The 142,451-nt window shown below is 49.7% G+C and overlaps 3 protein-coding genes across 22 annotated transcripts; 1 reads left to right on the top strand and 2 right to left on the bottom strand.

The window, feature by feature from the left end:
* The first annotated feature begins 7,090 nt into the window (after positions 1-7,090).
* On the top strand, positions 7,091-19,868 carry HTR6 (5-hydroxytryptamine receptor 6). Its single transcript, XM_007175043.2, has 3 exons — positions 7,091-8,022; positions 17,693-17,851; positions 18,044-19,868. Exons 1-3 carry the CDS (start codon positions 7,309-7,311, stop codon positions 18,491-18,493), a joined length of 1,323 nt encoding a protein of 440 aa, XP_007175105.2. The 5' UTR covers positions 7,091-7,308; the 3' UTR covers positions 18,494-19,868.
* A 1,215-nt stretch (positions 19,869-21,083) lies between these two features.
* On the bottom strand, positions 21,084-114,671 carry TMCO4 (transmembrane and coiled-coil domains 4). 20 transcript variants are annotated; one of them, XM_057551876.1, is made up of 19 exons: positions 114,615-114,671; positions 107,418-107,525; positions 103,809-103,903; positions 103,613-103,703; positions 103,231-103,310; positions 102,590-102,644; positions 98,498-98,675; positions 90,654-90,828; positions 89,901-89,928; positions 80,191-80,323; positions 73,017-73,114; positions 72,670-72,813; positions 71,775-71,894; positions 67,430-67,594; positions 66,417-66,553; positions 64,857-64,941; positions 36,646-36,763; positions 29,130-29,247; positions 21,084-22,233 (listed from the first exon to the last, which is right to left on the bottom strand). In XM_057551876.1, exons 5-19 carry the CDS (start codon positions 103,246-103,248, stop codon positions 21,820-21,822), a joined length of 1,986 nt encoding a protein of 661 aa, XP_057407859.1. In that variant the 5' UTR covers positions 103,249-103,310; positions 103,613-103,703; positions 103,809-103,903; positions 107,418-107,525; positions 114,615-114,671; the 3' UTR covers positions 21,084-21,819. The 20 variants fall into 20 exon arrangements, 19 of the variants coding, with proteins under 19 accessions (XP_057407859.1, XP_057407854.1, XP_057407864.1 ...); XM_057551871.1 differs by having other exon boundaries at positions 103,809-103,965; XR_009009130.1 differs by lacking the exon at positions 21,084-22,233 and adding an exon at positions 29,367-29,631 and having other exon boundaries at positions 29,136-29,247; positions 103,809-103,965.
* Positions 114,672-132,746: 18,075 nt separating this feature from the next.
* On the bottom strand, positions 132,747-133,427 carry RNF186 (ring finger protein 186). Its single transcript, XM_007175047.2, has one exon. It carries the CDS (start codon positions 133,425-133,427, stop codon positions 132,747-132,749), a length of 681 nt encoding a protein of 226 aa, XP_007175109.1.
* Positions 133,428-142,451: the final 9,024 nt, after the last annotated feature.

The following is a 142,451-nucleotide window of genomic DNA, read 5'->3' on the forward strand; positions in this document are numbered from 1 at the left end:
TTGGTAACTGCCATTTGCTGACCACCTACTATGTGCCGGGCTGGGTGCTTGACAACTCTGGAGTCCCTTCCCTTTCACGATGACCCTATGGGTTTGAGATCATCACCTGCATGCAGCTGAGCTCGGGGGCCCCCCAGATTCTCCACTGAGACAGGGCTGGTGGGATGGGTGAGAGCTATGACTCTCTTTCTTCCTTGCACACATTGCTGTAACCACCAATACCAGGCAATTTATATATATTGTTTCTAATCCATGGAGGATCTTCATTTTGCAAATGTGAACTGAGGCCTTTATGCCCTGGGAGTGATTCCCCCAGGCTGGGAGGCAGCGGTGCGCGCGGATTCCAGTCTAGCGCCCTCTAATGATAACAGTTGTGTACTACACACACGATTTCCTCCGGATACCAAGCCTTCCCTTCATGGCGGCTCTGTACTGTTGTGTAGGTTGTGTACTTCCCAACTACAGAATGGCGCTTCTTGCGGTCGTGCAGGACACAACTATCCAGGGTTGTCCTGTGTCCTTTGATGTGGAATTGGGTCGGAGAAAAGTATATCTCTCCTGCACACAGACCTCAGGGACCTCTCAGTCAGGCAGGGATAAGCCCTGGCCATATTAACAGTCATTCTATACAGCTGGAGGTGGGAACTGACTGGAGGGCACAGAGAAAGTACTCAGAGACCAGGTCCAAATGAAGGACTTCCTGGGGTGGTGTCCTTGGTACTAGGCCTCTGAGACCTGAGCATCAACTTGGCAGGATGAGTCTTGGTCAGGAGCTGCCTTCATCCTGTGTATGGAACAAGGTGGGGTATTAATGGATAGATATGTAAAGAAATTGATAAGAGCTGGTTGAAAAGGAGGCGGGCAGGTGGGTTGGCACGGCTGGTGGCAGGCCTGGAGTGCTAGCCAGAGTTCAGACTTCACTCTCATTGCAGTAAGAGCCCTGGAGGTGTCTGCACAGAACCGGGTTTCAGAGAAACGAAAAGAAGTCTTGTGGGAGGAGGAGGAGGGGGAGGCTGGAGACTGGCTGGAGACTTAAGTAGTCCAAGCAGGAGGTGATGGAGGCCAGAATTGGTTGGGGGCGGGGGAGGCCTAGGGAGGCAGGGCCATGGTAAAGAGGCGGGGCCACACAGGAGAGGCGCTGCTGATTGGATGTGGGAGCAGCGAGTGGGAAGAGCCAGATCTGCGAGAACAGAGAAGCGTCTCTAGTTGTGCCAGCTTGCCAACGGGAGTGAGATGTGGATTAGTAACGGCCAATTTTTCTCTTCTCCAACCCCAAACTGAACCACCAAGACAGCCCAGAAGAAAAAGTGAAGGTCCCCCTCCACCATTCTCCCCAATCCCCGCAAGGGTGGAGGGATTGAAAATCTTTACAAGGGATAAACACTGACGCAGCACTGTCCGCGCTGGCCCCTCTCCGGATGGGCGGGTAATTAGTACCGGCTTCCCCTCCTTGTTTGCCTATATAGAGCCAATAATTCCCATCTAGTTTTCCTCCCATGCTGTGAGCCTCTGGGAAAATCCTGTCTGCCTGGGTTCAAATCCTGGTAGGCTACTTCCTAGCTGCGTGATCTTGAGCAAGTCACTTAAGATCTCTGAGGCTCAGTTTTCCCATTAGTAAGTTGGGGGATAATGATCACACCACCTCATTCCCAGGGTCGTGGGAATGAATCAATGTACATGTAGAGCTTGGAACAGTGCCTGGCATATAATAGAACCTCAATGAATGTCAGCCATTATAATAATAATTATTGAAAGTAAATGATTGGCCTACAACTGCTGGTGGTTGGGCTGATAGTTTTCTTCATTCATTCGTTGAACATATATTTATGGCAACCTAATATGTGCCGAGGATACAACAGTGAACAAAGCAGACAAATCCCTGCCCTCAGTTAACCAGTTGGTTAATGCCTCCTGCGAGAGCAGCTCTGAGCAGGCCTCACAACCTCCCTGGACCTTGGTTTCTCCATCTCTGTCATGAGGAGCTCTCCTTGGTCCCCTATGTACTGACAGGCATGGAGATCTGGGACAGAGGACTTCCTAAGACTCAGCCGTCCCACTGTGGCACAAGTCTTCTCCTCTAGGGAGGGAGCACCCTGTGGCTAGAAGTAATCAAGAAAACACTGAGCATGCCTCTCTACCCTGAAATGTTAAGGACATCCAAGACTATTATTCTATGACCAAAATGACAAATTCAGGTGCGCACGCAGAACTTCTGAAAAGTTCTTAAATTCAAGATAATAACCGTGGCCACAAGGTGGCACCACCACCCAGGCCCAGTCTTGAAAAATTATTATTGTTTTGAATTTTATTTTATTTATTATTTTATACAGCAGGTTCTTACTAGTTATCCATTTTATACATGTTAGTGTATACATGTCAATCCCAATCTCCCAATTCATCCCACCACCACCACCACACCCCTGCCACTTTCCCCACGTGGTGTCCGTTACGTTTGTTCTCTACATCTGTGTCTCTATTTCTGCCCTGCAAACCGGTTCATCTGTACCATTTTTCTAGGTTCCACATATATGCGTTAATATACGATATTTGTTTTTCTCTTTCTGACTTACTTCACTCTGTATGACAGTCTCTAGATCCATCCACGTCTCTACAAATGACCCAATTTTGTTCCTTTTTATGGCTGAGTAATATTCCATTGCATATATGTACCACATCTTCTTTATCCATTCATCTATTGATGGGCGTTTAGGTTGCTTCCATGTCCTGGCTATTGTAAATAGTGCTTCAATGAACATTGGGGTGCATGTGTCTTTTTGAATTATGGTTTTCTCTGGGTATATGCCCAGGAGTAGGATTGCTGGGTCATATGGTAACTCTATTTTCAGTTTTTTAAGGAACCTCCATACTGTTCTCCATAGTGGCTGTATCAATTTACATTCCCACCAACAGTGTAAGAGGGTTCCCTTTTCTCCACACCCTCTCCAGCATTTGTTGTTTGTAGATTTTCTGATGATGCCCATTCTAACTGGTGTGAGGTGATACCTCATTGTAGTTTTGATTTGCATTTCTCTAAGAATTAGTGATGTTGAGCAGCTTTTCATGTGCTTCTTGGCCATCTGTATGTCTTCTTTGGAGAAATGTCTATTTAGGTGTTCTGCCCATTTTTGGATTGGGTTGTTTGTTTTTTTAATATTGAGCTGCATGAGCTGTTTATATATTTTGGAAATTAATCCTTTGTCCGTTGATTCATTTGCAAATATTTTCTCCCATTCTGAGGGTTATCTTTTCATCTTGTTTGTAGTTTCCTTTGCTGTGCAAAAACTTTTAAGTTTCAAGAAACTTTTAAGTTTGAAACTTTTAAGTTTCAAAAGTTCATTAACTTTTAGGTTTCAAAGAGTGTTCTTCCTATGTTTTCCTCTAAGAGTTTTATAGTGTCTGGTCTTACATTTAGGTCTCTAATCCATTTTGAGTTTATTTTTGTGTATGGTGTTAGGGAGTGTTCTAATTTCATTCTTTTACATGTAGCTGTCCAGTTTTCCCAGCATCACTTATTGAAGAGACTGTCTTTTCTCCATTGGATATCCTTGCCTCCTTTGTCATAGATTAGGTGACCATAGGTGCGTGGGTTTATCTCTGGGCTTTCTATCCTGTTCCATTGATCTATATTTCTGTTTTTGTGCCAGTACCATATTGTCTTGATTACTGTAGCTTTGTAGTATAGTCTGAAGTCCAGGAGCCTGATTCCTCCAGCTCTGTTTTTTTCCCCTCAAGACCGTTTTGGCTATTCGGGATCTTTTGTGTCTCCATACAAATTTTAAGATTTTTCGTTCTAGTTCTGTAAAAAATGCCATTGGTAATTTGATAGGGATTGCATTGAATCTGTAGATTGCTTTGGGTAGTAGAGTCATTTTCACAATATTGATTCTTCCAATCCAAGAACATGGTATATCTCTCCATCTGTTTGTATCATCTTTAATTTCTTTCATCAGTGTCTTATAGTTTTCTGCATACAGGTCTTTTGTCTCCCTAGGTAGGTTTATTCCTAGGTATTTTATTCTTTTAGTTGCAATGGTAAATGGGAGTGTTTGGTGTTGATTATAGCAAAGCACAGCTCATAATATAACAAGCATCTGTTAATCTATCACACAGAATGAACAAATGCTAACATTTTTGGTCATGTTTTCTTTAGTTTTCTTTTTTGGCCACGATGCGAGGCTTGCTGGGATCTTGGATCCCCGACCAGGGATCGAACCCAGCCCCAGAAGTGAAAGTGCTGAGTCCTAACCACTGGACTGCCAGGGAATTCCCTAGATTTAAACAAATTATTCTATTCTATTCTATTTTACTTTATTATTGAAGTGTAGTTGATTTACAATGCTGTGCCAATCTCTGCTGTACAGCAAAGTGATTTAGTTATACACATATAGACGTTCTTTTTTTATATTCTTTTCCATTATGGTTTATCACAGGATATTGAATATAGTTCCCTGTGCTATTCATTAGGACCTTGTTGTTTATCCATCCTAAATGTAATAGTTTGCATCTACCAACCCCAAACTCCCAGTCCATCCCTCTCCCTCCCCCTAGTTTTTTGTGTTTTAAATAAAGGAATCAAACTGAAAGAGCTAAAGCAGAGGGACTAATATTCTATTTCACTATATACTTTTAATTTTCACAAAGCTAAAATTTATCAGCCACCTCCTCTGTGCAAAATGGTTTAAATACTCATGCCATGTGTATCTCCACTACCCCAGTTTCATAGCAGCAGAGAAATGAAGAGGCTTTGCCAAGGTCACAGAGCAAGTAGCAGAATCAGGATTATGAACCCAGGTCACTGGGCTCCAAAGTGTGTTCCACACAGCACTTCTCAGCTTTGCTGTTGCTCACATCAAAAATCCCTGGGCTGAAGGAGTTACTGAAGAGCTGAATGCATTCCCGTTGTACAGATGGGAACATTGAGGCCAATAGCCAGCATTGACACAGCACTGTAAAATTTACAGGTGACACCAACAACCCTGTAAGTGGGTGCTGTATTGTTCTGCTAGTTATTGCAGAGGAGAAAACAGTGGCCCAAGGAGTCGCCAACCCTAAGTACACAGAGCTGGTTAGCAATGAAGCTGGAATCCCAAGTCTGGTCTTTCTGGTTCTCTGCCCAGTGCTTGGTATCCTGTTCTTTGAGGCACGACAGAAATTGTCACAGTGGTGCAGGTGGCGTTGGGCGGGAGAACAGTCCTCCTCCTGCTGCATAGACCCATCTGCAGGCAGGGCTGTGATTCTGGGTGCCAAATAGTGGTTTGGGGGGAGCATGGGGGTGCACAGGGTCTTGAAGATTCTCTGCCTTGGGCATTGGGCAGACCCAAGTTTCAGTTCCACTTGATCACGCTGCTGGTGACCTTGAGTGAGGCCCTTGGCCTCTCTGAGCCCCAGTTTAACACCTACCTCTTAACATTATTGTATTGGTAGGAATAGTATAATAAAGTTCCTGGAACACAGCAGGAACCTTAAACATGGGAGGTATTATTTTCCTGCTTCTGTGGAGGGGAAAAGACCCCCTTCTACCCTAGATTGCCTTTACATTCCTTTCCATTTCCTTTTTTTCTATAGCAATTATCACTCTATGACTACTTTAAACGTTTATTATGCTTATTATTGTATGTCTCCTTCCAATAGACTGTAAACTCAATGAAGTTGGATCTTTGTTTTGGTTACTGTAGTGTCCAGATTGGGCAAAACAGTGCCTGACACCTCGTAGGTGCTCAGTATAAATGTTTGTTGAATCCACAATATCAATCTGTGACATGTCAGGTAGAGACCCTTCTTAGTTCTGGTTGGGGTGGGTGGAATACACAGCAGTGTTGCACAGGGTGTGCCCCGCCCCACCCCTCTACCTGCAGTGACTCCACCCCACCTGGCCAGGGGATTCCCCAATCTGTTCCCACTCTTGGGTAGACTGGAAGTGCCAGCACCTCGGGGTCTTCATCCTTAGTACCTGGAGCTGTCGGGGGGCAGGATGGTTTCTGCTCAGAAGGACTGTGAGGAGGTAGCCATCTGTTTAAAGGTTTGAAGGAAGTAGTATATAGGCTATGGCATATTATATACAATATATATGTACGTATGTGTAGTATTATATATGTGTACATATATGTCAAGCGATCTGCCCAGTACCTCCCAACGGGCTCCCCCTGGTAGTGGGCAGGCAGCCCCACAATGGGGAGCAGTCCTGGGTGAAGGCGGGCCACAGCCCCCTCTTCTGAGTTCCTCCTGCGCCCCGTGTGGGTGGGGAGGGGCATGCGGGGGCTGGAGGCTGCTAGAGCTGGGAGGCCACCTGGCGCAGCCGGAGCGCTCGGATCATCCCTCCGCAGGCCTGGGGGTACCAGGCACCCCGCCCGCCTGCGAGTCCCGGGCTCGGCTCTCCCCGCCCACCGCGGGGCTGGGCGCAGGCTCCGCGGCTCGGGGTCCGCGCGCTCCTGGAAACAGCCACCGCTCTTCCGTGGGCGGCGGCCCCTCGCGGAGTCTCCCGGTCCCTGGGCGCCTGCCCGGCCCGCGGCCGCTTCTTCCTCTCCTGGCCCCGCGGCTCCTGCCGCAGTCCCCGGCGGCGGAACAGCGCTCAGCGCCCCAGGTACCGAGCGCGGGAGGGAGCGGGGTCGGCGACCCGCGGCCGGGTGGGGACGGGGCGGAGGCGCGGCCGCTGCTCCTTTTCTCCCTGCGGGCCGGCCTGGCATCCTCCCTCTCGCCGCGGGGACTGTGTCCGCCCGAGCCCGGGGTGCCTCTGTGTTGGCTCTGAGACCTGCCTTCCCCGCCGGGGGCTTTGCTCTGGCCCGTGGACCCCCCACCCTGCGACCTCCAGCACCACGGCTCCCCACCTGGCTCACCCCCCCTACGCCCACCTGCCGCGGGGCGGCCTGGATAGCGCACATTCGCCCTGGGCTCCCACCTCCCCGCGTCCCTGCCCTCGACCCATCTTACCGCCCGCCCCCTCTAGGCGCTCTGCTCCCACCCGACCAAACGCCCAGAGTCTGCGTCCCGGTCCTCCTGACTTTCGGCCGCTCCTTCTGGAGGACTGCTCGTCGGGTGCCCCCTCCCAGACTTCTCACCGGTTTGCTCCAGGTGTCCCTACGTCACACCCGAGGGCGCCCAAAGACCCCCTCTCCATCCTCCTCGGGTTGCTGCCCCTTGACCCAGAGCCCCATTCATATCTTCCCACCTGCGGCCCCCGGGGGGTGGTCTGTTCTCACCGACTACGCCCATCCAGCCTCTGCTCCTGCAGGTCCCTCTCCCCGTCTCCCCGCCCACCCTACCTCGTCCTCCGGACACCTTTCGGGCCTCACGTCCCCGCGCTCCGCCCTCATGGTCCCAGAGCAGGGCCCCACCACCAACAGTACCCCGGACTGGGAGTCGGGGCCGCCATCGGAGCCGGGGGGCAGCGGCTGGGTGGCGGCCGCGCTGTGTGTGGTCATCACGCTGACGGCGGCCGCCAACTCGCTGCTCATCGCGCTTATCTGCACGCAGCCCACGCTGCGCAACACGTCCAACTTCTTCCTGGTGTCGCTCTTCACGTCGGACCTGATGGTGGGGCTGGTGGTGATGCCGCCGGCCATGCTGAACGCGTTGTACGGGCGCTGGGTGCTGGCGCGGGGCCTCTGCCTGCTCTGGGCCGCCTTCGACGTGATGTGCTGCAGCGCCTCCATCCTCAACCTCTGCCTCATCAGCCTGGACCGCTACCTGCTCATCCTCTCGCCGCTGCGCTACAAGCTGCGCATGACGCCCCCGCGCGCTCTGGCGCTGGTCCTGAGCGCCTGGAGCCTGGCCGCGCTCGCCTCCTTCCTGCCCCTGCTGCTGGGCTGGCACGAGTTGGGCCGCGCGCGGGCGCCCGCCCCGGGCCAGTGCCGCCTGCTGGCCAGCCTGCCCTTCGTCCTGGTGGCATCGGGCCTCACCTTCTTCCTGCCCTCGGGCGCCATCTGCTTCACCTACTGCAGGATCCTGCTGGCCGCCCGCAAGCAGGCCGTGCAGGTGGCCTCCCTCACCACCGGCATGGCCGTCCAGGCCTTGGAGACGCTGCAGGTACCCGGGGCGCGCAGGGAGACCCGGGCTTGTGGGATGGAGAAGAATGAGCAGCCATTGGGTGCCCACTAGGCATCCGCCACGTAATATACAATTGCTGACGACCTCCAATTGGTCATTCCCAGTTCCCATCTTTCTTCTGAACTCCAGACTCAATGTCCAACTGTCCACAGGACGCTCCAGGATGTGGGGCAGTCTTCTCGAGGGTAACATGTGCAACAGGGAATTCAGGGGGTCCCAACTCTCCCCACCTGCTCGTCCCCATCGTGGCACCACCATGGCATCGCACACCAGGAACTTAGGAATAACTTCTCTCCCTCATGCTCATGGGATCCATTTGCAAGGCCTGTTGGTGCTGCCTCTAAACATGTGTCCTCTCCAATGCCACCTTCCTGATCCAAGCCACCATTGCTTCTTACCTGGGAGCCTTTGATAGTCTCCTGCTTGCTCCCCCTGCCTCCTCGCCAGACCCACTCCTATCCATTTGCTGCACAAACAAAAACAGAAGCGTGATCACCTCACTCCCTTGCTGCAAACCCTCCAGTGGCTCCCCATTGCTCTCAAGATAAAGGGGAGACCTGTGTCAGGATCTGGCCTCGGGATCCGGTCGTGATAACCTCTCCAGCTGCACCTCTTCCCCTCCCCATCCCTTTCTCTGCAGCAGTCTTGTGGCCCTTCTGACACTCCTAGTAGGCACCAGACGGATTCTGTGCCCAGGTCTTTGCACTGGCTGTGCCCTCTGCCTGGAATGTTCTTCCCCTGGGGCCGCCCTTGCCTGACTGAGACTCTTCTTCAGCTCACAGGTCACCCCTTCCCAGAGGCCCTCCCTGACCACACTGTCTGCAGACCTCCCCGCCCTCCCCCACCCTTTTATTCTTGATCCCGATCCCCAGTTTATTTGTTGATTTGTTCATTGTCTGCCTCCCCCACTGGAGTGTAAGCTCCCACGAGGGCTGGGTGTATCTGAGTGGGTTTTGATCTCCACGGTACATAGTAGGTGCTCACTGATTACTTGTGAATGGGGTAGGTGCTCTTTGCTCAAGGTCTGCAGTGTCTAGAGTGGAGTGGGTCACACGGTGCCCGAGCCCTATTGTTTATGCCAAGGGATGGGACTTTAGACTGACCAGGCCTGAGCCCTAGAGAATTAGGTCACAGGCCCCCAAGAAGATCCCACATGGGCTCTCCAGTGTCATCTTGGTGTAGCCTCAGGTGGAGGAGGTGCCTGCAGGATGGGAGGTACCTTGGGGGGGGTCACTGGATAGATGGGGGCTGAGAGGCTAACACCCTGGTCGGCAGCCCCCCCCAGAGCGGCTTACCCGTGTCATCCCAGCAGTGAGGCCAATCAAGTAGGAGGACAGGGTCTTGGGTGCACAGGAGGTCCTGGCTGCGGCCCTGCTCTCTCCCCAATCTGTACTCACTGGAGAACGTTCTTGAGTCTCAGCAGGTGGCTGTGACCCTGACTTGGTTCTGCAGCTGTGAGGCAGCTGCCCTGGGCCATCCATCCTCTCTCCCTGGGTTCTTGTAAAGGAGCGTTTCCCAGACTTCAGGCGTTTGAGAACTGCCTTGTGGTGTCTGCCTTGCTACCCCTCCACCCACCCTCACACACTCCTCAAGCCTCTGCATCCGTATGTACTTAGCATTTCCTTGGAGTCATCTCATTTATCTTTTTACTTCTATGAATTTATTTAGAAAGAAAACTTCTTTTCTCTTCCGGAAATGGACAGTCAGTATCCTTGCCATAAATAGAAGGTGATCACAAACACAGCCTCAGTGAGGCTGCAGAAGCACCGGCAGTGTGACTGAAGTCCAGCTTGGATGGCTGGAGATGCTGAGCCTGAGGCCCGCTTTCTCTTTGTTAGATGTTGGAGGGACATTAAAGACACAGTACCATTGACACGAGACTTTCTCTTGACGTAACCAGAAGAGCTGGGAGGGAACTGTAAAGGCCTATGTTCCCACTCTGTGACTCAGTTATTTTATGGGGTGTCCATTTACTACCCAAGGGTATCTCCAATTCTCACACTCTGGGGAGCTCTGCCCCAGTGACTAAGGAGGTGAGAAGTTGGCCGGCCTTGGTCTGGATTCTCGGTTCCAGCAATGTCTGTGATGCATAGATTTTCTTTCCATGAAGCTAACTGGCCAGGATTGTACCTGAGACTGTGGCCTCAGCACCTGGGCAGGTGTCCCCCAAGTGCTAACAGCTGCAGCCCCACAGCCTTTGAGCGCTCTCTACCTGCCCGGCACTGAGCTAAGCGAATCCCCCGAACACCGAACGGGGCAAGTAATCATCATCCCTGTTTGACCTCTGGGGAAACCGAGGGGAGGTGACTTGCCCAGCGTTGCACAGCTGGTTAGTGAGGTTCAAGCTCAGGTCTGGCTGATGCCAACGCCTGGATCTGAGCGTTGTGCTGCCTGTGGGCGGTGACACGCTCTTAAAACACTGACCTCAGGGACGCCAACCGGTGTGAGACCCTCCACGCCACCGGCTGTGCCTTCTCAGTCTCCTCTACTGGGTCCTCTTGCTCCGCCACCATCCGAGGCATCCCCCGGCCTCAGTCCTCTGACCCCCTTGCTCTTTTCCCACATTCACTTAGTGAGCTGGTCTTGTGCCATGACCAGAAGTAACACCTACACACTGATGACTTCCAGCCTGGGCCACTTACTTACCGCTGCCCACAACAGAACTCCGGATTTTCCAGGCTCCAGACATAGTCCCTCCCTTGTCTTCCTCATATCGACTAACTGATATCAGTTGCTCAGGCCAGGAACCTTGGAGGTAACCTGGATGCCTCTCTTTTGCTCACACTGCACACCCAGTGTGCTTTCTGCTTTCAAAACACTTCTCATGTCTCGGTTGCCTCCCTCGGCCCCCTGGGCTTCTGATGCCGGGGTTATTACAGTGACCACCCACTGGCTTCCTGAGCCCATCCTTGCTCCCTTTTGATCTTACACAGCAGCCACAGTGATCCCTTTAAAATGCAGGTCCTGGGAATTCCCTGGTGGTCCAGTGGTTAGGACTTGGCACTTTCACCGCAGGCTGTGAGGCATGGGCAAAAAAAAAAAAAAAAGAAAAAAAAAAGCAGGTCCTGTTATGTCATTCCTCTGCTCCTTCTCTGGCCTCCTTTCCTTCCACCACCCTCCACACTCCTTCTATTTCAGCTCCCCTGGCCCCCTTGTTATTCCTTGAGCATACCAAGCACACTTCTGCCTCAGGACCTTTGCACTTGCTGCTCCCTCTGCCTGAAGTGCCGTTTCCTCACATCTCCGCATGGTTCTCCCCCTAACTTCCATCACTTTCTTCTGGCCTCTGCTTGGCTGTCTTCCCTAATCACTTCGTCAAGAGTAGTAACGGCCACACTTGTCCAGACCCCGTCCAGTCCTAATTTCCTAAGTTATTCTCAGCAACAAATACCACCGCCTGACATACTATATACTTTCCCATTTACTGTTTGACTGTTTATTTCCTCCTACTAGAATGTAAGTTCTATGAGGGTGAGGACTTGTCTCGATCGCTATATTCCCAGCACCTAAAACAGTGCCTGGCGTGTCACGAGTGGTCAGTGCACAGTGATGAGAGAAATGAAATGAACAACAGTGCTTCACAGAGCCAAGGATTCAATCCAACTCACATTTCTCCCTTTTCTCCCACTTTCAGAAGCAGTTCTTGTAGCTGATGAATCCTGCACTTTTTAGTACATTGATTCACTTCCTTGGTACTGTGTTGAGTACCTCCCTCGTGCTGTGGTTGCAGGGATGAGTGGGTCTGAGAAGATCCTGCCCTCTTGGAATCTACTTTCTAGCTGGAGAGAGAGACACTGACCACGAAACCCTATCATGATGAGGGTTCTGGAGCTTATAAGAAGGGTGCCTCTGCCAGTAAACATTCAGGATCTATTATTCCCTGTGCATACGTTTGCAAACTGAAGCAAGGAAGTCACAAAACCAAAGGCTGGGAGGAGTCTTCATGGGTCATTTAGCTGGCAGAATGACCCGCAGCCTCTCAAGCCAGAAATGTGTTTGTGCAAATACTTCCTACTTTCTGGAAAGCCTTTTCTCTTTATTTGAATGAGGTAGTGTCAGAATTTACCATTGCCCTTGCTTCCAAACCCACTCAGATCCTAAGCAAGCCTTCTGCAGGGCAAATTTCCTTATTGCCTGGAGAATTGCCTGCATTTGGGGAATTTGCTTCTGGGATGCCACCTCTACTCTGGCCTCCTGGATTGTGACCCACTTCCCCCACCCAAGCTGGCCTGCCCCAGAGTCCAGCAGCATCCAGCCTGGGGATGGAGGCGTTCTCAGTGCCTGGACCTAAAGGAACTGATGAGAATGAACAGAACTTGGGGGTGTGTTTGTTAGGCCCCTTTCCTCCTCTTCCCAGCCTCACTGAACCCTTAGCTCCTTCTCCGATCCAGCCTCTAGCTTCCCCACAGAGGGAAGGGGGCTGGGCACTAATCCCTGAAGTCCTGGCTCTTCTGGGGTTTCAGACATGGGAGCTGAGCTGGCTGGAGCATCTTTCTATGCCTCTATCCACCACATCTGCCTATTGATGTGAATGGCCTTTTAAAAAGCCACTGGTTGGCTCAGGGGTTTCAGGCAGGTCTTGCCAGCCCCAGGGGCTGTGAGAAAGAGTTCTGCTTAGAGGTCAGGCAGGGCATATGGGCTGGGGTTGGAGAGAGGGGTGTGAGAGGTGGTGGTGGTGCCAGAGTGAGATGCTGCCAGGGCAGGAGTGTATGTGTGTGTGTGTGTGTGTATGTGAAAGGTGGGTGCCCATGTGGGGATGGTACGCATCCTTGGGGGATTCCAGAGGGGCCAGTGTGGGTGCTCAGCCTGATGGGGGGCAGCAGCAGGAGGCTCAGCTGGGCATTCCTGCGTTCTTAGTCTCTTTCTCTCTCTGCCAGGATTCCGGTGTCTCTGTGGTCAAAACCCTTTCCCTATCGTCTTCCTCTCCACCTCGTCTTTTCCCCTTCTCTATCCCCCCTCCCTCCGTTCTAGCTCACCCCTCTCTTCATATCTTCCTTCTCTCCCTCAGTTTCTCCTCCTTGTCCTCCTCCCCCAGCTTTTTCACCCTCCATCACCCAGCTATGCATCATTCTGTCCTAGTGATCCATCTTCCCTTCCACCTCTGCTTCCTCCTCCTCAGAGGAGGCTGTGATCACAGAAATATCTTGGAGGGGGAGGAGGGGGCTGAGTGGGAGAGGCTGGCAGAGGAGCAGAGCCGAGCATGACAGCCTTGGCTGCTGCTGAGAACGAGGTTGCCGGTGCAGCTGGGGCAGGGCACAGGAGCTTGTGCGTCTGGCTGAGCACGGGTTCAAATCCTGCCTCTCTCCCATCGCAGCTGGATGACTGTGGATGAGTCACTCACCTCCCTCTATCTCAGGGGTAATGCTATTTGTCATTTGGGGCTGTTTGAAGAATCAATGAGATGATATATATAAACCTGGTGCATAGTAGGTGCTTGACAAATGTTAATTCCCATCCTTTCCTTTTGATGGTAAAAATGCACGGTTCTGGGCAGCTTTCCCCCTTTGAGACTTTCTAGGGGGAAAATCACCCTCGCTGCCATCAGCAGCCTCATTATGAAGGAGCTGAGGTGAACACAAATAACAATAAACAACAACAAGGATCACTAACAATCACACGGTACTTCCTATGTGCCAGGCACTGTTCAAGTAACTTTCTATTATCTTATTTAATCCTTACTACAATCCTACAAGGTAGATGCCATTGTAATTGCCATTTTACAGATGAGAAAGCTGAGGCATAGAGAGGTAAAGTACCTTGCTTAAGGTCACTCAGCTAGTTAGTAACAGAGCCATGATTTAAACCCGGCAGTCTGGCTCCAGGGTCTATTCTATTACACTCACACTATGATTAGATGATCGTACAAATTTGAATTTACACGAGGGAATACATAAGTACACTTTAAAATGAAAATTCATCAATAACAATAAAATAAAAGACCTCTCTGACCCCATCCAATCACCTCCCACTCCTAGGTCTCTCAGTGTCTTTCCGGTTCTTTTTCTGTGTGTTTCCATATTTGTTTATGTACCTAAAGAAACTTAGTGCTTTGCTTTTTGTATTTTTTTAAACAAAGGGAATCATGCTGTATCTCTTGTTTGTACAACTTGCCGTTATCATTTGATAATGTGTCATGGAGATCCTTCCATTTGATCAATTCATTCTTTTAAACATCTGTGTTGTATTCTATAGTGGTAACGTACCGGAGTTTATTTAACCACTCTCCTTTTGATGGACTTTTGGGCTGTTTCCAATTTTTTTCCTATCACGAATGGTGCTGTGGTACACGTTCTTGCCCAAGCCAAGTGTAGAGACACAGGTACTGGTTTTTATGGACATAAGGACCTGTAAGCGGACTTGCCTCCTGGAAGGGCACTGCCCAATTGTCCTCCAGTAGCTGCCCTCTGACAGTGACAAATGCCACAGACATGTATAAGGGACATGCAAACAACAGAACGTGCCAGGGGGCCACGAGGTGGCTACAGGGCAGAGAGAAGTGGGAAGGGTGAGGCTGGCATCAGCCAGAACCCAGAGTGTGGCCTGGAGGTTGCCATCGGCTTCCGCTTGATGAGGGCCTCTCAGTGACAGTGGTGGGGTTTTACTTGGGGGTTCCATCCTCCAAAATGGAAGCAGCCTGGTGAAGTGCAGTTTCTGGAGCCAGAGATGACTTTGATTCCCTAACTCAGCACTTGTCTGCTGGGTGACTCCTGGAAAGTTATTTTGCCTCTCTGGACCTCATCTGCAAGATGGAGATTATAATACCTTCCTCCCATAAGGACTCGGTGGCAGAATGAACATCAACTGCTGATGCATAGTAAGTGCTCAATAAGTGGAGATGATCATTTGGGGTCACTGGTGCTTTTGCTTGAGGCTTTGTACTGGCACAGTGTGACCTTGGGAAGGTTCCCCCACCGTCTCTGAGCCTCAATTCCTTCTCTTTTCCCTCTTGCTTGTGTTCTTGGGTCAACTCTTTGGGGAGAAGAGGAGAAAGAGAAATACAGGTTTGCTCCCAGGAAGACTAGAGGGGGGCTCTCAGATCATGGTTGTCTCCTCTGGATCACCCTCCCCTGATGACTGCCCCCAAATGTCTCCCTGAATGCCTTGGTACCCTAGTGCCCTAGAGCTCTAGGAAGATCACAGCTGTCTTTTGCCCCCTCCCCAGGTCTTCAGGGGCCAGGGGGTACCTGTGTGGCTAGGGCTTTCTGGAGACGGTGTCTCCCTCTACCCCATATGTCTGGCCCCACTGGTGGCAGCAATTCAAAGTCACGGTAGATCCTAGGAGATTCTTTTGGGGAAGCAGGAGCCTCTCCCTCCAGGTTGAACAGGTGGGGCCACGGGAGCCATATAGAGTTCACTCTGGAGAAGAGAAAATGAGAAGGAGAGAGAAAAGCAGATCCTCTTTTTCTTCCTTGCTATAGCATAGTGGGTCAGAGCATTTGTCCTGACATCTGTGCTGATTTGGAAAGCTCAAGCTGCTGGCAGAAAAACAGGGCTCCTGAGGGTGCTAAAAACTCCCCCAGCCTCATTCTCATACCGCTGAATCGACATCAGGGCTGCTATGTATTTACACTTACTCTATGTTGGGCACTGTGCATGCATGTATATCCACAGGTTCACAGCAACTCCGTAAGGTGAGTATTTTCTCCCATTTTACAGATGTGGAAACAGAGACTCTCAAGATCACAGGGCGAGTAAGTGGTAGAGGCATGATTTGAAGCCAGATCACTTGTCTTAAAACAAGCTCTTGCCTCTGCACAATGCTGCCCCACCAAGACAGAGGGGAGAAATCAAAGGCCTCCTTTAGGCTGCTCTGGGTGTCTTTGATATTTGTCTAACCAGATTTCACTTGGAGAAACACATCGAAGGGTGGGAGTTGCAGTGTGCCTGTCTCCCCTCTCCGGCCCACTGCCATTCCAGATCCTATAGAAAGATATTGTACGTATGCAGCTGGGTTTTCAGCACCACGGACAGCAACCAAGCCTGGCTACCCTGAGGAGGCGGGGAGAGCAAAAGGGCTGGGAGGGGAATGGGGTAGGGGGTATGGCTTTGGTGCTCACAGGGCTGACACAACTTGGCTTTGCCTCCTCCACCCCATTTTCATCTGTGAAGTTTGCCTGGGAATCTGGTTCCCTTCCTGCCTCCTTCTCTTTCATCTTCCCATACTCAAGCGATATTTGGTTGCCTCAAGAGCCAAGCTGGGCTCTCATGCAGTTTAGGAAATGTTGGGGGGAAATCCCTGGCTTTCAAAGCCCAGGTATATTCCCAGGCAGCCCACGTACCCCTTCATAATTCAATAAATTGTGCGCACCTCTGCATACCGGTATTTACTTAAAAATTGTCAATATAGGTGGATCTTGCCTTGTGGAAAGCTGATATAAGAAAATCCAAACTGATTACAATACATGGTTCAGAGGAGGGCTTCACATTCCAGCTTTCATGGACCCCTAGGGGTTTCATGGATGGACTTCACAGTGGTCTCTGAACCCTCTGGACATGAGGGAACTTTTTTCTCTGTGTGTATTTATAAAATTTTATAAGCTTTTTGTTTTCTGAGGAGTGGTTTTGTAGATTTCATTAGAGTCTCAATGGACTCACAAAGTTGAAAAAATTAAGAGAACCTCTGGGCTAATGGGTCATCTGGGATCAGAGAGCCTTTTTAATGTTTTGGGATGCCCACGCTCCCATTTGTAAAGTCACATTCTAACCCCTCATGCCGTGTTCCCCATGGAGCAACTCCTAGTTTTTTCCTCCTCCTCTCCCCTAGTTCCCGCTCACAGAGTCCACGTGTGGGAATGGAGATGTCTGTCAGTCCACAGTGAAATCTGTGTGTAAAATGCCGAGGTTGCTTGCATCCCTAGTAATTTATACAGATTTAATTGTACACATTTGTTATGGGCACATATTTTCAAAAATGCACTTTATTTTGTGGAGTATGAGAGTAGTGGTGCAGACAAAACCATCACGCCAAAATATGAAGAGAATCCACAGGCAAAGAGATTGCCAAGCCCTGGACAGCAACTGCCCTCTTTTGTCAAGTGCTGTTCAATTGCAGCTAATTCTTGTAGTGCCAAAGTGCAGTGCAGGACAACACTGCCCCAAACACAAATGCAACAGTTCAGAAGACCCACACTCCTTGCAAAGGACAACATTTGACACTGGCCAACACACATGACCATGAGCCCCAGCACCTCGGAAATCTCACTGTACTTCCTAGAGCTCCTTGTGAAGCGTTGGGTCAGGGTCATAGCTCGGTGCAGGACCAGGACCAAGGCTCCGTCTATTTCTGGAATCAGGGCTCAGTCTGGTGCTAAAATTGGGCTCAGTCTGGTCCAGGGTTGAGGCTCAGTTTGAGATCTTGTTTATGTAGGGCTCAACCTATGGTAGGCATCAGGGGTTCAGGGCCATGAGTAGGGCTTAGCTTATCGCTGATATCAGGGCTCAGTCTGAAGCCAAGGTCAAGGTTCAGTCGGGAGTCAGGGTCAGGCCTCAGTCTAGGACTACAATTGGAGCTCATTCAAGGGTCAGGGCTCAGTTTAATACTGGAACTAGGGCTCTGTCTAGAATTAGGAGTAAGGCTCAGTCTGTGGCTGGGAACAGGGTCAGACCGAGGTTCATTCTTCACTGAATCACGTGGCTTTCCTTTCCGCAGGTGCCCAGGACCCCATGCCCCGAGGTGGAGTCAGCTGACAGCAGGCGTCTAGCCACCAAGCACAGCAGGAAGGCCTTGAAGGCCAGCCTGACACTGGGCATCCTGCTGGGCATGTTCTTTGTGACCTGGCTGCCCTTCTTTGTGGTCAACATAGCCCAGGTAATGCTACCACGAGGGGCAGGTGAGTCCACGCCTTGTTGGGGAGGCCCTGAGCCCCACCCCTGCCCAGACCCGGGGAGGGAGGAGGGCGGGCCGCCTCTCCACGTGTTTATGTGTCTGTCCCATCCATGCTGGGTGGGGTGGCCTGCGTCCCTCCTTCAGGACCAGGCATGACGTGCCCCATCCCTCCAGGCCGTGTGTGACTGCATCTCCCCGGGGCTCTTTGATGTCCTTACATGGCTGGGTTACTGCAACAGCACCATGAACCCCATCATCTACCCACTCTTCATGCGGGACTTCAAGCGGGCCCTGGGCAGGTTCCTGCCGTGTCCCCACTGCCCCCGGAAGCACCGGCCCAGTCTTGCCTCGCCCTCCATGCGTACCTCTCACAGCGGCCCACGGCCGGGCCTGAGCCTGCAGCACGTGCTGCCCCTGCCCCTGCTGCCGAACGTGGACTCGGACTCGGACCCGGGCTCGGGGGGCTCCTCAGGTCTGCAACTCACGGCCCAGCTGCTGCTGCCTGGAGAGGCCACCCGGGACCCCCTGCCGCCTGCCAGGACCACTGCCGCAGTCAACTTCTTCAACATTGATCCCGCGGAGCCGGGGCTGCAGCTGCATCCGCTGGGTACCCCCACGGACTGACGCAGGCTTGGAGAGCTGGACTGGATGGGAACAAGTCCCTGAGGCCTTGGACCAGCTCTTGGCTAAAACCAGAAGGCTCCAGGTCTCCCGGGAGCCCGCTGAGCTCCAGTGGGCTGCAATGAGCCAGCTCCCCCTGCCCACAACAGGGCTAGTTGCTGGCTCAGTACAGCATAGTGGGGGATGGCATTCTCCATATAGTGGCATTCTCATAGTGGCATTCTCCAGGATGCCCCACTATTGAGTGTAACTTGTGGATGTGTGTAGAGCAAGGCTGGGGGACTCCAGGGAGTGGGGTAAGGACCTCTTGGTCCAGATTAGGCTGAAGAAAACCATCTCCTTTGCACGTTCTATCAGACTGCATGGGAGGGACACCTCTGTCTGCAGAGGTGGCTTGGTGCTGGCCAAATTCCTTGCTCCTCCAAGTCTCGTCCATGGGCCACCGCATCAGCTCCCGGGAGTCTGTTAAAAATGCACGCCTCTGCCCCACCCCGACCTGCTGATCACCAGGTGGATCCTGCGCACATTACGGTTTGAAATGTGCTGGTTCAGGTGATCGTTAACCCTGAGAATGGTTTGCTAGACAGTTTTCGGACCAGTCAGGTTCTCAGGATACAGCTGCCTGCACATAAAGCATCCGAGCCTGGGAGTCAGGCAGGCGTAAATTTGAACCTCTGCTTCACCACTTACCAGTCCTTGTAGAAGTTAATTAACCTCTCTGAGCCTATTATTCCACATGCAAAATGGGAGTAATGATGCCTGCTTCATAGGGTGTCTTGAGCGTTAGGATAACGCACGCAGAATGCCCAGCGCTTGGCAGGTGGTTGGTTGGTGGTCCCTGCTGTTATAGCTCCTGGCCGTCCAGCCCCCTGGCCTCTGGCTGAGGCCCAGGAAGGGCTATTTGTTCCCACTGTTCTTCCACTTTCCTCCTCCTCTTCAGCCCTGGCCCAGATCCCACGGGCTGACTCTGGTTCCCCAACTCCTGGCTCTGGATGCTGGGTAGGGCCCCCGCCCCAGCTCCCAGGCGGCTGCATTGCGTCTCCTGGAGCCAAAGGGATAGCTGGCGGCTTCTGCTCAGTGCCAGGAATGGTGTTCCTCTACCTGGACTTCCTTGGGCCTAGAAGGGAACCAGCTGATGGGGGGCAGAACCAGCCCTTGCCCACCATCTTCTGGCCTTCCCGGGGATCAGTGAGGGAAGTGGGAGTGGTGGCCATTGTGTCAGCAGAGTTGTAGAGCCGTCCCTGGTGCGGGCTGGTGCCCTCGGGCAGGCAGGTGGACCCTGGCACAGGGGCCTGGTTTTTTCTGAGGGGGGAACTCTTGGTTCCCAAAGTTTACCTGCTTTAGGTTTCTTTTTTTTTTAAATTTAAATTAAATTAAGTTTATTTATTTATGGCTGAGTTGGGTCTTTATTGCTGGGTGCAGGCTTTCTCTAGTTGCGGCGAGCGGGAGCTACTCTTTGTTGCGGTGTGCAGGCTTCTCATTACAATGGCTTCTCTTGTTGCGGAGCACGAGCTCTAGGCGTGCGGGCTTCAGTAGTTGTGGCTCGAGGGCTACACAGCGCAGGCTCAGTAGTTGTGGCTCACAGGCTTAGTTGGCCCGCGGCATGTGGGATCTTCCCGGACCAGGGATCAAACCCGTGTCCCCTGCAGTGGCAGGCAGATTCTTAACCGCTGTGCCACCAGGGAAGCCCTAGGTTTCTTTTTAGTCTGAGGTTTTTCTTACCCTGCTTCCCACCTCCAAGTTCCATCAACCCAAACTCCCAGGGGCCACCACTGGCGGCCTGGAGCTCTCCTTGGTGCTGAGTAGACTCAATTCTGGCCATGCCGCTGGCTGTAGAGGGGCCATGGTGCTTATTGGGGCTCCCCCTCTACCCCCAGGCCTGCCCCAGTGGACTCTCAATAAACACTAGCTGAGGCGGTGACCGTGGTGTGAACTGATTTCTCTTGAGGGGCCACTCGGGCTGGAGAAGCAGCTGGTGAGGTGGGAAGAGACTCTGGGTGCAGGTGTCCTGGGTTCTGGTCCAGACTCTGCCCTGAATTTGCTTTGGGACCTCAGCAACGTCATTTCCTCTCTCGGGGCCTCAGTTTTCCATGGGTGACATGAGCTGTTTGGATTAACAGCAGTAGGAGTTCTGTAAATATTTTTTGAAAGAACAAACAAATACACGTACCCCTGAGGACCAACTTGGCTCCAACACTCTAATTCCCCTGCCTCTCCCCACTCCTCGCTGCCTCCCCTGAGCTTGTCAATATTTTCTCTGCCTGGGCCTTGGTTTCCCCATCTGCACGATGCGGGGGGGGGGGGGTGGGGGGGGAGTGGATTATCTCTGGCCCGCTCATTCAGGGACAGTGGGAGGACCAAAGGGGATGGTTCCAGGGATGCAGATACAGTGGCTAAGAGCTTGGGCTCTAGAGGCCGACTGAATGGAGTTTGAGACTGACCATCTGTGTGATCTTGGGCAGCTTACCTAACCTCTCTGGGTCTGCAAGTGAAAATGAAGATAATAATAGTACCTACCTCATAGGGTTGTTGTGAGGGTCAACTGAGACAATCCATGTAAGCACCCTGTACACAGTAAATACCTAACACACGGTAGCTGTTATTATTATTTATTATTAGAATCACCACGCCTCTGTTCCTGCTATAGGAGGTCCTTTCCCACCTAATTCATTCTCGTCACAGGCCCAGTCTCCGTCCACACTGCCTGCTGGTCCAGCATTTTTTCACCACGTTCTGTAACAATTATATCCAGGGCCACTACGTGGCATAACCTTGGGGGGCGCCCTTCACATCACGTCTTTCCGACGCTGCCCCTGTAGTTGTTCGGTGCACAGCCTGTACCGCTGCATGTGGCAGGTCTCATCGGATCTCCCAAGAGCAGAGAGAATAAGCTGCCTGCCCCACTGGTACCTGCTCTGTAGGTGTGGCAGTGGTGCCTGTGGGCTGGCAGGCAGCCCTGGAGAATGGGTCGGCAGACCCCAGGCTTTTGAGGCTGCGGAGCGTGGCTGGGTGGGAGCCTGCCACAGAGCTCCTGAGCCACCCGATGGGCGACCAGACCCTGCAGCTCTGCCCCGAAGCACAGGAGGCCCACGGCTGGTCTAGCCCTGGGGCTCTATACCGTGCTTGGTTGACTCTGCAGGGCTCTAGCCTTGCTTCCCTGGGGAGGGGACGGTGTCTTCTCACAATCCCCCTCCTTCTAGTACCAATGTCTTCAATTTAGGAAAGGCAGTGGTAGAAATTCTGCATCTCCAGAGCTCGTGTGAGGGACCCGGTGGAGCGGGGTAAGACAGCGCTGCATGTAGAAATCTGGGAGAGTGACTCTTCCGGGGTCAGTCCAGCCCTGGGCAGGACCCCTGTGTCTCGCTGGCACAGTCGGGGCAGCCCAGTGGGTTGGGGCCCATGCCATGGCTGCAGACGGGGGGGCTCTCAGCAGGGCTGGCAGCAGCAGGAAGGGAGGCCCCTTCAGGCTGGTCCAGTCCCACTGGCACTTGGGCTTGGCTGGGGTCAAGGCATGTGGCTGCTTTGGGGGCGTCTCCCAAAGGGGATGTGGGACCTTGGCTTTGCCCATCCTGGTTGGTGGTCTTGTCTGATGAGGAGGGGGCTGCTGCCTGAAGAGGCTCCTCTTGGGGCGGGCTGCCTGGGGCCAGCAAGAGCCCCTTCTCGTCGCAGCTTGGCTTGGTGTGGATGCCCACGGCCTTCAGGATGACGCCCATCTGCCTGGCGTAGTCCAAGTGGCCGCTGACCTGCAGGAGGACAGGGAGTGAGGCCCACGCGTGGTGGGCAGAGGCCAGTCCTCCCGGGCTTCTCCCCCCGCATCTTCACCAACCAATCACCAATGCCATGCCTCCAACCCTCAACGATTCTCAAGTCCAGAGTGGGTGGGAGGCCTCTGGGTTCAAGGCTGCTCTAAAATTTATTAAATAAAGACGAAGGAAGCTTCTCTACAGAATCTGGGTCCTCTGGGGGCAGGAAAGATCCTCCTGATGGAGTTGGAGTGGAAGTTCCCGTTCTCTGCCTGCAGCTTTAGGTTACAGTGGAAGGACCCTGTGGCTCACCAGCTGTGGGACCTTGGACAAGCCCCTGTATGCCTCTGACCTCCATGTGCCTCAGCTGTAAAATGGGGACAGTAAGAGTAGTTACATCAGAGGGTGGCTGTGAGGGTTCCTCCAGGAAAAAGCCCCCAAATCTAAAATAGAGCTATGGCTAGAAAGATTGCCAGGTACTTTCTACGATTCACTCTCCCCCTTTCCCTTAGTCATAAGAACTCCAATTTATAGCTGGGTACATTCTCCAGCCTCCCTTGTTGCTAAGTGTACTACGGTGATGAGTTCTGGCCAATGAGATGAAGCAGCAAGTGTTATGCGGCGCTCCTTGGAATTCTCTTTAAAAGGGGGAGTGCTTTGCTTTCCCCCCTATTTCCTCTTTCTTGCTGGCTGGAATTCAGACAGGATGGCCAGAGCTGTGGCAGCCACCATGAGCCATGAGTTGGCTCACTGAGGATGGCAGAGTAGCAAGACAGGGAATTTTGGTCCCTGAAGGCTGTGGAGCCACCAGCCCTGAACGGCCTCTTCTGGCCTTTGCCTACGGGACAGCATCACCTCTTGTGTGGTTAAGCCACTTCATCTGGGCCTTTGTTATGGATGGAATCTTCACTAAGACAAGGGTCAAGAACTCAGAAGTGCCCACCCCCTTCTTGAGAGAAGAGAGACTCCCCTATTTTTGTGTTGGCATACATCAGTGACTGAAAAATAGGGGTGTGATTGGAGTGCCCGATGCCTAACTGTGAAAATGGACAATGGTCGACACACAGTAGGTCCTTAATACATTGTAGGAAATGAGTTTATTGAATATACTCCTTTGACAGGTACTGGCTGCTAATTGGAGATGAAGAAATTGAGGCAGAGAGGTAAAGTGACCTGCCCAAGGTCATCCAGGTGTCAGAGCTGGGGTCTGAATCCAGGCCTGTTCTCTTCATAGAAAATCAGGTGTGTGGTGGGGAAGACTTTAAAAATCATTTTCATTTTACAGATGAGAAAAGAGAAACCCAGAGAGGGGTGGTGGTTTGCTTAATGACACACAGCACGTGAAAAGCACAGCCGTGTGCTGTGCTTGAGATGCTAAGAGCGGAGGTGCTTCGCTCAAATCTCCTCCCTGAGATGGAGACTTGCGCTCTCCCCAGCCAGCCTAGGGTGCCTGCTTTAGTGCCAAAGGCAAGCACAAGACAGAACAGTCCTTCAAGGCTGAAGAGGAAGGTTTTTGTCTAAAAAGGAGACAGGAAAGCACTGGGGAGGCTTGTGCTGGGGAGCTTAGGAAGTAAGCTCCTCGGCTGGTAACACCTGCATTTCCATTTGAATCACAAATCACACCGGGTTATTCCAATGACTTTGCAAGAACACAAAAGACAATTCCCTGTACAGTTTTGTTATTTTCTCATAACCTGCTTACTGCTTGTTCTTTTCTTTACAACCACTTTTAAAGAGTGTTCAGTGAAAACACACACGTATACACACAGAAGAGGCTTTTCAGATCCCTGGGTTCAGGGTGGAGGTCAAGGTAGGGCAGCATCTTTCCACAGCGGGTGGACATTAGTGGCTGCATGGTGCTAGAAAGAACCTAAGTTTGGAATCAGAGACATGGGGGTTCCAGACTTGGCTCTGTCTCTTTCTAGTAACTGGGTGAGTCTGTACAACGTCCTGAAACCCAGCTTCCCCATCTGTAAAATGAGGATCATGACACCTCATACCTTGAATGTCTGCTATGAGAGTTCCAAGGGCCTGGGACTTTGTGGGAACTATTCTGTTCCATATATGACCTCAAACACTTTTATAGGGACATTACACAATTAGGGTTAGTGATACCCATCGCATGGGGTTGGTGGGAAGAAATAATACAAACCACAAGGCACAGCACCTGGTACACAGTAGGTGCTCCATAAATATGAGTTCCTTTTAATTTAGTTTTCTTGGAAGGAGGGATAGAAGGTAGGGAGTGAGCTAGGCAGATCCATTCGGGAGCCCAAAATGGCTGCTGAAGCTCTAGCCATCACATCTGAATTCGGGCCAGCAGAAACCTAGACCCACAGGGACAAACAAGGATGGCCTCCCTATACCTGTTTAATGTTGGTGAGGGGCTGGTACTAGGGCTGGGTGGAGGCAGGCAGGACAGGAAGGGAGGGAGGTGTTTATGGCTACTGGCTACAGCTGATTCCAGATGGAAATTCCACTGTGCAGCTGCCCTAGAATGCACAGCTCTGGACCTTCTTGGCTACAAGTTGGTCCAGGTCTCAGCCAACCCTAGTCCCTGAGCTGTCATTCTGCAAAGACCCAGAGGCAGAACTGGCTGGCAGAGTTCCAATTTTACAGGTAGCCAGAGGGATGGGAGAGCAGGAGTGAGGTGGATGGGAAAAGAATCCCTTCTGAGCAGTGGAACATTCTGGTGTGGCTGATGTTGGATAAAGATTTCAGCCCAAGACCATCTCCCTGGCTGTCTAGATTGAAATCTGCCACCTGTCCGGATATGCTGGATGTCCCTGGTGCTGAGAAGCCTCCCTGACCTCCCCACGCTGGTTACGGACCCTTCCTGGGGCTCCCCTGCAACAGCACTCACTACATACCATCGTCTTCATCTGCTTGCATCTGTCTGTGTTCTGATGGACCGTGTGAGCTGAGGAAGTGCAGGGACCACTTCTAACTCACCTCTACTCCCCACATACAGCCCTGTACACTGTGGGTGCTCAGGGTAACCAGATCCACACAGGATGAATGGGCCTCAGCGCTTCTGGTTGCCTGCCTTGCAAGACACCTTGACTTGCCCAAACCAAAGCTGCTGCCACCTGTCTCTGCCTGGTCAACAATTTCCAAGACTATCAGGCACCCTGGGGTTCCTTTACCTCTTAGGCCTCAGTTTCCTCCTCTGTAAAATGGGGCTAATAAAGATACGTACACCATACACCATGTGGGCTGGTTGTGAGGATTCAACGAGATAATACACGTCACAGGCTTATTGGCCTAGAGTTGGAGGTCACTGATTGGAAGCCACAGAGATGCGTGAATGCAGACAGTGTGAATGCACTGGTTAAGAGCCCAGGCTCCGAGGTAGGTTCCCTAGTTCATCTGGCTCTGCCACTCACATGCAGTGTCCCTTCCTGCAGCCTCAGTTTCTATACCTGTACAATGGGGTTATTATCCCTACTTCATGGGACAGCTATGGGGATCAAGTGACATAAGGTCTGTAAACCATGCAGAGCGGTGTCTGGCACGCTGGCTATTGTTGTTATTCTTGTTATTATTACTGAATGTCTGTTGTGTGCCAAGCCCGGGGCTAAGCTCTAGAAGCCAGCTGGCGTTCTTTTGGGACACCAAGACTCCAGAGACCTGGGCTGGGTCTCTGCCCCCCCCAAGAAACCTCATGACGTGGCCCCCGGGGTGGCAGAAACCCCCACCCGCTGCAACCCAGTCTCCACACAGGAGAGCCTGAAAGGCAGGCAGGCAGCCTGGGCTTTGTCTGCTCTGTTCACCAGAGATGCCCTCTGCCTGCGACAGGGCCTGCCCTGGCTCACTCCTGCTCAGGCTTGTCCTGAGATCAGGAGCCACCGCCGACCACGTTTGTGTCGGGTGGCTGATGCTGGGATGATGTTCAGAGGGCCCTGCCCATGTCAGCCCGGCGGGGAGAAGGGAATCCTCCTGTAGAAGGTCCTGTAGGCTTCTGCTCCGAGCACAGGGCAGCCAGTGCTTCGCAACAGCAGTCATGAGGACTCTTTTGCCAGCAACCTCTCTTCCAGCAAGAATTTTCAAGGAAAAGAGGAGGGCAGCACAAAGGCAATGCTAATTACCTCTAATTACCCAGAAGAGGAAAGCACTGCTTTTTTGTGATGTGCTCCTAATGCGATAAAGAGCTATTGTTAGGCAGGAGCTGGGAAGCTGCCATGAAGGCAGTCTGAGTGGGGAGGAGTGTCTGAAGCTGTGGTCCCAGAGGCAGAACTGAAGGTGGACACAGGGGCAGGAGACGTGGGAACCAGCATTAAACGAGGGCCTACTGTGCACCGACCATCTCGCGTGTGCCCTGGAAGGTAGGTGATATCTCTTGTTTCTAGGATGAGGAAACCAAGGCACAGAGAGGTTCAGTCACTGGCCTAAGGTCACACAGCCAGTAGTATACCAGTGGCAGAGCCCGGATTGTAAGCCAGTCCTCTCCGGCACCAAAGGCTGTGCTCTTCCCACTGTATCCCATTCAGGGGCTTCCCAGGGCAGAAACTATCTTTCAGGGGCTTTGTAGCATTTAAAGGAAATTTTCATTTAAAAGGAACATTCAGCCATTCCTTTTCACATTTGATTCTTGTGGCAGAGGAAGACCCCTGGAGTGGTGAGGCATCAAGTCACTTCTCCCCTTCACCCCATCAGGGTACAGGGACCCTCAAACAGGACAGAGACCCCTGGACATGGGCCAGGAGGCATCACTGAGTCCTGCGGTTTCCTGGTCTTGTTACCCAGCTTTCCTCACTCCCACAGGGAGGTGTACAGCACAGGTTCTGGACCTGGTTTCAGAGACCAGATCTATGACTCTCTGGCTACACTGAATCTATTCTCTCAAGCCTCAGTTTTCCAGTCTGTGACTTGGGGATGCCTAATACCTACTGTACGGGATCGCTGTGAGGTTGACATCACATGAAGCAAGTCTATCAGGGATAAAGATGATCTAAAGAGATGGCTCTAGGGGTTGAAGCTCATGTCTGTCCTGGGAAGACTGCCTCTTGAATTAGGAGTGATAAGTTTCATGGGTGGATGAGTCTAGAAACTCTTCTTATTCTTGGACCAATACCAGCCCCCAAAGCTGCCGGTCAGGAAGGCACAGGACTGCTTCACTCGTGTTGTCTGGTGCGTCAGGACTTGTGAGCTAGGGCCCTGGGAGTCTGGGGGAGTGAAGATATAAGCCAGGACAAGTTGGCCCCAGTGACATGGTGGCAGGCTGGGTGGGAGGCCCAGGGGACCTCGGGGCAAGGTCATGGCCCATGAGCTTCAGCGGCAGCAGTGCCTGATAACGTTCTGGTTTTAAGTTTTTGCGCTAGAATCCCCCTGTGCTCTCCTCAACCCTCAGTCAAGTTTCAGTAAGCATGCAACCCAGCATTAGCTGTGCTGGTGTGGGTGGGTCACGGTGCCCGGCTTCCCCTACCAAGAGGTGCAGTGTGTGTGTGCGTGCGTGTGTGTGCATGCGTGCGTGTGTGCGTGCGTGCGTGTGTGTCTGTGTCGTTGGGCCAGGCTGCTGTTGAAGCTGAAGGGAGAAGCCAGGGTCCTCCGGGGTGCCCCTCCCCAGGGGAGTTTTCAGATGCCCAGGGAGGGGCCTGGACTGTCTGCTTTCAGGCAGGATGGTGCGGCTGGCTCAAATTACTTATGTGGTACCTGGGGAAATTGGGTTACGCTCAGGAAATGCTTGGTACTTGATAAATGGCAGCCAGCAATGTAATAATTGGAAAACAAAGTTCCTGTTCTCGTGAACCTTGCAACACAGGAATTTTCACTGGCTGAGTTTGCTTGGGGACATAACTGCAGCCCATTATCCTCACCCTCCTGGCAGCTGGTACCTCTCCCACTGGTTCTCACATCTACCCAACCGGGGGCGATGCCCATTGGCTCAGTCCTGCTGGGCTTGAGTCCTGCTCAGCCATGTTCCTGCTCTGTGACCCTGGGCAAGTCCCTTAGCCTCTCAAAGCCTCAGTGTCCTCATCTGTACAGTGGGGATACGGATACTGCAAAAGGCTTAGGGCAGAGCTGGGCATCAAGTGAGTGTCCACACATGAAGCTATTATTAACTCCCTATGACAGACATGTGGTGGGTGGACGAGGTTCCTTCAAGCCCAAAAGATGGCTCTAGAAACTCAAATTACGTTTGTGTAGCTGCTGGGGTGGGCTCCCTCGCATTCCATTCCCAGCAAGAATTCTTTTCATTGTCTGCCCTGCCTAGTCTGAGATGTGTAAGAATCCTTGCGGAGTATGTTTAAAATGCGGACTTTCAGGCTCCACTTCCTAGAGACTGATTTAGGAGGTCTGGGCAGGGGGGCTCTGGGATCTGCATTTTAAATAAACTCTCCAGATGATTCCAAGGTGGGGGACCTTGGAACACACTTTCCCTGCTCTGTATTCCATGGTTTCACAGCCTGCCAATTGGGTGCTTCTGCTCTGGTCCAGCCTGAATGCCTCCACTTGTGTCCTCTGGTTGTTCTGGTTACTTCCAGGAGAAACAGACTGTCCTGACTAGTAATGCCGGCTGGGGGAGTGAGTGGGGGCAGTGGGAGAAGGAGTGGGGGGAGGCGTAGTGGGAGGGCAGTAATATAGGGGCAAGAGCATGGGCTCTGGAGGTTCAAATCCAGGCTATTAGTTGCTGTGTGTGATGGGAACTTTTTTAAGTCTCAGTTTCCTAATCTGTGAAATGGGGATAATAGTGCCCGCCCCAGAGGCCTGGGGACAATGCCCCAGCACAAGGATGGTGCCCGTGAACAGGAGTTACCTCTTCCCAAGTGAATTCTCATGATCTTCCTCCTCTGGGGTGGACTGAGCCCGGGCCAGTGTCCCTGGGACCTGGGTTGCTGGGCTGGAGTAACGAAGTGCCCACCCCTCCAGCCCCAGGAGGGACAGGTGATACTCACCATGGAGGACAGGTCCACGTTCTCCACCCTTTTGTCCTGCAGCAGCACAGGCTGTAGGCCGGCCACTCGGAGCTTCACAGAGGATGTGCGGTACACAAAGCTCAAGAGCCAGTCCCCACTGTGGGCAGAGAGGACGGAGAGAGAAGGGGTGGACATCAGCCTCAGGAGGGCCCTGCCTGGCCCTGGGGGAGCCTGGTGGGACGGGAGCTTCTGTGGGAAACCAGGGCCCCGCTGCACCCGTGTATGATGGTGGGAGCTGCAGCCACTGGCATTGCGGGAGCATTGCCCAGGGTGTGGCAGCTCCAGGGAGGCTGCTTTGTTTCCTACTGGGCCCCCAGAGCAGAGAACAGTGCTGGCGGGCAGTAGACGAATATCTGTTGAGTGAGTGAATGAGGAAGCTGGATGAAGTTCTCCACAGTCTGCATGTGGCTGGGTGAGCTGCTCTCAGCTGGGGAGGGTTTCCATTTCCCAGGGTCGGGGGTGGAGGCTGGTCCAGGGCTCCCTGGGAGACGAAAGAAAGGCAGCAGGGCGTCTGCCCGGGGGAGAGGACCACAGAGAGCTGGGGCCACCATGCTCTGTGGCTTGGAACTCTGGGTGTGGGGCCCCCCATCTGTCTTTGAACTGGAGGGACCAGCTGCGCCTTCTGAGGCAGGCCTGGCCCAGCCTGCAGCTCTCCCTGCCCTCAGCCACCTAGGAGGTGAGTGAGGCCCCCCGAGGCAGGTCACAGCCCTGGAACACTCCTCCACTCTCATGGCTGCTGTGAACACCACGCCCTGCACCCTGCCCCCATCCAGACATAAACCCTGCACTTGGAGAGAAGATAACCCCGGACACTCTGTGGCCCGATTCTTCAGGTACCCCGAGCACTGTCCACGGGAGATGTGGTCTGCGGGGTCCACGGGACAGCCTCGCCCCTCGAACCCCTGCGCCCTGTCCGGGGTGAAGCTGGGCCCCTCCCTCAGCAAGTCCATGCACGTGGACGCCTCTGTCCCCCCTTTGCCTCCAGGACTGAGACCCCACTTAGCACACTGGGCGTCTTTTGTTTAGACTGAGTCCGGCTCCGGTTGCAGGGCCATTTGAGCTCATCGTTTTTGTGCGCTTGTTTGAAAGAAGGGCCCTCCCTCCCCACCGTGTGGGGGGAATGGGCTGAGAGTCAGGAGTCCCCAGCCTGCCCGCGTGACCCTCTGTGCCCACAGGCGAGGCCCCAAAGCTGTCTGGGACCCAGGGTGTTGTGGGCTCTCCAGGCCTGACCCTCTGGAATCTCTGGCCACATGGGTGCCTGTGTGGTTACCACCCTGGAAGCCTCTAGAAGGCTGGGGTCCAGAGTTGAGGGGCTCTCAACAGACCTTCCTGCTGTGCCCTACCCTGAGCTCATCAGCCTGTGACTCCTTCTCTGAATCGTCCAGCAGGTCCCTCGAGCAGAAGCCAGCAAAGCCATGTCCTAGGCCTCCCTTCCCCCCATGGCCAACTTATCACGGAATCCTGCAGATCTGTACTACCTGCCCCTACTCCCCACTCCCCCAAAACCCATCCCTTCTGCTCCAGCCCTGAGATCAGGCAACTCCCCGCCCAGCCCCCCATGGGCAAATGTAACGGCCTCTTCCTCGCTCCTGGCCTCACCTCTCTCGAGCCACTGGGGTCTTCCTTCAACTCTCATCTGACCATGGCCCTCTCCTCTCAGAAGCCAACCTTGACTCTCCACTACCCACAGGCCTTCTCTTCTAGAAAATTCCCTGCCAGAGAGCAATGTTTGCACGTCCCAATGGTTATCCTTACATTGAAGGTCCAAGAAACACTGTCCCTCAGAATGATGGCTAAGGGGAGAAGAAAGGAGACTGACTCAAGTTGTTTTATTAACTAATCATGAGACAGTGCATCAAATACGGGGTGTGAGGGAGGTCCCTATACGGTGCTGACACAGAAAGCAAAGGAGCAAAGTCAGCATTGTTCCTTCCCAACAATCCGTCTTAATCATGACAACACTCTACTTACAATGTTAAATGCACTTATTCATACACATGTCGGGGCAGGACAGGAACATGTGTTAGAAGGTTCCACATCCTCGAAACTGTGCTAAGCAAACCACAGGGCCTTTGCTGGCATTCCAGACCCTCTGCACCCAGCATCTGCCTCTTTTGCCTGGGGTGGGCCACGAGCCCACCCTCGGGACCACACAGAGCCAGGCCCACCCTGTCAGTTACCAGCTGTGTGACCTTGGGCAAGTTGCTTGACCCCTCTGAGCCTCAGTCTCCTCGCTGTAACTTACCTTCCGGGGCGGGCAGGAGCGTGCACAGAGATGACACATCGTGCATCCAGTGCTCACACACGTGAGCGCTCAGGAGGCACTGGGTACGATGATACCTCCCGCTGTGGGCCTTCGTGGGCAGTGTGGCCTCTCTCCCGCTCGGCCTACTCTTCCAGGCTCTGATGGGCTCCTATCCGTCTTTTCAAAATTCAGCTTGCATGTCGCCTCTCCAGGGAGTGCCCCTGAGCCCTTCCGCTTGATAGTATTAACCCTTTGTCCCTCACGTGACTGGTGTCTGCTCCTCTTGTGACCTTTGTTACGTGTCCTCCGTGTGTCCCCGTCCCTGGGTCTTTTCTTTTTCTGGGCAGAGAGCTTGTTGAGGGCAGGACTGTGCCTTAGGGCTGCACCCTGTGTCCTAAAGCAGAATCAGGAACTCCCTTGGGGGTGGGAGGTGGGTGCGGTGCCCCGCAAGCCAGGCCTCAATGGCCCCCCAGGCCAGGCGGATGCATACAGCTGAACCTTGACTCACACCACATGACCCGTTGAAGGGTGTGCCGTGGCTCCTCCCAGGCCTGGGACCACTTGTGGGCAGGGGTCCTCCCCGCTCCTTCTACCATTATCCCCGCCCCACACGGCACTGGAGCAGAGACCACACCGGGAGTCCCCTCCCCCGGGGGCTCAGAACAAAACCCTCTCAGTGCAGATATCCCAACTATCAGGGAGACGGTCTCACCTGAGCTCTCATCCTGGCTCTGCTGTGTGACCTTGGTGAGGCACCTGACCCTCTCTGAGCTTCAGTTTCCTCACAGTATAATAGGGAGAAGCACCACTCACCCCGGCTGGCTTCCAGGGGGTTCGTGAAAGCCCAAGCAAGTTAACGAACTTGCAAAGAGCTTTATTAGTGTACATTATAAATTTATAAACGTGTATAGTTTGGTAGTGTTGGCCTGAAGCTCCCCCCACCCCCTCATTCCACTCCCAGTCTTTAAGTAGGTTTACGGCAACTAAAACACCTTTGGGGGCCAAGAATATGAATTCCTGGTTGGTGCTTAATTTAATCAAGAAATTACAGTTATTGTTTTGGTCTGTGCATTCCTTCCCTCTTCTCTCCTTCCTCCTCCTCTCCCCCTCCTCCTTTTTCTCTCTGGAGAGATGGCTCAGGATCTCACAAAATAATGGAAAACCAAACTTATTAGCCTCAGGTTCTCAACAGAACAGATGGGTTTAATAAGATTTTGCTGCTTTCATATTGCACACATGCAATTTTAATTCTTTCCCTTTGCTGTTTATGAAAGCATCAAAAAAATCATGTGTTGTGAATATGCCCAGTAATAATAATTATAACCGCTATCGTTTATTGGGCACCTATAAAGTGACAGCCTTCATCCTACATAATCTCATTTAATCTCCCCAGAACCCCTGTGCAGGAGGGACTGTTATTCCCATCTTATAGGTAGGAATACTGAGCTTCAGATTTGTTTGTCCAAAGCCACCTGAGTGGTAAATGGTGGAGCCAAGATTTTAACTGAGGACTGTCTGACATCAATGTTGTGGCCATTCCTTCTCTTTTCTTGTTTTTAATTAATTAATTTATTTATTCTTAAAGATTTTTATTGGAGCAGAGTTGATTTACAATTTGGGTTAGTTTCTGCTGTACGGCAAAGTGAATCAGTTACATATATACATATATCCACTCTTTTTTAGATTCTTCTCCCATACAGGCCATTACAGAGTATTGAGTAGAGTTCCCTGTGCTATACAGTAGGTCCTTATTAGTTATCTATTTTATCTAGAGTAGTGTGTATATGTCAATCCCAATCTCCCAATTTATCCCTCCCCCCACCCCTTATCCACTGGTAACCGTAAGTTTATTTTCTACATCTGTAACTCTATTTCTGTTTTGTAGATAAATTCATTTGTACCCCTTTTTTAGATTCCACATATAAGCACTATCTTCATTCAGTATGACAATCTCTAGGTCCATCCATGTTGTTGCAAATGGCATTACTTCATTCTTTTTTATGGCTGAGTAATACTCCATTGTATATATGGACCACATCTTCTTTATCCATTCTTCTGTTGATGGACATTTAGGTTGCTTCCATGTCCTGGCTACTGTAAATAGTGCTGCTATGGACATTAGGGTGCTCTTTTCTTATTTTTTAAACTGTCCTTACTTAAAAAATTAAAGTCTCTTTTATTTATATATATATATATATATATATATATATATATATATACACACATACACATATATAACTGAATCACTTTGCTGCATACCTGAAACTAACACAATGTTGTAAATCAACTACATATCAATTAAAAAAAAGTCTCTTTTAAGCCCTACCTCCAATCCTGTCCACTCTTTAGGGGTGACCACTCTTACTAGTTTCTCATGGTCCCTCTGGACCTGGCTGTCCATTTTCAGACATACAGATACACATATGCACATGCAGAAACGTTTTCCTTCATAAATGGGATCATAGTACGTATTGTCGCACTTGCTTTTTTCCCCCTTAACTGTTCCCCTCTTTGTGGTCATTCAGGTTGTTTTAAATTTTTAATTATAAATGAAGCTGCAAGGATCCCCTTTGTGCATCCATCTCTGTGCATGTATCTAGTATAGCAGGATCACAGAAGTCAGAATCTGTGGGATCAGAAGATTGGCACATTAAAAATTTGGATAGATATTGCCAATTATCCTCTGCTGAATTCAACTGCCACCAATAATGTATGACAGTGCCCATTTCTCCACATCTTCACTGAATGTTATTCATGTTTCAGATGTTCGATAATCTGACAGATGATAAATAGTATTTTACTCATTTTAGTTTGCATTTATTTCATTAATAACGAGGTTGGGTATATTTTCAAAAGTTTATTGACTGTATTTATTCCATGTTTATGTGTAGATATCCTTTGGCCATTTTCTTTCTTTTTATTTTTTTATTTTTTAGGCTGCACCATGAGGCATGTGGGATCTTAGTTCCCTGACCAGGGTTCGAACTGGTGCCCCCTGCATTGGGAACATGGAATCTTAACCACTGGACCGCCAGGGAAGTTCCTGGCTATTTTCTAATTTTTGTTTATTTATTTATTTTTGGCTGTGCCAGGTCTTCGTTGCAGCATGTGGAATCTTGAGTTGTGGCATGCAGACTTCTTAGTTGCAGCATGCATGTGGGATCTAGCTCCCCGACCAGGGATTGAACCCTGGCCCCCAGCATTGGGAGCTTGGGAGTCCTAACCGCTTGACCACCAGGGAAGTCCCTCTGGCCATTTTTCTTATTAGATTTTTTTCTTATTGATTTGCATGAGCTCTTTGTCTTTGTTTCTTTGTTCTTTCTACCATATCCTGATTCTAAGAACTCAGCTTAGAATATGAGTGATAAAGCCATACTGATTGGCTGAACTCCCGTGTCCTGGTTAATGCCCTCTATCCATGGCTAAAGACCATCTTTATCTTTAGTTCTGAACTAGACATGGGCGAAATTATCAAAATGATAAAGACTTTCCAAATCTGTTCTATTCAGTTGCAGGTTCTACTTGGGATGGTTGGGCTTAGATCAAAATTAAAGTTAACTGGCCTTTTGACTTAACTTCTCTGGGCCTCAGTTTCCTCACTTGCACGATTAACGGAGAAAATGACAACAGAGACAGGCGGTAAGAGTCTAATACTTGTCATATCCACTCCCCCATCACTGCATTATTGCATTTTTCATGGTTTTTTTTTTGAATAATTGTCTGTTTCCATATGTGTCTTTTCTGCTAGACATGAACTCCTCTTGTCTTGTCCATCTTTGTAGTCCCACGTCCAGCAGGAGGTCTTGGGCATGTATGTTGGATGATTCTGAGTTGCCCTTAACCTCAGGCTGGAGCCTCTCCCTCCTCCCACCCTGACATATATTCCTTAGAATCAGGAACCCAGCACTTTCCTCTTTCTCTAGGCTTTGCCTTTCAAATGATCTCACCTGTCCTTCTGGCTTCAGCTGAAGCTGACATCCCACTGGCCCTCTCTCCAGTTCTCATCTCTCTCAGTTCCAGGGCTGCATCTCCAGCCGCCCTGCTGGACACTTCATGTTCATAGCCCCGTGACTCAGCCGCTTCCCCAACAAGTCTCACCTCCTGTCGCTAAGTGAGTGTGCACCACGCTTGGGGAAAAGCATTTGGTTTCAGAGCTTCTGGATTCTGGTGTCGCAGACAAGCGACAAGTATGCCTGCCTGGAGCTGCCTGTTTCCTGCCTATTTGCGCTGCTGAGTGCGAGGTTGCACAGGGCTAGGTGGGGCTTGTTCCTGCTGAGGTTCCAGCTAGTGCCTGGCATGAGGTTGGCGCTTTGACGCTGATGATGATAAACGGTAACATCATCTGTCACTCACGGAGCAGGCACCCACCATGGGCAACTCTGTAAATCGCTGGACTATCGTCGCAACCCTGGGGGGCGTCACTACTATTATCCCCCCTTCACTGATGGAGAAACTGAGGCCAATGTTAAGACCCAGGTCTGTGCGATTCCAAATCCCTATTTTCGCGTTTACACTGTCACCTCCCTCCTTTGCCTCATTTGGAGGCTGAAGGGCCCGGGCATCTTCTCAGGCCAATCTCCTGACATCTCAGCGATGGCCTTCATCTTCTCTTCTTCCCCAGAGTAGAGGGCACGGCTTTGGCTGAAACCTCTCAAGTTCGTCTCAAACCCAAGCCCAGGGATGCCTCCTTTCCAGCCCCACAGCTGTCAGTCTTCGCAGCCCCCCTCTCTTGCGGGAAGGTCTGTTGTGTGGTGTGGGTGCTGGCTCCCCCATGGCTGTCAGCCCTGCCCCAAGACACTGCTCTGAAAGCTCAGCCTGGACACCCCCCACTCCCTTCCTGCGCTGCCAGATAACCCACACACGAGCTCCTCAGTCGGTATTCAAAGACCCCCCCCCCCATTTAGGGCCCAATCTTTGCTTTTCAGTCTCATCCCGCTCACCCTCTTCCCCCAGATCACGGTGACCAGCCTGGCCTCTCGTGTCATCCTGTAAACTGGTCTCAGGCCCGACACAGGGAAATCTTTCTTAGGATCCGTCCCTATTGTCCATCATCCTATGGGGATGGATGCTGCCCGGGTCAGAACACCTGGCCCGGGCCTTGCTTCTAGCGGGGCTGGTGTCCCACCGGTCCCTGGGATCCTCCAGGACAGGGCCTGGCCTCCAACATCTGTGTCCTGGGCACAGGGCCTGGGCACACTAGGTGCTCAGTAAGCACTGTCACCTCCTCACAGGCACAAGGTTTGGACAGACCTGCAGTAGCCATTGATGATCCTTCCAGATACCACCTTCCGGAAAGGCTCCCAGTGCTTGGCTTCTCCTTCCACGGGCGCGCCCAGCAGGACAACGTCCTCGATGATCCCTTGGCAATCTGGAGAGAGACCCCGGAAATAGACCGTCAGCACCCCTGGCCACAGTGGGTCCTGAGAGCGACTCTCCAATAGCGGTGGAGGAAATGGATGTCACGTACACGCGCACACACGTGCATATGCACACCCACACTCATGCACACATGCACACATATGCTCAGGCACCTGCACAAACACATTTGTGCACACACATTCATGCACACAAACACACACATGCCCACACAGTACGGTGGTTTCCATTTACTGAGTTCCAGGCCCTCCAGTGTCCGATCTATTCCTGCAAAACTCATCATCCCCATTTTATAGTTAAGGAAAACCAAAGACATTTTCAAGATCACATGGCCAGTAAGTGGCACGGCCCAAACTGGGACCCAGGTCTATTTCCACCCTCCACGAAGCTCACAACTGGCCGTGGACTCAGATGGGGTGTCTCCCTTTAGAAGGGACTGATGGCCCCTAGCGCATTGCACGTGCCAGGCAGGAGACACCACAGCCTTCCTCTGCAATAGGTTCTCAGGGGTCTGTACAGCCTGGCGGGAAGGTGGGAGTGGAGACGAGAGGGGGGCTCAGGATCCTGGGACACGGAGTACATGCAGCAGCTGCACTGACCTAGTGGTTCAGAGTATTTTAGGCCAGGGCTCCTGTGAGCGCAGCTCGTGCATGAGGGCTGGCCCGTGGACTGTCTGTCTTGTAAGTATAGATCAGCAAAGCAGCGTTTCCTTGATCTCCTTGCAGACTGGAAACCAACCGCTCACACATGGGAGTGCAGAGCACACTTTGAGAAGCACTGCTCTAGACCCGTGGGGGTGCACGTGCACCTCAACCCCCAGTCACCCCCTGACCCGGCTCTATTTTTCTTCTTGTCACACCTCACTTGTTTACATCTGTCTCCTCCTCTAATATCTGGGTTCAGGGAGGGCGGGGCTCCAGCTGCGTTGGTCACAGCTGTATAGGACAGTGCCTAGTCTCTACTTGGGGCTCAGTAAAGGTGTGAATGAATGAGTGAGTAAATACACTGCCATCCCCTGGGACAGCCAGGATATGTGCTTTGCAGTTGCAAAGCCCTGGGTTCAAATCCTGGCTCAGTGACTTCTGAGCCAAGTCACTTAACTTCTCTGAGCCTACAGGTGGCTATGGTACTGCCTTGGCGGTCTTTATGGGGATGAAGTCATGGTGGGGAAAAACCCAGCGTAGTGAAGGCACAGTGGAAGTTAGTGTCTCCCCGCCCCGTCCCCTGTCCTGTGCCCCTGCCTCTCTGCAGGTTCTGAGCTCCCCCAAATTTGGGGAGTAGCACGATCCGTGTCATTCCTGGGGAGTGGGCCCCCGTGGGAGAGCTCACCCAGTCCTCCCACTCTCTCTTGCTGAGGGACACAGGACAGGTGGCTTCCTCTCTCTGGGCTCCGGTTTCTAACCAGAGTGCGTCTAACTGTTTTCCGTTTGGGCTGCTGTGTCAGAGTTTGTCTGAGTAAAGGGTTCCAGGCTAACAGGATTTTGAGAACCCCTGTGCTCCTCTGGCTCTGAGTTATAAGATTCCAGGGCACAGAATTCTGATTTCACTCCTCTGCTTCCAGGGATAGGATAATCTGGCAGAAGGATGGAAAACTTCAGGAAGCTGGTGGTTTGTGTTGAATTGCAAGGATGACTCAGATACTGTTTGATGTAAGGGCTATTTCAGGTGCTTATGTTGTTGGCAAGGCTGTAGCTTTGATTCTGACCCCTTCTCTTGGCAGATGAGGAAACACGGAGTCTCAGAGGGGGTGGGGCATGCCCACGGTCACACAGGTAGTGAGAATACAGCTGGGCCCAGAACCTGGCACGGGGAGCTGTAGGGGCCTGGGGCCATTCTCTCCGCTGTTTACGGTAACAACTCAAAGCGCAGCGATCTGATCGCAGGTGGGTTATCATTGCTCCCACGGTGCCAAACGGCTGTGGGCCCAGGGTCAACGACTGAGCTTAGCAGCTCTCTCTGGATGCCGGCCACTCAGGGCACCTGCCCTGTCCCCCAGAATCTCTCCATCTGAGGAGCTGGGACAGCTTTGCAGCCCTGGGTGCCGACGCCTGGAGGGCTGGGACCTCCTTGTGGCCAGCAGGGGAACTGCAGCATTCCCTATCAGGTTACCCTGAGCAGCTGTCAGGATCCTGTGACTAGCGATCGGACAGGTGTTATGAAAAGCAAACAAAGGTAGTTGCCTTTTGCTGAGACTAGTAGCTGAATCTCACAAAACAGTCCAGAGCACAGTCAAATCAAGTCAGGGTAGGCGGCGAGCTGGAAACGCATTTACCTATCTCTGAAGCCTGGCTTTAAACTGCCTTTCTAGACCTCTTCCCCTTTATTCTCAGACTGCTGCCACAGTCGGATGTGCCTGTCTTATGTTTGAAAAGATGATTTGCTCTCTAGGAGGCTGCATACCTAGAGATAAGCCACGTGGCAGGCTCTTGGTAATGCACAGGTGTTAGCTTAAAGAAAGTTGGTGAGAATCATTTTAGACCCACCCAAGGGAGAATCCTGTACTGTTCCCGGAATGAGACGGTCCAGGAGGGGAAACCTGAGTTAGGAAAACTGGCTGCTGAAGTAGATGCTGGAGAAAAAATGTCAAAATTCACTGTTTGGTTCAAAACCTTATAATACCAGAAGATTTCAGCCTTCCAGGTAAAATACAGAAAATCCTCACTCAGGTACCACTTTTAGTGTCAAGCAGTCCCCTTTCATGGGCACAGATGATCCGTTACATCATGACACGAGTTCAGCGCAGAATACCCCCGCTTTTCAAGACCAACACAAGAAACTGGCATTTAACATTTTAATAATAACGAACATAAGATGACCTCACTGTCTTTTTCCTGCAGGGACCACGAATGTTTGCTGAAACATGTTGGGATTTATTCCTATATTGCTACCATCAACTTTTCTTCTTGTGAATTTTTAAGGTGTTAAGATATAGTTCCATGGTTTTATAGTCAGGGATCCAAGGTGCATCAGTCACCTTCAAGTTCAGGACTCAAGTTCAGGTTCAGCTTTTGGGCTTGGATTGCTCATTTTTAAAACAGTCTTGTGTATGTTATGAATATAATACTTTTACTGTTGAAGCTGGAGGCCTTTCATTCTTATGACTTTGGCATTAAGGAGGCTCCATCCCTGGGGCAATTAAAAAGAAAAGCTTTATTAGTCCTGTTTTTATCCCTCCACTTCCAGTCCTTTTTGTCACTTACGTATGGTGAGAAACATTACCTTCCCACATTGTCTTTGCTTTTACCTCTTATTTTCATTCCTTTTTTTTTTTTTTTTTTTGGCCGCACCCTGTGGCTTGTGGGATCTTAGTTCCTGACCAGGGATTGAACCTAGAACCACGGCAGTGAAAGCGCCAAGTCCTAACCACTGGACTGCCAGGGAAGTCTCTCTTTTTTAAATTCTTAACACAGGACCCAAAGAGATCCCTTTAAAATTCGAGTCATAGGCATGAGGTACATTTTGGGGGTGATGGAAATGTTCTACAACTGGGTCGTGGTGATGGTTTGTACAATTCTGCACATTCGCTAAAAATCACTGAATTGTACACTTAAAATGGGGGGGATTGTGTAATATGTAAATGACACTGCAGGAAAGTCAGATCATTTCACTCCTGTGCTCAAAACTCTCCTGTGGGATCCATCTCTCGTGGAGTCAGAGTCAAAGTCATTTCAACAGCCCTCGAAGCCCTGCGTGACCTTCCCCACGCTTTCCCCTTGCTCACTCTCTTCCAGCCACACTGGCCTTGCTGTTCCAGAACATGCCAGGCCTTTCCTTTGCTGATCTCTCCTCCTGATGCGCTTCCCTCCAACATCCACAAGCCTCACCCCCCGAGCTGCTCCTTCACCTCTTTGTTGAACTGCCACCCTCCAAAGGGAGGAAGATGCAACCTCCCACCCCTACCAGGTGCCCCATCTCCCTTCTCTGATTTATTTTTCTCCATAGCACTTGAGACCATCTGACTTACTACCTATTTTACTTTTACAATGTCTCCTATAATCTGTCTCCTACTACACGTGAGCTCCTCAGGGGTTGAGATTGTTCTTTTTTGTGTTCCCCAGGGAATCCCCAGTGCCTAGAACAGCAACTGGCACAGATGCTCTGCTCAGTAAGTATTTGTGGGATGAAGGAAAGCAAGCTGTGGGACTCAGCAACCCTTCATGTTGAGAATACACGCAAAAAGTTTATTTTTAAAATTTTAAAAATTTTCCTCCCAGTATAACTTCTTCCGAGAGGCTCTAGTTGAGGATCTCTGTAGACTGGATAAAAGCAAATGCAGAGTGCTGACTTGGCTGAAAGTAAATGGAAGAGTATTGAACCAGGGTTCTCAGCTCTTTCAATCGCTGGTTTCCAGAGCTCTGCTCCAGGGGAACGGATGCTACTGTGACTGACGGCAGTCTGCAGTGGGCAAGAATAATGGCCGGTCCTTCCAAAGCTGACTCTGCCTCAGTCTCCTCTGCTGGCTTCCGACAATGTGACCCAGAGGCTCATGGTGACCCTCCCAAGAAGCACCCGACATCACCTGTATTAACAAAAATCCCTTGGGCTTGGCCTACATAATAAGAAGGCTCAGGGTCTCCAGACCCTTCAGATGATTCATGGTACAGCTCAGGGTGCCCCATCTCCGGGGGCAAAGATCCAGAGCAACATCGAGGGCCTAAGAAACCACACAATTGCAAACTGCTATCGGCCAGTTAAATGTCTCCTGTCTCACACAGTAGGTGTCATGATTCTAAGACTGTATCAGATGCTGTTGCAACTCACAAAATTCCTGGATTCAGGTAGTTTTTGGTCATTACATACTTTTTCCTCCAGGAGATGCTGAAAGTGTGATAACTGCCATATGCAGGGCTGTGAAGTGTTTGCCATTAGAAAGGGCTCAGGGGGCTTCCCTGGTGGCGCAGTGGTTGAGAATCTGCCTGCCAATGCAGGGGACATGGGTTTGAGCCCTGGTCTGGGACGATCCCACATGCCGCGGAGCAACTAAGCCCGTGAGCCACAATTTACTGAGCCTGCGCGTCTGGAGCCTGTGCTCCGCAACAAGAGAGGCCGCGATAGTGAGAGGCCCGCGCACCACGATGAAGAGTGGCCCCCGCTTGCCACAACTAGAGAAAGCCCTTGCACAGAAATGAAGACCCAACACAGCTATAAATAAATAAATAAATAAATAAATTAAAAAAAAAAAAAAAAGAAAGGGCTCAGGTTCAAAAAGGTTGGGAATCACCAGTCCAGGGGAAGTAGCTGGACCTTTGGCACAAGAGAAATCTGTGTTCAAATCTTGGTTTTACGTGAACTGAAGTCAGTTATTTAATAACTTGGAGCCTCAGCTTCCTCATCTTTAAAATGGAGATAATATAATAATACTGATTTCCCAGGGCTGGCGTGAGGTTATATGTTCAGGGCGGTGTCTGGCACACGGCTTGGTCAGTGGTGTCCACTGTTATTCCCGTGCAGATGATCAATTTGGCGACTAGGGAGAAATGGTGGGCGTGAGGCATTGTCTTTGGAGAGGGCTCAGCCATTATAGTCACCGTGCCTGTTTCTAGCCAGCCGCTAATTGCAGGCACTATTTTAGGAGTTAGTTGTGGGAAGTGGTGATGCCAGGCATCTGGTAGCAGTGGACAGTAGCATCGGCCTCCTTCAGAGCACAGCCTCTAGAGAGAAGCAGCTGAAGAGCTGTAAACAATGGTTAAACACTTCCTCATTTACTTTAATTTTTTTTTTTTTTTTGGGCCGAGCCACACGGCTTGAGGGATCTTAGTTCCTCGATCAGGGATTGAACCCACACCCTCGGCAGTGAAACCTCAGAGTCCTAACCACTGGACCGCCAGGGAATTCCCAAAATTAAAAAAAAAAAAAAATTGTGGTGAAATACACCTAACATAAGATTTTCCATCTTAACCATTTTTCAGTGTACAGTTCAGTAGCATTAAGTACACTCACATGGTTGTGCAACCATCCTCACTTGCTTTTATCACTCAGAATTTAGATAAATCAGTTTCTATCTTGTCAACTGCTCTTATCACTCCTTCAGCAGTTCACGCCAGATTCCTGATATGACACTTTTACCACCTGGCGCTCCTGGCAGTCTGGAGATCGTCTTAGCTTTTCAAAAGAAAACCAAAGAGTTGAGAATAGGCCGTTCTTCACAACGGCAAGTGTCCCTTTACACTAGAGCCTTGGCCTTGAAAATCATATATAAACTGAGTTTTTGTTAAACTAAACATTCTTAAAATGTACCAAGTAGGGCCAGCCCTTTCAAAGTGTCCCACGGAGAATCCTTTTGTACAATGAGGGAGGACCAGCTGTCACTGGGGACAACCAGTCCCAGCTTCCCCTCTGTCATTTTGTCCTTTCCATACAGTGGGCTTTCTGAAAGTGAGGCAGGCCCAGGCAGCGCTTTCCAGGTCTTTCCAAACACCCTCCTCTAGGAGTTACACAGAAATCTCATCAAACGGCCAGAAAGGCAACATCACAAACTCCCATAGGCCTATCACACTGTCAATAATGAGATTCTCCTGGGCTGCAAAGACCAAAGTTTGAGAAGCAAAAAAGAAGGATTTTCTCCCTCCTGGCAGGGGGTCATGTGTGCAGTGAGTGATAAGGTGGGAATGAAGGAGGAAATTATCTCCTGACTTCGAGTCCAGAAAACAGACCTTGAAGTAAATGATATGAACTGCATCTAACACAAACGAAATCCATTCCAAAGATACACATACACGCCCATGATAAACACACAGACGTGGCCAAAGGGAGAGGGAGGGGGCCGGAGCCAGGCATAAAGGGAGATGAAGGGAGGCTTTGACTGTCCCCCACCCCTCGACCCCCCAGTGGAATGAGGTTCACACTGGAAGGAATCGTTTAAGGGAGCCCGTTTGGATATATTATAAGGATTTGGGATGAATTCTTTATGGAAGGAGTAAGCCTTCATCTCTCCCTTTTGATTTCCATCTCTTTCATTTGGCAAAGTGGTAAGGCTGTTACTAGCATCCTGGGACCCAAAAAATTAATCTGCATGCCTGACCTCTCTTCGTTCTCCACCACCCTACCCTGGAGGGCGGGGGGTGGGGAGCGGTGGGCTAAAGCCGGGTCTGTCTGAGGACAAAGCAACTGACAGATGCAATTCCACGGAAGGGAAAGAAATCCCATCAAATGCAAGGTCTGCTATCATGGAGATGAAAGAGCCAGTTGACTGAATGACAGTCTGTTCTGCATTTCAGCTGGTATCAGTGACAGCCCAGAAATAGTTTCCAGCTAAGTGAGAGTTTAGGAATTCAAGGGTCAGGATGTTTAAATGTATCTGAGCTTAGTGACAAACTCTTTTGCCTTGGCTTTGTCCTTCAAACATCATGGACAGTAATGTTGGTCTAACTTCTTAGAGGCTGGGAATGAAATTGGAGAGAGAGATCTTGCTGCAAAGTTGTTTTTTTTTTAAACAAAGTTCTGGTATTCTATTTCTTAATCCCCCTCCTTCTTTTCTTTATCTTCATCATCATCATCATCACAGCTTACCTCAGGGTAGGCTAAGAGCTTTATACATATATTATTTCATCTACTTCTCATAATGATCCTAGGAGTTAAGCAGTACTACTCCCATTTTATGATGGGAAAAGCTTGCCTCAGAGACACTAAGTAACTTGCCCAAGGTCACACAGTAAGTGGCAGAGTGGAATTCAGTTATTCCTGCATTTTCTCTCCTACTCTCCTGTCCTACTTCCCTTGGCTATGAAACATAATCTTGACTCAAAACATATGTCTTTTGATAATTGTGACATCTTCTAAAATTGTATATTAAAAACAGAACAACACACCCTGCCAAGATGAACAGTTCCAATTTGGTTGAGTCAAGAGACGCACTAGCAGGCTAGACTTTGCTAGAAGATTAATATCCTGATGTGGGCACTACACCAAAGGCACATGATCTTCTGCTTTGGTAATCTCGGGAACATGCGCCAAACCAAGAGGGCGAAAAGATAATGCAAAGAAAAAGAAAAAGGGGTCCACATGAAAGATGACACACTTTCTATTTTTTGATGGAGAGTTATGGCAATCCGCCTACACCCTAACACCCAAACTCAATTCCCCATCAGAAAGGTCAAACTGACTAAGACGACATAACTTGGAAATACAGCTGCTAGTAAGCTGTAGGCTGTGAGCCAGTATAAAACAAGCAATTTCATTATATATATGCATATACATAAATAAAATGTCATATATGTTCTATCAGCTAGCTATTGTTGTGTAACAAATCATCCCCAAACTCAGTGGCTTAAAGTAATCATTTGTTATTGCTCATGATCCTACCAGTGGGCTAGGCAGTTCTGCTGAGATTATCCAGGCATGCTTGATCCCACTGGCCTCACTCATGTGTCTACAACCAGCTGGTAGATAGGCTGGGGGCTGGCTAAGATAACTTGGCTTTACCCTATGTAATCTGCCATCCTCCAGTGGGCTAGCCTTGACTTGTTCTTAAGACAATGGCAAGGTTCTAGGAAGGTGGAATCCATGTGCAAGGCCTTCTGAGGCCTAGGCTTGAAACTGACATGATGTCATTTCCTCTACCTTTTTTAGTGAATGCAAGTCACAAGGCCAGCCCAGATTCAAGGGGTGAAGAAACTGACTCCACTTCTTGATGGGAAGAGCTTCAGGGTCATATTGAAAAGGATGTGGATACAGGGAGGGGTGGAGAAGTAGGGCCATTTTTTGCAGTCAGTCTACCACAGATATACACAATATATCTGAAACACTGCAAAGTACTGATAGGTCATGTGCAATAAGCAAGGGGTTAAAAATCCCTGATGATACCAGTACTAGATGAATGTTTCTTTGAATTCTCACTTAGTGAGAAGGGGAAGGAGGGGGAAGAACACTGGGTGGGAATGATGCCAGGGTGTGGGGGTGGCCCAGCCAGGCTGTTTCCAAGTGGCTGTTTTCAGGGATGTGGTTTGGGGACCCTGAGTGAAGGCAGGATCCACCTAGAGAACTGGAAAAGTAGGCCAAGGCAGAACCCTTTAGGCAAGATCAAGGTGGGGTGTTCAAGTACTGATCCTGATCAAGTTCAAGATCAAGCACAAACACCAGATTCAGAGGGCTAGAGGTCACAGCTGCAGAGCAGGGTCTGGAGGCTCTTATTCAATTATGATAAAGGCAGCTAGTGTTTACCAGCATGGCCCTGGATTCTGGGAACAGTGCTATTCTCTCTGTATTATCACAGTAATATTCATTGTTTTTTGAAGTAGATCTTTGAGTAGTTATTGCAGCAAGGGTCTCTTAAAGGTAAACTTGCTCAGTCTTTGAAAATACCTTTTGGCTTCCATTTTGAATGATAGTTTAGCTGGATACAGAATTTTAGATGGACAGTTCTTTTCCTTTCTTTTCTGGCTTCTATTGTTTTGAGAAGTCTCATCAGTCTAGTTGAGCTTTCTTTGTAAGTAATCATTTAAAAAAATCATTTTTAAAGTAATCATTTAAATAATTTCTCTTTATCTTTGGAGTTCTGCAATTTCACTATGATGTGCGTAGGTGTAAAATATTTATCCTTCTCAAGATTCATGTTCCTTGAACCTCAGGAATCAAGTCTGGAAAACTCTCAGCCAATAAACTGTATCTCTCTCCTACTCTCTTCTTTTTGGAGTTGGTATTAGGCAAATGTTGAACTTAACTTCTCTTTCCTATCTTCTATCTCTTTATCTCTCTGTGATGCATTGTAATTTCTTCAAATCAATCTTCCAGTTCATTATTTCTCTCTTTAGATTTGTCTAATCTGTTGTTTAATTCATCCACCAAGGTTTTAATTTCAATGACTGTATTTTCATTTCTAAAAGTTCCATTTGATTTATTTTAAAATCTCCCTGTTCTTTTTTCAATGTCTTACTCTTTCCACTTATTTTTCAATGTTTTAATTTATGTCTTTAATAATTGTAAAGCTGCTTATTTTTTGAGGGGGGAGCTCTTTCAGACTGTTCTATTAGACTGAGCATCTAATCCTGATGTTAGTTTGTTTGTGATTTTCCCGCATGGGGTTTTTTTTTTCCCCCTGTGTGTTTTTTAAGTCTGGAATAAGAGCTCATCTTTAAAGCTGCTCTTACATGGGAATCTGTGCAGTTTGAATTGAGGACCTATTTTTCCCCAGACTAGTCTGGTGTCAATTCTTTGACTTGGGGAACTCCTGGATCATGCAGGTGGTATAAATGTGAACCCTAAACCCAAGTGAGGCATGGCCCTGTGTCTCTGAATTCCCCAAGGAGACATATTTTTTCCCCCCAGTCAGGGCAACATGCTTATTACTCTGGTTTTCTGCTCCCTCCTTGTTCCTCACCTCTGGTGATTTCCTTTACTTTTTGGGAGCCCAGCTAAGCATTTAAAGAGGTATGTGCTATAGTTCATCTAGCATTTCTGGAGTATTTGTAGTGAGAGACTTTTCAGGCTGATTAGTTCACACTGTTGCCACTCCAGAAATTGCTAATATAGCTCTAATATTTCTCCACTGTATGTTAATCATCTCCTCTTTAAAAGAAAAAGGATAGGTCTCAGGCTCAGGGCCTTTGGCAGGTGACAACATCATGCTAGATCTTAATAGCATTGTTTTATTTTTAATGTTTTAATTTTTTAATGATTCTTTTCATGTATGATAATACTCGGTTTCCAGCTGAAGTAATGGTTCCTTACAAAATAAATACATTTAGGCAAAGATTATGAGTTGATATAAAAATATTAAATTGGAACACCCATGCTAAATAGAAATAACACAAATCATTATCCTGCATGATAATGCCTGTGGTTGGGAACCTGGTTGTGAATTCACAGTGGTTGTTACCATTCTGCTAGTGGTGACAACCTGGTGTGCACAGCATTGGCTATAGTTTAGCAAGTCTGAGTCCACTTAACTTTTGATGTTCTCTGGGCTACAGTGTCAGGTTTGCTTTCTGACAGCAGTTATTTTAAAAGGTGGTCATGTTTCAACTGGGTAATTTACTTAATGTGACTGGATCCAGGTACAAAATAAGATTTCCCCATGGTTGCTTCCTCTTACCCCCTCCCAAGCTTTACAACTCTTTATTCCGTTTCTGAAACAGATGGCCCAGTGACTGCTGGTAAGGAACAGTCAGGGCAGAGATCACTGATAAGGCTGCTGGTAGTAATGTCTTTCTCACAAACTCCGCCATCTCCTTGCATGAATAGCTCTGCCAAACCGTGGAGCCCCAGATCGCTAAGCGGCTCAGATCTGGCAGCAGTCTGCATCTTTGGATGTCCCCGTGAGCATGAGTGTGTGTCCATGGACCTCCTTAGCCTGAGCCCAGGTCCCCGGATGGGTAATGGGAGATACCCATTGCTCTAGGTCATTGCTCTTCCTCTTCTCTGCCAATGACTTTCTCCACATAGTCCTGCCACATGGCAGGGGCCCGCCAGTGATGTCTGGGATGCTGTGGAATTCTCAAAAACAACCCCATCTGAGTTCCCTTCCATCTTAAGAAAAAAAAGTGCCACAGGACCGTGATCTTGTATAGTTTTGGACATTTAAAAAAAAGATGACATCACTAATGGGATCTGATTTTTCTTTCTTTTCTTATAAGAAATTCTTTTTTTTTTTTTTTTAAATTAATTAATTTATTTATGGCTGTGTTGGGTCTTCATTTCTGTGCGAGGGCTTTCTCTAGTTGTGGCAAGCGGGGGCCACTCTTCATCGCGGTGCGCGGGCCCCTCACTATCGCGGCCCCCCCCGTTGCGGAGCACAGGCTCCAGACGCGCAGGCTCAGCAGTTGTGGCTCACGGGCCCAGCTGCTCCGCAGCATGTGGGATCTTCCCAGACCAGGGCTCGAACCCGTGTCCCCTGCATTGGCAGGCAGACTCTCAACCACTGCGCCACCAGGGAAGCCCAAGAAATTCTTTTTCAGATCATTTCCTCCTGATTTTTATCTGGGGATAAAAAAGTTCATTGAAATAACAGCACACTTTAGGCAGCTGCTGCCAGAAAGGTCCAGCCACACTTAGGCGGGCAGAACTTCTGCTCTGATAACGTGTGAGCAGGGGTCTGATGGGCCCTGCACTGCCTGGGCTGGGCCAGACCACGCCTCTCCATTTCCTCATCTGGAAACTGGCCCAAGAATTGCTAACTTGCAGGGCTGCTGGGGAGGGTTTATGGGATGATGTCTGGAACCACCTGTGACAGCAGGTACTTGGTAAATATTAGTTCCTCCTCCTTTTTGTATCTTTTTTTTCTTTTTTTTTGGCCATGACATGCAGCTTGTGGGGGTCTTAGTTCCCGTACCAGGGATCGTACCCAGGTCCCTGGCAGTGAAAGTGCCGAATCCTAACCACTGGACTGCCAGGGAACTCCCCTACCCTCCACTTTGTATCTTTGATGCCTAATAAATGCAAACAAGGAGAATGTAGCTGGCTGACACGGAAATTTCTCAGAAAGCAGGAGCAGTTACTCAGTTCTTCACAAGCCCTCAGGCAGCCCGGTAGATACTCCCCGGCGAGCTCTTGCTGGAAACCCACTCCAGGCTTGGCTTGTGAAGTGCACGCCCCAAGAGTGACCACAAGGTGGTGCTGTGGCAACCACAAATGCTCCAGGTGTCTCCTGGGCCTGGCACTCCTCCAGGACCTTTCTGGAAGGCCACCTGCCAAGGGGTGGGCTGACCACAGCCTAGAGCGCCCGCCGCTCCCCGGGGTGCCTGAGAGGAGCCCGCTCCAGACCTGACTCTGCCTCTTTTTTCCCCTGGCCCTGCCTTTTAGTAGCTGTGCAGCCTGGACGAGCTGGGTAAACACTCAGCTGTACAATGAAAAGGGCAGGTCCGCGGTCCCCATGGGGCGATGGAGAGAGCCCTGCTGGGGGAGTCAGGCAGGCCTAGGGCCTACCCAGGTTGGCTGTGACCATCAAAGAGACACTTCATGGGAAGGGCCTGGCAGAAAGGGCACTCAATCAACTGGCTTCATTCGGTGCAGTTCAACAAATCCTCTTAACGGGCATCTAAGGCTGGGCCGAACCGGGGACTGGAGATCCTGGCCTCAGGAAACAGAATGAGAGAGAAGAGAGGCCTCCGGGGCCAGCGGATGGGCGGGTTTGCGCAGCTGCAGGCAGGATGGCTGGGGAAGGAGTGGGGAGCATGCTCAGAAGGGAGTCCCTTCCCACCCGAATTCTCAGCAGGCGGGGATGGGGTCTGGCCGATCTCTGTCCCCTCTGTGTCCTGCACAGGTCCTGGCACGTGGCAGGCCCTCAGAAGATGTCTGCTGATTGATGGATAAACACATCAAGAGAAAGTGCTGATATGAAAGACTCAAGTCAGAGCCTGTGTCCACTCAACAGTCAAGCCCTGGAATTCTGGACCCTGTGCATCTCTCCCACCTTACTTCTCCCAACTTCCCAGCAGCAACCTTGGCTCAGGTCACCTGCCCTCCCCAGACCGTTCACTTCCTCTCTCTGGATCTTTGCTATTGCCGGTCTCCGGCTCTAAGGCCTCCTGTCTCCCTCACAGCCTCTCAAGGCTTACCTGTTCCTCAAGGCCTGCCACCTCCTCCCTGGTGCTTTCCCTGCCACCTGGAAGGAGAAGACTCCCTCTTGTGAACTGCTCAATGTCTAGGCCCTTGCAGTGAAGCATGTGGTACTGCTATCTACCTTTTTAAGGCTGGATTCCATTCTCTTACCTAGATTACAGGCAATTTGAGGGTAGCAAGCTTATCATAAGAGGCAGCAGAAAAGAAGGGTCAATAGGAAGTGGTTTAGAGTCAGACGCATCTGGGTCAGAATCCCAGATTTGCTCATTACTGGCTGTGTGCCTTTGGACGAGTCACAAAACCTCCCTGGGCGTCTGATTCCTCATTCGTAAAAATGGAAAACGTAACACCTGCCTCCAGGTGTAGAAATGCTCACACCTCGCAAGGTGACTGGGAAGAAGATCAAGATGGATTCTGTTCCTACCTGGCACACAGTAGGTGCTCAGTAAACATCAGCTCCCTTCCCCCCTCACCATCTTGGAACAATGGCTTCTCATTTTGAAGATGAGCAGCTGTTCTCCATCAAACTTCTGCAGAGAAATGTGGCGGGAAGAATAAAAACCTTGCTCGCTAAGCTGTGAGCCAGGTTCGGCAACAGTCCCCCGAAGCCTCAATCTCCAGCAATTGCTAAATTACAAAATGTAAAATTACCCAAATGAGACTCCAACTTGGAACTTGTCTCCTATTTAACATTCTTCCAAGTACCCAGGTGCTCAAGGCTGAAGACATCATTATCTCCCGTCTGAGTTTCTACAGACGCCCCTGCTACCACCCTCCTGACAATTAGGCAGCACCTTGGAAAGGTCATTCCCAGCCATGGCGTCATCCACATGGTTCCGGGTTTGTAACCTTTCTAGCTAGCCAAAGGCAGAGCTGTTTGAAGCTCTAATGGCTAATTAAGCCTGAACCTGGGCACTTAGCTCCTAAAAGGAGAGGGTGCAACACTCAGACAGAGTGAGTCAGGTTGAAATGGAAGGTCTTGTTACCCCTGGAGCTGGCATCTCCACATCCCCTCGCAGAAGTGAGAAACAGGCAGTCAATGCTTTCTGCTTTTGCTTTGATTGCTAGGAAATGAGTAGCTAAAGTCACAGCTCAGGTATAGCAACTGGGTAATAACAAGAGAATATGTAATGACAGTAACAGGGCCAAAGATAGTGGTTACTGAATGCCTACTACTTGCCAGCCATTCTGCTAAATGCATTACATATATTATCCCACTTAATCTTTTCAGTCAAGCTCTGAAGAAGGTACTACTAGACCCATTTCACAGGCAAGGAGACTGAGGCACAGTGACTCGGTACATGTGCTCAGCTAGTAAGTGGCGGAGCTGGGATTCAGGTCCAGGCCTGGCTGCAGGGTCCACTCTGCTGTGTTTGGGCTTCCCAACTGGCTCATGCCTCCTGTTCACATCTGTGTTTTTTTGGTCCTGATGTTTTATATTTATCTGTATTTCCTGAGAAGTTCTGCAAATCCAGGAGATGGGCTTTGCATAAATAAAGAAATGGATGTCTGAGTAAATGAGTGAACCAAAGATGGAAGACACAAAGAATAAAGAAGAACATAGTAGAGACCTGAAAGGTCAGATTTCACACAGGGACATCTGTGCTGGGGTGGCAGGGATGGAGACCCCCAAACTCAGACCCTGTCATTAAAACACAAAGTATAGGGAACATACCACCCACAGGCAGGAATGTCCTAATCTTCCGTCCTGCAAAACAGGCCTGGCAATTTTCTAAAAGACAACCGTTTTGGTGATATTGGCTAAGCAGGCTCGATGGTCACGGACATCTTAGATACAAGGAAACAAACCCCAACAGTTTCCATTACAGAATGCTGTGAACTGAGATGCTTCAGTAATATGTAAATTAAGGAGACTTGTGATGTCTTCCCCTCCTGGAATCCTCAAAGCCCCAGAGGGATGCTCCTTCACTGTAGAGGGCCTGGATTCTTCAGTTACTATCAACTGGGACTCACGCAAGGGACCTGTTTATGCAAAGTTCTGAGCAAGGGGGAGGCCCAGGAGGGAAGGAAACTGAGAATGGTCACTGGAGGAGGGATCTGTCCACTAGAGTGGGATGGTCACCAGGGCTCACCATGGCCAGGAAAAGAATTCCCTTCCTCTCCCTGTGGAGAGAAGCTTTGGCAGACAATCTGTTTCCCCAGGAGCTCGGACAGTGAACCCAGACACCTGCTCCATCTGCTTGAAAGTGACAATTATGGTGGACTGAAATGAATCAGCATTCGGTTCTCCACACTGTCTCTTGTGAACTTGCTTAATGGGACTCAGATCAGCTCTGAGTTCAAAATGGATAAAAACATGTTTCTGAAACGCCTACAGCAGATCTGAGGAGGCACTGAAGAACTCAGGGCTCTGTTGCGGTGCCAGAGGCCTCCCTGGAAATAGCTGAACACGAGCCACCTTAACAGACTCTCTGAGCAGGGCCTGATGTTGCACAGCCCACAGGCCACAGACTCTCGGGTTAAATCGATCTGTTCCTAAGTTCCTAACTACCCTGGGCAGAGTCTAAGCTTCCTGTCACTGGAAGCAAGTAAGCAGACACTAGTAGAGACCTCTGATGGATGACGTTAAGGGGATCCTGTATGTGTAGGGGTCTGAACCAGATGATCCCCAATGTCCGTTGGAACCCTGAGTCTAAGACTCCATAATTTCTGATGTCCATGGGATAAAAGGATGAACCGAGGCCCATCGTATTGACTGACCCCAAGGTGATGTTCTTGAAGTGCCTCTGGATCATCAAACTGTGATTACACTGAGTGCTAAGTGCCCTTTACAGTGTCCTAATGCTTTCAAGACTGCAAACCACCTGCTGTGCAACGATCTTAGCCAATTACCAAGCATCTACTGTGAGCCAGGCCCTGTGTTAGGTGCCTTACACGTGCTATTTTGTCTGTCCTTACAGTATCTTGATGGGTGGGTGTCATTAGATCTATTTTTACTATAAGGAAGGCTTGACGAACTTATATAATTTGCACAGGGTCATAGAGCTCATAAATGGTGGAGCTGAGATTTGAACCAGGCCTTTTTGACCCCCGTGGCGTGGAGAACTGTGGCCTTCTGGGTAATTATTAGCAGACTTTTTTCTATGACTTTCCTAATGAGGGGTTAACCCACTCCTCATGCCCCGTATACACTTGAGTTAGGAGTAAGAAGTGCGTCTATAGATGGCTAGACAGGTGGTAGGAAAGGCAGGCTAGGGAGACAGGTCTTGGAATAAAGAACCCCAGGGGAGCTTCTGCACAACAGGTCCAGAGGATGCTGATGGTCCTGAGATGGCTGGACAGAGGGCACAGGCTCTGGCCTTGGAGTGAGGGACCTGGGCTCTGTCTGGTCTCACTTGCAGGAGCAGTGAAATTCACAGCCTCTCCTCCTTTTATACCAGCACATCTTTGCCCACCTTCTTCCCAGGCCTCCCACTACTGCCCCCAAGGGAAGAGGGGGTGCTGGTCTGACTGGTCAAGTGCAAGGACACTGATATACTTGTGGGCAGGTCACTGTACATCGGGAAGTCAGGCTGCAGCTCTGCTCCCTCTCCAAGCTGAGTCCCTCGAGGAGGACCGGGACCACATTTTCTCTCTGTGGCCCCGTCTCCATCCCGTTTGGTGGGGACGGTGCCCACTTTGTCTCCCTCTCTCCTTTGACTCCCTTCCTCCATGCCGCCGGCCAGGACGAGGTAGGCCCCCGCATCAGGAGTGGAGCTTTTGGGGGCTGAGCCTGCGGTGTGACCCAGCACAGCTTCAGCCAAGTTCTTCCCCAGGGGTTTCTGGTGCCAGCCTAGGTGGTGGTCAGTGGTAGGTACCCTGGCCACATTTAGCTAGAGTCTATGTGCTCATCACTCTTGGGAATCCTGTGGGGAGAAGGGAGCTTTTCCAGGGCTAGGATCTGGACATTTCTGGGTTCCTCTATCATAACAACATCAAACTCCCAACACAAACACCGGTCATCACTGCCTTCAGACCACGTGCTTTCCCAGTCTCCTTTTCCTTGCCTGTAAGATGAAGATGTTAAACAAAGCCATTTCTGGAGGCTCTTCCAGCTCAGACCTGGGGCCCCTGGAAGCTGAGTGGATTTATCTAGTAGGCACGGGGGTCGACGGCCAACCCGCGGGAGGAGGGTGACGTGGGTCAACCGGTGGCTGAGCCCTGAGGGTTTATGGTGAAGCAGCGAGGCCGGGCCCCTGAGAGAGGCCAGAGCAAGCTCCTGAATCCTCGCCTTTACACAGCTGAGACGACCCAGGTTCCATGTGTGAGCAAATGCATTTCAGCAGGTGTGACTGCTAAGGTCAAGGATATCTGCATCACCAGGAGGATGCAGATGCCTTTCAAAGGGGGTTGGCATGGTTTGCAGCCACAGGCCTGTTGGAAAGACCCCGTTAGTTTAGATTAAAGCAGCAAATGAGGGAGTTCCCTGGCAGTCCAGCGGTTAGAACTTGGCACTCTCACTGCCAGGGGCCCGGGTTTGATCCCTGGTCGGGGAGCTAGTATCCCGCAAACCCCACGGAGCAGCCAAAAAAAAAAAAAAAAAAGCAGCAAATGAATCCCACATTGTGCTCCATTCCCTCCCAGGAGCTGCCAGACTGAAGATGTTTCTGTCTTTTAGTGAGCTCAGAGGCAGTGAGAGCCACAGCCCTGGAAAATCCATCTGGATAAACTAAAGGAGAGCGGGAGAAAGGGACTCTAATTTACTGAGGGCTGGCCACACGCCAAGCACCGTGTGGTCACATCTACCTAACCGCAAGGCCAGCTGTGCCATTAGACTGGCTCAAGTTGGGTCCCGGGCACGTACATTATTGTACCTCCTCTCTGTGCCAAATCCCATACCAGGCGCTGGGGACGCAGGGGCGAAGGAAACGGACACAGTCCCCGCCCTCAACCTCTTCATTAGCAAAAGGAACATCCATACCTGCATCTTAGGGTTGTTTGTACATTAAAGGAGAGAAAATACGCAAAGCACTTAGCAGAGTGCCTGGTACATAGTATGTTCAATAAACGGTAGTTATTAAGTCCAGAGCAAGCCCCAAAGGCCTCAGTGTCCCATTTTACTCATCAACCTGAAGCTCAGAGGTGGCGTGACTTGCCTAAGGGCACCTAGACAGTAACCAGCCGGGGCTGGATTTGAACTCAGGTCACAGTCCCTTGCATCCTGAAGACACAAGGAGAAGTAATCGAATGGGGCCAGCTTACAGATGGAGGAGGGACGGGGGAGCCAGGACTGACGTGATGAATGGGCTCCGGTGTCCAGAGTGCAGCAGGCCCCGCAGGCTTCCATTGGATGAGCGAAAACATGCACAGGTGAGCTGGCTTGTCTCGTGATGTCTTGCCAGCTGCATGGACAGGGCCACCAGCCAGAGGCAACATGTAATGTCACTTATCAATTCCCTTCACATCTTTTGGGAATGAAGGGGAGAATCGATGCATAAAAAGCTGAAGCAGAACTGATTTCTCGGTTCATGTGGCCATCTCCTGGCTCAGCTACCATGAGTCAGTCTGAATTGAGCTCTCTTTCCAACTACTCAATTTTTGAGAACTTTGAAAGTACATACATAGAAAGATGAACAATCCACTGATCTGGGGCCCAGACTCTCTTGGTGAGTACTTGGATTGTGGCTGTTCTTGGCATCAGGCACTGCCCACCACTCTTGCCACCTGCTGGGGCCAGAAATACTCTTGGTCAGAGGATCAGTCACTCCCAAAGCAAATTCATCCTGTCGGCTGGCAGATGGACCATTGTCGGAAGCAGACTGTTCATCTCTGGGAATCCTGGCTGTGTTCATTTCCTGCCCCAAAGCATCACGTTTGGCAGGTGCACGTTTTGTCTTGGTTCTGGGTGGGCAGGAGTCCTACACGGGCCGTGAACATGCTGGCTGATTATGCCTGCTGGGAAGTTGGAGAGTGGAGCGGCCCTGGGTCACTAGGAGGCTTGGGCGACACGCCGATCAGCTGGTCGGGGTCTCGGAGTCGGTGGGGCCCACTGTGATGAGGCAGCTTGAGCCCTTCACCAGCCAAAGGCCTCAGCACCGTTCTCTGCAGGCAGCACTCACGGCAAACTTCATGGGTGTCACATCCCTCGTTAATGAATCAACTACTGACATGGGTTCCTTGTATGTGCCAAGCCTAGGCCAGGAGCTGGTGATACAGAGGTGAGCACAACAGACAATGTCTGACCCAGAGCTGTGAGTGTGGAGACAGACAGCTGAGTAAGGGTGAGGGAGGGCACAGGGAGGTGGCTGGACAAAGAAGAGTGACCCAGATTTAGGGGCCGGGCGCTGGGCGCAAATCCCAGCTCTGCCACCTTCCAGCTCTGCCACCTCCCAGCTCTGCCACCTCCCGGCTCTGACTCTGGGCAAATCCCTTTGACTCTCTGAGTCTCAGTGTCCTTGTCTGCTCTCTGTAAAATGTGATGAATCAAATGCCTGCCCCATGAGGGTGTTGCCAGGATCAGAGTTAATAAAACTGTCACCGTCAGGCATCAGCACAGACATCCCATCTGTGGCGACCGACACCAAAACCAAAACCAAACCCACACTTGACCCTCTGAGATAAAGCAAGAATAACAGGGGCACCCTGTCTGGTGCGAGTTCCCAAATGAAGGAGCATTTCGCATAAGTTGCTGACTCCCTAATGGGAATCCTGTCCCCAGTGTTTGGAACGCTGATGTCTGAAGATTCTGGGTGTCCCTGTGGCTTCATGAGAAAGAATAACATTAGGAGAAATGGCTGCTTTTCCATCAAGAACAAACTGATGAAAACTCGGCAACCCTGGTGATTGTGAGTGTGTGTTTTCCTTTAAGAACCTGCTGTGTGCGTGTGTGCTTATGTATGTATAATTTGGCAAACCAGACCTTCCAAAATCTAATTAGTTTACGCCTTTTTGCAAGAAACTACTTTTCTTTCCTCAATGCTCCCGAGTCTGAGTCTTCCTTCCACATGGAGTATGGAGGAGGGAACTTGCGAGCCACATCTTGAAGGATGTCTGAACTGGCTCCATGCCTGGGGTCAGGGGAGGGTAGAGCATTCTGGATAGCGAGAACAAGTGTAAAGGCACAAGAACGTGTGTAAAGGCAAGGGATGCCTGGACCTTAGCAGACAGGAGTCACCCTGAACCCCCTTTTTTCGTTCTTGGGGAGAGAAGAGCTCTGGGTGTGGCTGAAGGAAGGGCAGCTGATGGAAATCTCAGGACCTGCAACCAAAAAATCCTAATGGACCCACTTGGGCACATTGCTTTGCTTCACACTGAGCCTTAGCTGTAAAATGGAGATAATTATCCTGACCTTGGGTTACTGTAAGAATTAGAGAACATGTCATGAAAAAGGCATGGCTCAGCCATTGTGGACTCAAATTCCAGTTTCATCATTATTAATCCTGTAAGCATGAGCTAATTACTTCCCCTCGGTAAGCCTCAGTTTCCTCATCTGTAAAATGGGGCTAATTAAAACCTCATAGGATTATTGGGAGGATTAAATAAAATAAGGCATGCAAAGTGTTTAGCTGTGCCTGGTACATAGTAAGTGTCCAATAATTGTTAGCTGTTGAGATGACGATGATGATGAGTAGAATGAATCAATCACGGAAGCAGGTAGGCGGGGTCTCAGTAAACCCCCGTTGAACCTGGGTCTGTCTATTTCTGCATGGAGAAGATTCCTCAGCCACACAAAGCATTCAAATACTCATCCAGAAGGCAAGGGATTCCCACTGGGAGTCAGTCCTTCCCACCACCCACGTCTGAGTATGTGGCAAGACTGCTCTGAGAGTCCGATTAACTGATGGAGGAAGCTTGGCAGATGCGTCCAGCCCCCGAGGTGCCCCTGCAAACCCAAACCACCTACCTGGGCTGTGGGAGGAGCACAGCAGGCCTGGAAGCCTTGCTGAGCATCTGACTGTGTCCTGGTTTCTTGTGACTCTTTCTATTTCCTAAGCCAAGTACTTTAAGTGGTAGAGACAGATGTCTCCACCTAAGGGCAGGAGGTTCACATTAAGGGTGTCAGCCCCAACCAGGCGGCTACCCTAGAACTTGGTATGGAAGGACAGTAAGGCTTCCTTTACTGAGCACCTACTACATGCCAAGTGCTTTTCAGATGACTGACATCCATCACTGCCCACCCCCACAGCCATTCTGCAAGACCCCAACTCATGTCTCAGGGAGGGCAGATTATTTAACAGACTGGACCGTCAGCTCCATGAGGACGGGGGCTGCACTGGCTAGTTTGTTGTCATCTCCCCAAAGCGCAGCATGTTGCCTGGCACGCAGTAGGTGCTTCATGAATATGAGTTAATGGAGTGAATTTGATTGTGACTAGTTCTCTGTTGGGAAGGTCTGATCTGAGATACTGGTTTGAGTGAAAACATCCAGCCAGAAGGGCTCAAAATAACAATATGAATAGGAGCTCTGGAGTCAGAGAAAGGTATCAAAATCTTAGTTCTAGGGCAAGCTACTCCACCTTTCTCTAAATCTCACTGTTCTCATCTGAAAAACGGGGCAGGATTACTTATCTTATGGGGTTATTGTGAGGGCTGACAAGAATGTACATAAATCCGTGAGCAAGAACCAGGCAGAGAGCTGGGCCTTCGTAAGTGGCAGCCATTGCTACTACTATTGCTATGACAGGCATTCCCATTTGTGGGCAGCTCTACCTTTTCAAGGCATTTTCACCAGGTCATCTCCCTTGATTCTCTGGGCCCTGGGCATGGTCTGGAGCCAATCACCATCAACACAGCTCAGAGCTCTGTCCACCTGGAGCCTGCTCCCAGCCAGACTGGACCCAGCTCTGGTCCTCTGGTGGGTAACGTGCTGGGGAATCTTTGCTGCTTCTGTCTGTGTGGGGGCCCCTTGGCCGAGCTCCTGGGCTCCTGGGTACCATCAATCGCTGGGGCTCTCACCCAAGCATCCTCTGCCACACTCTGGCTTTCCATCAAGGTGTACATCTATCCTGCAAGCTGTGAGGCAAGGTGGAGGAAGAGAGAAAAGTCCCTATTTTGTAGATAAAGAACCTGAGGCTTCAGCTGAGAATTAATTACAGATGCCAGAATCCAAGTAAGGTGTTCTGGCTGGAGCACATGGTGGGAATACATTCACTGGCCCTTCCTGGATGTTAGAAATGTCCACGTGCCTTGCTCTGGCCCATGAAACATGAGTGAAAGTGACGTGTTACTTCCAGGTGAAAGTGTTTTAAGAGCCAGTGTGTAACTCACCACAATCTCTGTCTCCTACTGAAGGAGGCTCCATTGGCCTGGATCTCTGAGTGGCTACAAAGATCAGAACCCCCTGGCCACCCACAGTGGACAGATGGCACAAGTGAGAAATGAACCTTTGCTGTGTTACACTGCTAAGATTTGGGGGATGTTTGTTACTGCAGCATAACCTCACCTATCCTGACTGATACAATGTGAATGTTTATAACGTTAGACAATTCACTTATAGAGCACTCTCTGTTGGCTTTATCCCAGGTACAGGAGGCACAGAGGTTGGTCAGACACAATCCCTGCCCTCAAGGGGCTTGTAGTCTAGACACCCATTTGTAAGGAAGCTGCCCACACTGAACTTGAGGGAGGGTCAGGCCCAGGTGAGGGACACCTTGTGAATGGTTGCATATCCCCTAAGCAGTAACCCCCTGCTGTTTGCAACATGGCCCAAAAAGGAAATGAAGCTGTGAGATAGTTAATGCTACAGGCAGCTTTTCTTGGGGGAGGGGAAAAAAGGATGGGCTGCAGCTAGGAGGGGGCAGGGGGTGGGGGGAGGCTAGCTGAAGGATTCTGTACTCTGGGTGACTCTAGGATTTATTGCTACATTTCATTACTTGGTCTCAAGGGAATCCAGAAAACAATTAGTGGATTCAACTGCATTAGAGTAATTCCTCTTTTACAGTCCCCTAACTCAGATAATGGCAGCTTTCCTGCAATTAGGAGAGGGTCTCCTTCCTGTGCAGATTAATTGGGTGTTAAACAAGCAGGGCTGCCTGAAACCAGACAGCTGAGCTGGAATGAATTAGATGTGAAACAGCAGCTCCGGGCAAAGGGTGAATAATTCATTCACAACCACAGCCAGCTGGAGACTTGAAGGTGCCCCATCAGTAACACAAGGCCAGGACTTGGGAGGGGGTTGTCTAGGAAGAGGGGGGAAGGCGGGTGTAGCAACAGAAAGGAACAGGAACTGTGGGCCCCCACTCTGGTGGGAGGTTGATTTTCTCTCAACAAGGTCCAGGGTCAAGGTCACCTTTGTGTGTGTGGTGCTCTAACCCTATGTGCCAGCTCCCCGCCCTTTTTTTTTTCTGGCCCTGCAGTGCATGGCTTGTGGGATCTTAGTTCTCAACCAGGGATCAAACCCAGGTGCTCGGCAGTGAAAGCGTGGAGTCTTAACCACTGGACTGCCAGGGAATTCCAAGCCAGCTCCCTTTTATAAAGCTTAAGACAGATTTTAGCATAATATAAATGCTCAATAAGAATTACCAGGCTCTTATATGCCAGCATTTATACGCACTATTGCATTTAATCCTTACAACCTTGATGGCAATACTATTATAATTCCCTGTGTTTCACACGAGTCACCTGGAGTTCAGAGCGGGTAGGTGACCCTAGCAGTGCATGTGGGATTTGAACCAGATTCCCTGGCTCCACAGCCCACATATTTGCAGCACCTGAGCTGGGATCTTCTTGGTGGGGAAGAGCTGTGTGGCCCCGTCACCTAATGACGCAAAGGCCTGCATCTGTGCCATCCTTCCAGCTGTGTCTGGCCCCCGTCTGTTGATGGGTGGGGACCGGGTGGTAAGTGGTAAAGCCCTGGAGGCCAGAGGCTCGCTGGATGGCTGGCAAGAGGACACGGGGGATGACGGAGAAAGAGAACACAGGAAGATGAGGGCCGCACTCAATGCGCAGGAATGTGAGCCTATTTTTATGAGTGTGTGTATGTCCATGTTTTTATTCATTTTACTTCGTGGTCTGGGTGGCCTTGGGCCCAGGCCCCCCAGGGGGCCGTCAGGGAAGCCACGCACAAGCGCCCAGCTCTCCGGGTTCAGGACCCCTCGGTTCCCCTCTGCAGGTGGGTGTGTTTTGTTTCCAACTTCCCATTTCTATAAGCCACCAGGAGTTACCTTACATAATCTCCGGAAAGGAAGAGGGAAACTGGGGAAATAAACGGCTCTGAGGCCTGGCATCAGGGGCTCACCGTTCACCTGGAGGAGCTGAGAAGGCCGGCAGGGCAGACAGGGTTAAACAGTGTGCCTGTGCCCTATGGCACGGGGAGCCCTTCTTCTGCCCCAGAGAGAAAGTGGGGGCCCAGCTCCCCCCATGTGAGAGCAGCCGCTGTTTACATTTGGAATAAGCCTCAGCCAACCAAGGGGCAGACCCCTTCCTGAGTGTTCTTGACCAAGGTCAAGGCAAAGGGTTACCAGGGTCCTTTACCACCTGCCGTCCAGACACAGGGTGGGATGGGATGTTATTAAGTAGGGGAAACTATCAGGCTGATCAAGACTAAAGACTCTTGTTCAGAGTCTTCTGGCCGTGAGTTCCTCCTTCGGAAAGTGACCGGATGGGGAGAAAACCAGCTGCACTTTTGGCCGCTGGGCTTCTGTTCAGATTCCTACCAGATTCTTGTTATTTGGGAAGCTTCCCATCCATTCAGCAGAGGCCCTTGGGGTCGGCTGAGTTGCTGCCGTGTGTGTGTGTGTGTGTGTGTGTGTGTGTGCGTGTGCGCGCGCGCGCGCGCGCGTGAGCAAGCGAGAGAGAGAGAGAGAGAGAGAGAGAGAGAGAGAGAGAGAGAGAATGTGTGCACGGGGGGAGGGGTGTCAACCACAAGCTGCCCAGCACTGACCACCCCCTGCCCCCAGCGCCTCCCTCTGCAGGACTTGCTCAGCTGTTCATTCGTCCCACAATTCAGAGGCCGAGCGTCTAACCAGTAGGTTCCAACACCTTAACCCGGCATTCGAAACCTGTGCCAGGTCTCTGTCCTAACCATTTCCCACATTCCACCTTGGTCCCCTCTCACAGGCTGCAGAAAAACTAGACTCAACGTTTTCAGACACTCTGAGAGCACTTCCTCTTCCCTGCTGGCCGGACCCTCTGGAATTCCCCTCCCTCTAGGTCCTCTGGAGGAGCCCCACCCATGTTCAAGGTCTGGGTCCTCTGCAAAGTATAGCACAGCTGTTAGGAGTGAGGGCCCTGGAGCCAGACACCCTGGGGTCGAATCCCGGCTCTGGCTCTTAGGATCCGCCTGGCTTTCCCTCGCAGCCTCATTCAGTTTCTCATCCTTGAAGCAGGGAGAATAACAACCTCCCAGGGGGTTGCCGGGAGACCGAGATCCTGCATAGTGCATGGCCCGGCACATGGGGAGTCTGCACCAGGCTCTTGAGCATGTCAGCCCAAAGTCAAGTCCACCCACCTTCCTGAGCTCTCAGAATGTGCCGTGTGCCAGGGAGATGGTGGGGCACAGGCAGATCCCGCCTACCTGGAATTCACCATCTAATGTGTGCGCCAGAAAGTAGACACAAAATGACAAGCGCCTCTATCTACACGACACTCACCATAGTTCCCCGTGCACAGTAGGTCCTCAGATTAGAGGAAGAAGCGTTTACTGAGTGAACCCAAATTGCGGCAGGTACTTTCACATTCATCGTCTCATTTTAATCTCTTGAAGAGCCTTCGAGGTAAGTGTACTAAGCCCCACGTTCAGATGAGGAAGCTGAGGCTCAGAGAGGTTAAGTGACTTGCCCAAGGTGCCACAGCTCGTCAGTGTTGAAGCTGGGACCCAGATCCAGGTCTGCCTGATACCAAAGCCCCAGTTCTCAGCGGTGGGCTATGAAGGGCCAGGGGAGGGGGCAGTGGCCAGGAAAGAGGCGGGAAGGAAGCTGCTTTGAGAACCACCCCGCCGGAGGCTGAGGGCAGGAACATCTCCCTCCATCAGTTCCCAGCCTCACTTGCTGGAGGCAGCTGATGGGCGACCTCAATTCCAATGGCCGTGTCCAAATGATCAACGGTAATTAATTCAATTCGTTCAGGAGGGGAACTGGAGACCTGGCTTGTATTCATGATCTGAAGTTAACATGTAATTTATGCTAACTGGAGCCAAAGACATGCCTTTCTCCTCTAGACCATGTCATCCAGGTAATGAGGAGCCTGGCAGATGGGTCTGCTGCATGGATTGGGGGAGGGATGACCAAGGAAAGGAGCAAAACGATGACAGCACAGAGGATGACAACCTTCCAGGGGCCTCCCTGGGGGCAACAGCTTTAGAGAGCAGGGGGCGAGTGCAGTCACCCCCAACACCAGCAGAGATACTTCAGCCTAAAAGCCGCTAGAGGATGCGTTGACCAGGACCCAGCACTGGGCCTGCTGCCTGACCTCCATGCTCTCTGGCCTTTGACGCTGCCCAGAGGTGACATGAACCCCCTGTTGCAAATGGAGAGACCGACGTCCAGGGAGGCTGAGTCCTTACCCAACCCAGGCTCCCCAGCGGAGCAGAGGTAGGACTCAGACCCACGTCTCAGCTGCCTGCAAAGCCCATGCCCTCCTTGATCCCGAGTCAGAGTCTGGATCACCGTTTGGCGAACATTTGCTCCCCTCCTCCTCCGCTGTGGACAGAAGGAGGAGTATAAGGGGCAGCGGGGACTGCCCCACCCCACTGACCTAGGGCTTGGCTGTCACTTGCTTTGACCAACAAAATGTGCGTTAAAGACTGCCGAAAATTCTTTGCTACTCGCCCCCATCCAGAGAGGGAATTCTCTCTGCTGCTGCTGTGCTACACCAGGAGAGAGGTTAGCCCGGGTCCCACGCATGGTGGACCACCCCAAGTGCCCTGAGCTCTGCACCTCACCCCCTAACCCCTTGCTATGGCAGCCCCTGGTGACAGATCTGTCCCAAACCGGCATTCAGTCCTGGAGGCTTCACTGACCTGAGACCAGGGTAGGGGCCCTCAAGCTTTCCGCTGCATCAACACTGAAAGTATGTGTTTGGATGGCATGAAACACTCCCAAAGGTGTCTGTAGTGGGTTGAATGGTGGCCCCCTCAAAAGATGTGTCCACTCAGAACCTGTGAGTGAGACCTTACTTGGAAAAGGTGTCTTTGCAGATGTAATTAAATCACACAAATGTAATTAGTGAGGGATCCTGAGATGAGGTCATCCTGGACTTGAGCGGGCCCTAAACCCACTGACACTGTCCTTAGGCGAGAAGAGACGACACAAAGGAGAAGGTGATGTGAAGATGAGGCAGGATGGAATGTCGCGTCTGCAAGCCTAAGACTGTCGGCCACCACCAGAAGCTGGAAGAGGCGAGGCTCTCCGCTAGAGCCTTCAGAGGGAACGCGGCCCTGCCAACACCCCGATTTCGGACTCTTCCACTCCCCTCCCACTCAAGAACCCGCATCAGAACGCAAAGGCCATTATTACAAGACTGTCTCACACCCACTCTAATTTATGTACGGAAGAAATAAACAGTTTTCCAAATGACTATTTTTTCTTTTTCAAACTGTTTAAACTCTAAGATCTGGAAACACAGTCACAAGACTCGCAACCTCTAGTGCAGAACCTCTGGCCTGGGGGATGGACTCCGGAAGTGTTTTCACCTGTGACAATGGGCCAGCCTTACCTTTCTCCTGAGCCATCTCTTGCAGACAGAAGTAGATGACTCTGGCTCCCAGGCTGAAGCCGATCAAGGTGACAGGCCGCCGGCCCTGGGGGAGAAAGGACACAGGTGTTGGGGGCATGGTGCACAGCCAGTTCTAGAAAAACATCAGCCCCGATGACGGTGGCCCTTGCACACTTCTCAGCACCTGCCTCCCGCTTAATGAATCACGCCTGTGCTATTCGCCGCCACAGGCTCTGATGTCTCCATCAGGAGAGTCTGGGCCCTCATTTATGCAGGAGGGCACCTGCTCAGGAACTGGCTTCTTCCCAGGTTGACAGGCAGCATCTGGCTGGGTTAATTCCCTGGTTTTATCTCAAACCATTACCCAGTGGCCGTCGCTCCTTCCCCATCTACCTGTGGCAAATGACTGCAGTGAAGCGGGGTCCTTCTGGAGCCGAGAGAGGAGGCGGGAGGTACCCCGGGTGTGATGGGGAAAAAGGCAAAGAGTCACATGGTGGGAGGGACACAACTGTTCTGTTCCTACATAGGAAGGGGTGACATGAAATATTGGCCTTATGCTATAAGAGGAGGTTGTAAGTTAGATGCGAAGAGGAATTTTCTGACTCAAGAACTTGTAGGAAAGGCAACTTGAAAAAGAAAGTCATGAGAGGTATTTGGGTACAACTTCTACATGGAGGGAGAGGGCAGGAGCAGATGAGTTCCAAAGGTCCAGCTGGTCTCAGTACTCCATTCCTTTCCCTTGCTTTTGGGCCGGTATATGTACCCACCCTCCCCCCACCCTCCCCCTCACCTCCATTTACTGCCATGGAAGACCCTCCGTTAAACAGTATTCCAGTTCTGCAGGAACTCTGTGGCAAAGGCTACCAGTCACCACCCTACACCCATTCTCCCTCTGTCCTTGGTAACAGAACTCCTGAGTTTTTCTGGGCCCACAGCCACCCAGCCAAAAATGAAGTTTCTCCAACTGCCCTGTAGCCAGGGATAGCCACAGGGCTGAGTCCTGGCCAAGGGATGTGAAAGGCTCTTCACTTCTACTTTCCTGCCTCGGACTGTCTGGAATGTGGATGGAACCCTAACTGTTTTACGTGGTATTTGGGCCACTGGAGATCTGCTCAGAGGGTAGTTCTATACTTCTGGAAAGGAAGAGCTGGCCTGGTCCACACCTGCAGAGGCCTGTTAGTCAGTTCTCACCTTATTGCTTGCTAGAGATGCACAGTCTGTAATTCTTACTGGTCCATCCTAGGACACTTTTTATTTTTTTGGCCACGCTGCGCTGCTTGCAGGACCTTAGTTCCCTGACTAGGGATCGAACCCGTGCCCCCTGCAGTGGAAGCATGAAGTCTTAACCACTGGACCGCCAGGAAAGTCCCCCTAGGGTGCTTTTATGACTTGAACTGGTGGAGCAATGACGACCACCCCCACCCCCCCAAAGCCACTGGGCTACCCCCACGTGGGCTCGTCTTAGGTATGATGTCTGTGCACAAGTCAGCCCCCATGCTTCCCTGCTTCCTCGCCCCCTGCCCGCTCCCCCCACTCCCTGCCCCAGCTATTCCCAGGTACCTGCTGCCGGGAGAGCAGGATGTGGGCCAGGTGCTTGCCAACCTCTGCTGATCGATGGAGACACACACCCCAGGGGTTGTCGATGACATTGGCAACACTGAGGAGTGAGGCTGGCCAGGTCAGGGCAGCCACAAGGCCTGGGGAGGAGGGATATCGGTGATGAAGGCCGTGGTGGCAGGGGCAGGGCAGGGGGGTGGGTCCTTCTAGGGAAGTGATTGGCTGGCTAATGGATGCCTGAGTGAATGCATCCAGGGTCTCTAACTTGGAACCTGTAAGTTTTCCATGTGTGGTCAAACTGCTAAGTAGTACAGAAGAAAACTGAAGCTCACGCATTTCTGATACATAGCCTAGATCCCTTATGTTTAAGTATCTGCCATGTGTGAGATTCCAGAGATGGCCCCAATTTGTCACTCCACCCTGTATCCTCCCACTTGGCCTCATAACTCTGCAGTGCCCCCTGCTCCTGCCCTGTCCGTCCACTCTAGGCTCAATCATGTGACTTGCTTTGGCCAATGAGATGTTACTGGATGCGAGGCTTGAAATGGACTTGTGCCTCTAGTGCACTTCTATTGTGGGTGTGGGCTAGCCTGCGATCCCAGGACGGGGAGGAGAGACAAATGGAGCAGAGCCGAGTTGCCCTGGTTGCCCCAGGCAAGGCTGGCCTAGATCAGTGGACAGTCAGCTGACCCACAGATGCATGAGCAGGCCCAGCAAAGATCAGCCAAATGAAGCCTCAACACTTCTGAGCTACTGTGATAAACGGTTGTTATTTTAAGTCACTGGGTTATGGGGTTGTTTGTTATGCAACAATTGCTAACTGACACACTATGTGATAATGTGATGGGCTGTTTATCTGTCTCCTCCCTATGAAGACCATAAACTTTGCCTCTCTGTGTTCTTGGAGACCAGCACTGTGCCTGTCTCACTGGGGGCCTCAGGCATGCAAAGGTACAGAACCAGTGTGGCTTGGGAGTGGTGGGAATGCTGCTGGTGGGGGGAGAGGGGAGGCTTACCAGACAACACTGTGTATTTTAGGGCTTCCTGGGCCACCATGTTGGCAAGACCACTGAGGATCGTCTCCAGGGCGTTGCCAAGCTCCATCAGGTACTTGGCCTCCCAAGCCAGACAGTACTGCTCGCGGCTGTGGGCCAGGGCACCCCACGGGGCGCTGAAGGTGCCTGGGGAGAGCACAGGTAGGTGGGGTCTCTCCTGTGATAGAGGAGGCCCCCCACCCTTTCCCAGACAGTCAGCGACAGGGGCCCACTCACCCTTGTGGGGAGACAAGAGGCCCACCCCCGCCACTGAATGGCAGCTGACAGCAGAGCAGACGCGCTCCCAGACAGAGCACAGGGCCACGCTCTGAGACAGCAGGCTGGGGTTCGAGACCCAGCTCCTGCATTCATTAGCAGCTGGGCGACGCTGGGCACCCTGGGTCACTATCCCACGCTAAGCCTCACTTTGCTTAGCTGTCAAGTCGGGAGACTAGTATTTATCTCTCTTCATAGAGTAGTTGTAAGAATTAAGTATTCCAACCACTGTGTATGTAAAGTGTTATTTTCTCTCACTCTGCAGTAATTCTGGCATCGAGGGTGCTAAGAGAGCACAAGAGGAACACACGGGGCCATGGGCAGCTCGCTCCCTGAACCGGCTGCGTCTCATTCAACAAACACTGCCTGGGAAACAGTCTGCAAATCTGGAGCAGAGGTGTTTGAGCCCAGCTCTGCCATGAGCTCGCTGGCTCACCCGATTTTTCTGAGCCTCAATTTTCTCACTTAGGGACTGGAGGGTGATGAGAGCACCAACCACGTGACCAATGTCAAGCAGGAAAGTACAACCATGACTGTCTGCCTCCCTCTCTCGCTCCCTCCTCGTCCTCCCTCTGCTTTGAGGATGTCGTCACCTCTCCAGCAGGACTCTCAGGCCCCCTGTGACCTGGCCCCTGCCTCCTTCACAGCCTCATCGTCCACCAGGTTACCCTCTAGAAACACATGCTTTTGATTTTGTTCGTTCATTCGTTCATTCATTCATTCATACCACAAACCTTAACTGAGTACCTAGACTATGCCAGGCCAGGCGCTTGACCCTGAGGATACAGACACCCATCATCGTAGGAAACATTTAGTGAGCAAATACTAAGTGCTGGGCAGCTCTGCGCTGAGGGCTTTCCCATGGACTCTCTGATTTACCTCAACACAGCCTCTGAGATGGGGCCCCACAATTAGCCCCATTTTATAGCTGAGGAGACTGAGCCATCTAGATAAAGAGCTCTCAGCCTGGGGAGGGAGAGGGCCATGCAAACATCATGTAGTCACTCATTTCTGGGCCGTGGGAGCACCGAGGGGCCCCGTGCATTTCTGCCCATGGCCCGAGTGACCTTCCACCCTTACTTGTCTCTGAGCTTCCAGCTCAGTTGCCTTATCCCCGGGGAAGCTTCCCGGCCCCTTTGACAAGGGGGATCTAATGCACCTTGCACTTTTCCATCCTGAGTTCTCGTCACAGTCTGCAATTATCCATTTATTTTTGTGTCATCTGTTTAGTGCACGTCTGTCCTGCAGTCTGTCTGCCAAGCACTCGATTCCCAAAGCCTCGTGAAAACAGGGTGAATGAATGAACAGTGGAGCCAGCTTCCCAGAGCCTTCGGGTTCTGGCTCAGCCAGATGCCTCGAGCTGCCCGACCCGAACGCCTCGTCCCTACCTGAGGGTGCTCTGCTGACATACAGACCACTGAGGGGCTGCTCCCCGCTCTGCAGAGAGCCTGTCACGGCTCTGCAGCAGCTCAGGGATTAACTGTCTCTAGTTATGGAGGAGGAGACGGCCAGCCCGAGACAGGATGCGGGCACAGATGTGTGTGTGTGTGTGTGTGTGTGTGTGTGTGTGTGAGGTAGGCTGTGACGCTGGCCCAGGCTCTGGACCCAACTCGGCAGCTTTCTGGTTGCAAGACTCACAAGCAAGGCACGCTGCCTTTCTGAGCCTCGGTTTCTACACCTGTTGAAATGGAATGATGGCATCTGACTCACAGGTGTTGTGGGGATCACGTGAGAGGCTGCACGAAAAGCACTATGTAAACTGTAAAGTGCAGTACTGCATTCTATCACCCTGTGGCCAAGAACATGGGCTATGGAGCCAGACAAAAGGGGGTGAGTCATGCCCCAGTTCCTGACTAGCGAGGCGACCCTGGGCAGCCCTTATCAGCCTCGGTTTCCTCATCTGTAAAATGGGGGTGATAATGATGCCCACCTCCGTGGCTTGCAGTGAGGGACTAAGTGAGCCAATGCATGCAAAATGCCTGGTTTAGTGGTGAGCTGCAAAGCCATAATCATGATTACAAACAATCCTATTTAATAAAAGGGTGGACCCAAGAAAGCTCATTTATTCCCATCACACACAGAAGCAAGCCTGTGATGACACGAGACTTCTTTCCTGGTCGCCAAGGAGGCAGGACGAGGTGACTCATTTCCCTCCTGAACTTCATTCACCTAGCCTGGTTACATTTCTTGTAACCACCGCCTCTGCCTAGGGAGCATATTGCACAATAATTCCCCCCACCCCCACCGCCCCTGCCGCAAATGAACTTGATTTTGCCCTGGGGCCAACCCAGCAAGGGGGGTGGGTAAAACAACCATAAGGGTTTTGCTTTCCACACTGGTCAGAACTGCAAATTCCTTCACTTAGACTCTTGCTCCTTCCTTCCTGTCTCAGTCTTTCTGTAGCATGGATGGTATCATGACACAAATGAAGAGAAACCCGTGAACTCTGGGTCAGGAGACCTGGGTTCGAATCCTGCATGTGCCACTTGTCTGCCATATGATCCCTCTAGGTTTCCTCTTCGTCCAGATCAGGACAAGAACAGCCCTCACCTCAGAGCGTGGATGTGAGGGTCACTCGAGGTAACGTACATCAAGCTCCTAGTGTGTGGGTGAAATGCCTGACTCACGGTGCTAGGTGCTCAGTCACTGTTCGAGAGTTCCCTGTTTGGGGACTGGCTCTGGTGCACACATACCAATAAGACTCTGGCGCCCAGTAATGCCTCTAAACAGAGCCTGGGCATTTTCTCACCTGCTTCCGCCTGTGCTGTTTAGAAGAGCTGTGGCTTCTGCCCTCGGATCCCAGCAATTTGGGAACCCAGGAGGCTCGGAGCTTGTGTATTTGGTCAGGACGCTCCAGACTCCCTGGCCCACCCTGCTCTCTCTCTGATTGATGACCTGCTTGCTGAGCCTCACACTGGGCACTTGCAAAAGTGAGCCAACAGTAAGCGGACCAGGGCCTTATTCCTCAGTGCCACCCTGGTTAGGATCCCCGCAAAACACACATGTTCAAATTAGAGCAGTAAAGGGAGATAACGTTTGTGGAATGTCACTAAAAACCAGGTGCTTTCCACACGTTACCTTGTTTAATTTAATCTTCGTAAGTGCCCTGAAAGGCAAGGATAATTTGTTCTACTTTACAAATGAAGCAGCCAAGGCACAGAGAGGTGAAGTAAATTGCTTGAGGTCACACAGCCAAGATGTACTGATTTCTCACTTATGTGTTGAGACTCCTTTGCTATCTTCCACTTGCTCTGAGGATAAATTCAAACTCCTCGCCACAGCTCACGTGCTCCTGTGTGATCCGGCCTCACCCACACTCCTGTCTTCTAGCTCCTTGCTCAAGCCATCCTGTGCTTCTCTTGCACCACTAGGCCTTTCTACATGCTGCCCTTTTGCTTGGTATTCACTTCTTTCTCCTTCCTTCTCTGGCTACTTCCCAGCCAGTCCTTAGCCTAAATGTCACTTCCTCCAACAACTTTTCCCTCACTCCCCAGAAGCACTCTGTGCCTGCCCTATTATGCCATCCATAAAGCTGCCCTGTAATTACTTGCTCAGTGATCTGTCTTCTGCCTTGGACCATACGTTCCAGGGGAGCAGAGGCCATGACTTTGCTGCCCACCACTGAATTCCTAGGGCCTGGCTCAGCGTCTGGCACATGCTCTATAAACTCTGTGGAAAGGATGGATTGATGGGTGGGTAGGTGGGTGGTTAAATGGATGGATGGATGGATGGATGGATGGATGGATAGGTGGATGCGTGGGTGAATGGATGGATGGATGGACAGATAATGGATAGATGGGTAGATGGATGGATGGATAGTTGGATGGATGGATGAACAGAGGACGGATGGATGGATGGGAAGACAGATGTGGGATAAAGTCATCTCACCTCTCCAAGTCTCAGTTTCCTCCTCTGAAAAATAGGTCCCCCCTACCCACCTCCTAAAGACATACACAGGCAAGAGCCTAGGCCAGGGTCTGGCCCACGGCAACAGACCCAGCTCAGCCAACATCCACCCCCTTCTGCATCCTTTTCTGCCCCTGGTCCTCACGGTATTTGCCGGATGCCAGCCATCCCGTGATGGCGATGGTGATGTGTAGCTGCCTGCCTTCTGTCAGAGGCAGAAATGTGAACTCTTCAATGGCCCCGACACGCTTCTTCATCTTGTATCCTAAAGACCCAGATACAAAAGTGAGAATGGGGGTCACTGGGGACCCTGGGGAATGTGAGAGTGGCTCTGTGTACTCACACGCTCACAGTGACTGCCAACCGTGTGCCCTGTCCCTTGACAAACGTCTCGTGTTTGAACTCATTAAGGTCGGTGCCATTATCGTCCTGACTAGAGATGAAGGTAACAGGTTTCCAAGGGCTGGCTAGCGCCCAGCTGGCAGAGCTGGGGTTGAAACTCAGAGCCCAAGTTCGGAACCGCCGCTCTGGCCTGATTCAGTGGGAACTACATCTTCTTCCCGCCCACGAACTTCGGGAGTGTAACACACCCCTCTCAGTGAAAGTGGTGTGAGCTGACCGAGATTCTCAACGTGGGAAGCAACGTGCCACTTAACAGGAAACTCAGTGTGTCACTGGGGAGCTACTGACACTATGATTTGGGAAAACTCCCCCACGGGATGCTGGTAAATGAGGGGTAGCCATGTGCTCTCTTACAAGAGGAAGCTCAACCGTCTCTGAGGCGGCCTGCCTGGGAACTTCTTAGATGGTGACAAACAGGTCCAATCAGACCCTTTCCAAGAAGTCTACACCAGGTGCAGTTTCTCAAACTCAGCCTTCTCCCGAGCCATGCCAAGCCATCCACCCAGTTCTCTGTGAAGCTTTGCTATAAGTTCTGGCAGCGCCAGGACTCAGAGTGAGAAAAGCCACATCCTCCCCCTCCGTCTCCCAGGGAGCCCTCACTGGTGAGAATCTGGGCCACCACTCCTTCGGAACCTTACCTGTCAGGCCAGCTCCAGCTGCACCGAACAGCGAGGTCATGACAGCTATGCCGGCCGCTGAGCCCAGAGCCGCTGCCCCGGCACTGCCAATGATTGTCGCGGCGCCGGCAGCAACGAGAGGGGCAGCCAGACCCCCAGTCACGCCTGCGAGGAAAGCGGCCCACGGTGGGCAGAGGTGGGAGTGAGGACGGGGCCTGCTGCGTTCTTCCTCCACCGGCCTCCCACTGCCTCTCCTGGACAATACTAGGGAACGCACCTACTACGTGCATGCGAGGAGGGGTGGGCTCCCAGCCTGGCATCACCCCTCACTCCGCGCTGCCCTGGCCAGTGCCACCATCGCACCTTACCGATCACTGTCCCGCCTCCCAGAGTCGCCAGGCCTATCAGGAGATAGCGCTTCCACTTCCTCCGGTTTTCTTTCTTCTTCCGGGATGCCTCGGCCATTCTGGGGGGGGAAGAGGTTGCTCTCTAGGACTGGCTGTGTCTGGGATCCCCTGACACCTCCCCGCCTCACCAACCCCCAAACTGGGATCAGTGCTGGGTGCTCTGTCATGCAGAGCGAGGTACCAAGGTTACCTTGGACCCATTGATGGTTTTAAAAAGCTGACAACGTTCTAAAACCCAGCTGGGGAATCCCAGTACGTGGGATGTGCTACTTACCCAACGGATCCATCCTAACAGGGTTGCAATTTGAATAATGAAAAGACAAAAAAATAATAATAATAATGGCAAAAGAAGCACAAAAATATCTTTACACAGATGGACCCAGAATGAGTACCAGATAGAGTCACAGACATCATCACCTCACTCCTTCCTTCCCCTCCCCCCACTCCGCCATCTGAGCCCACCTCCCTCTGGAAGGAATCTGGAAACCAATTTCCTTCAGATTTATCTTTTCAAAGAGGCGTTAGACAAAGGTCTGTACTGGAGACCTTGGCCTTGGGGCAATAGCTAGAACCGTTCAGACTTGAAATTTGAAAGTGACAAAATGTAGCAAAAGGGAAGCATTTAGAGTAAACTGGGGTCAGGTGAATCCTGAGAATGGCCCAGGAGAGTCACTAAACCCAACTTTCCTGTCCAACATCTGGCCCCCGGTGCTTTGGGGCAATAAGGAGAAGGATGGGAGACAAGGGTGGGGCAGTGCGGTCACTACCAGTGGGAACTCTGAACTGAACTTGGAGTTTGGACAACAACTCAATGTATAGAGCGATGGCAGATGACGATGATGATAAAAGAAGGGTTAATGTTTATTGAGGACTTCCAACATGCCTGCCACTGTGCTTTGCACTTCGAATGGTTTATCTTATCCTAGAAGCAGTTTTATTATTGTCTGCATATCACAGACGAGGTCACGGATAAGAGTACCCGCCTCCTGAGCGGCAGTGGGGATCAGCAAAAAAAATGTCTGTCAAGCGCAGAGCTTGACAGTTGGCCCTGCGAGTGGGGACCGAAACAGTGGCTGTTGCCATGAAACTCCATCTCCCTGAAACTCAGTTCCCCCTTTTGTAAAAATGGGGACAATAACATCTCCCTCATAAGGCTGTTGGTTTGTAAAGCTTCAATTATTTCCTTCTTCATCCCTTCGATCAACAAACTTTTATGGAGAGTGGACAGCAGGCTGGAACTTTTGTGTGTCGGCGAGCAGAACAATGCAGTACTCAACCGGAACTGTTTCCTTCCCATCTCTTGCCTCCTGAACCATACGTGATAGCGAGAAACAGTTCATCCTCCGGTCAGTGAAAAGAAGTTGGATTTGAGATGGGCTTTCGGAGACCCGCTATGCTTTTTGGTTGTCTGCCCGCTCACCTCAACCAACTTTCCCCTAAGCACCTCTTGGGGGTACAGCACAGCACTTCTCGGTTGCTTCACTATTGAGTGGAAACCAATTCTCCATGATCACAGGTGCTGGGTTTTCATGATTGAAATTCACGCCCTCAGATGTGCGGGAAGAGGCCGAACCACATGCATTTAGCAAAGCGGAAGGCAGGATGGCGATGAAGGGCATGGGTTCTGGTGTCAGGTTTCAAATCCTGTAAACTAGGCTTGAATCCCCCCTCTGCTGTGGTGGTGCATGACAATCCTCCAGGTGTTCAGTTATCCCTCCTGCGCTGGTCCTCCCTACGGAACAATTACACATCTCTGCCCTGTTGAGCTGAGAGGTTCCATGACCCGCTTTAGCCAGTAGCTGGAAGGGATATGAGTCACTTCTGGCAAAAACTTTATGAGTCAGTGCAGCGCCTGGTAAGTCTCCTTTTGCTCTGTCTCGAGACCAGCAACACTCCCAATAGAGGTCACCCTGTCAACTGGGACCCAGAACCAAGAAAGTGTGGTCTAAAGCCACAGCCAACTTGCAAGAAATGCAATTTCGTTGCTGTAAGCCATCGAGATGTGGAGGTCATTTGTTACCGCAGCAAAACCTAGCCTATCCTGCTGGACAGAGCCACTTACTAACCTTGGGACTATGTACAAATTACTTGTCCTGAGTTTCCTCATCCATGAAGTGGGAATAATAATAGCGCTGAATTCCCAGGGGTATTAGGAGGGCTAAACCTACGGTGACTGGCATACTGTAATCGTTCAATATGTTTATTGCTACCATCATTCCTTCCGTGGTTATGATAATTTCCTCCATAACACAGGCTGGAGATATACTTTGGCCCTTAATTGCTAGTACCAATCGGGGCAAACAGGAAGGGTGGACATTAGTTGCTTTCGGCAGAGTTCAAGGCCTGAGGAGAAATTCCAGCTGCTGAGGGCGTACAAGAGGAACACACAGGGGCTACGAGCAGCTTGCTCTGTGAACCAGCAGCATCTTGTTCAACAAACACTGCCTGGGAAATAGTCTGCAAATCTGGGGTGAAGTCTTTGAGCCCAGCTCTGCCATGATCTCGCTGGCTCCCCTGATTTTTCTGAGCCTCAATTTTCTCACTTAGAGACTGGAAATAGGAGGGTGATGAGAGCACCACCATGTGACCAATGTCAAGCAGGAAAGTACAATCACAACTGTCTGCCCCCCTTTCTCCCTCCCTCCTGGTCCTCCCTCTGCCCTGAGGATAGAGTCACCTCTCCAGCAGGACACTCAGGCCCCCTCATGACCTGGTCCCTGCCTTCTTCACAGCCTCATCGTTCATCAATTCCTAACTTACACTCTACCCTCCAGAAACACTGAACTGCCTGCAGGCACACTGCCCACGCCTCAGTCCTGTGTTCCTGCTGGCCCTCAGCGGCCAAGGACCTTCTCACCTTCGTCTGGCTAAACATTACTCATCGTTCCAGAGTCACCTCCTCGCCTGCCTGAGCCTCAGGGTTGCCTACATGCTCCGACTCCAGGCCTCCCTAACCCTCTGTACTGTATTAGCCTGGAATTCTAGACCACTGATTTTCAAAGGGTGGGCTTTGGATCAACTGCATCAGAATCCCCAGGGGGTAGCTGTTAAAAGCACTACTTCCTGGGTGAGGAAACCACCTGTAACAAGCTCTCCAGTTATCTCAAGTTTGAGAATCGCAGGGCTGAACCTTCGGGACACAGATAAAGCCTTTCCTGCGTTCCACCCTCAGCAGCTGGCCCTGGGATTGGCACCTGGATGGGGCTCAGAAGACGTTTTTTGAAAAGAACCTACTCATTCCAGCAAGAATTGGACGTGAACATCTTGTTGCAGGGATCTATTCTCCCACTCACTGTCCGTTTCTATGAAAACCAGAGGGCACATACATTTTGGCTAAATAAAATATTTAGCCAGAGTATAGGCCAATCACCATCAAGAATGAAATTTCTGGGATAGTAGAACAAATCTAGGATGTTACAACATTTTCATGATTAGTACAGATTTATTATTAAGAACATAGTCAAATTCTTGAGTGGGTGCCCTTGACATTTCTTAGCACCGTCTGCTTCTAGATTGTTCCTGCAGTGACACCTGCACATCTGGGATACTAGACAGTCATCACTTTTAGCTGAGTTTATGGAGGGGGAAACTCATAGCCTAAAGGGAATAAAATAACTAAAGAGTAAATATCGTTCTTGAAGCTGTTTTATTTAAATGTATAAATGCTAGTATATCAGATCAATTTTATAAAGATTGGATTGATGATATACTCTAATCTCTAGTATTCTGCTTTGTATTATTATTATTATTAAAAAAAATTTTTTTTAGCTGTGTTGGGTCTTTGTTGCTGTGCGCGGGCTTTCTCTAGTTGTGGTGAGCGGGGGCTACTCTTTGTTGCGGTGCGTGGGCTTCTCATTGAGGTGGCTTCTCTTGTTGCGGAGCAAGGGCTCTAGGCACGCAGGCTTCAGTAGCTGTGGCACGTGGGCTCAGTAGTTGTGGCTCGCGGGCTCTAGAGCACAGGCTCAGTAGTTGTGGCGCACGGGCTTAGTTGATCTGCGGCATGTGGGATCTTCCCGGACCAGGGCTGCGAACCCGTGTCCCCTGCATTGGCAGGCGGATTCTTAACCACTGCGCCACCAGGGAAGTCCCTGCTTTGTATTATTATTTGAATGTTTATAAACCCTTGCTGAATCAAAAAGAATATAATATTTTCCCTAAAACTTATTTAGCTAAGGCACTCTCTCTTAATGTACACCTGAACTGCCAATCGATTTCCTTATTTAAGTACTTGAATGCTCTTAGTAACTGTTTTGTATATAAAATGAATAGCTTTCTCATTAATCATTAATTATCACAGCATTTCACTCCTGCAATAACTTCAGTTGTCTGAATTTCAACCTCTAAAGCACAAGAGGAGAGGCTGGCTCTGAGTTACATCTATGATGCTTCCTATACTGGGAAGTGAGAATTCAGAGCACGACACTAAATCCAAATGAAGCCCTGTTCCTATTACTGACTTTGCCTGCTGGCTAGGCACCATGGCAATCTCTGTCATCACATAGCCTCTGGCCACACTCATGACCTGGGATGCCAGAAGTGACCTTGAGCTGACATTCCGTGTCAGCTTCCCAAAGACAGAGGCTGAAGCCAAAATGCAGATTTGGGCCAAATCCCAGGCTGAAGTCACAGATACCTTGTGAAGAGCAAAGACACCCACACTGCTTATCTCATGGGTCCACAAAGAAATTTCCCTCACTGCCACCTTATCTCCCATGAGAGGGTGTTCCTTACCTTTACTGCCCTCACCACCATCCTTTTCTTTTTTTTAAATCACCTTCTCCAGTAGATAGCGAGGGAGTGCTTATCTCTGGGGAGTCTAGAGACACATTCCTAGTAAAAGCTCAGAAAGCCCCATAAAAGAATTATCTTCACTGCCTTCATCAGAATTAAGGATGAAACCTCGGATTCTCAATCATGCCTTGAGGGATGCAGTAAGCGATGTTCAGACTGGATAAGGAGGTTGAATCAGAAGGTGCCACTGACCAGCTGGGTGGCCTTGGGTGACTTACGTCACCCTTCTGACATCCTGTTTCCTCCTCTGCAAAAGCCTCAGGGGATTGTAATGAGAACCCAATGAGATGGTATCTTGTACCTGCATCTAGAGAGCACTCAATAAAGGTTAGATGTAGACCATGTTATTATGATGGGATCAGTATCAACCTCCAGCACCGCATTTGCTAACATTTACTATGTGTCAGGTGCTGTTCCAAGCTTTTGATATGTATTAATTAATTTAACCCTCTCGACAGCCCTGTGATGGAGATACTACCACTATCCTTGTGCTAGAGATGAAGAAACTGAGGCACAGAGAAGTGAAGTCACCAAACAAGTAGGGGAAGCTTGGATGGCCTCAGGGCTCGGACGGAGACCCGAGAACAGAAAGGTGGTACATCACACCCTGAACTCCAGTTGCAAAGGATCGCCGTGCGGTGCTGAGTGAGAAGCTCACCTTGCAGAAACACAAAACCTCAGAGTTAAAAGAAACCTACATACAATTCGATACTCTACTTGTACAGGTGAAGAAACCGGTGCTGGTGCCCGGAGAGGGAAAGCAACGTGCCCAGGGCCACACAGGGACTTAGCAGCAGAATCAAACAGAGAACCAGGTCCCTTGGCTGACCAGTTCCTATGCTTTCCCTGTGTCTCAGACCCTTCCAGAGACCATAGATAGAATCTGAGAGGTTGCCAAAGTCCCTAAAATTGAGTTAAAAAATGACACCTGTGGAGTATTTTTCTGAGGAAATGGCCCACGTAGTAATAACAGCAATGATAACAGTACTATAGCAAATGTTGATATTTATCAACTAGTAACTCTGTGCAAGGCCTGCTCGAAGCGCTTTACGTGTACAAACTCATTTGAGCCCCACAAGAACCCTATGAAGAGGGTGCTATTATTAGCCCCATTTGCAGCTGGGGAAACCAAGGCCCAGAGAAGTTAAAAAACTTGTCCAGGATCACACGGCTGGTAAGTGGCAGAGCTGGGCTCTGTTCTACACATTCCCTGAGCTGGCACTACTGGTATTATCAGAACAGACCCTCTGGGTAATGTGTTTCTTTCTGACAACAGATTTCCAAACAATACTTAAGAGTTTCCTTCATTTCAAGGCATACTTGAGGGATCCAGGTGTTGGCCCGGATCCAGGTGTTTCTTTATTGACACAGCTCTGGGAGTCAAAACAAGTCTATTTTCAGGTTATTTCAACAGACCAAGTTTCCTCCTTTCTCAAGGAAACAACCCCCTCCCTTTGCCCTACAAACCCTGGCAGGAGGGCGGCTCCAGTTCTGAACTTGGCTTCAAAGCTAAATTCCCAGCTGGGCTGTCACAGCCTGGCTGCTCAAAGAAAGCCTTCATGGCCGAACAAAACCCAAGGCTGGGAGATGTGCCCGGTGCAAGGAGCCCGCAATTAGGCTGTGACTGGGACTGATTTATTACCCTGGGATTAGATGCTGTGTAAGGTGTTCTGCAAAGAGCTGAGCTCTGGCCAAGTTACCAGGAAAATTTCCCTCGACACACACCTGACCATACACAGGTAGCAAAGCCTCTCGACAGCTGGCAGGTATGGGGGCATGTGGGGGAAGGGAAGGACTCATACTTACTGAGCCCTTGCTACATGCCAGCCCTGGGCTGAGCACTTGATAATACAATTGCATTTGTTTTCCACAATGACCCTAGGAGGATGCTATTCTTATTCCTAGTTTACAGATAAGACTATTATGGCTTAGAGAACGGGGGTGGGGGTGGGGGTGGGGGGCACCCACCCAAGGTCAAAAAGCAAATAGGTGTCAGAGGTGGGATGTGAACCCAGGCCACTCTGGCCCACAGACAAGGTGTCACAAGAGCTGAGGGGGTGTGGGGTGTTGGGGCCACAGAATGTTAAAGTCACAAACTCATGGCCCTTAGCATTCATCCATTCAATCCCCCCTTCCTACAAATGAGGATGGAGGCCCAGAGAGGAGAAGTGACTTGATAAGGCCACACAGCGAGTCAGGGCTGCCCTGGGACTCTCTGTCCAGTGCTCTTCCCACCTCAGTGCACCATCTCTTAATGGGGGGAGGGGACACACAGGATGCTGTTATCTGAAGAGTGGAAGTCCTTGATTCCTGACGGGGGGCCAGGGTCGCAGGGCACACTTACTCAGATTCCTCCTCTTTGGTTTCCTTCAGGCTCTCAAGGAACATCTCTTCGAGGAGGTCCAGCTCCTCCAAGGGCACTCGGAGGAGGGAGGTCACGTGGCAGATGAAGACTCGGGCCCGAGCATCATAGCGCCCTGGAAAGAGAGAAAGAGCATGGGGTCAGTTCAGCTTCTAAGCACAGAGATGTTAACAGCAGCGCAATGGATGAAACCCAAACCTCAGATACATCCTAAGCACACAGCCCCAAGAACCAGTCAGCTGAACAAGAAAACAGCTTCTGGGGCAGAACAGTGTGCAACTATTACCCATATGGATTGGAAGAAAGGTGGCGTTTTTCACCAAATTAGCAAAGATCAAATTTGCACATCCCAAAGCTGTTAAGGATGTGATATGATCAGAAGCAAATCCAACTCCATCATGACCTACAAGGCCCCTGGCCAACTCCACGGCCTCACCTTCTAGAATGTTCCTGCTGCGGAGCCTTTGCACTTGTGTTGTCTCCACCAATGGGAAGGCTCATTCCCCAGATCTTCTTGTGAGGCTCCTCCTCCTCATTCAAGTCTCTGTTCAGACACCTCCTGCCCAGAGATGCCTTCCTGACCCCCGGCCCCCATTACTCTACCCCTTTACCCTGCGTTTTGTTCCACACAGAGCTTGCCTTGCTCTGACATCATATCCGTTTACTTTCGTTTGTCTCTCCCCGTGAAGTATAAACTTTGTAAGTGTAAACTCTACACTGCTTTATCTCCAGTCCTTAGGAGAGTGCTCGGCACAAAGAATAAATGTTCAATTAATGACCTGACAGACCTGGGTACAGATACTATTTGTGTGTCTAACCTTGGGCAAAGCTCATCCTCGCTCAGGTGGAAGTGGAAATAGTAAGTTATCTCACAAAGTTTTGAGGAGAGGACTCTGGGTCCATGATGGGTCCTTAATGAATGTTGCAGAACCAGCCTCCTCTGCTGGGTGTCTGCAGTGCTGCACGGTAATTTTATACTAAGGTCGTAGTAGCTACGATGACCTCAGCTTCTGCAAAATAAACCAGTTCCTTCCTCAAACTAGGGTCCTTAGAGCGAGCCGTGGTCTGGCAGCACTTGCCCAGCTGCCCTCGGCCGCCTCCCTGGATGAGGACCTGTCTGTGTGTCGGGAAATAGACACCACAGGCCATGTCTTGGGGTTACTGATCAGCTAAAGTTCCACGAATAAAGGAGCTCCCTGCTCCCTCCTAGGATCACAGACTATTGCACGTAGGCCGTAATCGACCTGTGGAAATTAACAAGCCTTGGCCATGGTGATTAACTAATGGCAGTTATTATCAGCTACTAATTCATACTCCATTGGTCAAGGCTGCCGTGATTCAGTTTCTGGAATATAGACTGCCAGGTGCACAGGTGATTAAAACCTCCCAAGGTATTCTCGGGCACGGGACTCTGGAATGTCAGCCTCGTGTAAGGGTCATTTCAAGGACCTTGACAGCCAGGCTGCTGGACTTGGAGCTGAGGTTCTATTTAAGGCAGGTGGTGAGTGGTGGAGGAGGGGCAGGAGTCCTGGGCTACCCAGGACAACTTGCCAGGTAGCCAACTCACTCCTCAAGGGCCAATCCGTCCTGTCTCAATAAAAAGCCCAACTTGGGGTTCAGGCCAAAAGCCTGGGCATCGTTCTTGATTTTTCTTGTTGCCCCTCCTCAGACATCCAATCTACCAGCTAATGTTGACAGCTGCACCTCCAAAATGTATCTTGAGTCTGACCACGGCTCCCCATCTCTGCTGCACGGCCACTGTGACTGCCATCGCTCTTCAAGGACCAGCCATTGCCCTGGTTCCTCTTGCCCCACACTCTATTTGCCACACAGCAGCTTGAAGGATGAAGTCATAAATCTGATTGGGGTTCTCTTCCCCAACTTAAAACTCTCCAATGCACTTAGAATAAAATCCACATTTCTTCCCATGGTCTGCAAGACTGTACATTTTCTAACCCCTTCCTGCCACTCTCTACCACCTCACTTTCTACCGGTCCCTGTTTCCACCAGTATTTGTCCCACCAAGAAACCAAGTTCATTCCTGCCCCAGGGCCTTTGCACTTGTTGTTCTAACTAGCAAGCTCCTGATCTGAGAAGGTCTGGGTGCATTCATGCCTGGAGGAAGTGGTGTAATCAAGATGACTCCTCCTCCTGCTACCTCTGCAGGGAAGGAAACCAGCATCAACGGTGCTCCTAACAAATGCTGGGCACCACTCAAGAAGCTTGCATTCCTGATTGCTAATCTTCCCAGTGGTCCTGGGAAGCTGGTATTATGATGCCTCATTTTGCACAAGAGGGAAGAATGGGTGCAGAAAGGCTAAGAAACTTCCTAAATCAGGGGTCCCCAACCCCCAGTCCACAGACCGGTACCGGTCCGTGGCCTGTTAGGAACCGGGCTGCACAGCAGGAGGTGAGGGGCGGGCATCCGCTGCTCCCCACCACTCCCCATCGTTAGCATTACCGCCTGAACCATCTCCCCCACCCGAGTCCGTGGAAAAACTGTCTTCCACGAAACCGGTCCCTGATGCCAAAAAGGTTGGGGAGCGCTGCTCTAAATCACACAGCTGAGAGAGCCGTGGAATTTGGGTTAAAACCCAGGATGCCAAAGTTTCTGTTCATTTCACTGTGGCTGCCTTTTAAAGGCAAATCTACTTGAGGGAATTCCCTGGAGGTCCAGTGGTTAGGACTCCGAGCTCTCCTTGTGGAGGGCCCAGGTTCGATCACTGGTCAGGGAACTAAAATCCCACAAGCTGAGCGGTGCAGCCAAAAAAAAAAAAAAAAAAATATATAGAATAAGGCAAATCTACTCGAGTGAGTTTTGGGATTCCAGGTCAATCCCATGTGGTCAGCTGTGAATCCTATCTTCTGGGTGCATGGGATATGTGGGGTGCACCCACAATCCCAGGCATAGCCCTAGGCCATGGGCCAAAGGTGCACACACAGGACCCATCACCCGGCAGCCTGTTCTTTGGAAAATCTTGGTGGGGGGCGGACTCAGGGATCTTGGTTCTGCCCCCAGGGGGCAGGAGTATGCCAGCCTCCAACTGCTGGGCAGCCCCAGCACCCACCCAGACTCCGCCCTTGGAGCCCAACTGGTCCTTCTGGCCTAGGAAGAGCAAGGGACATGTCCAAAGTCACCCAGTGTGTTTGGACAGACCAGGGGGCAAAACAAACACTTCTGGGCTCCTTTTCTCACCAGCATCTCAGTAGAGAAGTTGATGCACTTTGCACTTCACAATCCAACACTGTGCTGTGCATTAAAGGATGAACAGTGCCCTTGGAGCTTGACACTAAATGCCAGGTGCACCCCAGGCGCTGTGATAACCACCACCACCTGCCCTACATTTCCAAATGCACCTCCTCAGGGAGCAGTACAACCTCCATTGCCAGGCACTGAACCAGCCTCTGTTCTCAGTATGGATCTGAGTTCGGGAGCCAGAATGACCTGCCTGGGGTTGAACTTGCCTCTCCTCGGAGAGCAGCAGAATCTCAGACCTTTGGGAAGAGATCACGGCCAAACCCTTCCCTTTGGGGACCGCCCTCCAGACCAAAGGAAAGGAATTCAGAGGCAGAAACTTCAGCCTTTGTTGCGACACAGACTGGGGTTTGAATTTTCATCTGACTACCTACTAGCTGAATGGCTTCAGGCAAGTTTCTTGACCTCTCTGAGCCTCAGTTTCCTCATCTGTACAATGGGGGCAAGAATACCCTTTTAATCTGGCGTATGTTGAGATGCAGGCAGAAGATGCATGTGATGAGTCTGGCCAGCACCTGGGATGCAGTAAGTGATCAAGAAAGGGTGGCTAATAGTATTCTTTTTATGGTAAATTGTCAAATTTCCTCTATCCTTAGATGCTAAGAAGCCAGGGTTGCTGGGGTGAGGCTGTGAGCTGCTGCTGCTGTATCAGCACGGGGAACCTTCGTCTCGCCTTTCCCTGCGGTCCGAGGACACTCTCAGGCCATATTCATTCAACTGATTACCCAGCCTACTGCACTGCCATCCCTCGATGGACCAACTTTCTTTTTTGGCCATGCTGCGTGCCTTGTGGGATCTTAGTTCCCCGACCAGGGACTGAACCCGGGACCTGGCAGTGAAAGTGCCGAGTCCTAACCACTAAACAACAAGGGAAGTCCCCCAACTTTTCTAATTGTACATTTTATGTAACATTTAGAATATTTATACCCAATTTTACCCTCAATGAATTTTTTTTCATATAAAGGAAACCACACCTTACTCTAGTCCCACGCTCCTCCCCCCATCCCCCCGCTGGGCACTGGGCTGACTTACAAGTCTGCCCAGGGTTTTCACTTTGGTGGGCAGAGCGTGGCTGGAGGGGCGGGACTTTTTTTTCTTTTTAAATTTAATTAATTAATTAATTTTTGGCTGCATTGGGTCCTCATTGCTGCGCACGGGCTTTCTCTAGTTGTGGCGAGCGGGGGCTACTCTTTGTTGCAATGTGCATACTTCTCATTGCGGTGGCTTCTCTTGTTTCAGAGCACAGGCTCTAGGCGTGCGGGCTTCAGTAGTTGTGGCACGTGGGCTCAGTAGTTGTGGCTTGCGGGCTCTAGAGCGCAGCCTCAGTAGTTGTAGTGCAAGAGCTTAGTCGCTCTGTGGCCTGTGGGATCTTCCTGGACCAGGGATAAAACCCGTGTCCCCTGCAATGGCAGTTGGATTCTTAACCACTGCGCCACCAGGGAAGTCCCAAGGGACAGGACTTCTAAGATGCACCCTGTCTCAGGGCAGGACTTGAACTCAGATGGTTTCGGGTATGACTCCTGCCTTTTCTCTTCACGGCTCATTTTGGGGGGACAATTAAGGGCGTCCAACGTGGCAACAAGCTTACTTCAAGGCCAGTGGTCATGGGAGCAAAGGGGGCCTATCTGAGGCCCTCCTCCAGCTCCACCCTCTCAGCTGCCGGCAAGATTGGCCAATCCTCTGGCCTCTACCACATGGGGTGCCCACTCTTCATTCTGGCCTCATCAAATCCCCTTAAAGTCAGCTGTAAGGATGAGGATTTTATCATTTTATCTCCATGTAGGAAGCAGAACAGCAGTTAAGCATGGACTCTGGAACCACAGTGCCTGGGTTCGAATCCTTGCTGTGTGACCTCGGGCAGGTGATTTCACTTTCTGGGCCGCAGCTGCCTCTTTTGTAAAATGAGGGACAGGAATAGCATCTACCTCCCAGGGCTGTTGAGGGGTTTAAACAAATTGTAAAGCATTTTTCTCAGGGCCTGCACACAGTAGGCACTCAATGAGCATCGGCCCTGGTTAGAACTACTCCCAGCACCTAGCAGACGGCCTGGCACACACAGTGGGGGCTCTGTTCTTATTTGCTGAATGGATGAACCAGCCAGTTTCAATACTGATAGCAAGCTTTACGAATCTTGAGGATCCTGATGAAGAACCTAGCCACCAGCTGAGAACGTGGTCCACCACGACAAACGACCAACCTCTCAAACCTTTCTGATTCACTGGGGAGGTAGGGTTTGCAATTCAGTAATAAAGACCAGGTCAGAAAGTAGAGCCAAGTTTGAGGTGAAGGTTGTTAGGTCTCATGCAGCTGCATGTCGTCGGGTTCCATGGCCTGGAGTCAATGTTATCTTTGGATTCAGAGAACAGAGGGCAAGAACCATGCTTCAGCTTAAGTCTCCTGAGCACATTCACCATGAGACTCACTGCCTTAAATGGAATTTGAAACTTACTTTGAAATGCCACCTCGGGTTACTTAACCTCCTGAGCCAAATTTCCTATCAGTGGGGATAACAGTATCTACTCTAGCAGTTGATTTGAGGATTATATACGATGCAATAATTCACCATCTGTGTACAGGACCTAGGAGAGCAACTAGGTAACTTATAAAGATTACCAACTGCAAATAAACCAGCCCCAACTGAGACGGCCAAATTTTGGGTCCTGAATCCATGGTTCTCAACCAGGGATGTTTTTGCCCCCCAGGATATCTGGCAAAGTATGGAGACATTTCTGGTTATCACAACTCAGGAAGTGCTACTGGCATCTAGTGAGTAGAGGCCAGGGATTCGGCTAAATCTCCTACATGGCACAGGGTGGTCCCACAACAAAGAATCATCCAGTCCCACATGTCAACAGTGCCACAGTTGTGAAACCCAGTCTAGAGTTGGCTCAGATTTAGTTTAACCTTCAACATATAAAAGGCTTATTTTTCCCAGTTGTGTGGGCAAGAAGCTTCATGGATTGTTACTGGATGAGGAGAAGAAAATGATTGGCATGCACAAAAAATTCCACCCAGCTGCCAAGATGGCATCGTTTTGTGACTAAGATCCCAATATTGTCAGTAAGGGTCAACCTTCCAGGAAGTTCAGAGACGTGCGGCTTTTTGTGTTGATTTCTTGGGCTGATTCCATGATTAATCACCCTGTCTCACACCCAGAGAGAAATGCAGTAGCACAGAGAGTCTTCTTCTGTGCTGTGTGTCCTACCCCATCAGTCTCTGTAGAAAAAAGATGTTTTAACCCTCAAGTTCAGACAAACCACCTTGTTAGTATCTAAGCTTGTGCTCTAAGGAAGGGACATCCATCCTTCTTTCTATCCATCCAACCTTCTATCCATTTATCCATCCGTCCCTCCATCCCTTCATCCATTCCTCCATCCCTTCATCCATCCATCCACCCAACAAGTACTAAATGCCTACCATGTGTCCATCAGTGTTGCAGACATTGGGATATGATGGTGAACAAGCCAGACAAGGGCCCTACTCTCATGGAGCTTATGGGAAAGGCCTTGAACAACTGGCCCAGCTATGACACCGACCTTCTCCTTACAAGATCCTTGACTGTGTTCTTAGGACCAAAGACAGTTTTGTTTTGCTCTGAAGTAGCATCTGGCTCTTGCCTCTCATTTGTATTTGAAACTGAAGTTCAGAGAAGTTAAGTGACTTGATCAAGGTCACACAATGAGAGTCTCAGAGACAGGATGAGAGTCCAGGTTTTCTGGTTCCCAGGGCTTTCCCATTTCACCGCCACCACCATGCCCCAGTGGCACTCATGGCCTGCTTCCTGCATGCCAGCTCTGCTCTGAGCACTTTACCTGGGTTATTTCATTTAATCCTCACCACTGCCCCATAAGGTAAAAAGTACTGTTTGTTCCCATTTAACACCTGAGAAAACCAAGGCACAGAGACATTCAGGACCTTGCCAAGGTAGAGCCTGAATCTTAACACCAGGCAGCCTGATCCCCAGATGCACCCAGTTCTTGGTCCCTGGTTCTTCATTAATAACGATAGAGTTGGACATGACAACTGTAGCCACTCCCACTCCAGGCCTCCTTTTCTCATCTACAGACAGACCTCGTTTTACTGCTCTCTGCCTTGATTGTGCTTTGCAGATACTGCATTTTTTTTTGTTTTTTTTTTAAACAAATTGAAGGTCTGTGGCAACCCTGCATCCAGCAAGTCTATCAGTGCCATTTTTCCAACAGCATTTTTAAATTAAGGTATGTCCATTGTTTTTTTAGACACAGCGTTACTGTACACTTAATAGACTACAGTATAGTGTAAATATAACTTTTATATGCACTGAGAAACCAAAAATATTCACGTGACTTGCTTTACTGCGGTGGTCTGGAACTGAACCCGCAATATCTCTGAGGTCTGCCTGTGTCTGATGAGAGGGTCGTCTAGATGGTTTGAGGGGCCACCTACCTCTGACCTCTGGGGAAATTTTGAGCCCTAGCGCCCACTCCCATTGGGGTCTCAGTGTGCCAGTGAAGCTGCTCCTGTTTGTAGATGCCGGCGTCTGGTGGGGCTTTGAGATAAACCAAAGGCACTCCTCAGATGCTGTCAGAGACTGGTATTCTTTAGATACGAGGTATTATTATATTCCTGTGGGGATGCTGCCACATTCCTCAACCCCCGTGGGTAAAATCTGCTAAGGTTTTTGTTAATAGCACTTGTTTTAGAATGTCCAGCTCTGCCACTTACCAGCTTAGGCCGGTTACTTCACCTCTCTGGGCCTCAGTTTGCTCGTCTGGAAAGTGGGAGTGTCTACATGAAAGGATGGCTATGAGGATGATGTGAAACAATGCTTGACAAGGGTCGGGTACCATGACCAGCATTAACAGGTGCTTAATAAGTGGTGGTTATTCTCAAGAGACATTTCAAAGGCAATGCCGGTTTAGAGGCTGCCTACGAGAACACCCCTGGGAGGGAATGAAGTACCAGGTGATGACATTAGACAGGCTGTTTCAAACCCACTCCAATTATTCTGTGAGAGCCAGGCCAAGGTCACCCACAGCAAAGGGGGTAAGTTAAAGTGTGCTTTAAAGGGTGCTCCTGGGAGCTCAGGAGGGCTTGTGATTGGCAGGCGGGGGCAGGAAGCAGGCTAGGATGAACGTGGCTCACCGGGTGAGGAAAGGGAGAGAGTGAGGCCGACACAGGAGTGCTGGGGCAGCTTCTTCTCCCCCGTGACAAGGCGGTGGGGCAGAGCGCTGGCCCTGGAGGCCGGAGGCCTGGTTCTGACCACCAGGCCACCTCTGCCACTGTGTGCTTCCGGGAAAGCCCCTTCCCCTCTCTGGGCCTCAACCTCTCCACCTGGGAATATGGGCATCTCATCCAAGATGACCGAGACCTGCAAAATGGGAACAACGACCTCCAGCACCCCTCAGGGGGCCGAGAGGGCTCCGTGCCTGTACAGCCCTTGGCAGCAGGCTGGGCGCCCAGCAAGCGCTCAAGAACTGGTGCTTTGCTTTTACCGTGATTATCACGTGAGCGTGTGTGTGCTGATGGGCTGCCTTGCTCTCCAGCAACCTGAGACTCAGACCTCCGTGCAAACCCACCCCTCACTCCGACAGCGTCCAGGACGATCGGATATTGTTATTCTTCCCTTACTTCTGTTTGGAAAAGAAAAAAGTGATAGAGCTGAGGATTTTCAGACCAACTCCACCACATCCTCAGACCACAACTCAGCCACGTGGCCTCACCGGCTAAAAGAGAAGTGTTACTTCAGGTGGTGCCCGCCTGAAAGCAGGGGCTGGGCCAGATCACCCTTGGGCTCCCATCTGGCTCTGAGATATGGAGTGAAAGCATTCTGTGCGGCTAGACTAGGGCTAAAAATATACACTGGGGTTTGAGCCTTAGAGCTGCACTTCTCAGACTATAAACTCCACGGGAACAGCCTGGGGTCTCGTGTAGGTGGAGAGCCCGCTCGGCCCCGGCCCCCGTGACCCTCCTCTGAGCGTTCCTTCCAGCCGGTGCTCCTGCACACGCTGTTTCTGCTGTTCTGCTGTTCCTAGCCTAGTTTTGTTCTTCCTCCTCTTCTCACCCCTCCCGTCCCCCACAAGCCAGGGTTCCGGCGGGGAGTGGGGGGGACTTCCCTTACTACACAGTGTAGAGGTGGTTGGGATTTCATTTTCAATTCCGTGCTCCTTCTCCCTGTTTGCCAGCAGAACAGACCTCAGAGGGCAGGAGCCAGACTCCAGAGCTACTCAGAAGGTGGAACCGCAGGGCACCGTTGCGGAATCAATAAAACCGCTAAGAAGCACCACCCGGCGCTTGGCGTGAATGGAGAGCTTCCGGCTCCGCAGCTCTACTGGCTTCCCTTTCCTTTCTTGCGCCAAAAAGGCCACTGGGGACGGGAACGCAGGGGCAACACCTACCACTGGCTTCACTGGCTGAGGTGCAGATACGTGCCCCACAACTTATGAAATCAACTCACCATCCTTGAGTGAGAAGCTCAGAAGGTCCTGAGGGAAGAGTAACAGGAATTAGCAATAGGTTGATATGTAACCAGCCTGCGCATTTGACAAATATTTATTGACCCTTAAGAAGTGGGAGAACAAGGCAGACAAAATACCTCTGCCCTACATTCGAGAGGTGAGCCAGACAAACAAGTAAGCAGATAACTGAATAAATGCGTGAGAATTTCAGGGAGTCAGATGAAGGAGGGGAAGGGCTGTTTTAAATCTGCTCTCTTGACCCACCGATAGCCTGTGTCAAGCTTCTGCCTGCTTCAAATGCACACAGAGCAGGTGAGTGACATGCCCAAGGGCACACAGCAAAGCTGCTGCTTCCAAAAGGAGGCACCACAGCTTAGCAGTCAGGAGCACGGGCTCTGGAGTAAGACTGCCAAGGTTCAAATCAGCTGTGTGACCTTGAACAAGTTACCTAACGTCTCTGTGCCTCCATTTATCATCCTACCTACCTAATAAAATTGCTTGGAGAATTAAATGAGTTCATATTAGTAAGGTATTAGCATATAACAAGTACTGTTTTAGTAATAAATCGATAGTAAATATTCAATAATGATAATTCAACATTAGCTATGATCGTCATCATCATATGAAATTATGATGCAATATTTAATCTTCCAATTCCCCCCACGCCACTAGAAGCGATATTCAGGCTGACTTTGAGAGGAAATTATCTGTTCTACTTTCCCTGGCAGCCGCCACCTGGGCGATGGGTGTACCTGAGTGATCACCAGTGGGTGGTCCTTCAAGATGGGGTCCTTCAATAAAATCTGAGCAAACATGTCTGCTCCTTCGCCTCCCAGGCCGCTGGCAAAAGCAGTCATGGTTGGCAAGACAGCTTCGGACAAGTCCAGCCACTTCACCAGGCCGGCCACAAAGTCCGTGCAGAAGGATCTGAAAGACAGACACAGCTGAGATCCTGGACCGTGCATCTCATGATATGAGGTGTGTGCAGGGATGTGAAGACCTGGCACTTACAAAAAACCATGGTGACTGTGGCCCATGGAATACGGAAGAGAGACAAAACCTGATTTCAGGTGTGTGGACTTGAGTTTCTTCCTCCACCAAAACTTTGACCACAGGGCTGATAAACCACAGGAATGAGGGTAACGAGCAGTTACTGACCATACGCCCTGAGGCCGGCCTGCCCTGGGGGCTATGGAATCAAAAATGAGCAAGATGGGCCTTGGATGAGAAGCTCACAGCGGGGTGGAGACTTGGACGGAACTAACTGATCCAGTGCCGTGGGATATGCTAGGACAGAGGCAGGAATCAAGCCCCGATGAGTCCAGAGAGTCCAGAGAGGGAGCCCCAAATCCACCTGTGAGGTGAGAGGCAGTGACCAGAAAAGGTTCCCACACATGGAGATTGGCTGCTGTTGGAAATGGCCACGGACATGCTTTCTGGAGACACACTGGCTGCTGTAGAAGTGGATAAAGTGCAGAGAAGTCTGTCCTCCAGCCGTGCCCACCGCCACCATGGGGGCTCTGTCCACAGCAGTCATTTGAGTTGAGTCCCACGGGGGTCCCTGGGTGGGGGATGGATGGGGTGCTCCAGGAGAGAAGGGACCCCAGCAGCTGCAGGAAACACATGGCACCTTGGGGACCCCAGAAGAGTCCACATCAGGCTTTGATTCCAAGCCACCACTGGGATGCGGGACAGGGGAAGCAGATCAGAGGGGATTAGACCAGTGCAGAGAAAAGGCTTCCCAGAGACAAGCAGAGCTCCCTGGTAGAGAGGGCGACCTCAGGAAGCTCCCCGCTTGCACCACTCGGCTCCGGTTCCCGGGGATCCCGGGCAGCCCACCCAACGCATTCTTTAGAGCTGCTGCTGCCAAAGCCCAAGTAGAGAGATCTCTGCAGGCCGGGCCTGTGACAGGAGCAGTGCAGGACTCGGGTTCAAATCCTGGCCCTACCACTGTTTTGGTCCAGGTCCCTGGGAAGCAGCTCTGAAATGATTATTGGGGATTCCGTTGGGGTCAACGTCTGTGAATGGGCAGGGAGGATGCAGGACTGGGCAGGGAGATCCAGTCTCAACAGAAGCCTCAGCTGACCCTGCGGGGAGATCTGAAGATGGGGTGACCCTTGAGAACTGCCCCCAGTGGGGCAACAGGGCTGGGCTTTTATACCCTTATTTCAGACAGTCATCGGACAAAGGCCGCCCCAGGAAGGCGGCAGAACCTTGGGTGAAGTGGCTCTCTTCAGCTGAGGCAGGCCCAGGCTGTGCTGGAAAGCCCTCTCAGTAGCTGGGGGAAAGTCCTTCACTCCTTTTTTTTTTTTTTGGCCATGCCACGGGGCATGCGGGATCTTAGTTCCCTGACCAGGGATCAAACCTGCGCCCCCTGCCGCGGAAGCATGGAGTCTTAAACACTGGACCGCCAGGGAAGTCCCAGGAAAGTCCTTCACTCCTGAAGGACATCTGAGCGAGTAACTCGACCTCTCTGTGCCTCAGTTTCCTTATCTGCAAATGGGTCTAAGAAACCAACTTCATAAAATTGTTTGAGGATTAAATGAGATGATACATATAAAGCACCCCGAGCAGGGCTCGGCAGGCAGTAGATACTCAACTAATGTTAGTTGGCATCACTATTTTATTTACAAGGTGGCCAAGAGAGGCAGTGGAGAAGAGGGTTGAGTCGGGCTCTAATGTCTGACCCCTCGGGGGAGTCCTGGCTCCCTCGGTGTCTGGCTTCATGCCCTACTTCACCTTAGCTTTACTCTCCTCTGTTGTAAAATGAGGATGATAATAGGGCCTGTCTCATAGATTGGCTGGAAAGATTAAATGACATGATAATAGTGCCTGGCAGACGATAACCCTCAATAAATGTTAGCTACTGCTATAACAATTATTGTAACCTACCCCGCTACAATTACTGGGATTACCCTGGAATGATGTGTGAGTGTATATGCGGGGAGGGATGACTAAGTGAATTGAGCATTACTTCCGGGTAAACATATACGTAGTGCCGAGGGCAGCAGCACGGCCTGCCCTGTGTCCATGAAGGAAGTCCTGGATGTAGAGAAGCATCTCATAACAAGAGTGGAGGGGTAAAGAGCACGAACTCCAGTTCATATCCCAGCTCTGCCACAAGCTGTGTGATCTTGGACAAGTTACTTAGCCTCTCTGTGCCTCTGTTTCTTTATCTGTAAAACAGTGGCGATAATGATGAAACCTATTTCATAGGGTTGTTGAAAGCTAAGTTAACATTTGTCATGTGCTTAGAGCAAAACCTGGCACATATAAAGCCCTATATAGGTGTTTCTTTAAATGAACAAATGAATTAATAAATATATATGTAAAGTGCCAGTACAGCAATCTATTAAATAAGAAATAGCATTGTAGGGCTTCCCTGGTGGCACAGTGGTTGAGAATCTGCCTGCCAATGCAGGGGACACAGGTTCAAGCCCTGGTCTGGGAAGATCCCACATGCCACGGAGCAACTAGGCCTGTGAGCCACAATTACTGAGCCTGCGCGTCTGGAGTCTGTGCTCCGCAACAAGAGAGGCCGCGATAGTGAGAGGCCCGCGCACCGCGATGAAGAGTGGCCCCCGCTTGCCACAACTGGAGAAAGCCCTCGCACAGAAACGAAGACCCAACACAGCCAGAAATAAATAAATAAATAAAAGGAGTTCCTTTAAAAAAAAAAAAAAAAAGAAATAGCATTGTAGAATGGCAGGGCCTTGGTAAATGCTTCTAACGTGACTGGTGATCTAGTTGAAGCACATAAAAATCAATAGCAACAATGATAATAAATGGTGATCACAGAGCAACTATCTGTCAGTCCCTGTACTTAGTGCTTCATACACCCGGACTCATTTACTTCTCATTACAGCCCCATGAGGGAGGGAGGTACTATTTTTACCCCCATTCTAGAGATAAAGACACCCAGAACCAGAAAGGTGTTTGTTAGTTTGTTTTGTTTTTTTTGGCTGTGCCACATGGCTTGTGGGATCTTGGGTCACTCAGCAGTGCAACTGCAGAGTCCTAACCACTGGACTGCCAGGGAATTCCCCAGAGAGGTTAAGTGACAGCTCCAGGGTCCAGGGTTCTCTCTGACTCCGGAGGCCATGCTTAACCACTGCAGAGATCGTCCCTCTCCAGCAATCACATTCCTTGGCACCCACCGAGTGCTGGGCACCGGCTAGGCTGGTGCATCCATCTCCCCTCTCATCCTTGCTGTGTCTTGAGACAGAGCCCTGGGCTGTGGAGGTTAAACACCATATCAAGGGTCTCCTGGCTGGGAAGGGGCAAAGCCTCATCTGGAATCCAGGTTCCCGACTCCTAGTCCAAAGCTCCTCCTATTCACTAGGGGCTGGAAAACTACACCAGGGGGCTGCAGCCCCTTTTTTTTTGGAAACTAAGTTTTATTGGAACACAGCACGCCCATTCCTTTACATGCTGTCTCCCGGCTGCTTTTAGCCTACATGGAACAGCAAAGCTGGGTGACTGCGACAGAGACCACAGGGTTTTGCAAGCCTAAAATGTCTAGACTTCACGGACAAAGCTTACTGACCCCTGCTCTACACCATTAGTATCTTCATGTTTAATAAATAGAGTTCATTGTAAGGAACAGCGTCTGTGACGCTTACAGCATGGAAGAGAGATAAATAATTTAAAGGCTTGCTTTTATGCCCCATGTGGACATAAACTAACACAGAATGTTTTCTAAAGATTACTGAAACCAACAGCATATCTGGGATTTACAACCCAGACTGAGGTTGGTTTTAAAATGTGTTTTGAAGACTGAGATCAACCAAGTGGAAAGAGGTGGCATACTGCATTGTAACTTTCAGGAAGGAAAGTGCCCCCAAGGCAGATGCTTCCGGCTCAGCCACATGTGCTTAAGACCATACTTGGATTTTGTGGGGGACACAGAACAATAACTTCTCCATGTGCCCTCCCAGGCGGTGCCCAGCACAGGCCTGGCACACAGTTCAGGTTCATAAATATTTGTTTATGTGAACAAAGTATGCAAAACTCTTCCCCCGCCTATCTACCAGCTTATCAGGTAGGGATTTATCAGATCTGAGAAGCTTCTGGAAAGATAGAGCTTCCCATGTATGGCACAGGTATGGGCTAGAGCAGGGAGAGAGTTGGACCCTTGCAGGAGATGGGACCCTGGCTTGCTTGGGGACAGAACATCCAACGAGATATATTCTAACCTCTAGATAGAGAACGTGGTTTCATTATTAATAATGAGAACATCCAACGTTTGTTTGGCAGTAGCTCTGTGCCAGGCTCTGCAGGGGCCATCAACACGTTCCTTCCTCAGGACCACCCTCTCTGATGGATGGCCGTTTCTCAGCAGCAGTGATTCCCCAGCCCCTTCTTCCTGGCCAGTAGAAGCCCCTTCCCATGACAGAGACAGAGAATGTCAAGTGCCTTTATTTTTTCCCTGCCTCCCTTGCAGGTGAGGCGAGGGCATTTGACTAGACCTAGACAATGATACAAAAGGGGAAGCCTTCTCAGGGAATCCCGGGAAAGAGTTCCTCCCTGATGAGAGACTTGAAGAGAATCCCTGTCCTCCTCTTCCTTGCCTTGGGTCTTGTTCTGTGATGGTGTGATGTATGGCACTGCAGCAGCCATTTTATGATCAGGAGGGGGAGGCTAAGAGAACTGCAGAAAAGCCAACCCAAAGGCTTTTTGAGGTGCTGTATCAATGCTGGAACTCTCTTCCTTTTGATTTCTTGTTAAGTGAGAAAAACAAATCTCTTATTGTTTATTTATTATTTTTAAAAAAATTTTTTTACATCTTTATCGGAGTATAAATGCTTTACAATGTTGTGCTAATTTCTGCTGTACAACAAAGTAAATCAGCTATATGTATACATATATCCCCATATCCCTTCCCTCTTGAGCTTCCTTCCCACCCTCCCTATCCCATCCCTCTAGGTCGTCACAAAGCTTTGAGTTGATCTCCTTGTGCTATGCAGCAGCTTTCCACTAGCCATCCATTATACATTTGGTAGTGTATATGTGTCAATGCTACTCTCTCACTTCATCCCAGCTTCTCCTTCCCACCCTGTGCCCTCTAGTCTATTCTCTATGTCTGCCTCTTTATTCTTGCCCTGCCACTAGGTTCATCAGTACTGCTTTTTAAAATTACATATATATGCATTAGCATACGGTATTTGTTTTTCTCTTTCTGACTTACTTTACTCTGTGTGACAGATTCTAGGTCCATCCACCTCACTACAAATAACTCAATTTCATTCCTTTTTATGGCTGAGTAATATTCCATTGTATGAATGTGCCACATCTTCTTTATCCATTCATCTATCGATGGACGTTTAGGTTGCTTCCATGTCCTGGGTATTGTAAATAGTGCTGCAATGAATATTGTGGTACATGTATCTTTTTTTTTTTTTTAAATAAATTTATTTATTTATTTATTTTTGGCTGTGTTGGGTCTGCATTGCTGCACGCAGGCTTTCTCTAGCTGCGGCGAGCAGGGGCTACTCTTCGTTGTGGTGTGCGGGCTTCTCATCGCGGTGGCTTGTCTTTGTTGTGGAGCACGGGACCTAGGCGTGCCGGTTTCAGTAGTTGTGGCTCGCAGGCTCTAGAGCGCAGGCTCAGTAGTTGTGGCGCACGGCCTTAGTTGCTCCGTGGCATGTGGGATCTTCCTGGACCAGGGCTCGAACCCGTTGTCCCCTGCATTGGCAGGCAGATTCTTAACCACTGCACCGCCAGGGAAGTCCCTACATGTATCTTTTTGAATTATGGTTTTCTCAGGGTATATGCCCAGTAGTGGGATTGCTGGGTCATATGGTAGTTCTATTTTTAGTTTTTTAAGGAACCTCCGTGCTGTTCTCCATAGTGGCTGTATCAATTTACATTCCCACCGACAGTGCAGGAGGGTTCCTTTTTCTCCACACCCTCTCCAGCATTTATTGTTTCTAGATTTTTTGATGATGGTCATTCTAACTTTTATTATTTAAATCTCTTTTAGTACAGTGTACTGTTACTTGCAGCCCAAAGTACCCTGACTGGTAGGGGTAAGTTCCAGGACTGTCTTCATTTTACAGATGAGGAAATTGAACAAATAAAGTAAGTCACAGACTCAGCAAGCACCACCATTTATTGAGCACCTACTGTGGGCCAAACACTATGCCATGTGCTTTAACTATATTATCTCATTTGATTCTTGTAATCGCTCAGCAGGTGGGTATTACTAGCCCTATTCTACAGATGAAGACACTGATGCATAGGGAAGTTAAATAAACTGCCTAAGGCCACATGTAACTGGAAAGTGGCAGGGGTAGGACTTGAACCCAGATCTAAGTCCAAATCCCGTGGAATGTCTCCTGTGCTAAGAAAGTCAGTATTTATCCATCCCTTCTTCTCACAGAGCTTTACCGAGGGTATGTGTTGCACCAAGCTGTGTGCCAGGCACTGGGAACTCAGAGATGAACGAGGCAGCTCCTGCCCTCCAGGGAAGAGTTACGGTGCAGCACGGTGGCTGTGGTGACAGGTCACTGGACAGACAGGCAGAGAAGCTTCCTGTCTGGGGGGGTGAGGAGGGTCTGGGAAGGCTTCCTGGAAGTGACCCCCAAGGAGATGAAAATGCTCAAGGTTCGGGCCAGTGGGAGGGACAAAGAAAAAAAGCAAAACAAACAAAAACCCAGCTAAGACCCAAGGCACGGGGAAGTTTACTCATGGGGACCATGGCTGGGGTTGGGGGCTGCGTTTCTTGAAAACACTGCAGATGCAAAAACTGCTTGCCATCTCCTGCCCCCAACCCATCGCTCCCTGTCTCAGGAATGATATCTCTGTCCTCCCAGGCCCCCCTCCCCATCTGGACCTTTGGGGCCAAAGTTAGCTCCTCCCTCTGCCCCGTCCACAGCACCCAAGCTGTCCCCAAGTCAACTGCATTCTCCCTGAGAAAAACTGCCTCACCTGTGTCCCTCCAGCTCTGGGTCACTGTCCTGTTTTCTCCAAACAACTCCCTCCTCCGGTCTCCAAACTCTCTCCCCGCAAAATCCTTGAAGGCCTTGAAGGCCAAGCCCAAGCTCTTAGCCACTCTACTATTCCGACTCCATATACTGAGTGTCACTGAACCTGATACGCATCGTGGCACTTAGCCCACTTGCCCAGTGTTAAAATCACTCATTTGGGTGCCCCCCCCACCAGATTGTAAGCACCAGGAGGGCAGAAGCCAGGCCTTGCTTTTCTTTGTTTTCTCCACAGGGCCTTGTACTACACTCAGCACATAGTAGGTGCTCAGTGAATGTAGATATCTTATCCCCCTATTAGGGTGTGTCCTACTTGAGGGCAGGGATAGTGTCGGCCTTGTTTGTCTTGCTCATGTCCACTTTCCATGTACTTCAAACGGTGCCTGGTGAAATGCTTGTAGGTGCTCCTTAAATGCTTGGTGAAGGTATAAATAGGTGGGTACTGAATGAGGGATGCCCTAGCCCCCTACCACGTTGTGAGCTCCTTGAAGGCAAGGACAATGGCTTTCTCCTCTTTGTAGTGTCCAGTAACACCTGGCAGGCTGCTTGGCTGCCAAGAATCATCTCCCTGAAGAAGCATGACCGTCCCTCTGTGAGATAAAAGCACTCACCTTTGCTCAGGTTCTGGAAAGAGCTGGGACAGGGAGACGCCACAGAGGGCGGCATAGGCAAAGCGGTTGGTCTCGGTCAGCTCCCGGCCTGTGGGCAGATGCAGCTCCCCTTCCACACCTGGCTCGGCCGCCTGGGGCAGCTCCCGGCTCGACCTGTCCCCTGTGGCCATTTCCAGCCCTGCAGGGAGAAATCCCAGTGAAAAATGCTTTCAGCAGGTAGGCAAAGCTTCCTTAAACGGGACACAAAAACTACCACATCATAAAAGAAAAGGTGGATAAATTAGCCCTCATTCAAATTAAAAACTTCTATTCATCATCTTTAAGAGACTGGGGCTGGGGGAGATATTTTCAATGTGTATATCACAAAGGATTTGTATCCATAGTGTCAAAACAACTCCTACAAGTCACTAAGAAAAAGAAACAAGGCAAATTTAAGATGGGCAAAAGACTTGAATAGGCACTTCACAGAAGATATCCAATGGCCAATAAGCACACGCAGAGGTGTTCAACATCACTGGGCATCAGAGAAACAGAAATTAAAACCCCAATGAGACACGGCTACTCACCCATCAGAATGGCTAAAATTAAAAGACTGACAATACCAAGTGCTGACGAAGATAAGGGACAAATAGAACTTCCATACACTGCTGGTGGGAGTGTAAATTAGCCAACTGAGACATGGAAATTAAAACTCCAATGAGATACTACCATTCACTTATCAGAAAGGTTAAAATTAAAAAGACCTACAATACTAAGAGAATAAGGAGCAAATAGAACTTTCATACACTGCTGGTGGGAGTGTAAATTGGTACAACCATGTGAAAAACGGTTTGACTTTATCCACTAAATTTAAACATGTGTCTTCCCTACACCCCAGCAACTCCACTCCTGAGAAATGAAGGTTTATGTCCCCCAAAATACATGAATGCTCATAGGAGCTTCACTCATAATAGTCCCAAATGAAACAACCCACACATTCACCCACAGCAGAATGGACAACCTATGCAGATTTATACCATGGAATATTACACAGCAATGAAAAGAATGAAGTTTGGCTCACCACAACAACATGAGTGAATCTCAATGGTAAGCAGATGGTCATTCACCAGAGAATATATACTGTAGGATTACGTTTATATGAACTTGAATAATAGGTCAAACCAATCTATAGTGAGAAGAGTCAGAAGAGAGGTTGCCAGTGGGAGGGAATATTGGCTTAGAAGGGGGACAGCAAGGCTTCTGGGTGATGGAAATGTTCTATATCTTGACCCAGGTGGTGATTACATGGGCATAAATATATTTTAAAAATTCACTGAGCTGTACACTTAAGATTTGTGTACTCTATGTATGTTATACTTCAGTGAAAGGAAGGAAGGGAGGGAGCAAGGTCTCCTTCCCCTTCCTCTGTCCCTCCCTTTATTCTCTTTCCTTCCCAGGGGAAGAAGGGGAAGAAGGGAAGGGATGGGTGGGGAGGATTGGGGAAGGGACAAACCAAGCCAAGTCAGGCATCCAAGGGCCCTGGGAGCGGGTACTGGGAAGGGTACCAGCCGTGACCATAGGGCACAGTGGATACGAATGTAGGCTCAGGACCAGACAGACAGGGTGTGAATCTAAGTGCCTCCAACTCATAGATGTGGGACCTTGGGCAACTCAACCTCTCTGCACTGAGATTCCTTTGCCTAAAAATGGACTGTAATAGTATATGTCTGGAAGAGTTGTGTAAGCAAGAAATGACATGGCCATGAAGAAATAAACGCATAAAAGAATCAACAGGGGCTTCCCTGGTGGCGCAGTGGTTGAGAATCTGCCTGCCAATGCAGGGGACACGGGTTTGAGCCCTGGTCTGGGAAGATCCCACATGCCGCGGAGCAACTAGGCCCGTGAGCCACAATTACTGAGCCTGCGCGTCTGGAGCCTGTGCTCCGCAACAAGAGAGGCCACGATGGTGAGAGGCCCGCACACCGCGATGAAGAGAAGAGTGGCCCCCACTTGCCGCAACTAGAGAAAGCCCTCGCACAGAAACGAAGACCCAACACAGCCATAGATAAATAAATAAATAAATAAATAATACTTAAAAAAAAAAAGAATCAACAAACAAATAAATAAGATGCGCAGCACAGTGCCTGGCACACAGCAAAGGTGTATAAATAATAGTAAGAGGCAACATTATTGAGCCACTGCTGGATGCGAGGCCCTGGGGCTACAGTTTTTAACATGCACGGTCCCAGCCAACTCTACGAGCCAGGTACTATTGATACCATAGCATCCAGTTTTCAAACCGGGGGGCAACAGCCTCAGAGAAGAAGTAACTGGGCCCGGGTCACATGCCAGTAAATGGTAGACCAGAGCCCAAAGCCAGAGCTCTTGGTCACCATCTCTGTTTCGAACACTCATCTTATTGCCAAGAGATTTCTAGTCTAATACCCATACTCCACACTGACTTTGGCCCACAAATTCGTTCTCATCCAGCTGAGCAATAAAATCTTTTGTTCTCAAAGTATCACCTCCATGGAGGGATTATTTAAAAGTTTGTCCACAACTAATATTGCATCAGTTTTTCAAAATAACTCTGAGGTAGTTAAAAGCCACAAACCAACATCTGGACAGCATGTAACAGTTTACAGAACACTTTAAATCCATTTAATTCTTACAACTACCATGTAAGGTTAAGCAGGACGTGAGGCGTTATGACTCTCTCCTTTAACTATAAGCTTCAGAGAGGCCAAGCGATTTCCCCAGAGTTACACAGTAAGTATGTGATGAAAGTCAAACCAGACTTTGGTGCTAAACCCCATGTTCTCTCCTCTACACCCGCACAGGGATTCTCCTTCCCTTGTTTCAGATGGAGAAATTGAGGCCCAGAGAGGTTAAGACCATGCCCAATGTCACCCAGCAAGACTGGCCTCCAATGGTTGCTCCAGGAACCCAAGTTTGAGATCTGTGTGTGGCAGATTTCCCCGGCTCAGATAATCAGCACAGACCATGTCGGTGGACAAAGAGGACAGCAACAAGCCACGAACTAAGGACATCATCGGGGGCAGCGTCTGGCCTTGATGTCAGCAGGCTTAGCAATTTCCACTACCTTTAAACAACTCCATGTGCCACTTGGCAGCTGGGGTAATTGCCCCTATTACCCAGAAGAACCCAAGATGGTATTTAATTGGGCTGGTATTTGGGGAGCCCCATGTTAGTTCTCAGCTCAAGAAGAAACAGCCTTCTAATCAGAGAAGCATGAGCTGGCCTGTCTCTAACCACAGGGGAGTGGGGGTTGTGCTGAGTGCACGAAGAGCTCGGCTCAGGCCAAATTCATTCATTCATTCATTCAACAAAATACTCTCCTGATGTCCTATAATCCATTCTCTACACAGTAGCCTGAGTGGCCTTGTTGTCCTATATACCAATCATGTCACTCGCCTGCTTAAAGGCCTCCAAAGGCCTCCCATCACCCCAGGATGAATACCAATCCTTTCATGATAGTCTACAGAGTCCTGATCTGGCCCCTGCCCGCCTCTCAACTCCAGCTCATGCCCCCCACACCCGCCTTGTTCACTACACTGTAGCCACGCTGGCTGTCTTTCTGCTCCTCAAATATGCAAGCTGGTCCTCCCTCTGGGCCTTTGCACCTGCCATTTCCCCCCAGCCTGGGACACTTTACATTTGACCTTCACATCATTCTGGCCTTAGCCTGAATGTCACCTCCTCTGGGAGGCCTTCCCTGATTCCCCAGGCCAAGCTACTCTGCCTCTCTATCCTAGCACCCTGTTCTATTTCTATAAGACTTACTCCGTCTTAAGTAATACATTTTTAAATTATATTGTTTACTTGTGTAAACAAGTAGAACATAAACTTCTCGAGGCAGGCCTCTGGTTGTTTTTTCACTGCTGTAACCCTAGCTTTCTGAGCAGGCCCTGGAGTACTGCAGGCATTCAATAACTACTTGCTGGATGAACGAAGAGGGCCTTGAGGCAAATCAGGGAGCAAAACTGACAAATTCCCTGCTCTCAAGGGGCTTACATTCTGGTGGGAGACAGGCAGTAATACACCAATACATCATGATCATAACCATTTAAGTACTTGCCCACGATCACGTACCTATTAAGTGGTGGAACTGAGATTCGCACTCAGAGGATCTGGATGGAACAGTCCACTAAATAAGTAAGTAATAAGTAAGTAAGTAAATAAATAAATATATAAACATTCAGTTGGGCAGTGAACAGTTAGGGAGAGGGGGATATGCAGTGATCAGGACGGCGGGGGTGACAACAGTATCGGATGCAAGGTACCATTCCAGCAGAGACCTGCAGGAAGTACGGGGACAGCCCTGCAGATGGATGGGACAGGGTATTCCAGTAGCAGAAACAGGACAGTGGTAGAGCTAGATGGGCAAGTAAACAGACGGTGATAACCCAGTGGGATAAATGCTGTGATGGAGAAAACACAGATAGAGGGATACAAAGAGGGGAACCTAGAATTGGCTTCCCAGAGAAGGTGACATCAGACAGGGGTGGGGTCAGGGGAAGAGAATGTTCTCGGCAGAGGGGATAGCATCTGTCAAGTCCCAGAGGGAGAAGAGAGAGGATGCTTTCGAAGAACCAAAAGGATGCTCAGTGTAGCCAGGGTTTGGACAATGGGTGGGTGTAGAGGTTGGGAGGGAAGAAATGAGGTTGGAGGGGAAGCTGCCAGGGGCTACATCCTGCAGGACCAAGTCCCCCAGCTAAGGAGTCTGACTTAACCTCAAAGGCGATGGCCATGCGGGGAGCTGAGTAGGGGTACACAGGACCTCTTGGTACGACTTCTGCAACTGCCTGTGAATCTATAATTATTTAAAAAGGAAAGGTGGGATGTCACTAGAGAATATGAAAACCTTAAGTTCTAAGTAAATCCAAAATAGATATTCACCTCCACTCCAAATCAATCAGTTAGTTAATTTAATAAACATCTACCAGGGAATTCCCTGGCGTTCCAGTGGTTAGGACTCTACACTTCCACTACTTCCAGGGCACGGGTTCAATCCCTGGTCGGGGAACTAAGATCCCACATGCCACACAGCACAGCTAAACCCCCCCACAAAAACCAATAAATAAAGAAAGAAACAAATATGTACCAGATACGTACAATAAATATGTACCAGGTGCTGTCTTACATGCTGCGGACACAGCGGTGACTAAGACAGACAGACAACCACCTTCCACCATAGAGATACATTCTAGTCGGGGAGACAGACAAAATGTAAACTCACGACATTTAAATGAAGATCATTTTAAATAATGACAAGGGTTCTGAAGAGAAAGAAACCTTAAATAATACTTACCCAGATTTCAAGAAACAACCGTGGGCTTCCCCTCTAAGTCTGAAAACAGGCTGTCCAGCTTCTTGAAGGTTTTTTGGAGAAATATGCAAATTTCCCTGGAGGAGCAAACCAGAAAAACAAGCCCATGGGTCCATAGGGTGTGGGATCTGGAGGAGGCCTGTGGGAAAGAGGGATCGGTTAGCCCGGGGCTCAGGGCTAACCCTACTACCACTACTACCCTACTACCACTACTACCACTCTTCTGGGCCTTCACCCCCACAGGTTTGCAGGCAGCTACCATTCACTGGGCACAGCCCTGGCGCTGTGCATGGACTGTCAGTTCTAAGTCCTTGTACCCTGAGCCGTGGGTGCTACACTGGCTCCTTGGTTAGCCTGGCAGTAGAGGGCAGGCACCGGATCTACTCCATATCAGTATTCTGGTGCCCAACCTCTTAGCTGCCACAGGGTGAGTGCTCAGAAATTGCCTGTGACACGAAGGAATGAACTAGTTTTCAGGCTTAAGCAAGAGCTAGATTTTCCTGGTTATTCCCTCCAGAAAGGCACTCCTATTCTTACCCTCCCATCAAGCATCAGATGAGGAAGGGAGAATGGAACAAGGGCCAAGCATCTGGAATTACCCAGGGATGTCCCAGAGCCCAGCAGGAGAAGAGAGAAGATGCTTTTGAAGAACCGAAAAGATGCTCAGGGACCACCTCAAACTTCAAATAACCTGAGCTTCATCCTAATGGGCCATTTGCCATGTTCAAGGAACCAGAGTATTTTCTGCCTCTCAAGCTTCCGTAGGGTTTTTAATCAATTAGTAGTGATAACACCCTTCCCCTGGATGTTATCTTCTTATGAGGCACGAGAATGTATATACTATGCCTACAAACCAGGAGATTCAAGCCACAAGTCCACCCATATTAAAAAGACACAGAGAAGAAAAATGTCTAGAAGAATAGCCTCTATAGTGATCTCTGAAAGGTGAGATACCAGAGACTTCTCTGGATTTCCCCAATATTCTGTCACAGATATGTATTGCTTTTCAACTCTGAAGACAGTTATTTTGTTTATATCTCCATCTGTACAGAGGGGACTGCTGGACTTACATTGGGATGGTGACAGTGACTGTCTCTAAGCCGGTGGGGTGGGGCGGTGGTTGTCTAATTCTGGATGATTTTAATTTTTTCTTTATATGTTCAAGTTTTATGAATTTTCAATAATGACTGTGTATTGATTACAAGATCAGAACAAATAGATACAATTTTAATTTATAATATGGTGTACTGATGCTGGTTCATACTGGCATCTCTTCCCAGCTCTGTGTTCAGTGATGCTGGGAGCCTGAAATGGGTCACAGAGGGAGTATTTCCACCACAGAAATGGAAAGTGCTACAAACGAAGGGATTCTATTTTCCAGGGAGGTGGTTAACGGTACACCACTGGATATACAGTACGATTCCAGTTATGTTTTTTTTTTTTTAAATAGCACATTTTTTTCCAGAGCTATTCTTTTTTTTTTTTTTTAATTATTATTTATTTATTTATTTATTTTTGGCTGTGTTGGGTCTTCGTTTCTGTGCGAGGGCTTTCTCCAGTTGCGGCAAGCGGGGGCCACTCTTCATCGTGGTGCGCGGGCTTCTCACTATCGCGGCCTCTCTTGTCGCGGAGCACAGGCTCCAGACACGCAGGCTCAGTAGTTGTGGCTCACGGGCCCAGTTGCTCCGCGGCATGGGGGATCTTCCCAGACCAGGGCTCGAACCCGTGTCCCCTGCATTGGCAGGCAGATTCTCAACCACTGCGCCACCAGGGAAGCCCTCCAGTTGTTTTTAAAAAATGTTTCACAGAGCAAAAAGATCACAAGGTAGTACATCGAAATGTTAATGATCCTTGTCTCTTGGTGGTGGGGCTGTGGGCCGAGAAGTAATCGATTTTTATTCTTTCTATTTTTCTGAATTTTTAACATTTTTCTGTCGTGAGCTTATTAGAGCCTTTATAATAAAAACATTTTTTTAAAAGAATTAAAAACAGTTGTGTTCTTGATCCCTAGAAGGGGCGCGCTTAGTCTCAGAAAGCCCTGGCCCCAAGTGACCCAGCCAAGCCAGTGGGGCTGAGGTCACAGTTAAGTCCCATTCCTCTGACCAACAGGTCTTGTCATCAACAAGATGGACAAGGGCAATTCTCGGCCACCTGTGACGGTGGGATGGAGGAGCCCAGGGGTCCAACGCCATGGACTGTCCAGGCGGAAGCGATGGGCCCCAAACTCTTCCAGCTGAGGGAGTGCGGTGGCAGCCGTGGGTGGGGCGCCACCTAAAGTGGGTATGCTGGTCCTCAGGGGCCTGCACCCCTCGTTCTGATTAGGGTTCAGGATCCAGTCTGAAGTTGAACTGATATTCTCAAATATGTCTGAGAAGCTGGACTGATTCTGAGAGAGCGAGCTGGGTTCCTGTGGTGAGAAGAAGACCCCGCTGGTCAGGGCTAGCAGTGTCTGTGTGCCTGGGGCCACCTAATGTGCACAGGGCTCAAGACATCCGTAATGGATGGAGTAAGTCCCAACTCCCTGGGGTCTCCTGGGGGTCTTGTCTCTGCCCAGGTGCCGTGAAGACACCAAGGAACCCTGAGAAAGGTCCACACCTGACCCAAGAGAGCCCCAACTCTCAGGGAAACAACATGTACATGGTGAGGACCCCAGGGAGGACACCGGTCGACGGCTAGGCTGCAAGGCCCAGAAGTGGGACGGAAGCGGTTAGTCTGGAGTGGGACCACGTTTTGATGCACCACAATCATGATTTTTATCTCACCAGTCACGTTATCTGTCACCAAAGAAAACACGGACTGGGTTATTTCTGTCAGTAGTGGAGGTAGACGGTCATTCCCAAACATCTGACCTGGGTTCTGCAGGCACCCACAGGAGGTGCTTAACCCACACTTGCTGACAGACACCATAAACGATGCAGTGGGATTTCTTCTTGGAGCAAGAAAAAATTCCAAAGTCAGCACCAAGGAGAAAATCAAATGTGGTCAGTATCATCCTTGAAAATCCTTTAAATCATCCTTAAAACTCTGGGACCTGGGTCTTTAGAAGATCTCATGCAAGAATGAACTTCTTTTGTTTTTCTTACACGCGAGTCAGCTGTGGCTTTTTTTTTTTTTTTTTAACTTGGAGCAGTCAGTAAAGGCCAAGGTCAAATTTGATGTGTGTGTGTGTGTGTTGGAGAGGGGAAGGGAGCCCAGTGGGGGTCGGGGGTGATGTTCTTTTTCTCTCTCTCTTCCTCTTTTTCTGAGTTAACTGGCCACAGCTGCATTTTTTAATGAGTCTGCAGTACAGTGAGATAATCATTACCAGAGAGTTAGCTACAGTGTCACAGGAAGGCTGAGGACTAATTATTCTGGAGCCAAGGAGAAGGAAAAGCATCTGGCTGAAGAAATCCTTTATAACAAATACAGTTACAGCACTGTTCTTAAGCCAGAAACTCTGAAGATTGTAGTCCAAAGTTAAAACACACACACACACACACACACACACACAATAAAACAATCTTGACATGGTTCTAGAAGTGGAGATTCTACGCAGGCCCAAGTTACTCCCCACTCTCAGCATTTTAGGAGACAAACCCATTCGTTCTATACCTCTATCTGGAAGTTAAACTGGAGGTCGGTGGTAACTGCAGCATCTCAGGAGGTCTCCATGGCAACAGTTCCAACATAGAAGAACCCAGAGGGTTTTGGACAATCCCACTACAGACCAGAAGAAAAAAAGGGATGTTGGCATGGAGGGCAAGTTCCCATCCCAACCTCACTTCAGCAGCCTGGAGGAAGGGCGGGGTGGTGGCGCAGGGAGGGTAACAGCGTGCTATCGGGGTGGAAGCCCAGGCTGCAGGACGTTTTGTCCACATTTATCACTGCGACCTTCCTCCCTGACTCCCATCCTCGTACAAGCTGCCATCATCTCTCTGGCAGGAGCCTCCTCACCAGTCTCCCGCCTCTTTCTGCCCTCACCCCTAGCTATCCACCCCACAGCATCCAGAAAGTTCCACCTCACACTAGAATCAGATCATGTTTCTTCCCTGCTCCAAACCTTCAGTGACTCCCTTCTCACCCGCAGTCACCATCAAGGCACCCGGGCCACAGGTAGCGCACTCTTCTCCTCCCCTCCCCTCCACTCATTCTGCTCCAGACACACCATCCTCCTTGCTGCTCCTGGATCCCACCACGCATGCTCCCACCTCAAGGCCTTTGCACTGGCTGTTCCCTCTGCCGGAAATGCTCTTCCCCCGATAACCACATGGCCAACACCCTTATCTCCTTCCAGTCTTTGCTCAAATCTCACAGCTCAGGGAAGCCACGCTGCCCCCAGCCTCTCATCCCAATCGCTTTTAACTGGCTCTGCTGCTGGGTCCAGAGCACGCATCACTGTCTGACATACTATATCCTTTCCTTGTTTATGTTTATTGCTTATTGTTTATCTCTCCCTCTGCCCACACGGAAGCATAGCAGGCACTTATAAACATTTGCTGAATGAAGGGTGGTTTCCGCTAGGGATAATTAAAAAACAATTCAAGAGGGAAGTCTTCCTGGGAAGGAAGGGGGAGAAATGGCAAAATCTCTAATGGTTCATCTGACCTACTGGTTTTCAAACTGCTCCACAGGGCCCCAGGGACCTCTCTTACTCTGATGGGCAAGAGGAGACGCAGTGGGGAGCCGTCCATGCCCACCTCCAAATTTCAACAGTGAATGACCCAGCAATGCCACTTCTGGCTACACACCCAAAAGCACTGAAAGCAGGGTCTCAAAAAGATATTTGTATCCGCATATTCATAGCAGCATTATTCATAATAGCTAAAAGGTGGAGGCAACCCAAGTGTCCATCCATGGATGACTGGATAAACAAAATGTTATATACATACAATGGAACATTATTCAGCCTTAAAAAAGGAAAGAAATTCTAACACACTGCAACATGGCTGAACCTTGAGGACATTATGCCAAGTGAAATCAACCAGTCCCAGAAAGACAAATACTGTATGACTCCACTTATATGAGGTACTCAGGGAAACCAACACCATAGAGACAGAAAGTAAAGTGGGGGCTGCCAGTGGCTGGGGGAGGGGGAATGGGGAGTTGTTGTTTAGTGGGTACAGAGTTTCAGATTTGCAAGTTGAAATGGTCTGGAGATCGACTGCAAAACAATGTGATTATACCTAACACTTCTGAACTGCACACTTCAAAATGGTTAAGATGGCAACTTTTATGTTATGTCTATTTCATCACCATTAAAAAAATCGTACCAGTTAATACTTGGTAAATGTTAGTAAATGCCACCCCTTTCCACGCATCATCTCATTTCCTCCCAATAATCCTACTAGGTAGGTGCTATTATCTCTGTTTTACAGATGGAGAAAAAGGCCCTGAGAAAAGAATGTCAAGGTCACTGGATAAGTGATGTGGGATTTAAACTTGCACCTGGGTCTTAGCCCAAGGGCAGCCATCTTAACTACGATGCTACACTGCTCCTCTTTGGTCTAGTTTATACATTGAGGTGGCCCAAAAGATTTCAAACACAATTTGAAAACCTCCGAATTAGAATCTCACTAGCTCCATCTGTCCACAGGTTAACACCCTGAACTGAGCAGGACCCTGTGGGGCTTTCCTGCGACAGACCCCTTCCCACATGTCCTCTGCCTGTCTCTTGTTTATGGAAAAGCGGTAGTCTCCCAGGCCTCCCTTGAGTCACAAAAGCCTGGCTCAAGAATTAATGATTGAAAGGATTGTGTAGTGACAAATGTAGCAGTTGTGCCAGGAGAACTGGTAATAATTTAAACAGTAAATCAGCCGTAAGGCAGTCACAGAATCTTCAGTTCCTCTCTGAAGTACCTAAATAACAGTACCTGATGCACATTTCCTGAGTTGTTTTACAGATGCTAAAACCCCCCCAAATGGAGGAAGTTAACTACTTGATGACCATGAGCATGTAGCCCCCCAGACCCACTGGAGCCTGAGGATTGATAACGTTAACACCTGTGACACCCCGTTACCTCACCATCAACCAATCAGAGAATTGTGCACAAGCTGATAACACACCCTGTGACTCCCCTTCCTCATCTTGCCTTCAAAGATCCTTCTCTGTAAATTGATGCAGCCACTATGGAAAACAGTATGGAGGTTCCTTAAAAAACTAAAAATAGGACTCTCTGGTGGTCCAGTGGTTAAGACTACATGCTCCCACTGTAGGGGGTGTGGGTTTGATCCCTGGTCAGGGAACTAAGATCCCACATGCTGCATGGTGTGGCCAAAAAAAAAAAAACCACCTAAAAATAGAGTAGCCATATGATCCAGCAAACTCATTCATGGGCATACATCTGGAGAAAACTATAATTAAAAAAGACACATGCACCCCAATGTTCATAGCAGCACTATTTACAATAGCCAAGACATAGAAGCAACCTAAATGTCCATCGACAGATGAATGGATAAAGAAGATGTGATATATCTACACAATGGAATACTACTCAGCCATAAAAAAATGAAATAATGCCATTTGCAGCAACATGGATAGCCTAGAGATTATCATACTAAGTGAAGTAAGTCAGACAGAGAAAGCCAAATACCATATGATATCACTTATACATGGAATCTAAAATATGATAAAAATGAACTTATTTACAAGACAGAAACAGACTCACAGACATAGAAAGCAAACTTATGGTTACCAAAGGGGAAAAGGCATGGGAGAGGGATAAATTAGGTGTTTGGGATTAGCAGATACAAACTACTATATATAAAATAGATAAACAACAAGGTACTACTATAACAGGGAACTATATTCAATATCCTGTAATAAACCATAATGGAAAAGAATATGAAAAAGAATATGTAGATATATATGTATAACTGAATCACTTTGCTATACACCAGAAACTAACAACATTGTAAATCAACTATATATCCAAAAAGAAGCTTCCCTGAAACCCATCGGGGAGTTTGGGGTTTTTTGAGCATTGACTTCCCCAGACTCCTTGTCTGGAGCTTTACAATAAACGCTGAGCTTTCCTTCACCACAACCCGGTGTCAGGAGATTGGCTTTACTACGTGTGGGTGAGCAGAGTTGAGCTTGGTTCAGTAACAACCCTACTTTTCAACTTTGTTTTCTTCCACTTCCCTTCTTCCAGCCAGCCTTGCCCCAAACTGAACCATCTGCTGCTTCCAGCCCACGCTGGGTTTCTCATCTAGGGCCTCAGCTCATGCTGTTTTTTTCTCGATGTGGGTCCTCATGTCCAAATGGTGCCCTTCTTCAAAAGCATCCTGATCCCATTTCAGCCTCACAACAACCTTACAAGGAAGAGACTAACACTGTCCCCATCTTACAGATGAGAAAACTGAGGCTCACAGAGGTGAGGGCCATACAGCTGGCAAATGGCAGGACCAGGAAGGACATACCCTCCACAGGCATGTGTGACTTCAAACCCAAGTTCTTCTCCACTTTAGTAAAGGGTCTCAGGAGCTGCCATGAGGCTTCCTGGATTTGTCCAGCCTGCCACCTCTGAAGCCGCCCCCAACCTCCCACCAGGCTTTCTCTGGGCTGCCTCACCTCCTCTCAGGTATAACGGCTGGTTGCCCATGTGCCTGTCTCCCCGACAAGGAGGCTCAGGGTGGGAGTGGATGCCACTCAGGACATCTGTGCTTCCCCACCTCCCCAGCAGAGTTCCCTCCTTATTCATCCAGGTCTAAGACAGCAGGTGCCACCACTGCCCGCTCCCACCAGACCCTGCGTGACTTTTCTTTATCAAATTTGCTACCACCTGACAATGGGTTACAGGTTTATTTGTTAGTGGTCTGTCACCCCCACTAGAGAAAGCTCCTTGAGGGCAGTGGCTTTTGTGGCACATTTCCTGATGGCTCCTAGAACAGTGCCTGGCAGAGTAAGTGAAAGGATGAATGAACGAACACCTACCCCCAAAACTAAGAAGTGACTTCAGCGTTTTTTGTTTTTTTTTTTTTGATGAAGGACAATACGGTTTTATATAAAGCAAGGTCCCCATATGTGCTCAAGAGCTACTCCTAAAGGTAGCTTTCATTACTGAGCACCTCTGAGCAAACTCAGACCAGTCCCGGAAGTCATGAGGGTTACAGTTGCAAGGTGTGTGTGTGTTGGGGGGAGTGGGTGGGTGACAGGGTACAGGCTGAAATTAATCCCAGTAATATACAGTGAATAATTCCACCTTGAGCTAAACCTCCCACACATCCGGGGATGCCCCGTGGCCTGAGGAACTTGGAATGCAAGTCTAGGTTGGGCTCAGATGTGATGGATGAGGAGGTGTTAACCTGGGAAAAGGGAGATGAGGGAGGAGGGACGGTCTAGAAGAGCACGTGCAAAGGCCCTGAGGCTGGAGGGAGCAGCATGCCTGAGCACAGAGGGCTGCTGATAAAGTGATCAGAGATGCAGCTGGAGGCCAGGTGTAGGTGGGGCCCAGACTGCAGGGCCTTATGGGCCGTGTTAAGGTTTTTGTTCTTTACGCTAAGAAAGTGGGAAGCCACAGAAGGATTTTGAGCAGATGGTGGTACCAAGATGGGTCTGGCTGCCAAGTGGAGGGCGGCTGAGTGGCAAGTTGTAACACATGGCAGCGAGGCCCCTGTTTCATCTGTAGCCCCAGTTTAAAACGTATGGCAATGTTTACAAAACCTTCAGGTCATAAAGGACAGAGTGACGATAAACCACCTAATGACATTTTTCAGGTCCCACATGTGTGGGCCCAGGAGGCTGATCCAGCCACTTGTAGCCTGGTGGTACCAGTGCAGGGAGAGATGGTTTCAAGCTCGTGAGAAATTCTCCAGGCTCTGACCCTGATATACCTCCCTGCCACCCCAACCAGGCCAACACTTGTCTTGTTGACCGCTTGTACCTCCAGCGTCTCAACAGTGCTCATGCTGGTACATGCTGAGCTATGGCAACCTGTGCAGTCAACTGTGCCCATCCAACCACTCCTAGGCCTTGGGCTTAAAAACTGAAAAGGCTCCCAGAGTGGCAGCTCTACACAGGGCTGTTTGTGGCTTTGGCCTCTTTCATCCCCATGACAACCTTGGGGACAGGTATTTTACAGATGAGGAAACTGAGGCACAGGTCACTTAGCTTGTTCAAGATGACTCAGGAAGCTGCAAAGTTAGCCACATCTGTCTGATGCCGTACATGTGGCGGCAAGGGTTCTAAAGGTTGAAATGCTGACAGTGACATGAGCGTTCTATTTCCCGAGAGAGCGGAGCAGGGAGCCTCAGGCTCCTCGCCTTGAACTCAGCCATCCTCCCTCTGTATTTCTTTACTGAGAGCACTCACAGGTTATCAACAGGGTCACTAGGGTCTCTAAATAAACATGCTCTAAATAAATACTACCCCCTTGCTTACGCCTGATTTGGCAAGGCCTCTGATATGGGCCACACTCTGACCCTGCTTTACCATTTCTGAAGCATTCTGGCATAGCATCATCAGTGCTATGAAGTATTATGACCCCCATTCTATGATAAGAAAACAGGCCCAGAGAGGTAGAATGACATATCCAAGATCACACAGCTAGGTTTCCAGGCTCTGAGGTCAGTTTAGGGCTTCCTTTGGCCCACTCTCTACCCACCTAGGCCCTCTCCCCCAAATCCCTGGGCGGTGGGTCGGGGGAGCTCAGGCTGACAGAGCACCTCAAACCAGGCCCAGGAGGGCTGGAGGCTCAGAGGGCTGGAGGCTGTGAGGTTTGATCTCTCTCCGCCCTCTTCTCAGACTTCACAGTAGAAAAGATACCAACGGTCCCTCCTCTCCGCCCAGCCCTTCCCAGCCTTCCACCCTCTGGAATGTACCCCCCTCCACCCCCCGCCCCCAGGGCACCACTTGTCTTGTTCACTGCTGTTTCCTCAGTGCCTAAACAGTGCACACACTGGAACACGGCAGGTGTTCAATAAATATTTGCTGGATGCACTCAAAGCTTAGAGGGTTTCATGTTTCTGCCCTGAAATGAACACCGAGTTAGGGAAAAGAGAACTGTTGACTCCTACTCCATGTTAGGCAGTAGTGTCTAGACCAAGGCCCCCAGTCTAGCCCAGCTGTGGTCCCGACTCCCTGTGCCAGGCCGAGCAGGGCAGAGAGGGGGCACTGTGCTGGCCTCCTCTGTGCCAGGCACTGGGTCAGGCTGTGGAGTCGGGGAACCCAGGTTCTTATCGTGCCCTCCTTCCTAGCGGTGTGGTCTTGGGGAAATTCCCTCATCTCTCTGAGCCTCAGCTTACCCAGGTGTAAAATCCACTCCAAAGTTAGTAGCAGTAATTCATCCTCCTCTAACAGCAGGGGTCAGGATGAGGCGACCTGGGCTCCCTGTGACACTGGGGCCGGAGCTTTTCTGCAGAGGTTATGCCCAACCTCCCCCGCCCCCGTCCCCCGGGGAATTCTCAGTTTAGGTGTCTCCTGTGAGCTCAGAGGTCTGGAGGGGCAAGGAGAGGGGGGTGAGGGGGCGCTGGAGGGGCCGCGTGAGCCAAGTGGAAGCCCAGTGACCCCGGGTGACCTTGGGCAAGTCCCTTCCCCACCCTGGCCCGGACCAGCGTCCTCATTTATCAAGGGAGGCAGGGGACGCCTGAGTGCTGCGCCCGGCCTCAGTTTCCCCATCTGCTGCCCCGGCGTGTGGTTCCTACGCGCACTTCCGGCTCGGAAGGAAAACAAGCAACCACCCGGAGGCCTTGACTCCGGGGAGGTCAGCGCGGAGGGCGGGGCGGGGGCAAAGAGTCCGTGGGCCGAGCCAGGCGGGGCGGGGGCTCCCCGCGCGGAGCCGGCGCGGTGGCGGCGGGGAGCGGGCCTCTTACCTGGAGGTGGCGGCGAAGGCGACGGCGAAGGCGGCCCGGCTGCCCCGGCCCCGCCCCTCCCTCCCTTCCTCCCTCCCTCCCCCCGCGCGGGTCCCGACTGGTCCTGCCGCCGCGCCGCCCGCCCCGTGCGCGCCTGGTCCTTCCGGGCTCCGGGCTCCGAAATGCACGTCTCAAGTCGCTCGCCCCGCCGCCACCCCGCCAGAGGGTGCCGGCTTCAGGAAGTGACGGGCCAGCCCGGCGCGAAACTCGGTTTGTGGGTCTGTTCGCCTTCGGGGAAGCCACAGGGCCGCGGGGTTCGGCTCTGCGGAAACTGCTTGCCAGGGGCTCGGTCGTCAAAAGTAAATCAGGTGCAATCAAAGAACCGGGCACAGAAGCAGTCTTCCCGCGTGTGTATACAGCACTTGGAAGTTTAGTGAGTGATGAGATATCCATGCTTTCCCTGAGTTTTCTTTCAGTTTCTTTAACGCCAAGTTTGGTCTGGTCTCAGGGCCTTTGCGTTTGAGGTTCCCGTGCCTGGCCCTTGTGGCCCCAGCTCTCCACTCCGGTGTCCACTCAGGGTGGGATCTGTGAGTCTTCCCTGACCACCCAGCATGTTCAGTCAGAGAACAAATACTTCCTGAGCACCTACTATGTGCCAGGTACTGTTCTAAGTGCTGGGGAGTCCCACTCCAGGCTCCCAGTCCTGTTCTGTGTCGATCGCAGTGCTTCTCACTCAGTGGAATTGTTTGGTTTATCTTCCTGTTGGCAGTTTATTGCCTGCCATCCCCACTAGAATTTAAAAGCCTGGAGAGCCCTCTGCTGTGTGCCCAGCCCCGGGGACTGTGCCTGGCACTTGATAGGTGCTCAGAATCATATGATGAATGCATGAATGGATCTCATTCCTCTAGCAATCCTGTGAATCTCATCACACCTGTTCTACACGAAAGGAAACTGAGGCTCAGGTCGAGGCTGTGCAGAAGCCACAGAACTAATGATGAGTGCCAGAGCTGGAGTGTGAATCATTGTGGCCACAAGGTTGTTATTCTTTCTCCAGGTGAAAACAGCCCAGTACCGTGAACAGAAAAGGCACTGGCCAGGGTCAGAGACCAGCTTCCAATGCAAAGTCTGTGACTCATGCTTCTTGTGGAATGCTCTAGGCCTCCGTCTCCTCGTCTCCCCACTGGCCACTCAGGACCAAGAACAGCAGCTCTACCTACCTACAAGGCCATTGTGAGGGTCAAATGGGTTAATAGCGTGCACCCTTCAGGGGCATAGTGGGTATATCTGAGCACGTGGGCCTTGTCAATTGCAGTATTAATAACCACATGGAAGTGGACGCCAGCAGAAAACCTCCAGCCATCCTTCCTTCGCTCAGTGTCTGGTGGCCCCTTCCAGCCAGATTGGCTTTGTGGGAACAGGCACCACTTTGCACAACAGCCTTGCCCCGTCTCTAGTTCGAGAGAGATCCTGTGTTAAACACTCTTGACTCCAGACTTTGGATCCGTTACAGCCCTGCCCAGTGCCCATCCCTCACCCCAGTCCCCGCCACTGAACAGCACACGGGAGCTAATCCGGAATCAAGGCTACAGGAAGGAAAGGTGGAGAAAGTATATTTACCCCTCTGGTGTAGGCCTTTGAGATTTTTGAGGTTTGGTGTTGGACACTGAAGAATTTACTCTCCTCCTCTGTAAAATGAGGATAATTATGACCCCTTCAAGTGCTGTCGTGAGGATGAAATGAGGACGTGCAGGTAAAGTGCTTTGAATGGTGTCTGGCACACAGGACATGCTCAGTAAAAATTAGCTGCTCTCATTCTTGGTAAAAGATACTTCTGCTAAGAGGTCTTCTATCAGCTCCTCCGGAAGGAATGGGTAGGGGTTTGTGCTGGAAGGAAAAGCCTTTTCATCACCATTAACTAATTCAACCAGAATTTACTGAGTAACTGGTGAGGTTCTAGGCATCGCAGATACAGCAAGGAAAGAACCAGAGTGTTTCCAGCAAAGTCACGGAGCTTACAGTCTAGTTTGTGAGGGAGGGGAGATGTACAGTAACCAAACAGATAGATAATCCATCAGTGTAAGTGTTAAAGCAAAGTAAAGCAAGGTGAGGGGAGCCTGAGGGAGAGGGTGCAGTGGTCAGGGAGGCTTGCTGGTATCTGCCATAGACAGAGCATCCCAGGTGTTACTGACCAGGGTTCTCAGCCTCCTTAATCAATAGAAATTGATAAGAGGCCAGACAAGAAATTCAGGCAAGGCTTTATTGGGGTCCCTGCTGCAACAGGGGGAAGCAAGAACAAGCAACAGGTTCCCTTGCTTGATCCCTGAGGGGGGGCAAGCTGGTTCCTTTTGTGGGGTAAAGGTAGGGGCGGGTCCAGGGGTCAGGCCAGACAGACGGGTGTCTTAGGGGGTCTGCCCACCCCTTTGATGGTGTTGTGTGCAGGGGGCATGCGCAGTACCCTGCTTTTGCTCCCGGCTCTTCAGAATTGGCGGTTGGGCTTTTTGGTCTTTTTGTATCTTGTTGTCCAGAATTTGCCCCAACTGCACATGCATGCAGTTATTTTTAGTCCCTTATAGTTTCTTTATATTTTGTTGCTCCAGGAGCCGTTTGTCCAGGTGCAAGCACTGCAGCAAAGGGTCCCAGGTCCCAGGTCCCAGCCCGTCTCACAGGCAGCCAGCAACTGCAAAGCTGTGGAGAGGAGGAAGGTGGTTGACACTTTCAAGGAAAAGGCTGGAGTGGAGAGAGCTGGGGGAGAGGAATAGATGAACTTAGAGAGGCAATGAGGGCCATGTCGCTGTGAGCTTTATAAAAAGGCTGATGCTTGGGCCTAGGGTTGCGAGGCTTAGCAAATGAAAATACAGGATACCCAGTGACATTGGAATTTCAGATACACAAGAAATAAATACTTTTTTAGTACAAGTATGTCCCACTATTTCCCAGGACATACTTATACTAAAAAGTTATTCATTGGGTATCTGAAATTTCAATGTAACTGGGTGTCCTCTGTTTCATCTGGCAACCCTACTTGGGCCCCACCCCTAGAGATTCTGATTCTGTTGGTCTGGGGCCAGGCCAGGCCAGGCCTAGTTATTGTTCACGAGCTCACCAGCTATTTCTAACGTGTGCCCAGGAGCCACTGATGTAGGGCCTTGTCTATGGATTTTATTCTGTATGAAATGGAGAGTTGTATAGGGTTTGGGGCAGCAATGTGACATATTTTCACCTTTTCAGAGGGTCCCACTGGCTCCTGGTGGTGGACTAGTGGATAAGAGTGGGCACGGGTGACTGCTTCCGAAGCTGTTTCAACGGTCCAGGTCGGGGAAGGGGCCTGTATCTGTTGAGTGCCTACTATGGGCTAGGCACAATAAAAGTATGTCATGGAGGCATAGGTTCCTGGGTCCTGCCCCACACCAACCCAGTTTAGAATTTCTCAGGGGTGTGGAAGCCTAGAAGTTTATATTTTTAACAGGTTTCCCTGGTGATTCTGGTGTTCAATCAGGTTTAGAACAACCAAGTGATTGGATTTGATTCTCCCAGAAATTACAGAAATAACCATGAATATTGTTCAGGGACCATTATCCTTGTGGCTGGTTCTTCATGTCCCGTACATACTTTATATCATTTAATCCTATGCAGTTTGTGCTATTATTAGCCCCACTTCACAGAGGAAAGAACTGAGGCTCAGTGGGGTTAAATAACTTGGGCAGGGTCACCGAGCTACAAGATGGCAGAGCCAGGATTTAATCCCAGATCTGGTTGATTCTGGTATCCTGCCATCCCATAGGCTCAAACATCAGTACAGGTTCAAAGATACTTAGATGAGTTTTGGATGATGGCTCCCTGAAAGAAGGAGCCTCCTTTGCTATGCTCTATTGATGTCTGTCCTTCCAGGATGTGAGTGGGGGCTGGCCTGGCACGAGTCTTTGTTGAATGGTACTGAATTCTGGGGGTGACGTCACTGAAAGCAACCCCACATCCCTTCCCATAGAATATCCTTATGATGCCGTTGTGCTGAACTTGAGGGTGAATGACACAGAAGATCATTTATGGTCACTTCTTTCCTAATGACACTCAAGTAAACAGGGCTACCATGGGGAGGGACTGGACACAACCACAGAGGAAGGTCAGGGTGGAGGGCGCTGTGGATGGTTTCTGGTTACTATGGATATTGTTACATTGCTGAGCAGTTTCTTGTTTGTTCTAAGGTGTCTTTGACCCAAAGAACTAAACGTCTTTCTGTTAATGGGACTATCAACTAGAATTGGCCAATCGAAGTGGCAGCCATTTAGGGTCAAAGACACTTGGATTAGTATTTTCCCCCATTGTTCTTGTCTGTTAGGTAATAATTTTGTAGTCTTCTGTCTTATCTCTTACACAGAAGTTTGAGTGGTGACCCTCTACCTGCTTCTCATCTAAGAATGCTTTGCACTTACCCCTGATCTGATCTGCACTGATACGGATCTCAGTGCATGAGACCCATATCACTGGTGGTACACAAGATATCTTCAGCTGGTACATGAACTTGCATTAAATCACCTTGAATCATGCATGAGAAAGTTATCCCCTTTAATCCTTATTCTATTGAGAACACAGTTTGATGCTATTGAATCTTTTTTTTTGTTGCGGTACAAGTTTTATTTGTTTCTGATAAACTAATAATCAAGGCCATTAATTAAACTCATATTTAAACCATTTTTCTTTGTGACTTACAGGTTCACAAACACCAAAAAGTATATATATTTCTTTTTTTAAAAACAACTTTATTGAGATATCTTTGACTTATAAAATTATATATATTTGAGGTATACAATTTGAATTTTTGATAGTATATGTATACCTTGTAAAAGATGATCCCAGTCAAGCTAAATAACTTAATCCATCACATGTACGTAGTTACCATTTGTGTGTGTGTGTCTGTGTGTGTGCGCACGTGCGCGTGTTGAGAAGATTTGCTTTAAGATCTATCCTCTTAGCAAATTTCAAGTATACAATATAGTATTGTTACCTATGGTCACCATGCTGTATATTAGATTTCCAGAACTCATAGTCATTCATCTTGCATAACTGAGACTTTGTACCCTTTGACCAACATGTCCTCATATCTCCCTTCTCCCTCCACCCAAACCCTGGCAACTACCATTCTACGCTCTGCCTCTGTGAGTTTGACTATTTTAGATTACACACATAAGTGAGATCATACAGTATTTGTCTTTCTGTGTCTGGCGTATTTCACTGAGCACAAGGTTCTCCAAGTTCATCCACGTTGTTGCAAGTGAGGCAATTTCCTTCTTTTTTTAAGGCTGAATAGTATGCCATTGTACTCCTATAACATTTGCTAATCTTACTCTTTAATGAAGGGAGAACGGGCCTCAGCTCAGAGTCTTCGACTCTCCAAAATACTGAGTTAGGATTTAAACATCCTGTTATTTATTTATTTAATAACCTTTTTATTTTGGAAGAATTTTAGATTGACAGAAAAGTTCCAAAGACGTCGTACAGAATTCTTACCTAAGAATCATATAATGCTTCACCTTGTTTCCCCAATGTTAACATCTTACATAACCATGGTACATGTTTCAGGACTGAGAAACCAATGTTGTAATAGGGAAGAACAAATCTGACTCTGTATTGGATCTGTTTCTTTTACTTTAAGCTTTGTATTCTATTGCTTTTGCTACAAGTTAAGAATGTTGCCTATAGCTTGAAATCCACAGGATAGCCCATTGTGGAGGCTCTGACCTTTAAAGGTCTAACACTTTTCCATTCATATAGAGATAAAAAGTTGCAGAGCAGAGAATAACATTTGCCTTGTTGGAGGTTTTCAGAAACATCGTGATCTATCCTATGTGGACAGCTGCAAGAATAAAGGATTCTGACACCAAGAAGTTTGCAGCAACTAGACACACCCCCTCCCCTTTTAGTATAAAAGAAGCCTGAATTCTACCTCCGGTAAATGGTTCTTTGGGACACGAGTCCACCATCTTCTCGGTTTGCTGGCTTTCCGAATAAAATCACTATTCCTTGCCCCGACAACTTGTCCCTCAATTTATTGGCCTGTTGTGCTGTGAGCAGTATGAACTTGGACTTGGTAACAACATTGGTACATTACTGTTAACTAAAGTATAGACTTTATTCATTGGTTTTTCTACTAATGTCCTTTTACAGTCCCAGAAACCCATCTGGGATACCACAATGCACTTAGTGGTTTTTTTTTTAAATTTAATTTACTTTTGGCTGCATTGGGTCTTGGTTGCTGTGCGTGGGATTTCTCTAGTTGTGACGAGTGGGAACTACTCTTCACTGTGGTGTGCGGGCTTCTCATTGCTTCTCTTATTGAGGAGCACGGGCTCTAGGCACGCGGGCTCTGTAGTTGTGGCTCACGGGCTTAGTTGCTCCACGGCATGTGGGATCTTCCCAGACCAGGGCTCGAACCTGTGTTCCCTGCATTGGCAGGCGGTTTCTTAACCACTGTATCACCAGGGAAGTCCCCAAAAATCTTTTTATTACTTTCTGCAACAGCAAATTACCTTGGCTTTTTATTTATGATAGAGACATCATTTTAAAACATTAAGCAAAATGAGATTATTTTTTTAAAAAAGCAATAGTAAAAGTAACATGCAGATGTAGCAAAAAATTCTCAATTTCCTCTGGGTTGACTTCACCCATGGGAAAAACCTCCCCATAGGCTGGCAAGATGGCCAGATTGGTTTCTCTCACTAGTCATTAGAATGTATGTTTCTGGGAATTCCCTGGTGGTCCAGTGGTTAGACTTTGCGCTTCCACTGCCAGGGGCCTGGGTTTGATCCCTGGTCGGGGAACTAAGATCCTGCAAGCCATGCAGAGTGGCCAAAAAAAAAAAAAGAATGCATGTTTCCGTTAGGATGGCTGGCCACTGTTGAATCAAACGCTTCCCAATGTGTGGCCAAAATCGTAATGACACTGATGATTTATGGAACATAAAATCCAGAGGTAGATGGTTCCAGAGTTGGCCCCAAACCTCAAAGACCTAAGCTCTTTCCATCTTTCATCATCCTCAGCATGTTGGCTGTTGCCCTTCACTGTGTCATGCTGTGGCCCAAATGGCTCCCTCAGTGTCAAGCATTCTTAAGCAGTTGTGTTCAAAAGCGGAAAAGAGGAAAAGGGAGCTCTCCTCATGAGCCTTTCCTCATGGTTTCTCTCCCATGGTCAAGGTGGAAACGATTTCCCAGAAGCCCCTTTGCTGGGATCACATGTCTGGATCACATGATCACCCGTGGTTGCAAGGGAGTCTGGGAAAGCAAGGAATCTGGCAAAGGGGATTGGCTCAGGCCAGTCCTAACATTTGCAGAGCTCAGGGCAAGAACACAAAATGATAAAAAAAAAAAAAACATGTCCTAACCTTCCGACCAGACAGACACACCTTCAAACCACATGGAATATCAGGTGTGAATTTAGAAATCCTTCAGCTCCTCAGAGTTCCACGCCGTGATGTGACTGACTCCTGGTTTACTGCCCATCTTCCTTCTCTTCCCAGCCCCAATTCCATCCCGCACCACATGCGCTCTCCCACACAGGTGTGTGGACACTCCAGCCCATGCATCCAATACCCCTCCTGCAAACAGCTGCCACTTGGCCACTCCTCAAACCTAGGAATGTGTGTAGTGGCTGCACCCTTAGGAGAATGGGTCGGGGAGAGGTTCACTCCTGCAGGCTGGAAGTGGATTTGGGGCAGTTTGGACAGGGAGTATCGGGGTACCAGGTACCCAGAGTGTGGGCTTAGGTGGGCACATCCTCTTGGCCTCGTAGGCTCCTCTCTCCATCAGGATGGAAGAGGCCAGAGGGGGGCCCTCTAAAGGATGGGGCCCAGAGCAGAGACTGCTCTTGCCGGTATTGATGGGGCACATTGCTGCACAGACAAAATCAGGTTTCTCTGAAGGAGAAGGTGGAATGGCGATTGAGCAGGCGGCCCTTAGTGCCCCAGTGTGAGCTCAGTGGGGCCAGGGGTCTTATGTTTTATTGACCCTCATCTCCTTAGGACCTAACCTAATGCCTAGTGTATGGTAGGTGTTTAATACGTGCTTACTGATTGAATAAGTGAGTGAATGAATGAATATCTGTGTTAGTACCGCTTGAAATTGTCCTGCATCCCCTCCCACAGGGATGGATGCTGTTGGAGGCCAAGTCCCAGGGAAGTTTATCTGGGGTCTGTAGCAGAGAAAACCCCAGCACTCTGGACACCGTTCCCGCTGCACCCCGACTCCCTACCATGCTCACCTCCGGTGGACAGCCGCAGGGTCTGCCAGCAAGGGTCTGCTGTTGCTATTTCAGGGTTTCAGTGCCGCTGGATAACTCTGAGCACTTCCATGGTAAGCCCTTCATGTGCCGTAGTGGACCCCACAGCCTGGTACACTGGACCCTCTGCCGCCAGGCCCAGCTTTCTCCCCTGTTCCTGACAAACTCCTGACCTAGACAGGCCCACTCTCTGCCCCTGAATATACTCTGTATTTTCCAACTTCCATGCTTTTCTCACACTATTCCTGCAATACCCTCATTCACCCCATTCTTTCTGTCTGTTCAAATCAAACCTTTCCTTCAAGACCCAGCCAGTTCCCACATCCTTCCCGAGGCTTGCCCTGGCCACCAAAACCCCCTTCCTTATGTCTTCCCTAGGAGTTCACATATGCCATGTCCTGCCCTGGGGCACTCTTCCATTTAACATTCAACAGAGGTTGTAGACCTCACAGAGCATCGGGTCTTAGGGGAGGGGATGAGGAGGTACTGGAATCCTCTGGGTAGCTAGCTTATTTATTTATTTATTTTAAAAATTTTATTTTATTTATATATGTTTGGCTGCGTTGGGTCTTTGTTGCTGTGCGCGGACTTTTCTCTAGTTGCTGCAAGTGGGGGCTACTCTTCGTTGACGTGCGGGGGCTTCTCATTGCGGTGGCTTCCCTTGCTGCGGAGCACGGGCTCTAGATGCACGGGCTTCAGTAGCTGTGATGCGTGGGCTTGGTAGTTGTGGTGCGTGGGCTCTAGAGCGTAGGCTCAGTAGTTGTGGCGAACAGGCTTAGTTGCTCCGCGGCATGTGGGATCTTCCTGGACCAGGGCTTGAACCCATGTACCCTGCATTGGCAGGTGGATTCTTAACCATGACGCCATCAGGGAAGCCCTAGCTAGCTTATTTAAAAGAGGGATATTGAAGGATATGACAGGTGGCCTCGGGGACAGACAGGACAAGACTGGCAAATAGCCAGCCTCACTGAGACTGGCCATTTGGGATATCAGGACCTGAGGCTTTTCTCTTTGCCTCTCAGAGGACACGTGCCCCCTCTTGTCTGCCTCTGTATCAGCTTCATTCATCACTCACATCCAGCTCTCTATTGTACTTTGACATAAATCTGGCTCTGGATTGGCTATCTTAGCTTTCTCTCTATATGACTTCATAACTCAAGCACCCACAAGTGATTGAGTGCTCCTTTGCCTGGAAGTGAAACAACATGGTCAGAAGGGTTTAAGCAAAGAAAAAGAATTTGTTGACCCATGTAACTATTGAGAAGTTCAGAGGAAAGTCAGGTTTCAGGTGTGGCCAGATCTACGTACTCAAATAATATGATTAGGAACCTCTCTCTACCACTGGGCTCAGCTTTGCTCTGGGTTGGCTTCACCCATAGAAAAATCCTTCCCTTGGTGGGGCAAGATGGTAACCAGAAAGTCCAAACATTCTACCAGCCTAGCAACTCTGGCAGAGAAAATACTTCCTCCAGGTAGCTCCAGTAATATTCCTGGGTAGAGCTGTCATTGGCTTAGCTTTGAACCAGACCCTGTGGCCAGGGGACATGATGCTTTGATTGGCAGGTTTGGGACACATGCTCTACCCATAAAAGACGAATATGGTATTGTTACTATCAGAACCCACTTGGACTGAGATCGGGTGGGGAGGAGGCAGGCCTCTCAAAGAGAGACCCAATCAAGTTGGAGTTCATCTCTAATTAGCTGTGGCGGGGTGGGGATTGGCTCACACCTGCTGCTCTCTCTACTCAACACCTCTCGTTCTTCTGCAAATAGCATTCTCCTTTGTTTGAGGTCCTTCTCCTTCCTAATCACAAGATTCTCTTGGGGCTGCTAGTCACAGCCCTGCTGGTCACAGAGGAGGGCATGTGACCCAAGATGACCAATCAGAGTCCTTCCTTGGGATTTTTCATCATTTAACCAAAGGAAGAACGTCTGCTCCTTTCTTTCTGGAGGTGAAGCTAGGAAGACATGAGTAGGAGCTGGTCAAGTTTCCAATCTCATGGACAAAGCTGGTCGGTGAGAACAAGACTCAAATGCAGAGAGAACAGGAGATGGAAATGGAGAGAAACAGTCTGAATGAAGCCCCATACCTTAGTTTCATCGTTGCCAAGGCCCAACAGGAAACTGCCTTTGCCACCATTTGGTTAAATGAGCCAATACATTCATCTTTTTGCCTAACTTGGGCAGCTAGTGTTTCTTGGGCACATCCTGTGTGCCGGTACACTGTGCGAAATGGTCTCTACAGGTGATCTCGTTTGATGCTCATAACTCCATCATTATTTCCCCATTTTATAGGTGTGAGAACGGGGATTAGGGAGTTTGAGAGACTCATTCATACAGCCAGTAAGTAGCAGAGTCAGGATTCACACCAGACAAAACCGTCTGCAGAGCAACCCACAAAGCTCTAAAACCCTGGGTGAGCTGGTTGTGGATGGGGCAGGCATCCGAATGCGGGATTAGCGCTGGGTACCGGCCTCAGGCCCAGCCTTTGCCCTCAAGCTGCTTAGACTCTATAGCATTGTTAAGTTAGGTTTAAAGTTTTATTTTTTCACTATGAAATATGTACAGAAAAGCACATCCAAGATGTAGGCACTGTTTATAAATAATTAGAAAATAAGTCTCATCTGTGTAACTATCGCCTAAGTCAAGAAATAGAACATGAGCAGCATTCCAGAGCCCCACTGGCTGCCTCTCCCCAGGGAGAACCTCCTCCTCTAGAGCTACTCTTTGTCTTAGACTGTCCTGATCTCACCCTGGGGTCTGATCTTAGCACCTATGTGCATATCTTGTTTCCCTAGCTAGGGAGAGGCTGACAGGGGTGATGGTAAGGACCATCCCTTCCCCTGTAGTTTTTTGCTTCCCCCACTTGCCAGGTGAGTAATAAGTGCTCACACACATTTGTTGACAGGTTGACTGGGATGGGCGAGCACCTACTCTATGTTGGGAACTGTGCCAGGTGTTTTACGCATTATCTCATTGAATTGTCACAGAACTTCCCTCAGGTAGGCTTGATTAGCCTGCATTTCCAAACAAGGAAACTAAGGTTCAGGGAAGGCATGTATTACACCCAAGGTCACACAGAGAATAAATGGAGGGACTTGGTTTTGAACCCAGGTGTGTCTGTTACTGAGGGCCCTCCTTTTCTTTTGGTTCGTTTTGATTGGGGCGGGGAAGGTGAGGAAGGAAGGGAGAGAGGTGAGAGTAGGAGGGGGATGGTAAATGCATTGACTGAATAAGGCAGAGCTGGATTAGACTGCCTGCTTTCAAACCCCAGCTCTGCCACTTACGCAAGTTCCTTACCTTCTCTCTGCCTCAGCTGCCTACCAAAATAGCAGCTCTGTGTCAATTCACTGAGATGACATGTCAAATGTCTAGCATAAAGAATAACAGGGTTGTTGTGAAGAACAAAAGGGTTAAGGAAGCTCTGAGAACAGTAGCCTGAATGTAGTAAGCTCTTGATAAACATTAGCCAGGATGATTGCTGCAGTTGTTTTGGAACTGCTGCACCCACAGCTACTTTGTAGGCTGTTTTCTTTTGCAAACTGACTCCAGTGAAGGACCTCTGGCTGATTGTCTACTAGAGCTTGTTTCTTCTGGGGATTCTGAGGCCAATAGACCAGAGACCAGCCTCCTCCAAAAGTGGCTGGCCTGAGATCCAATGCCGTGTTTTCCTGTCTGACCCCACGTCAGAGCAGAGCTGACCTGGGCACCGTTCTCCTGGGCCTGATATCAGGGCAGCCTCGCCACGAGGTCAGGCTGGCTCTCAGGAGGGCTGAGGGTGGGGGTACCAGAGGGCTTCCGCTACCCGGCCTGTGGCATTGCAGCTTTCCTTTCCCAGGCTTTGGAGGGGCTGAAGTTCATGGTGGGATTTTTCAGCAAGCAGGAGCCTGGACAGCTCCTGTATTAGGTCACGAATGTTGGTTGCAAGCAACAGAAACTGATTCTGGCTATCTAAAGAAAAAAATAATAATTGTGGGGAAGGAACCTGAGGGTTTACTGAATCAACCAGTGGCTCAAGGACCAGAGCTATGGGGACCATCTCCTCTGTTGCTGCCACTTTATTTATTTATTTATTTTAAATGTAAAAAATATGTATTTATTTATTTATTTGGCTGCGTCGGTTCTTGGTTGCAGCATGCCGGCTGGGATCTTCATTGTGGCATGCGGGATCTTTTAGTTGAGGCATGTGGGAGCTAGTTCCCTGACCAGGGGTCAAACCTGGGCCCCCTGCATTGGGAGCATGAGGTCTTAGCCACTAGACCACCAGGGAAGTCCCATGTTGCTGCCACTTTAAACACTCATCTCTCCTTCATCACTAGCTCCAGATTCCAGTTCTGGAAAAGATCATATGACATATATCATGTGACTGCTTCAGGTGAAACGGGAGGTGGGTAGAGGAAGGACCAAGTGCCCCAGCTGGTGTAGTGGTTGCTGGTGGAACTCTCCCTTGGGCAAGATGAGCTACAGGGCAGTTTCCTCAGTGAGGGAGGTGGGGGAACAAGGCGGGGGCGGGGGGCGCAGCTGAATATAAGAGAGTCAAAGGAAACAAGACAAATGTCCACTTTAGTCCTGCCCTCTTTGAGCAAACAGGCTCTTATGGTGGGTCCCTCAAGCATCCTGAAAGATACGCTTTCCTGCTTCTCAGTGCAGACAGGGTGCTAAGAAACAGTGTGGGGCAGTGGGAAGTGCAGACATAGCTTTAGAGTCAAACAGTAGGTTCAAATTCTAGTACCTCACTTACTCGCTTGTGACCTTAAGGTCAGGTATCTTAATGACTTGGGTTTTAACTCTTTAATCTGTGAAATGGGGATAATAATTCAGTAATTCTCATATGGTTGTTGCTAAGATTAAGGATAATTTAGGAACTGTGGGCTCTGATTCCAACTCCATCTCTGACATATTGGGCTCTGTCTGGGGGAAATCACAGGGCTTCTCTGAGCCTTGATTTCCTATCTACAAAATGGGGGTGAGGAATTAATCTTGGGAATCAATCAGACTTGATTTTGAGCCTGACATTTCTATGTATGTGCTATAAGACTCTGGGCAAGTTATTTAGCTGAACTTGAAGCAGCCCAGCTAAGGGGCCTTTTGCAAGCACAGGCACAGGATAGATGCTGTATTGGTTCCTAGGGCTGCCATACCAAGGTGCCACAATATCTGGTTCCTTAAACAATAGAAACTTATTGTCTCACACAGTTCTGCAGGCTACAAGTTCAAGATCAAGGCGTCGGTAGGATTGGTTCCTGATGAGAGCTCTGAGAGAGAATCTCTTCCGGGCCTCTCTCCTAGCTTCTGGTCATTTTCTGGCCATCTTTGGCATGCCTTGGCTTATAGAAACATAACCCTGGTCTCTGCCTTCACCTTCACATGGCTATCTTCTTCCTGTGTATCTTAATATTGTCTTTCTTCTTTGTATGTCTGTCTCTATGTCTAATTTCCCCCTTTTTATAAGGATACCAGTCATACTGGATTAGGACCCACCCCAATGACCTCATTTTAACTTGATTATCTCTGTAAAAACCCTATTTCCAAATAAGGTCACATTCTGAGGTAGTGGGGGTTAGGACTTCAACATATATTTTGGGGGGAGGGGGGACACAATTCAACTTGCACTTATTAGTTTTCCTTTTTCATCAAAATTCCTTATCAAATAAGGTTAAATATCTTGCTCAGTACCTGGCACAGAGCAGACCTTCAATAAATATTTGTTGAATAAATGCACAGATGGATCTTAGCTTCCATGGTGTCCTGAATTCTTCAGAGAGTTCTCTACTGACCCAGGAAATATTCTGCCTTAAAAAAAGTAACTTCGAGGTTCTTGGACAAGAATATAAAGTTCACATGAATAGCTCCAGGCAGATTCAAGAGCTTGGCTCTCATCTCTCTTTGACTGTGCTCTATGCTGTTCCCATAGCCTGAGAGATTGCGGGAAGGTCCTTCATTCTCGGAAATGTTTTCCATTGCCGCGAAGAATTAATTGTTCCAGCAAAGACTGCAAGACTTCCTCCAGTCATTTGAAAAGGGCTTCCAATGATGAACAGGTGCTTTAGGGTGAGATGAGAACACGGCTGTGGGTAACGGGACAGGTGACCTCCACAAACTTCTACCCCTGAGTCCCCCATCCAAAGAGGGGATGCCGTCTCTTCTTAGTTTTTCACCCTTCAGGCCAGGGGCCCACATACCTTGAGGGCTTACAATGTGCTGATGTGCTGGGAATGTTTCATCTGATACAGCAAAGTGACTCAAAGCCTAAACTCTGGAGTTGGACCTGGTCTTGGCCTCACCATCACCTCACTGTGTGATCTTGAGCAAGTTACTTGACCTCTCTGTGCCTCAGCATCCCTGTTGGTAATTTGAGGGTAATTGATACTAGCATCTACCTTCTAGCAGATGTAATAACATATGTAATGCACTTTGCATGGTGCATTCAAACCACGTTAGCGATGATTGTTTTCTTATATCAGTGAAGATGCTGCGGATGTTGAGGCCGGTTAATGGGGGACGTAAATTCTAGCGCCTGGGCTTTAATATATTTCCTTATTAAGAAGACTGAATAAAATCAGACAAGTCTGTTCTCATCATTCCTGTTGGGGCTTTCTAGAACTCAACCCATCTCTCCTTGTCTTCTCCCTTCCTTCTTTACCTCCTTGCAGTCCTCAATGCTCAACCATGGATTATTCTGCTAATTCCCCCACAACCCTGTGAAATATGTATATAACCTGTTTCGTGGATAAGGAATCTGAGACTCAGAGGGGCGAGGTGACTTCTAAGCGGTGAAGCTAGAATTCAAGCCAGGTATGTCTGACTTCAGGGTCACAGAATAGGCTGATGGGGCTGATGGGGATGAAATTTGGCCTTCCCCCTGCAATTCCTCTCCATCCTTAGGACCTAAGCTCAAGGTTCTCCACCAGATCGGCCTGTCCTGGACAACGGTCCTACTCCGGACTGGCTTCTCCACCCCGTCACCAAGGCTGGCCCCCTGCTCGATCATACCCAACAGGCCCCATGGAAACCGTTCACCCCCAGGGGTCAACGTCTGATGATAAAGGCAGACTGTTAGGACATGGGATTCTCGTTCGGCAGCACTTTGAATCCCCACGGAGGCCCTGTGGGGTGTGTGGCATCCTCCGCTACTTTACAGGTGGGCACACCATGGCTCAGAGAAGTTCTGTGACTCCTATTGGTCACACACTGGGTCAGAGCCTGCCTTTGAGCCTTGGCCTGCCCCTCCGATTTCTTCCACTTACATCCTTTTGCAGCACTGCCTGTTTTCTCTGTTCCTCTCCAGGGCAGCCTGGGCTGAAATTAGCCTCTGGTGCTCTCTGCCCCAACACTGCCAGGGGCCAAAAGTACTTGGGGACCAGCTGGGCTTCAGGACAATGGGACAGAAGTGTCGAGACATCTTTGCCCGTGGGGACGGAGGGCACGTTGGTCATGTGCTAACACAGCTCCCTTCAGGGGAGGCTGGCACTGGGTGGTAAAAGTCAGGAAAGCCATCCCACTTTTATCATTCTCTTTTCTTTCTCTTTAGCATAGACAATAGATTCCAGAATTCTCGGGCTTCTCTGAGCACCTGACTACTGGAATTTGGAGGCTCCTGTGGTTAGTTTCCTATTCTCCCTCACAAGCCCACAAGTTTCCAGCTTCCTGGTTGTTTTGAAACTGCACACAAAGGAGGAAGCATGTGGGAGCAGGAAGAACACTGCATTAATTTCCTAGGGGGCTCTGGCAGTGGCTGGCTGTGCAACCTCAGGCAGATGAATTGACCTCTCTGATCCTCAGTATCCTCATCGGCAAGATGGTCTCTTCTTCATAAAGCTGTTATGAAGATTCAGCTAGATAATGGACATAAAGCTGTTAATGCAGTGCTGGGTGCACAGTAAGCACTCCGTAAACATGAGCCCACCGTTACTTTGGTAGAAATGGTGTTGTCATTAGCAGCTGAAACCTTGGTGGAGGTTTTCTTCATAGTGGAGGGCCCAAGAATGAGATGGAATGGGAGTGGAGGTGAGTGAAGAAAGAATGTTCTTTCCCTCTCCTACTGGCAACCATCCCAAACTGCACATGCCCGAGGCCAGCTCTGGAAATGCCAAACAATTCTTGTCATTTATCCATCCTGGGGAGACAGGGTGTCTTCCAGGCCCGCTTGGCCTTGGCTTAAAAGCATGGGCACATATACACCCACACGCACTCACCCACACTCTCTCCCAGCACCAGGAGTTAATAAGGCCAATAGCATGGGTGTCACAGTGTGCCCTGAAGGCACCTTATAAGAAAAAGGAAGATTTTTTCTTGTGCAGATTGCAAGAACAGCTAATTGCATACAGACTTACATTTTGACTTTTCTGGGTGTGACTCCACAGGGGATGTGACCCCACGTTCATTATCTGGGAGCCCAGCAGCATCCTCAGCTTCTGGGCTTCAGGGGACTTAGGAATAATCCAGTGCTACTGGCTCATTTTGGGGAAATGAAGCTCAGAGAGCCAGAAGGCCCTGTTCAACAACACACACGCAACCGCTGGGCCGGGGCCAACCCGCCCCCGCCCCCCCCCCCCCACCCCGTGCTGCAATGGCGGTGTTCTCTCATCCCTCCCTGACAAAGGGACCGTCACCGTGAACTTCACGTCCAGCCTGCAACTGTCATCCTATCAGGAGGAAAGGCAGGCAAGGAGGGACAATGGATTGTACTCAACGAACCCCTCTGAGGTTTCAAGTCTGCTTCCCAGTTACGGGGTCTTTGGAAGGAAATAATGTGACATCTCCTGTCTTTTACTCCCCTGCACCCTGATGGGTCCCCCCACTGGTTGATACCTGACTCTGGCAGAAGTCTCCTCTCTGTTATGGAGCAGAAACGGTGGAGAGAAGACACAAAAGCCTTTCAGATGACTGTGACTCTCAGGGAGAGGCGGGAAATGTGGGGTTATTGGAGAGGACTGTTGCATTTATGGGGCCTCTTATCTTTATGACAAAAGCTCAGATGGGCATCGGGAGGCAATAAGAAAGAAACAACACCCATAAAGATTTCGTTCTAGAGTGTGGGATCATGTGCATCCGATGGGCAGCTGGACCCACTGTGGGGGGATGGGGGTAGTTCTCGTAACACTGTGATTCTCTGTTAAGTTAGGACCCGATGACATGGAGCTGAGAAATCCTGGTGGAGCTGCTGAGAGCAATTCCCAGACCCACCTATGTCCTCTCCAGCCCTCCCCAACTCTGCCAACCAAATGTGGGCATCCCCTGGCAGCAGCAGAAGACCCACTCCTCCACACAAGTTCTCCCTCTCCATTCCTGGGGGCAGCTCAATGGGAGACCCAAACCCCCAGGACCTTTGGCGAGGTGGGATGGGCACGAGATGGACGACATCAGGGGGAGGGCAGGAGGGCTTCCTGTGGGCTCTGACTTCCCCGGAGGGAAAATGTGTCACAGCCAGAAATAGAAACAAACGACCCCGAACACACAAAACCAAACCAAAAGAAAGCAAGAAACAACCAGATACATAAATTGCAGAAAAAGTGGTTCCGGTTCTATTTGTTCTGCAATAACGTCAATATTTGCAATACTTTTATCAAGGTATAGAAAGAAAAACGGGAGTATTGGAATAAGAGGAACAGAAGGTCCCCCCGCCCCTGTAGCATTCAAGTAGTCTGTGCCTCTTCCCCATCCCCAAACAGTTTAGCTGTGCTATTCCCTGAGCAGGTGTAAGTCTATTGTCCGAACACACAGTTCTTGACCCAAGACTGACATTCTGGCTTTGGCTTGCAGGTCCAGCTGGCGTTTACTCTCCCAGGGGAGCCAGTCTGATGCAGAGTCCCTTACCCTGTTCGCTATGACAGTAAACGGGCCGCAGAGACAGAAGTCCCCAGACACTGCCTGGTCGGAGCGCTCTCAGGCGATGGAAGATATCTCGCTGGGTTTCTGCTCCCTGCAGAAGAGAGTCCTGGGGGAGGACCAGCAGCTGCCCTGGCTGCTGCGGTGACAGCAGAGAAGCAAGGACAACAGCAGGGCCAGTGCGACGACGGAGCTGAGCGTCCACCCGATGATGCCCGGGTAGACGAAGGGCAGGATGAGGACGACGAGCAAGACCAGGAGGAGCAGGTGTGCCGCCAGGCGCTGGGCTGCCACGTAGTTGGCACTCTCCGCGTCCTGTTCATCCTCTCCTGCTAAGCTGGGATGCCCTGCTATCAAGGTAGCAGGATTCACCAGCCCCTGAGGACAGAGCCGCACCTCCGGGCCCGGCCGGGCCAGCCGCCCCAGCACGGCCTCCTGGTCACGCAGGCTGCAGATGAGGCCCCCGGGGACGGCAGTGACCTTGCGGCACAGCGGGCAGGTGATGGACCAGGTATCGTCCTGCACGCACAGCAGCAGCTTCAGGCAGACGGCACAGAAGGTGTGCTGGCAGCCCAGCAGCTTGGGCAGCCGGGCACTGCTGTAGGGCTCCCGGCACACCAGGCACTCCAGGTCGCCATCCGTGGAGCCGCGATGACCCCCGGCAGGGCCCGCGGTGTTAGAGGCGGTGGCTTCTTTGGACATAAGCTGGGGTTGCTGCAGGAGCTCAGTGCAGGCCATTCTGGGCAGAGGAGCCACTGGGACGTGGCAGCTCAGGGCCTGAGCATCGACAGGGAAGTGTCAGCCGGTGTCACTGGGACCTGGATGTGGTCTGACCTCAGGCTGGGCTTCTCAAGCCTCTATTTCCTTCTCGTCATCAGCCGTCTAGCACCGCTCTCCCAGGGCTGCTCAGCTTGTTTCTTGGCTCACGTTGTCCCTTTAGTTATTATTATTTCTTTCCTTGAAACCTGGGGTTAATCAGTAACTAGAGGGCCTGGAATCTTTGAATTGTCTGATAGAAGGGCCAAGGGGGCAGGGCCAGTGCGTGAATCAGGATTTTCCTGTTGCGGCTGGTGCCTCATGAGTGCCCGCGGGATTATGGCTTGTGAGCTTCAGGATACATTAGAATCACCACCCCCACCCACCGCCCCCCACCCCAGGAGCCTTTTATTTTTTTATTCTTATTTTTTATTTTTTAAACATGTTAATTTCTTTATTTCTTTACTTCTTTATTTATGGCTGTGTTGGGTCTTCGTTTCTGTGCGAGGGCTTTCTCTAGTTGCGGCAAGCGGGGGCCACTCTTCATCGCGGTGCGCGGGCCTCCCACTATCGCGGCCTCTCTTGTTGCAGAGCACAGGCTCCAGACGCGCAGGCTCAGTAGTTGTGGCCCACTGGCCCAGTCGCTCCGCGGCATGCGGGATCCTCCCAGACCAGGGCTCGAACCCGTGTCCCCTGCATTGGCAGGCGGATTCTCAACCACTGCGCCACCAGGGAAGCCCCCAGGAGCCTTTTAAAATGCAGGTTTCTAGGTCCCAAACCCAGAGATTGAGATTCAGCAAGGTCTGGATGGGAATCTTAGAATTTGCTCAGTTAACAAACATCATGATGATTCTAACCCAGGTGGACCAGGGGGACCCCACTTTGAGAAACACCGCCATGGGTGTTTCTCAAAAGGTTTTGGATGTCAGGATCAGCGGGAAAAAGTTTATTTGTGCTTTGAGAATGTTTACAAGCAGGCGGCCCTGTGAAGAAGAAAGAAGTGATGGGAAAAGTATTCTGAGCAGCAGGGGGAAAAAAGTCCAGCCAAACAGTAAAACCGAAACAGTCCATAGGTATTTATCACCTGCTACTGCCATCTGTTCCTTTACAGTCACAATAATTGTATTAACCGTTACTGGTTCCCAAGCATCTCATCCCTATCCTGCTGTGCACTTCACATACCTAATAATAGGTGCAATTTGTTGTGTGCCAGGCACACTGCAGAGCCAGTAGTAATAAAAACAGCTGCTGTTTGTTTGGGCCTGCTTGGAGCCGAGCCTCGAGACAGAATCCTCACCTGTGATCTCCCTGCATCCTGGCACAGCCCTGTAAGGAAGGCGCTGCCGAAGTCTGGAAGCAAAGGCAGGGTGTGGTCAAGGCAGGCCTGCCAGCTGCCTGCCAAGGGGCCTTTCATGGGGCCAGGACCCCGTGGAATTTACTAGCGTCCAAGGTCAGCTTCCCAGCCTCTTGGGTCCAGGAACTCAATCTCGTCCTTCGGTGTAGAGGCAGTTGGCCTTCAGGCAGCTGACTCAAGCTAACAGGACTCATGTGGGACGGAAAGACATACATAGCATGGCAGTTAAGAAAACGTGATTCCCATAATGGAAAAGAATATGAAAAAGGAAAAATATATATATGTATAACTGGATCACTTTGCTGTACACCAGAGACTAACAAGACATTGTAAATCAACTATACTTTAATAAAAAATGTAAAATTAAAAAAGAAAATGTGATTTCCTCACTTTGCCCTGAACATCAGAGGGTGGGGTGGTGCAATCCACCTCCTCAAAGTAATGCCTCACCTACGCCCTGCCGAATCCAGAAGGACAAGCTGCACCATCCTTTGCTGCTTCTGTCACCAGCTGAGGTCCAGAGAGTCCAGCTCTTCTGACCCAGTGCTTTCCCCCACCCCAAGGGACAGGCTCTGCTCTCTTGCTTCATCCTCACCCTGAGTCCGCTGTCTCTGAAATCGAATTCTCCCCCCTCTACCCTCGCCATCACATCTCTTCTCCTCCTCAGCCATCAGCCTGACCATCAGTTATTTCTTTCTATTCTGTTCTCCCCCAGATCAAGCTGAAAGGCACCTCAGCTCTAGCACTGGACATCTGTTTTCTCCCCAAGCCCAACATCCATTTCTCCTTCTACAGTGGCCTGTTTTCCTTTTGGGCAACCACTGCTCTCCACTGTCATTGTGTGTGGTTCGAAGCTCTGTGGGAGGAGAGAGGCGATGTAATTCAGGGCAGACCAATCAGCATGTTCCACCCCGCTGGCTAAAAGAATTGGTTCAGACATGGGTATGTGATCTAAGCCAAACCAATGAGATTCAATTCTGGGAAATCTGTTGGAACGACTCACAAGTTTTTCTTACTGCTGGGTTTCCAAGCTAGAGGATGGAACCCTGGAAGTGACAGGAACACACTGTGTGACACAAAAGAAAGATGAGAAAAGAGTCAGAAAAAGGCCTGATGACATTGAATGCCTTGATCCAGCCATACCTGAAGTCAGAGCTCTTTGGATTTTTTTAGTTATAATAATCAATAAAATCCACTCTGATTTTTATTAAGTCAGCTTGAGTTGGATTTCTGTCCCTTGCAAGGGAAAGACATCTGAGTAATGCAGCAATAGATGAAGAAAAGAAGCCTTTAATTGCTACCTGACACAAGACAATCAAGCTGTACATGGCCAAGAGAGAACTAACACCTGTGGGTTACTATGCTGAAAGAGACTTTGTGTCTCTTTTCTGCTTTGACCCGCATTATGTAATGCTCCTTTCTGTTTGCTAGACCCTAGGAAGGGTTGAGATAGGAGAAGAAAAAATTTGTTGAGCTGCATTCATTTATAATGAGAAATAGAAAATCAGGTGGACAACACAGTTTGGTGAGCTTGGCCATTGACCCCCACCCCCCACTCTGCTAGCCAGCTCTACTGGAGGCCAAATAATTAGGAAGGTAGCTGGATGAGGTTGTAATCAGACCAAGGGAAGTTATTTGGGGTTAGTGTCTAAATAACCTTTTGATGTTGTTGGGCAACCACCATGAAGAAAATATATATTGGTTATAACAACCCAGATATTACAGAAATACATAAAGGAGACCGTGAAAGTTCCTTTGAAAAACTTCTATTTTCTGAGAAATGACGGCATTTAAAAGCATGTTCCTTCATATTGCCCCCATCCTACCATCTTGGCTTGGGAGCTACTTTGTTTCTTAAAGGTGCCTTGGCTTAACCATCATTTGCACTGGTTTTATAGTTAGACAACCAGCTCTTGTCAATTTACTAGCTGCGTGACCTTCGGCACGTCTTTTCAACTTCATCGAAGCTCAGGTTCTCATTTTGATAAAATGGAGACAGTAACACTGTAGGAAATTGTGGGAGATTACTTAAGCCCCTCCCCCACCTCCATCAAACCCTGCTCAGGGGAGAGAGTAATTTACACACCTTGCCATCTAACTGACCTCAGTGTAGTTGACTGCACCCAGGGACACAGAGGTAAGGCACTTTGGTGATCTGTTTAGCCAGTGCTGCTTCTTTTTTAAAAATTAATTAACTTTATTTTATTTATTTTTGGCTATGTTGGGTCTTCTTTGCTGTGTGCGGGCTTTCTCTGGTTGCGGTGAGCCGGGGCTACTCTGCGTTGCAGTGTGCGGGCTTCTCATTGCGGTGGCTTCTCTTGTCGCGGAGCACGGGCTCTAGGCGCACGGGCTTCAGTAGTTGTGGCGCACGGGCTTAGTTGCTCTGCGGCGTGTGGGATCTCCCCGGACCAGGGATCAAACCCGTGTCCCCTGCATTGGCAGGCGGATTCTTAACCACTGCGCCACCAGGGAAGTTCCCAGCCAGTGTTTCTTATAGAGAAATGAAAGTGGGCAGGATCTGAAGCATAGCCTGAAGCAGGTCTATCCCGGGGGAAGGAAAAAATGTCTCTGGAGCCTTCAAAATGTTCAATTCATCTAGGTTTTTAATTCTACTCCGTGTTACATGTGTGCTTGCAGTAATATTACAATTAGAAAATTGAGTCCTTCCAAATCTTCAAATAAAACATCATTTTTAAATAGCTATACAAATGTGAATTCATTAATTCTCAGGAAAACTTTTTTTTCCCCCCTTTGAAATGCAGTTTCTTCCATCCTGTGGCTTCACACAGCCCCTGGGTTGTAAGGAGTCTGAGAAGCACAGCCTCAGTGAGGTTAGAATTTCATAGCCTCCTTGAGTGGGGAAACCAGACTCAGGTCTCCTGATGGACCACCTCGGAAACCCCACTTTGCAGGTAGTCACAGATCCTCAACCTACAAAGACAGTTCTGATGTGAGCTTTAGGCCCTGTATTGAGTTCACTGGCAAAGGCGTGAGAGGGCGGTGTTGTCATGAGTCAAACTGCCTGATCCTTGCCTGGCCTCTGATCTTGACCAGCCCAGCCTCACTCCACACTCCAGTGGCCCCAGAGAGCCATGTCCCAGCAAACACCCCCTCACCCCCACTCCCCTCCCCACCCCAGGCTGGCTGGTGTCTTAGCTCACACTCTTCTTCCAGAATTCCTGCCTCTGTGCTCCTCGGAACCCAGCCGGCTATGCCTCCATCCCTCTCGAAGCGTCAGTGTGTCTGAGGGTGGATGGGTGGGGGAGATGGAGGAGCAGGATTTGGAACCAAAACGACAATAACAGGATAATGAAGATAAGGATGGAGAGGGAGAGATCGTGCAAGAAAATGAGGGCTTCAGGTATCAACTGCGGGAGGCTGGAAATAGCGCTTTTCCCCTCTGCTTTTTAAAAATAATTACGTAAAAAAAAAAATCCATGCTTACTGTAAAAAAATAAATAAATAAAGGAATTACTTATGAATGTAAAGAAAAAGACATTAGTAATCAGCAATCTCTCAGCCAACAGAGGACCAGTTTGGAAATCTCCCTTTAGACTTCCTTCTGTGAACACTTACACAAAAATGTTTGTTTTTTCTTTTCTGTTAAAATGGGACCCTGCTATTTCTATTTTGGTAATCTGTATTTTTAATGAATAGTTTATCATACGTCTTTTTTTCCATGTTAATAAACACACTTCAAAGCCTTGGTGACGGTTGTATGGTATTCCACTATATTAATGTATTATATTTTAGTTGATCAATTCCCACGAGTGGAATATTTGGGTTGTTTTCATTTCCCACCATTATTGACCGTCCTATGACAAGCATCTTTCTTTATATCTGGCCCTTTCAAAGTTGCCAATATGTACGATATTTTCTTGAACTGCCTTTTTGGCTGAGGAGCGTCTGCTGGTTCAGGTCCTAAACTTGGATCTATGCTGAGTTGTTTACGAACCTGATTTAAGCCATGAAGGTTGAAACTATCAGCTGATGAGCAATAGGTAAGACCACTTCCATCTGACTCAGAATTATCAAAATGCGTCTACGCCTGGATTCCAGAAATCAGATAGTGAGCCCCTAAGACCACATTTTCTTTGAATTTGGAATGATTCTACAGTCTAGACCCATTTCTCACTGCCACCTCTAAACTTCCTTTCCTGTCCCTCCCTCTCCCTATCTCTCTGGCTAGATTTAGTTAACCCTTCAACTTGGAATTCTCCCTTGACCCCCTTCTGAATATCTCTTTGGAAACATCTGGCATGTCTTTGAGTCTGCATTCCCTTAACTGCGCCCTCAATTCCATGCAGCTAAGCATAGGGACCCCCACCTTTGCCGCTGGCCCAGGGCCCAGTGAGCACACCTGGCCCCCTTAGTGGAGACAGAGCATCTCACAGGTTGTGAGAAATTTTCATCCTCACCCTCTTAACCTCTTTTGCACGTTCTCTAGTTGTTTGGACTAAGAATATGCATCCTGGAAGAGGAGCTGGTGGAAGAGGCATTCTTATCTCACCATGAGGGTATCAGGAGACCTCAAGTCTGGACCCTGTCAGACTCCGTTGCCTTAAACCAGCGCTCCCCAACCTTTTTGGCACCAGGGTCCGGTTTCTTGGAAGCCAATTTTTCCACAGACCAGGGTGTGTGGGAGATGGTTTTTGGATGATTCATCATATTACATTTGTTGTGCACTTTATTTCTATTATTATTACGTGTAATATATAATGAAATAATTATACAACTCACTATAATGCAGAATTAGTGGGAGCCCTGAGCTCCTTTTCCTGCAACTAGATGGTCCCATCTGGGGGTGATGGGAGACAGTCACACCTGATGTGTGTTGCTTATGTCCAGTCTACTCCGTAATCGTGTTTTGGTTGCTGTCACTGCAGAAAACCCTGCTTCACAAAGATAGGATGTTGGAAATGGAAGCAGGCTTTTCAGTGCTCTTGTGGCAATCTCAGGATATTCCACCTTGACTTTAATCCAGAACATATGGAGATTTGAAGTTGTCTCAAGCATACTTTTAAGGCCACTGTCATTTGCGATCTCAAGCAGTTGATCCTCTTCTAGCGTGGACGAAGTCTATTCACCTGGCTTATCCACAAATGGGTTGAGGATCCATTCCTTCCCAGTTCTGGGGTCTTTTGTGGTTGGGAAGTAATGCTCAAACTCTTTTGAAAGCTGAGATAGGTGATCATGCGCCAGCTGGGAGAAAGAGGGCCCTGGCTCAGCCTCTTTCAAAATCTCTGCTAATGTTTGAAACATGTCAAAAATCCCAATGTTCACTCATCGCCCCCATAATTCCAGTTTGGCTTTGAATGCAGCCACTTTATCTGCGGACTTAAACCCAGTTGTCATTCTCCCTGAAGTGACAGATTGAGTTCGATGAGCAGGGTGGACATGTCACACAGGTAAGCAAGTTTTGTGACCCATTCTGCATCACTGAAATGTGCTGTCAGTGGTGACTGTTTTTCTAAAAGAAATCTCTGGAGCAGCTCTCGTAACTCAAAAACTCTGGCCAGTGATCTACCTTTAGAAAGCTATCTCACTTCTGTGTACAAGAGAAGACGTGTGTGCTCTGTGTCCATCTCCTCACGGAGCTGCCTGAACAGACGTGAGTTAAGGCATGTACTTTAATGTGGCTGATAATTTTAATCACATCCTGCAAAACATTGTAAAGTTCAGGTGACATTTTTCGGCTAGCCAGCATTTCCCTGTGGATGACACAGTGCATAGACTCACATTCAGAAGCGACCTCTTTGACCCGAGTAGTGAAACCAGAAAGCGGTCCAGTCATGGCCGCTGCTCTGTGCATGCATATACCAACACAAAATGGCCAATTCAGTCTTCCTGGTATGTAATCATTCAAAGACTTGAATGGTTCTGCAGCTGTGGTGTTGGTTGGCAACAAAAGTGTACATAACACACCCTCATGCACATCCTCCTGAAAAATATATCTCACAAAAACAAGCATTGTTGCCTTGTTGTCAACATCAGTAGACTTGTCAACCTGGATTGAGTACCACAGTGACTCATGAATCTTCTCTACCATTTGTGCCTCAATATCTTCAGTTATTTCATCAATTTGTCTAGTTATGGTGCTAGCCGAAAGCGGAACACATGCCACAATTTGAACTGCATCCTGTCCTAAAAGTTCACAACAAATGTCCTTAGCAGCAGGCTGGATCAACTCTTCACCGATAGTAAAAGACTTCTTAGCTTTAGCAATGCGGTTAGCCACTAAGAATTAGGCTCTCAGTGCAGACACATTTGATGAAGTTGTGGCCTTCAATAATTGCTTCTGTTCTTTGTGTTCACATTTTTTTCTTTTGAAAAACTCCAAAGGCTTGTCCTTTAATGCAGGGTGCTTGGTCTCCAAGTGGCAAAGCAGTTTGAAGTTTTCATGGCTTCGTTGGATAGCCGGTCGCCTCATATTATACAAAGCGGGCTTGGAGAATGTGAATCACCTGTTGCAATGAATGAACCCGGAATTTAAGTAGGACTCGGTATTTTCTTTTAAATGCAGCTTTCTTTTTGCTGGCAGACTTAGAGTCTGCCATTTCATCATTGGGTCTTTCCCCCTTTACAAAGAAGCTCTCCAGTGAAGTTTGTTTTTTACTCATTTTGGCTAGGGTTAGCTTGTGGGCTTACCAAAACTGTGACTGAGACAAGTGCGCAGGGAGGGAAAAGAGGCGCGGCCGGAAGTGGTAAATAAAATAATGGGTGGGCCGCGGGTGGACTAAAATAAGTGTCGGATTCTGACTTAAAGCCTGCCACCAGCTGCAGCTGTACAACTGAAGTGCATCAACTCACTTGCCACTATAAAGCCTGCCACCAGATGCAGCTTAATTGTCACTTGCCACTCACTGATAGGGTTTTGATATGAGTCTGCAAGCAATTGATTTATTATGGTCTCTGTGCAGTCAAACCTCTCTGCTAATGATAACCTGTGTCTGCAGCCATCCCCAGCGCTAGCATCACTGCCTCAGCTCCACCTCAGATCATCAAAGCATTAGATTCTCATAAGGAGCGTGCAACTGAGATACCTCACATGCACGATTCACAGTAGGGTTCACGCTCCTATGAGGATCTAATGCCGTCGCTAGTTTGACAGGAGGCGGAGCTCAGGTGATAATGTGAGTGATGGGGAGCAGCTATAAATACAAATGAAGCTTCGCTCACTTGCCCGCCGCTCACCTCCTGCTGTGCGACCCAGTTCCTAACAGGCCATGGATCAATACAGGTCTGTGGCCCGGAGGTTGGGGACACCTGCCTTAAACCATCAGATGGCTAACTCTGTCAAACGCCTGGCTGAGAGAAATTTGATTTGGAGGAGTTTAGCTCATCCATTCCTCCATGTCAGCATCTCTCAAATTGTGGTCCTCGCATATCTAGCTTTCTGTAAGCTTCTAAAAGGAACTCCTGAAAAAATTGGGGATGGGTGGAAAGGAAGGTTCCATGAAGACAGAAAATAATTCATCCTTCACCTGACCTTGGAGATTCACATGGACACTCGAGTATTAAACACTTGTAGAAATCCTGCAGTTAAAAAACTTGCTTGATTTTGTTTAATCCTGATTTTATCTCCAATTTATTTCCTGTGGAACCCTTTTCTTACAGAACACTTATTAATGCTGTGTGCAAATCTGGGCTTC

The sequence above is a fragment of the Balaenoptera acutorostrata genome, chromosome 1 (assembly GCF_949987535.1).
Source record: "Balaenoptera acutorostrata chromosome 1, mBalAcu1.1, whole genome shotgun sequence".
Classification (NCBI taxonomy): domain Eukaryota; kingdom Metazoa; phylum Chordata; class Mammalia; order Artiodactyla; family Balaenopteridae; genus Balaenoptera; species Balaenoptera acutorostrata.

Coding starts and splice junctions, on each gene's coding strand:
- HTR6 (XM_007175043.2), top strand. CDS start 7,309: ATGGTCCCAGAGCAGGGCCCCACCACCAACAGTACCCCGGACTGGGAG. Junction 8,023..17,692: donor AGGCCTTGGAGACGCTGCAG/GTACCCGGGGCG, acceptor TCCTTTCCGCAG/GTGCCCAGGACCCCATGCCC. Junction 17,852..18,043: donor TTGTGGTCAACATAGCCCAG/GTAATGCTACCA, acceptor CCATCCCTCCAG/GCCGTGTGTGACTGCATCTC.
- TMCO4 (XM_057551876.1), bottom strand. Junction 89,929..90,653: donor ACCCACTGGTGATCACTCAG/GTACACCCATCG, acceptor CTCTTCCCTCAG/GACCTTCTGAGCTTCTCACT. Junction 29,248..36,645: donor ATCATCAATGGCTACTGCAG/GTCTGTCCAAAC, acceptor CTCTGCCCACAG/TGGGGACTGGCTCTTGAGCT.
- RNF186 (XM_007175047.2), bottom strand. CDS start 133,427: ATGGCCTGCACTGAGCTCCTGCAGCAACCCCAGCTTATGTCCAAAGAA.